Source organism: Cricetulus griseus, chromosome 2, assembly GCF_003668045.3.
Source record: "Cricetulus griseus strain 17A/GY chromosome 2, alternate assembly CriGri-PICRH-1.0, whole genome shotgun sequence".
Classification (NCBI taxonomy): Eukaryota; Metazoa; Chordata; class Mammalia; order Rodentia; family Cricetidae; genus Cricetulus; species Cricetulus griseus.
Genome location: NC_048595.1, coordinates 459,948,706 through 460,092,884, shown reverse-complemented (window position 1 = coordinate 460,092,884; position 144,179 = coordinate 459,948,706). Strand labels below are relative to the sequence as shown.

General features: G+C 40.5%; 2 protein-coding genes across 9 annotated transcripts; one reads left to right on the top strand and one right to left on the bottom strand.

Annotated features, from left to right (window-relative positions):
- Positions 1-75,268: 75,268 nt before the first annotated feature.
- Positions 75,269-102,218, bottom strand: Mettl4 (methyltransferase like 4). Of its 6 annotated transcripts, none has more exons than XM_027397839.2 (9): positions 101,918-102,217; positions 98,803-99,693; positions 94,995-95,057; positions 91,542-91,911; positions 85,745-85,814; positions 83,168-83,342; positions 80,990-81,096; positions 80,562-80,653; positions 75,269-75,787 (listed from the first exon to the last, which is right to left on the bottom strand). In XM_027397839.2, the coding sequence occupies exons 2-9, from the start codon at positions 99,199-99,201 to the stop codon at positions 75,642-75,644; spliced, it is 1,422 nt and encodes a 473-aa protein (XP_027253640.1). In that variant the 5' UTR covers positions 99,202-99,693; positions 101,918-102,217; the 3' UTR covers positions 75,269-75,641. The 6 variants fall into 6 exon arrangements, with proteins under 6 accessions (XP_027253640.1, XP_027253645.1, XP_027253642.1 ...); XM_027397844.2 differs by having other exon boundaries at positions 91,542-91,824; XM_027397841.2 differs by having other exon boundaries at positions 101,946-102,217.
- Positions 102,219-102,289: 71 nt separating this feature from the next.
- On the top strand, positions 102,290-136,349 carry Ndc80 (NDC80 kinetochore complex component). 3 transcript variants are annotated; one of them, XM_027397835.2, is made up of 17 exons: positions 102,290-102,512; positions 103,737-103,846; positions 105,317-105,394; positions 107,295-107,418; positions 107,512-107,684; positions 109,891-109,993; positions 110,745-110,834; positions 114,437-114,530; positions 116,108-116,214; positions 117,049-117,193; positions 119,586-119,791; positions 121,745-121,897; positions 126,492-126,581; positions 131,651-131,743; positions 132,757-132,887; positions 133,798-133,900; positions 136,071-136,349. In XM_027397835.2, the coding sequence occupies exons 2-17, from the start codon at positions 103,746-103,748 to the stop codon at positions 136,215-136,217; spliced, it is 1,938 nt and encodes a 645-aa protein (XP_027253636.1). In that variant the 5' UTR covers positions 102,290-102,512; positions 103,737-103,745; the 3' UTR covers positions 136,218-136,349. The 3 variants fall into 3 exon arrangements, with proteins under 3 accessions (XP_027253636.1, XP_027253637.1, XP_027253638.1); XM_027397836.2 differs by having other exon boundaries at positions 102,290-102,633; XM_027397837.2 differs by lacking the exons at positions 102,290-102,512; positions 103,737-103,846; positions 105,317-105,394 and having other exon boundaries at positions 107,522-107,684.
- Positions 136,350-144,179: the final 7,830 nt, after the last annotated feature.

Genomic DNA, 144,179 nt, shown 5'->3' with positions numbered 1-144,179 from the left:
TGGCTAAAATCAAAAATACCAATGACAATCTATGCTGGAGAAGATATGGAGAAGAAGGAACACTCCTCCATTGCTGGTGGGAGTGTGGACTTGTAAGACCACCCTGGAAATCAGTATGGCGGTTGCTCAGAAAAATGGGAATCAGTCTACTTCAAGATCCAGCCATTCCTCTCTTGGGTATATACCCAAATAGTGCATGTTCATACAACAAGGACATATGTTCAACCATGTTCATAGCAGCATTGTTTGTAATAGCCAGAACCTGGAAGCAACCTAGATGCCCCTCAACTGAAGAATGGATAGAGAAAATGTGGTACATTTATACAATGGAGTACTACTCAGCAGAAAAAAAGCAATGGAATCTTGAAATTCACAGGCAAATGGATGGAACTAGAAGAAACCATCCTGAGTGAGGTATGTCACAAAAAGACAAACATGGTATGTACTCACTAATATAAGAATTTTAGGCATAGAGCAAAGGATTATCAGCCTAAAATCCTCTTCACCAAAGGAACTAGGAAACATGAAGGACTCTAAGGGATAAATGGTCCCCAGGAATGGAAGTGGCATGAACTCCTGAGCTAATTGGGAGCATGAGGGTAGGGGAGAGGGAGCTGCCACAATAAGAGTATGAGAAGAGGAGTAGAGGAGAGGAAATGGAAGAGCAGAGATATTGAGTAGGGGGAAGAATAGAAGAGAGAGCAGGATGAAAGATACCATAATAGAGGGAGCCACTATAGGTCCGAGAAGAGATCTGGAACCAGGGAGATCTCCAGAGACCTACAAGGATGACACGAGCTGACAATCCAGGCAATGATGGAGAGGATAACTTAAAGCCCTTCCCCTAAAATGAGATTGCTGACTACTCTTTATGCCATCCTAGAGCCCTCATCCAGTGGCTGATGGACGCAGAGACAGACATCCACAGAAATACACAGAGCTGAAATCTGGAACTTAGTTGAAGACAGGGAGGAATGAAGATCGAAGGGGTGTGTACCAGGTTGGAGAAACCCACAGAAACAGTTGTCCTGAACAAGGGAGAGCACATCGACCCCAGATGCTATCTGAGAGGCCATTACAAGACTGATCCAGCCCCCTGATCATGGATGCCAATAAGGAGGCCTCTGCACTCCAGAGAGCCTCTGGAAGTGGATTAGTATTTTTCCCTTGTGTAAGAAGGGACTTTGAGAACCCATCCGACGTGAAGGGATACACTCTGGCCCTGGACACATGGGGAAGGACCCAAGCCCAGCACAGGAAGATTTGGTGGACTTTGCAGAGCCCCTGTTGAGGGCCTTACCCTGCCTGGGGAGTGGTGGGTGGATGGGATGGGGGATAGGTTGGGGGAGGAGGGATGGGGGTGAGGGAGGGAGAGGGAGAAGGGACTTACATGTGAAACAAGCTTTTTCCCTAACTTGAACTAAAAAGAAAAAAAAAAGAAAAGAAAAGAAGCAATCCAACCAATTAGTGACCCAATGAAATGAACAGATGAGGTATAAATAGCCAATAAATGAAAATGTTCAACATCCTTAAAAAAAAAAATCATCACTCTTGTCCAAATTGTATAACAGCCTCTGATCCCAGCCACTCTTTGGAGAGTTCTTTGTTCTTTGCACAAGGTGTCCCTTTGCCCCATGCCACATAAAACTTTCAATATCACATACACTGGCCTACCTTTTCTCCCGTTAATCTGCTGTCAGCTTGTTTCACCGACAAAGAACCTAAAAGAGTAGAGAATCTTTCTCTCTCTCTCTCTGGTGTGTAATGTAAGTCCTCAACATTTTCTTTGGCCACTATGGCCAAATGTCATCTTCTCATTAAGTGTGAAATTATATTATAAATATACATATATTATTAGAACAAATGAATTTGCATACAATAGTGTGACTCATGCACAATCCATATTCATACATTATTTCCATAGCATTCTCAATGCAGAAGCATCATAATTATAAAATATATTGAATTGCTGAAAATGAAAAGAATGAGATTTTACATTAAAGATTTCATATTAAAGATTTTCCTCAAAGGTATCCCTCAAAATACAGTTCACAAAAGAGGAACAAGAATAGAGAAGAATTGAGATAGACATAACCCTTAAAATTGTTGAAAGGCTCTCATGAAGGGTGAAATATACACACTCCCCTTGTGTCAGCTAATGAGCAAGAGTGACAATGGTGTAGCCGGTCAATGTAAGATTTTTCTGCAATGAAAAGATCTCTAGCCAAAATACTAAGGTCCTTGACTGTGGAATGTTCAAGCAGGAGTTGGGTCATCATCTCATGATATTTTTGGAAAAGGGGGGGTAAGTATGTAATTCAAAGATAACCAAAGAATCTGAGGAAGCTGCCAAGATTTAAGGGTCTGAAATCTCTGCTTATTATAAAGCACAATAAAGATGTTTAAACTGTGGACATTATAAAAGTGACAATATTTTATGGCCTAGTTTCATATAGCTTCATCAAATAGTGGCTGTTGCTGAGTGAAGTGGGTATAATGGAAGTCATCAGACTCTAACATATCCCACTGACTGGGTGAGCATCGAACTTGCAGAAAGATGGAAAATTTGTAAAAAAAAAAAAAAAAAAAAAAAAAAAAAAAAAAAAATGTTGGCAGATAGATCTAAGCACTGGGACATTAACAAATAAGTATATTTAATGAGCTCAGGAGACAAAGTACAAGAGCCAAAAGATATTCCCTAAAGCCCATGTCTACAACCCTTCTTGAGAAGACTACATATGAAAAGTCATACAAAGATGAGGCAAATTGGCTACATGAAACAAAATGGAGATGTTTTGGCACCATGGAAGTTAGTGAGAAGCTTTGAACTGTGGGCAAGGAACAGAATGCACCTGTTATAAACTTAACAATGATAGCATAACTAATGAACTCAGGAGTTGATGACAAACAATGGTGGGAGAATAGGAGTTCACAAACTGTCTAAATATGAAGAATATATATCTATTTTTAGAAATATGTTGATGCTTACAACTATGAATGCCATATATATATATATATATATATATATATATATATATATATCACAACAGATTTTTTAAAATATTTTCACTATAAGAAATAACACATTAGAGGTGACAGATGTTTAACTTGATTTAATATTGCACAATAAACTAGCAATGTGGCTCAACAAGTAAAGGTTACTGCCACCAAGCCTGACGACCCAATCTCTGGGACTCACATGGTGGAAGGAGAGAACTAACTTGCACAAGTTGTCCTCTACCTACTACCTACAGTCCATAGTACACATGTGCACACATACACACACACACACTAATAGTAATGGATGATGATAAGCTGGGCACAGTGGTATACACCTTTAATGCCAGCATTGGGAGACAGAGGAGGAAGGCAGAGCTCTGAATTAGAAGCCACCCTGGTCTATGGAGTGAGTCCTAAGACATCCAGAGATACACAGAGAAACCCTGTCTCCAAAATAAAATAACCAAAAAAATAAATTAATAATAATAACAATGTAAAAATCATATTAAAGAAGTAATTACACAGTGGAGTAATTAGGGATATACTAATAGCTCTGTTGACCTATCTAGCATGCCTGAAGGCCTGGATGCTCAACGTTGTACAAAATGATATGTTGGCACACGCCTAAAATCAGAGCACTTGGAATGTTCGAAGTTCCTGGTTGGTCCCGGGGAGATAGCTCAGTTAATAAAGCACTTGCCATGAGGACCTGAGCTCAGATTTTCAGCACTCACATAAAAAGTCAAATTCAACAACACTGGCACATAACATCCACACTGACCAATCAGTGAGCCCCAGTTTAATGGGAGACCCTGTCTCAAATAATAAGGTTGAAGACAACACAGGCAGACACCAACATTAACCTCTGGCTTATACATACGTGCGCGTGCGCACGCGCGCGCGCGCACACACACACACACACACACACACACACACACACACACACACACCATACAAACATCATATATACAGAAAAAATAGTATTTAAAAGAAATTCCAGGTCATTCTCAGCTACAAAGCAAGTTCAAGGCCATCCTGGATTCCATGAGACCCTGTCTCAAGCAGACATGTCTAAGTTAGATGGTAGACAAGAAGCTGCATCTGAGAGAGAAGCCTAATGTGGTCAAGAAAATAATAGATCATAGAGGGACAGAATGGACACGACACAGTGACAGAGAGGAGAGGAGGAGGAGGAATGGAGAGAGGGGAGGAGGGAGGAAGAGAAGAAGGAAGGGCAAAGTGTACAGACTTGCACAGGCTCCAGCCAGGAGGAGTCCCAGCCAGTCATGAGAAAGTGAACACAAGGTTCCACCTCTAACCAAAAATCTATTTGCAATTGATACCAGACAGGGAAAGAAAAGAACAGTTTCCTCCAAAGGAGCGTCACTGGTTATACCAAGCACACTCAAGGGCATACCCCATGCTCAGTGGTAGGCTACCAACACAAAACAAACTCCATGTTTTGTTGTTTATTTGCTTGTTAATTTTGTTTTGTATTTTTGTGGGTTTATTTTTTAAAGAAGGAGTGTGAGAAAGAAGATAAAGTTGGGTAGATAAGGAGGGGTAGGGCAGATCTGGGAGGAGTTAGAGGAAGGGAAAACATGATCAAAATATATTATGTGATGCCAGGTGTTAGTGGCTCATGCCTTTAATCCCAGCACTCGAGAGGCAGAGGCAGGTGGATCTCTGTGAGTTCAAAGCCAGCCTAGCCTACAGAGTGAGTTCCAGGACAGGCGCCAAAGCAATACAGAGAAACCCTGTCTTAAAAGACCAAATATATATATACATATATATACATATATATTTTTTTAAAAAGAATTTTGAAAGGGGTCGGGTATTTGGGGGGGTTGTAAGTATATTGCTGTGTGTGTTGGAGTTTGCTCATAATATAACACTCACGATGCTAAGGCAGAGGCTCACCATATATTTCAGGCCAGCCTGGGCTACAGAGTCTAGAATGAGATCCTACCTCAAAATACCAAAAATAAATAAATGAATAACAAAAGGAAAAGAAAAAGGTAAAATGAGCCAGGCCTGATGGATATACCTGTATTCCAACACTGGGTGGAAAGACAATTAGGTAGGGAAATACTGAGGTAGGAGAATCAAGAGTTTGTGATCATCCTAGCTCACACAGCAAAACCCTTCCTCAAAAAAAAAAAAAAAGCCAAATATATACAAATTAAAATATCACCATAACCTAAACATAGTAAGCATAGCGCTGTTAAGTCTATGACTATAAATTCATTATCCCTCCCCTAGATAGCTGAGTACTAGTGCACAAATAATGTGGATTTTTAAATATTTGTTCAACGCCAGGAGTTGGTGGCATACGCCTTTAATCCCAGCCCTCTGGAAGCAGAGGCAGGTGGATCTCTGTGAGTTCGAGGCCAGCCTGATCTCCAGAGTGAGTTCTAAGATAGGCTCCAAAGCTACACAGAGAAACCCTGTCTCGAAAAATCAATATATATATATATATATATTATATATATATATATATATATTGACTTTATATATATATATATGTTCATATGTTCATATATATATATATGTTCAACATGAGTTCCCACTGTAGAATTTTATAGAGTATGTCAACCTGTATTGATTGCAAAATAAATAATTCAAAAATGAGGGCGGGGGAGCATCATCAGGACTTCCAGTTAGGGTAGAGTCTTAAAAGTAATCACAGCAGTCAAAACACAATGACAACAAACACCACCCACAGTACAGGAGGCAGCAGCTCACTGTTCCAACCCACAATGCAATTCCTTCCTCAGAGAAGCCAACTCCTTTGGTTTCTCCTGGCCTCTTAGGAAGGTAAGACCCATTGTTTGCTAAACCAAAGAAGCAGAAAAACAACGACTGGCCAGAGAATCTGGTGCAACACTGAAGTCTCCAGAAAGAGGACACAACTCAAGTACCATTAGTTTTAGTAAGTCTTGGACAATAAGGATAAGAATGGGAATGACGGCCACACAGTGACAGCCCTTAGGTAATAAAGCAGTGACTGAAATGAGAAGTTGCTTTTGGCCGAAGGTGTGAATGGAAAGTTGGACTCAAATTAAGTTTCTTCTTCAGTGAGTCACAGCTGAGGACAGCTGTCCTGTAACTTTGAGAAAAGGCTGGGGTCAGAATGAGAGAGGGTATGTACAAGTCTGCTACTCCAGACCCAGAAGACCCAACAATGAACTCACAGAGCCCACAGGTCCAAAAATCCTATTTGCTACAGACAGGAAACACCAATACCCCAAGAAAATCCTTTCCTTCCATATTTTTTTCTGAAGAAAAACCTAGAGTGAGGTGAGGAGAAGAGTAGCAAAACAGCTGGTCCATGACCTTCTGATGTAATTAAAGTCTAACAGTGCTGATCAGGGAGGCGACACTATTACATTTCATTTTCTAAGTGCTTTACAACCACTATATTCACTAATTAACAGTGAGAATCCAATGTTTCTTGGAAAAGATTGCTGTTGCTACTTTTTTCCCACCTTTTAGATGAACATTTTTTTTTAAATCTTGAGATACAAAATGCATACAATGGGTGATATTTAAGCTTTTCAAACTAATGATTACAGCAAGCAGTTCGTTCTCTCGCTACCTCTAGAGCTGAGCAGCAATTAACAAGGACATGAACAAACCATCTAAAGAGAGAAGACGTTGCATTCCGGCTCATAAATGCTCATCTGTGAGAATCAGTGAGTCCTGCAGAGGACAAGGAACAGCAATTGGAAGATGTTATTGTTGCCATGGCTGCCACATCCTCCAGAAGCATATGGCAGAAAGCTGTCTGTCCCCCACCTGCACAGAGCATCTTGTCATGGGTGTAAATGGAGGTCTTTCTTCCTTACCTCAAGCAGTTTCTAAATCTCTGATAACCAGGCACTTGTCGGAAGAATGTTGGGGGCTAGGGAGATGACTTAGTAGGCAAGAGTGTTTGCTGTCCCAGCTTGAGGACTTGAGTTTGAATCCCCAGTACCCAAGTTTTAAAACAGCAGAACACGGCAGCACTAAGTCTAGCATTGTTAGGAGGGAGCAGATCCTGGGTGCTTGCTGGCCAGCAAAATCAGCCAAAACAGTGAGCTTTTGAGTTCAGCAATAAGGCAGGGAACAGTGGAGGAAGATTCCAGAATTCACCCTCAGCTGTCTGCATGCGTTATCATGGCCACACACTCATGTGCTTGTACCATAAATACATAGTCCACATATCTCACACACATATATACACACACAGAAAGAGAGGGGGGAGAGAGAGAGAGAGAGAGAGAGAGAGAGAGAGAGAGAGAGAGAGAGAGAGAGAGGGATGGAGAATAAGGCATTCCCTTTGAACACAAATATCTAGTAAGATGACTCTGGGTAAAAGTAACTGCTGCCAAGCCTGAAGTCCAATCTCTGGGACTTACATGGTAGGAGAAAACCAAACTTCACAAGCTACTCTTTAATCTCCATAACTGTGCTATGGTCTGCACATACATACACACATACACACAAAATAAATCAAGAAATAAAATGTAATTTGAAGACAAATGAATTCAGGCAAAAGTCTATTACAGGCTCACTTATGAATAGGGTTGAAGCTGTCAAGGACCAATCACTCCTTCTGCTAAAGTAAACTGAGTACTTACAATTGGCAAGGTTGTAAGAGCAGAAGTGACCCTTGCTTAGTACAAGGATGGTTGTCTGTCTAATTTAAGAGCTGGGAGATTATCAGGCCGGCTTATACAACTCCTCTCTGTTCATAAAATTCCTGTCTGTCAAGGCCAAGTTCAAATCACCATTGCAGAGAAAAGCTTTGTCAGACACAAAAGACAGCCTTGAGCTGGGCTCTTCTCATACTGCTGATTCAGTACACACTTAGAAGGGTTTCCTCTTTAATTCTGTGGACTGCTGATTCCTTATAGAAAATGAAAATAATAGCACATCAATAGCGTGTGTAGAGTAGGGTTGGTTTTGTTCTTTTGATTTTTAAAAGTTTTTCCATCATTATCATGCTAATGTGGTGCCTACTGTTGAAATGTCAGAGTTGTCAACAAACTGCCCAATCATTATAAATATTAAATAAACTACTACAATAAAAATGCCAGTGGTTCACTGTATATATTAGATTGAGAATCTGGTAAGCCTGGTTAGAAATCTTCATTATATATGGGTGTGGTGGTACATGCTTTTGATTCCAGCACTGGGGAGGCAGTCACAGGTGGATCTCTGAGTTGGAGGTCAGTCTGGTCCTCATAGTGAGACCCAAGGCAGCCATGGATACATAGAGAGACCCTGTCTCAAAAAAAAAATAGGAAAGGAAGAAAAGGAAAGGAGGGAGCCATCTCTCCAGGCCTGCCTTTGCAATTTTAAGGAATATTCTTTCTGATCTCTGCTTCTGTGCCCTTCAATAATTTATTCCAAAGGTCACAAAGGCAAACACTATGAATCTAGTAAATATTTCCCTAGAATGGTTCTCTTTTTTTTTTCAATCTTCTCAGTCGTCCTTTAATCAAAACGAGACCTGAGCAAATATGCACAAATTCCAATTTGTTCTATTCATACAAATGTTAAATCCCTCTTGACTATTCCTAACGTTTTTATTTATATTTATGATATGCTATTAGCTATATTTGTATATATACAGAGAAGAGCAATTGCATATATATATATATATATATATATATATATATCAGGAATTCTCTTTGGAGAACTGTTCTCATAATAAGCAAAATTGTTAGCATCTATCACCCCATGATATAATCATATAAAAGCCTCTTCTAGCCTCATCCCCATAAGGTACTTCTCTCTATTACATTATAGTGACAAATGGAGAAATGCTTGCACAACACTGAGTGGTTACAGAATTCTATGGGGAATACTAGGACACCACCAATGCCTCCTGATACCTACAGCTAGGGCAGCCACATATGCAACCAATGGCCTTTGCTCACAGTATTTACTTCTGGAAAACAACCTACAACTAAACACAGCTATATTCTAAGATCATCACAAACGTGGCCCAGGACTAAACAAGTCACTGTGTTAGAAGAGATGGTGGTCAAATATTCAGCTTGGAGGATGTGACACTTTGTCTCTGGTGACAAGAACCATGTTAGTCTATCCTGCCATGCAGCCAACTCCAGTGACACCTCGTGATCGTGTATAGATTTGGAGGATTTGGAGATGAAGCTCAAATTTGTATTAGCCTACAATAAATCCAATCATCCATTTTTTTTTTTTTTTACTTTCAGTGTTTACTTCTGGTAAATACAAATGGTGAATGCTTCAGTTCTCAACCCGTGTCCTGTTTTCTTCCACTCACAGCTTATCATCCACTCTTTTCTGCATGATATTCTTAGTTCATAGTGCAACAGAGTGGCATGTTTCTCTTGGTTACAAAATATAAATTTTTATGCTAAAACAAAACATTTTATGCATTCCTTTAGAGAACATTCTCTGCGTCTTTTACTACAGTGTTCATTTCCATAATTTGAGTGAAGCCCACAAGCACACGTAACAGTTTTTATCTTCTAGAAACGTTTTCAGGCACCTGACAGCTTTTATACCTATACAAGAATCCCAGGAAAGGTACAAAGGGACTCTTGTCTGCAAAAAGTTGCCAAATCTGCCATACCCAAATCTGCCATTTCGGCATAAGTATTATTTTGAGCTGATGACATTAGAGAAGAAGCAGACACAGGGAAAGCTCCAAGGTGACTTTCTATTTTGTATGAAAGCATGACAGAAGTCTGCTAGTGTGTCCTTTTGTGTCCTTCTGTGTCCCTCAGAAGGACAGTCACCTAACACAGTATCCTCAGTCTGTCACTGACATCAGAAAGTACCACAAAAGAAATGATACCAAGCAGGCTTCACCCACTTAGTTTCCCAAACACTGGCCTTGCCACATCACCTGCCCGGAGACTCAGGTCCTCTTTTGTTGTCACTTCCCTGTAAATTTATTGTTCTTTGTTGAAGACTGCTGCATAAACCAGATCCCAAGCTGCCTTCTTGAAAGCAACTTATTCTGTGAGTATCTCTCATCAATGTGTAAGAAACGCGTGCTAATGAGCCAGTGTGTTGTTTGTCACAGGGAATCCCAGCTAAAAACCACACATAGGTACAGGGAATTTTTTTCACCTCTCCAAGACATATATTCTCCATTATAACACTATAATAGCTAGTGCAAACCAATACCTTAGGCAAGTGGTTTTAGGGCTAAGGGGTGGCTCACTTGCTGAACACATGTGAAGACCAGAGTTCAGATTTCCAGAATCCACACAAATGCCAGGTGGCATGGCAACCTCACCCGCAATGATAATGACCAAAAAGATTTGGACAGGACATGTCTGAAACAAGCTGGCTAACTAGACTAGTTGACATGGGTGAGCTCTGTGTTCAGCTGAAAGACTGCCCTACAAACACGCTGAAGAATAACTGAAGACAACTTCTGATGTCAATCTTGGGCCACCACATGCAGGCACACACACATAGACCCACACACATGCAAACACACATACATACCATGCATATATACACATGAAAAAAATCTTTTAAAAATTAGATATCTTACATATCAGGTTACTATCAGCCAGAAAATTAAGTAACTTCATCCAGATGCTGAGAGACAAAACATCTAGAATACAGAAGTGAAAGAATGTGTAATCTAGTGCTAATCTTACTGTTTGGACCTTTTCTGTGCTTGCTAATTTTGGGGGGGATAGGGGAGGTGTCAGGAGTTTTATTGGTTAAACAGATTTTGGTTGTAGCTTGATCTTCTGGACAAGTATCACTAGAGTGCAATAAACCAATCATATGTTAAAAGTAGTATAACTAGGGCCCAGAAAGATGGCTGTATGAGCAAAGGCACTGGGACCAAGCCTGATATCCTGAGTTCAATCTCTGTGACCCACATGGTGGAAGGAAAGAACTGACTCCCCTATGTTGTCCTCTGACTTCTACATATGCTGCAGTACAAGGCACGCACACACACACACACACACACACACACACACACACACACACACACACACACACACACACACACTAACATAAGAGGAAAATATACCTAACGCACCTAGCCTTCCCTGTGCTATAGCTTAGCGTTGTAACTCGGAGAATACCAGCTGCTCACCCATGATTATGTGCATGGCTACGATTTCCTCCTGTTGGTACTCAGAGGCTCAGTGCTGTGTGTCACTAGCCAGAAAGCAGGCAAAATCAAAACTTAACATCTTGTTGCTTTGGCAACAAAATTTAAAAATCATAAATCAGATCATCACAAGTCAGGAACGGCTGGTTACATATGGCATACATATAAACGTGTGGGGGGTTGGGTGTGGGTGGGTGTGGGTGTGTATTGGGCATGATACACATGAATACCTAAATGTACATGATAGATACAGATGTACCCATGTGTAGGGGAGGGTGCTTTCCAGTGGGGTTATTGTTTATTCCCACCATGAGAACAAAGGGCTGTGCCCTTGTTCTGGGAGAGGACAGTATGAATAATTACAGCCTAAGTTCTAGCCTGGCCCTGATTATTAATACACAGAGTATCAAGAGATGGGCACTACCCCCATTAAAATAATGTCTAAGAGCTTCAGTGGTTCACTAGAATTTAAAACCTCTTGCCCTGCTGTCACCCTCTATCCCTGAAAATACTAACCTCCTTTGGGCTGATACCATCTCAAGGCAGAAAAGCAAGGCCTCCAGCAACTCCTCTCACAGTGGAGACCATGACAAAAAAGGCATGCGACCCAAAAGGGGTAGAAAATGGGAGAAATAGAGAAATTTAGAAGCCCTCGGGCAAGGAGAGAGCAAGACATGTGTTTGGAAGCCAGGAAAGGACAGCTGTAGGCTACCTCAGTCTGGGAGTTACTTCAGAGGAAGCCCAAGTCACTATGCTTTCCATAGGAATCTACCCTGAGGTCTCTCTACCATGCCCCAGATACTCTCCACTCCTCCTCTCTCCCGGAGGGTCCTCCTATCACAGCTCCTCTTCGCATGCAGTCTTAGCAGCCCTCTTTCCAACCGCTGGCAACCCAAAGCAATGCATTCTAGGCAAAGGAGCCACACAATACACCATAGAGTGCCAGTTGTTTGCCCCTGTGTTTGTACCTATGTCAAATTCCAGCCCGGGCGGAAGTGGAGATGACAGACTGTACAAAAGCATCCTGTACAAAAGCAGCCACTGAGGATCACCCTCTAAATCAGGCATGCTTTTCACACAGAGCATGCACACTTAAGCAGCACTGCCTTTGAGTCACAGAATATGCATGCTTTTCTGTTTGCAAGTTTGCACAAACCTAGTTCTGATTTTACTCAAGCAGCCAGGGTGGAGCATCAGGGTTTCTCTCCTCCTAGGGGCATTGAAGGAGGGTGCAAAGCAATGCAGGTTGAAGAGTACATAAAAGGAGAAACACATAGCAAGAACCTACTTTGGAACCAGGGAATAGAGAGCACTGGGGGTAAACACAGAGACACATGCCCAGAAAATCTTGTGGAGGGAGGCACTTGAGGTCACAGCTGAATCACATCCTGTAGGAACCTGGAATACTAGGATCTAGGCAAGCTTCTCCTGATGTCTACCCTACAATCCACTTCCAAAAATGATTTGTTAAATATCCTTTCCCAGAGCTACTAAAGAATCACTACCCTGTCCTCCCAATCTTTGTTTTCAGAAGGTGTCACTGAAACGTGTCAATGGGGGCATCTCTACATTTACCTTCTATTGGCTCCTTGGTATTCTGCTATCACCTGTTAAATGTATTGCTCTGTTTAATGCTGAAAGAATTGTGTCCAATGGATGGAACTAGAAGAAAAATCATCCAGAGTGAGGTAACCCAGAAAGACAAGCATGTTTGTCCTGCCTGCAGTGTGTTCTGGGGCCACAGCTTAGCAGAATGGTATCAAGGAGACCAGAGAGACTTCATCCGGTAACTGATGGGAGCAAATGCAGAGAGTCCCACAGCCAAACTTTAGATGGAGCCCTGGGAGCCCTGCAGAAGAGGGAGAGGAAGGACTGCAGGAACCAGAGGGGTCAGGGACACCAGGAGAACACACAGCCCACTGGAACTCATGAAGAGCTGGCAGAGACCAGGGATCCTGAAGAGGACTGACCTAGGTCCTCTGCATATACGTTACAGCTGAGTAGTTTGGTGTTCTTGTGGGATGCCTAACAGCGGGAGCAGGGACGGTCTCTGACTCCTTATCCTCCTACTGGGTGGCCTCATCTGGCCCTGATGTGATGGTATGTGCCTTGTCTTATTGTACCTTGTTATGTTGTGTTTGGTTGGTGTCCCTGGGAGGCTTGCTCTTTTCTGAGGGGAAGCAGAGAGTGGATGGATCTGGGAAGAGAGGATGTTTGAGGGGAGAGACTTGGAGAAGGGAGAAAGGGGAAACTGCAATTGGGGTATAATATATGAGAAAAGAATTTAAACAAAATAAAGAAAAAAAGAATTGTCCCCTCCCCCCAGCCCCAGCCCCCAGCCCCCAGCCCCCAGCCCCAGTCTTGCTTTCTAACTAAGATTTGCCTCAAACTTGGACTCTTCCTGCATCTGCTTACCCAAGTTCTGGGATTATAGCTGTGTTCTACTGCTTTACTTACGATTTCATTAAATAAGGAAGCATGCATGAGTATGGACAGAATTAAGATGTCAATAGAATTGGCCTGTTTTCCATTTACCACTTTGCTCCAAACTAAGAATTCTGACATTAATGGGAATTAATTCTGTTCATTTCTACCCATTTTGGGGTTTTTGTTTGTTTGTTTTATTTGTTTGGTTCTTTGTTTTTGTTTTGTCTATTACCAAAAACTCAAAGCAAAAATACACTTAATAAAAAGTTACTTGGCAGCTCCAATTATTTGTGGACTAACAAATCAGTAGTTGAATCTTAAGCACAATTATCTCATGAAGCATCAAGGGCTTCCCAATGTGCCAACAGCCCCTTGAAGGGCTTCCCGGTGTGCTAACAGCCCCTTGTTTGTTCCTAAGAATTCTGGCAACCCTTTCCATCCCAAAAATATCTTTACTACCTTCCCCTCACTTAGAAGCACAGAATGAACTGTCTTCAGCAAAGTCATAGAATACAGGAATAAGTGATTTTCTTTTCACATCCCACCAAGATTCATGTTGACAGCCTAATTTTCTGTAATTCAGAATGTGACCTACTTGGAAATAGGTACTTTACAGAAGTAATCAAATTAAAATGAAGCCATAATCAATATGACTGGTGCCCTTGGAAAGAGGGAAAAATTTGGACTCAGAGATGCAAATAGAAAGATGATGACGGTGAGGGAAAAAGACAGCCACCAATAAGAGAGAAGTCTGAAACAAAACCCATTACAGTTCTCACAGGTGGAATCAACTTGACAATGTCTTGAGTTTGAACTTGCATCATCCAGAACTGTGGAAGAACAGGACTAGATGTTAAACCATCCAGTTCATGGTACTGCCTCGTACACATCATCTTAGAAGGAAATCAGGGCAGGAACAGTAGCAGCAACCTGGTGGCAAGAACAGAAAGAGAAGGAACAGTTAACTGAATTTCTCAGCCTGCTTTCTCATATAGCCCAGGTCCACTTACCTGCCCAGGGGTGGCACTGCCCACAGTGAACTGGGCCCTGCCACATCAATCATTAATCAAGAAAATACTCCCACAGACATACCCACAGACCCTTGGGTGGGGAAAAAAATTCCTCAGTTGACATTACCTCTTCCCAAAGGACTCTAGTTTATATCAAGTGGACAAAATCGAACCAACTCATTCACAATATGTACCCAAGTGTGGTGGTTTGAAATAAAATGGCCCCCAAGCGGAGTGGCACTATTAGGAGGTGTGACCTTGTTGGAGGAAGTGTGGGAGGGGCAGGCTTTGAGGTCTGTTTCTAAAGCTTCACTCGGTGTGACAGTCAGTCAACTTCCTGCTGCCTTCTGTTCAAGAGGTAGACCTCTCAGCTCCAGCACCATGTCTGCCTCATGCTGCCACGCTCCCTGTCATGATGTTACTGGACTAACCCTCTGAACCGTAAGCCAGCCACCCCAATTAAAAGTTTTGTTTATAAGAGTTGCCATGGTCATGGTGTCTCTTCGAAGAAATAGAAAACCCTAACTAATACACCAAGATATATGAAAAATCTATTGATGGGTAAGTGACTAGAGAAATGTAACATATATTGTGTATGAAAATCATTTGGTCCATAAAAAGGAAAAACAAAACTTTCCATATACAACCACAATAATGAGCCCCAGGGTTCACAGAAAGATAAATATGTGTAATCTCACTTGTATGTAGAGTCATAAAAAGACTGAACTCACAAAAACAGAAAATAGAATAAGAGTTACCAGGGATTTGGAGGGTGATGGGAAATGGAGAAATGGTAGCCAAAGGACAGAAACTTGCAGGGAAAATGTTTCAGTTCTGAAAGCCAAGTATATGGTACAGTGTCTGTCACAAACTGCAGTGAAGCCTGCATTTCCTAAGAGCATAGAAGTGACCTGTTCTTTGCATATGTGTGACTTTTTTAACCTGAACTGTGTAGTTGTGCTAATTAGCTTGAGTGTGATAGCTGTTGCAAGATGTATACACTTACATCAAAGCATTATTTTGCAAATGAAACAAAAAGGCATCGCTTTGTATACCTTAAATATGTACAATTTTTATTCATCATAATTCAATAAATCTAGAAAAAAATGTTTTTTAAGTACAGGTTTAGAGCCATAAAAATGAAACTGGCTGGAAAAATAAATGTGCGTGCTCATTTTCACACATTAAACATGCAAATACTTAACCAAAGTGTCACCTTTGGAGTCAAAAATCACCACAAAGAAGGCTCCATTGCATATCCTGCTTTAGTGCATCCCAGAACTTCCCACAGGAAACACTTGTTAACCCACAGGTGTGCATGTTTCACAAATAACAGACCCCCAAGGGACAAAACACCAAATGGCATGGCAGAAAGTCGCAGTCCATGTCCCTCTGGGAAGTTGTTTTATACCAGTCACTTGCTCCCCTGCCCTGAAAAACTTTCAGTACTCTCACATTTGAAATGTCCTCCACCCATCACTTGGCTCTGTGTCATAGCCATGAGACAGATAATCTCATTTCATGAACACCCCACCCTTTCCCCATCAAATGCCCTGGTTTTTTATATTCATATCCTTTCATCTTTTTGCCTGGCTTATTTGCTTGATTCTTTAAGGTGAGGTCTAATGTAGCTGGAGAGATGGAGCAGCAGCAAAAGCACTTACTGCTCTTCCAGAGGAACAGAATTCAGTTCCCAGCACCCACACAGGGCCGCTTACAACCTCCTATAATTACAGTACCAGGGCATTCAGTACATACACCCACACACAGACGTATGCAGACATGAAATGTAAATGAAAATAAAATAAAATCTTTATTTAGAAAAAAAAAAGACAGCACCTCACTACACAGTACAGGTTGTCCTCAAACTTGCAAGCCTCCTGCCTCAGTCTCCAAGTGTTGGGATTACAAACACACCTCAACAGGCTAGGTTGTCATAGCTTTGGTTATAAAATCCCAAGTCCTTCTGACATGACCCCAGTTGTCTTGGGTGGCCCCTTCACTTTTAGTTACAAGATATTTCAAAGTTACCTTGCATGTTTTCTCCAAGGAACTTGAAGTCCTTTGAGGAGGAGGTAGGGTTCTCTTTGCAGCTAGGTTGATCTCTATGGTTGGAGCCTTTTTATAGGTTTATCTAGGACTATGTTCTAAGTCCACACTGAAATTTCCAACTTAGAAATGCAGGAGATTTTTGTCTTTATTTGATTATATTTGTTTAACACTGAAAAACAAGACACTTGGTGACATTAACAAAACCATGTATTTTAACCAAGTCTATATTATATTTTCAAAATGAGAACCCTGGTGCTACCACTATCGTGACTCCATGCACACACATGTGGACACATGTGCAGATCTTCCATTGCATTCTATGTACTTGTAGTTAATGTTATGTGCTAAGGTTTTATGTGGTTGTTTTTGTAGTTTATTTGTTTGCTTGTTGAGACAAGGCCTCTCTAGGTAACCCTGAGACCCAGGCTGACCTGGAACTTGCTTTGTAACCCAAATACCCCAAACTTATTCTTTTCCTGCCTCAGCTATTACATCAGGCACACAATTTATGTACTCACTTGGCTAGACAACAAAACTGGAGGCATTAAGTAAAGCAGACTGCTTTCCATAAGGTGTGTGGGCTTTATCCAATCAGCTGAAGGTCTGGAGGAAACAGTAGGCTGACCATCCCTGAGCAAGAGGAAATTCTGTTAACAGAGGTCCTTCGGCCTTGAGTTACAGCATCTGCTCTTCCTGAATCCCCATCTGGTCTGCCTTCCTAAAGGTTTTTAATTCAAAGACTTTATATTGGCATAAACTCACTCCTTCATGTGCACGTTTGATTGGTTTGTTGTGTGTTGTGTACTGCACATATGTGAATATCACATATAAATACATAGATTAAATATTCTTATCCTCCTTATACATTCTGCTCTAGGGTGTTCTCCACAACAGGACCTGGAGGGCCTGCCTCTTTCCTACCTATATCTATTTAGCAGCCCATCACACAGAGACACCAAAATGTACCTATTCTCTATTGATGAATACTTGAGTTGTTTTCAGTGTTTTCTGGCAGAAACTACAAGACAGTACATAGCAGTGTGTCAGTTATTCTGTTTTATCAGTGATGTTTCTTTTCCTCTGCTTTGGTTGTGACGCTTTTTTTGCTTGTGTTTATGTCTGCTTCCGAAATCGGCGAGTCTAGTTATATAACGCAGGATGGTCAGCAACTTGTTATTTAGCCCAAGCTAGCTTTGAACACAAGACCCTCCCACCTCAGCCTCAAGAACGTTGGAATTAGAGGTGTGTGATACCACACTGGCTCTTCCTAGCTAATCTAAACACATACCCAGAAACAGCTGCTGATTCAAAATTCAAATGCATGCACTCACAGTATGACTGGATGAGCCCTGACATATAACCACTGACCTGAAAAAATGCCTTTTCACTGTCAACTGATAAGGCCAGCAGTACACCTTTTCTTAACTCTGCAGCTCTAGGTCATGGGCTCTTGACCACCATGATGGTTAATTTTTTTAATATTTAGTTATTTAAAACACTTTTAAAGCATATTCCAGGGGCAGAAGAGACATAGGCTAAGCTCCAATATTTTTAGCATAGATACTTCAAAAAGAAGCCAGCCACATGGAATGCTGAGTTTTCTTTCAGGGCTCGGCTTCTGCTGACTGAAGCCATTTACAACACAGTAGAACTGAGGTTATCTTGAAGACTTTTGCTGAGTGAATGTGCAATCATTTCCTTATAGAGAACAGATAACCTCAGTTTATGGCTCTGTTGAACATTAACCAGTTTTAAACCTAACCCAGTAATACTATCCTAACATTTCTTTGTTGAGTTGCCTACTTTTTCAAATGGTCTTTGGACTAGTTTTAAGAACTTAGTGGTTTATTCATTAAATACCACATCCAAATCTTTAACACATGCTCAATTCATATTTGCTCAAGAGTTGTGATTCACCTTTCTGGAAGCTATTCTTCAATAACACCGTATCATGAATGCTACATGATGGTTAATTTTGCCAGCTTTACAAGATTTGGAATCAATCTAGGAGACAAACCTCTGGCTGTGCCTGGGAATGATTCCCAGAAAGTGTTAACTGAGATAGAAAGACCCACCCATGCTGGGACAGCATCATCCATGGGCTTAGCCTATGTCTCTTCTGCCCCTGGAATATGCTTTAATAGTGTTTTAAATAACTGCGATGTTCCCCATTTTCCCATGGATGACCCCACAACCATGAGCATACCGACAGCACTATTAGACTCACTGGGTAAATTAATTCATTAATTTTTAAAGATTTTGAAAGTTTTTCATTTTATTTATATGTGTGTTTTCCATGCATGTGTGTAAATGCTCTACATGCATGCAGTGCCCACTGAGGCCAGAAAAGGTCACAGGATCCCTTGGAACTAGAGTTACAGATGGGGTTATGGATCCACCCCTTGTTAACTAATGCTGACAGGACATGCAGTTTGAAGGGAGATGTGATAGCTGGAGAGGGAATTCCTAGGAGGATTTGGGAACAAATGAGAAGTGGATATGATCAAGACACATTATACACAATACAGACACGACACTCTCAAGGACTTAAAAAGAGAGTACGCATCTTGGCCTGGGTATAAATATTACTAAAAAATTATCCTAGATGCTTTGGGAAGGTAAAGAAGAGACAAGGAAAAAAACTGATAGACTTGAACAATATATGGAAAGGAGAGAAGTTGTCCTTAAAGTAGGGAATGTACTTGGTGATGAGTAGTCTGGAATGTTTGAATTTCATCCTGAGCTGGTCCATGAGGAAGAAGAAGCAGATGGTCCTCAGTACATGCAGTGAGCAGGTGGTGGTGAGGCTGATTATGTTCTGAGTACAAATGACATCCCAAGAGATGCAGACAAGACAGGTATTGCCATAGTCAGCCACAAAATGTTGGCCACGAGTGCTTCAGATAATGATGAAAACAAATTAAGTGAAGCCTTCTGGAGGTCAGGCAGAAAACGGTAAAGAGCTGGCAGTGAAGGGGAGGAAGGAAAAAATGGAATCCACAGGCCATACCTGTGGGTGAAAGAAAATCTTTTTTACTGTGGAATATTTGGATGAACTAGAAGATGAATTAAGCCCACTGGATTTAGAAGAGCAACACAAACAAGCTGATGGAAAATTTTAATGTGAGTTGAAACTAACAGCATTAATTTTTTCCCCACCAAGAATCAACAAGATGTTTATCTCTTGGGCCAATTCTGGAGGTATTGCTCTCTTCCTTCTTGACTCTGGCTACATCTCATTGCAAGCCCAGGGCTGTTCATGACAAATTTAAAGTGGTCATAACAGAAAGTGATGGATTGATTGATGCAATTGTCGCTTAATGAGGATTATAACCGTCTATCTAGCTTTTGGTTTTCGGCGGGCATGTGCTATAAACCAGGAACAACACGCCTTACCTCAGTGGCTTTCCTTAGTCACTCCTTGACTCTAAAGCCAGAACCACATGGCCAAGTTACCAAATTCTGCTACTTTCTGGGGCTGAAATATGCCCACACCTTGCTCACTTACATCTTCACCACCTTTCTGTCTTTGATGGTTTCCTTTGCTGCCTGAGTTTGGCTGTTCTGTAACTGAATCTTAGACCAGGCTGGCCACAAACTCAGAGATCTGCCTGCCTCTGCCTTCCAAGTGCTGGGATTGAAGGTGTGTGATATCCTACCAGGTTTCTAAGATTTTCTTTAATACCTTTCCACAAGTTGAAAACTTTGCTGGGTGGGATCTTACCCTGAGGTTACTACACCCTTTATTTCATTTCTTAATTTGTTTATCTCCTTGAACACAGGAGTTAACTCCATTCCACTTGCTGGTGCCCCTTTTTCTCCTCAAATTACACATTTAATGTTTTTCCTTGCTCAGCTTGCTCCTTTTCATTATAGATGTTCATTAGAGTTATCACTATAGTCACACAACAGACTGTATATTAGACTGGCTTGAGATTTCCTCTGCCAATGGAACTAATCCAAAACTCTTTATTTTAGCCTCAGACAAAAAGCAGCCACATTCTTCACCCAAAATATCACAGAATAATCTCTAGGGCACACATCAATATTCTTCTCCTCTGAAACCTCATGAGTCAGGCCCCCACAATTCAAATCATCCATGTTCCTACTAGTCTGGCCCATTAAGCAGTGCTTAAAGCATTCCACTGATTTCCTAACCCAAAGTACCAAATCCAAATTCCTCCAAACAAAAACACAGGCAGGCTTATTATAGCAATACCCCAGTCCCTGGTACCAACTTCTTTTTTTTTTATTTAAGTTAGAAACAAGCTTCTCTTACATACCAATCCCAGTTCCCTCTGCCTCCCCTCCTTCCCTGTCCCCTCAACTAACACCCTACCTATCCCAACCCCTTTCTGCTCCCCAGGGAGAGTGAGTCCTTCCATGGCGGATCTTCAAAGTCTGTCATGTCATTTGGAGCAGGGCCTAGGCCCTCCCCAGTGTGTGTAGGCTGAGAGAGTGTCCCTCTATGTGGAGAGGGCTCCCAAAGTTCACTTGTGTACTAGGAGTAAATACTGATCCACTACCAGTGGCCCCATAGATTGACTTCCTCCTTCAGTGGGTCTGGAACAGTCTATGCTGGTTTCCCAAGCTGTCAGTCTGGGGTCCATGAGCAACCCCTTGTTCAGGTCAGCTCCTTCTGTAGGTTTCTCCAGCCTGATCTTGACCCCTTTGCTCATCACTCCTCCCTCTCTGCCACTGGATTCCAGAGTTCAGCTCATTGTTTAGCTATGGGTGTCTGTGTCTGCTTCCATCAGCTACTGGATGAAGGCTCTAGGATGGCATATAAGGTAGTCATCAATCTCATTATTGGGGAAGGGCATTTAAGGTAGCCTCTCAACTATTGCTCAGATTGTTAGTTGAGGTCAACCTTGTAGGTCTCTGGATATTTCCCTAGTGCCAGAATTCTCTTTAAACCTATAATGGCTCCCTCTATGATGGTATCTCTTTTCTTGCTCTCCTCTATTCTTCCCCTGACTAGATCATCTTGATCCCTCATGTCCTCCTGTCCCCTCCTGAATGAGGTAACCAGTTGTAAAAGACAAAAATAGTATGTACTCACTCATATATGGATTTTAGATCTAGAGCAAAGAAGTAGCAGCCTACAATCCACCCCACCAAAGAAGCTAGGAAACAAGGCGGACCCTAACAGAGAGACACACCTGGTCCCCGGAGAAGTGGAAAGGGACAAGATCTCCTAAGCTAATGGGGATCATGGGGGAAGGGGAGAGGTAGTTAGAAGAAAGAGAAGGGGAGAAGAGGAGGGGAGACGAGGACATGAGGGAACTGGTACCAACTTCTATTTTGGGGTTTCTATTGCTGTGAAGAGACACCATGCCCACAGCAATCTTATAAAGGAAAACATTTACCAGGATGTCTTACAGCTTCAGAGGTTCAGTCCATCATCATCATGGTGGGACATGGCAGTGTGCAGGCAGACATGGTGCTAGAGAAGGAGCTGAGAGTTCTATACCTTGATCCAAAGGCAACAGGAAGTGAACTGAGATGCTGGGCATGGCTTAAGCATATGTGAGACATCAATCAAAGCCCACCCCCACAGTGACATACTTCCTCTAATAAGGCCACACTTATTCCAACAAAGCCATACCTTCTAATAGTGCCACTCCTCATGAGCTTATGGAGGCCCTTTTCTTTCAAACCAGCATGCCAGCACAGCTTGTAGAATCATTTATTTTTGGCTAATGGTCCTAGAAGAACAAGAGCCTATCACAGTAGAGAGACACAGCAGCAGTGGCATGGCAACAGGAACAGGAAACTGAGAGCTCACATGATCAACCCAAAGCAAAAAGCATGTTAGAAGTAGGGTAAAGGCTTGAAGCTCTCAAAGCCCACCACCAGTGACATGCTTCCTCCACCAAGGCGATACCTCCTAAACTCCCTCAAGCAACACCACCAACTAATGAACCGCATATTCAAGTACTGAAGCCTATGGGAAACATTTCTCAGTTTGCAAAGGGAAGTACAATGCTATTCTTATCCTTACTTGTCTAAGGACAAGGAAGGTACTTTATGCCTCTTTAGCTTCTTTCTAGAATATCCGTTAGTCTTTGATTTTCTGCTCTTTCACTATTACATGCCCACATATAAAACTTTTGGTATATATCCTTCTTGCTATTCTTTCTGCTTTGTGTGAATCTACACTTTTCTGTCATTAATTTTAGAGCTACAACATGTGTTGCGACAACACATGGACTTTGGGGGTCATTTAAAAGAAGAATAAAGGGAGAAGATATACACACATACACACACACACACACACACACACACACACACACACACACGGAGGAAACCTTGTGAAATGCACAACTGATTAAAAAATAAAAAATAAAATAAATAAAAAAAAACTTCATGTCTAAAACACATAGGGAACTCCTAAAACACAGCATGGAGAAAACAATGCTATGTTTCAGATGGGTGAGAGGGCTGAACAGATGTAAACTGTTGCCCCACATTAAATGTCATTAAGGAAACTCAAATTAAACCAACCTTAAGATGCCAAGACACAGCTAAAAGATGGCAAAATTCCAAACACAGAGACCACCAAGTGCTGGGACCACCAAGTGCTGGAGAAGGCATAAGGCAACTGCTCTCATTGCTTCTGGAAATGAAAAAATGGATACACTCTTGCTATATCCAGATAATGGAATGTAGTCCCCGCCCCATGAAGAAACAAAGTGACAAGCCAGGAAAATAAATGGAGAGAGGAGAGGGGGCTTTCAATGCACTAAATGAGAGAATCCTGTTACGATAAATCTTTCCGCCAAAAGCCGCCTGAGCCCCACCGCCATGTGTATGCTTTAAGTAAGCCGCCCGCCCGAGTTAGGGCCCAAATGAATACACAGAAACTTGTATTAGGTACAAAGCTGCTTGGCCAATGACTACGATTCTCATATGTTAGCTCAGTCTCAATTATCATACATCTTTATATTTTATAAGACTTATCTTATCGGACGCCTTATTGGCATCCCTCCTTGCCGGTGGCTCACATCCTGCCGCTGGAGGAGGAAGGGGAAAAAGGGCCCTTCCTGTTTCTCCTTTGCTTAAATATGAGTCTCCTTGCTATGTCACTTCCTGCCTGGATCAGCACTTCTCTACTACATTTCCCAGAATCCTCTTTGACTCCTAGTCCTGTCTAGCTTGCCGTTTCATTGGCCAAACAGTATTTTATTTAACAATCAATAAGATAAACATACACAGTACATTCCCCATCAGAATCCAACCTGAACATGACTCATAGTTTATGATTCCAATCATACTCCAAGAATAGAATTCTGGGAAGGCAAAACTAAGTTAAGAACAAAAAGATCCTTGGCTGCCACAGGTTGAGGTGAAGAAAGGGATAAACACATAGAAAGTGGGGCTTTTTTAGGACAGTGGACACATTCTGTGGAACTGTACAGAAGACATGTCATGCATTTGCCAAAATTCATAGAACAACACAGTGAAAGACTAACCCATAGAGACTTAATTAATTAATGTATCAATATCAGGCCAAGAAGAATTCTCAGCAGGTAGCAGTGTTTACCCCACAAGACGGATGACCTGAATTAGATCCCTAAGGTGAAGGGAGATGTCTTCTATCCTCCACACCAATGCCACAGCCAGAGTACACACATGTAGGATTATAGTCAAAACTTTAAAACAAAAGGAGACTACATCAATACCAGCTCACCAATTGTAATAATGCTATGGAGTGCCACTACAAGAGAAAGCCTGTGGCAACTTATAGTTTCAATGAGATTTTTCTAGAAAACTTAAACTTCTCTTTAAATCTCTATATAAAGCCTGTTCTCTGATGTTGAATCTCGTAGCACAACCATTTATCAAGCCGAATGGTATCTACGTGCAATTTTCCAGCAGCGGGTTTCACTAAATAGCCCTAAGCTGTTTTGGGGTTGTTTTGGTTTTTGTTTTGTTTTTTTTCAGAATTGAGTAAATAATTCGAACTTTAGGCTATAGCCTGTGATTCATATTGGCCTATTTTCTTCAGAACAGAAAAATCTCCTCCCAGCTCCATCCCACGTCTGCCCATCCCCAGAGTCCTCTGGACCAGGTGTTTTTAAGCTTTTTCTATCTGGCATCCATCCGTCTGTCATCCTCACTGGGTTTTTTGGTTTTGTTTTTTGTTTTTTTAGCTCATTGCCACTGCTTGCCTCCAGAAAAAAACAGCTTCCATTCTTTTCGACCCTGGATGCCCCTGCTTGTTTCCAGAGTATCCCTAAACGTCATGCTCCTTGTCTTCCTTGCTGTCTTGCTACCCTAGCTTCCAGATGTTACTTCTGTTTTCAAATCCTTCCTCTATTTCATGGCCTCTCAAATGAGTGAGCTTATTAAGCAAAATTGAGCTGGGATAATATGACTAACAAACAAAGAATATAGAGAGGTGTGTGTGTGTGTGTGTGTGTGTGTGTGTGTGTGTGTGTGTGTGTGTAGGCCCATGTGTTTGGGGCATCTCTAAGACCCCCTCTAGAGAAGATGGAATATTTATGAATATATCAACATATCACAAACAGTTTCTATATTCATTAAAATTTTCAAGACCATTTATTGGATGTATAAAATATAGTGGGAAGCTGTTGCTGCTATTGATGCATAACAAATTGCCATTATTGCACATGGCACTCTCTCTCTCTCTCTCTCTCTCTCTCTCTCTCTATATATATATATATATATATATATATATATATATGCTAATTGAAACTCAAATATGTGATGAATCCAAGGTGTTTCAGAGAGGGCTCACCTGTGCATGAAAATTTGATTTCATCTTTAGAAAGTAGTAAAGTTATATGCTTGCCCCCTTTCCGCCGACCAACCCAGGAACTAGGTGAGTGAGCCTCTGCCCTTACCCAACTCCCGCCCAAAACATCACTCACCCCGACCACCCCACCCCCACCCCACCCACCCCCGCCTGTGCCTGCCAGTTTGGAATAGACACACCCAGGCAAAGAGGCGCTCCCTGCTCCCTGAATCCAGTAGCACCCCACTCTTCCATCCCTTTCCACCAACCGACCCAGGAACTAGGTGAGTGACCCAACTCCCACCCAAACCATCACTCATCCCGACCACCCCCCCACACCTGCGCCTGCCTTCTTGGGGTAGACACGCCCAGGCAGGGAGAACCTCCCTGCTCCCTGAATCTGGTAGCAGCCCACTCTTCCATCCCTTTCCGCCAATCGATCCACAACGAGTGAGGAGACTACCAAGAGAGGCAAGACCATCCAGAGTTGTGGACATTGAATTCCTGGCCCCCACACACCACTGGGTCACAAGAGGACATAGAGAGACCCCACCTGCACCCACTAAAAGAAGATATGGGAAGAAGACAGAATAAGATTTCACTCTTATTGTGAAAGACCAATATGATACCACCAGAATCTAGGGACTCCACTCCAGCAAGATCTGAAAAGCCCAACAGAGAGCATGAAGATGAGATGGACCTCAAAAATTATCTCAGCAAGATGATAGAGACCTTTAAAGAGGAAACAAGAAAATCCCTTAAAGAAATAGAAGAAAAAGCAAACAAAAAAATTACACTAAATGGAGGAAAAGACAAACCAAAAAACTCAAGAAATAGACAAATCTCTTAAAGAATCTAAAGAAAGCCAAGAAAAAAGATCCAAACAAGTGAAGGAAGTTATTGAAACAGTTCAAAGCATGAAAGCTGAAATAGACACAATAAAAAAACACAGAATGAGGCAATGCTGGAAATGGAAAGGTTGGATAAACGATCAGGAACTAAAGATGTGAGTATAACCATTGAATTCAAGAGATGGAAGAGAGAATCTCAGCTACTGAAGACTCGCTAGAGGATATACATTCATCAACCAAAGAAAACCTCAAGTCCAACAATCTAACACAAAATATCCAGGAAATATGGGACACCGTAAAAAGGCCAAACCTAAGAATAATAGGTGTAGAAGAAGGTGAAGAAACACTGCTCAAAGGTACAGAAAACATATTCAACAAAATCATAGAAGAAAACTTCCCCAACCTACAGAAGGATATGCCTATGAAAGTACAAGAAGTTTACAAGACACCAAACAGACTGGATCACAAAAAGAAGTCCCCCCGACACATCATAATCAAAACACCAAATCCACAGAATAAAGAGAAAATATTAAGAGCAGCAAAGGAAAAAGGCCAAGTAACATATAAAGGCAAACCAATCAGAATCACACCCGACTTCTCAATGGAAACTCTGAAAGCCAGAAGGTCTTGGATAGATACCCTACAAGCACTAAGGGAGCATGGATGTCAACCCAGACTACTGTACCCAGCAAAACTTTCAATCAATATAGATGGAGAAAACAAGATATTCCATGACAAAAACAGATGCAAACAATACATATCCACAAATCCAGCACTACAGAAGGTTCTGGGAGGAAAACTCCAACCCAACGAACATAATTACACTCACAAAAACACTGGCAATAGATAATCTAATCTTACCAAACACAAAAAGAAACAGGAAGGCGAGATCCACATGCAATGACACCACCAACAATAAATCCAAAACAAAGAAGAACCAATGAACAATGGACATTAATATCCCTAGATGTCAATGGTCTTAACTTACCCATAAAAAGATATAGGCTAACAGAATGGATACGAAGACAGAATCCATCCTTCTGCTGTTTACAAGAAACACACCTCAATTTCAAAGACAGGCGATACCTCAGAGTAAAAGAATGAGAAAAATTATCCAATCAAATGGGCTCAAGAAACAAGCTGGTGAAGCAATCCTAACATCTAACAAATTAGACTTTAAAGTGAAAGCAATCAAAAGAGATGAAGAAGGGCATTTCATACTCATCACAGGAAAAGTCCATTAAGATGAAGTCTCAATCCTGAACATCTATGCCCCAAATACGAAAGCACCCACATTTGTAAAAGAAACATTACTAAAGCTCAAACCACACATAAAACCACACACACTTATAGTAGGAGACTTCAACACCCCCCTTACACCACTAGACAGGACCACCAGACAGAAACTTAACAAAGAAACAAAGGATCTGACAGAAGTTATGACCCAACTGGGTTTAACAGATATCTATAGAACATTCCATCCAAACACAAAAGAATATACCTTCTTCTCAGCACCACATGGCACCTTCTCTAAAATTGACCACATAGTAGGCAACAAAGCAAACCTCCATAGCTACAAAAGAATTGAAATAACCCCCTGTATCTTATCAGACCACCATGCATTAAAGCTAGAATTCAACAGCAGTACAAATTGCAGAAAACCTACATTCGCATGGAAAATGAATAACACCCAATTGCACCATTCCTGGGTTGAAGAAAAAATAAAAAAAGAAAATAAAGACTTCCTAGAATTTAATGAGCATGTAGACACAGCATACCCAAACTTATGGGACACTCTGAAAGCAGTGCTAAGAGGGAAGTTCATAGCACTAAGTGCCCACATGAAGAAACTGGAGGAAAGTGACATTAGAGAATTGACAGAACAACTGAAAGCTTTAGAGAAAAAAGAAGCAAACACACCAAGGAGGAGTAGATGCCAGGAAATAATCAACCTGAGAGCCAAAATCAACAAAGTAGAAACTAGGAAAACAGTACAAAGAATCAATGAAACAAAGACTTGGTCTTTGAGAAGATCAATAAGATAGACAAACCTCTAGCCAAACTAACCAAAAGGCAGAGAGATAGCATGCTAATTAACAAAATCAGAAATGAAAAGGGGATATAACAACGGACACTGAGGAAATCCAGAGAATCTTCAGGTCATACTTTGAAAACCTGTACTCCACAAAATTGGAAAATCTAAAGGAAACGGACAGCTTTCTGGATAAATATCACTTACCAAAATTAAATCAAGACCAGATAAACAGTTTAAATCGACCTATAACCCCTAATGAAATAGAAGCAGTCATCAAAAGCCTCCCAACCAAAAAAAGCCCAGATGGCTTCATTGCAGAATTCTACCAGAAATTCAAACAAAAGCTAATTCCAGTACTCCTCAAATTGTTCCGCACAATAGAAGCAAATGGGATATTGCCAAACTCTTTCTACGAGGCTACAATCACTTTGATACCCAAGCCACACAAAGATATGACTAAGAAAGAGAACTACAGATCGATATCCCTCATGAACATAATAAAATATTGGCGAACCGAATCCAAGAACATATCAGAAAAAACATCCACCATGATCAAGTAGGCTTCATCCCAGAGATGCAAGGATGGTTCAACATACAAAAATCCATCAATGTAATCCACCATATAAACAAACTGAAAAAGAAAAACCACATGATCATCTCACTAGATGCTGAAAAAGCTTTTGACAAAATCCAACATCCCTTCATGATAAAGATCTTGGAGAGAACATGAATAACAGGAACATATCTAAACATGATAAACGTAATATACACCAAACCATTAGCCAATGTCAAACTAAATGGAGAGAAACTCAAAGCATTTCCTATAAAATCAGGAACAAGACAACGTTGTCCATTCTCTCCATATCTCTTCAATATTGTACTTGAAGTTCTAGTTAGAGCAATAAGACAAGAACAGGGGATCAAAGGGATACAAATTGGAAAGGAAGAAGTCAAACTTTCACTATTTGCAGACGACATGATAGTCTACACTAGTGATCCGAAAAACTCTACCAGGGAACTCCTATGGCTGATAAACACCTTCAGCAAGGTAGCGGGATACAAAATTAACTCAAAAAAATCAGTAGCCCTACTGTATACAGATGATAAATCCAATGAGAAAGAAATCAAGGAAACATCACCTTTCACAATATCCACAAGCAACATAAAATATCTTGGGGATAACACTAACCAAAAAACTGAAAGACCTGTACAATAAGAACTTTGAGACTTTAAAGAAAGAAATTAAAGAAGATACCAGAAAAATGGAAAGATCTCCCATGCTCTTGGATAGGTAGAATTAACATAGTAAAATTGGCAATCCTGCCAAAAAGCAATCTACAGATTCAATGCAATCACCGTCAAAATCCCAACACAGTTTTTCCACAGACACTGAAAGAACAATACTCAACTTTATATGGAAAAATAAAAAACCCAGGATAGCCAAAACAACTCTTTACAATAAAGGATCTTCTGGAGGCATCACCAGCCCCGACTTCAAGCTCTACTATAGACCCATAGTTCTGAAAACAGCTTGGTATTGACACAAAAATAGACAGATAGACCAATGGAATCGAATTGAAAACCGTGATATTGACCCACGCACCTACGAATACCTTATTTTTGACAAAGGTGCTAAATCTATACAATGGAAAAAAGATAGCATCTTCAACAAATGGTGCTGGTACAATTGGATTCTGACATGCAGAAAATTGCAGATAGATCCATACCTGTCACCATGCACAAAACTTAAGTGCAAATGGATCAAAGATCTCAGCATAAATCCAGCCACACTGAATCTTCTAGAAGAGAAAGTGGGAATTACCCTTGAACAAATTGGCACAGGAGACAGCTTCCTGAACATTATGCCAGTAGCACAGACATTGAGGTCTGCAATTAATAAATGGGACCTCCTGAAACTGAGAAGCTTCTGCAAGGCAAAGGAAACAGTCAGTAGGACAAAACGACCACCCACAGAATGGGAAAAGATCTTCACCGATCCCACATCTGACAGAGGACTGATTTCCAAAATATATAAGGAGCTCAAGAAGCTAGCCACCAAAACACCAAACAATGAAATTAAAAAATGGGGTGCAGAACTAAATAGAGAATTCTCAAATCTGAAATGGCTGAAAGACACTTAAGAAAGTGCTCAAAATCCTTAGCCATCAGAGAAATGCAACTCAAAACAACTCTGAGATACCACCTCACACCTGTCAGAATGGCTAAAATCAAAAATACCAATGACAACCTATGATGGAGAGGATGTGGAGAAAAAGGAACACTCCTCCATTGCTGGTGGGAGTGTGAACTTGTAAGACCACTCTGGAAATCAGTATGGCGGTTGCTCAGAAAAATGGGAATCAGTCTACCTCAAGATCCAGCCATTCCTCTCTTGGGTATATACCCAAATAGTGCATGTTCATACAACAAGGACATATGTTCAAACATGTTCATAGCAGCATTGTTTGTAATAGCCAGAACCTGGAAGCAACCTAGATGCCCCTCAACTGAAGAATGGATTGAGAAAATGTGGTACATTTATACAATGGAGTACTACTCAGCAGAAAAAAGCAATGGAATCTTGAAATTCACAGGCAAATGGATGGAACTAGAAGAAACCATCCTGAGTGAGGTAACCCAGTCACAAAAAGACAAACATGGTATGTACTCACTGATATATGAATTTTAGACATAGAGCAAAGGATTACCAGCCTATAATCCTCTTCACCAAAGAAACTAGGAAACATGAAGGACTCTAAGGGATAAATGGTCCCCAGGAATGGAAGTGGTATGAATTCCTGAACTAATTGGGAGCATGAGGGGAGGGGGGAGGGAGCTGCTACAATAAGAGCAAGAGAAGAGGCGTGGAGGAGAGGAAATGGAGGTTCAGAAATATTGAGTTGGGGGAAGAATAGAGGAGAGAGAGCAGGATGAGAGATACCATATCAGAGGGAGCCACTATAGGTCCGAGAAGAGATCTGGAACCAGGGAGATCTCCAGAGACCTACAAGAATGACACGATCTGACAATCCAGGCAATGATGGAGAGGATAACCTAAAAGCCCTTCCCCTAAAATGAGATTGATGACTTCTCTTTATGCCATCCTAGAGCCCTCATCCAGTGGCTGATGGAAGCAGAGACAGACATCCACAGATATACACTGAGCTGAAATCGGGAATTTAGTTGAAGACAGGGAGGAATGAAGATTGAAGGGGTGTGTACCAGGTTGGAGAAACCCACAGGAACAGCTGACCTGAACAAGGGAGAGCACATGGACCCCAGATGCTGTCTTGGAGGCCAGTACAAGACTGATCCAGACCCCTGAACATGGATGTCAATAAGGAGGCCTCTGCACTCCAGGGAGCCTCTGGTGGTGGATTAGTATTTTTCCCTGGTGCAAGAAGGGACTTTGAGAGCCCATCCCACGTGAAGGGTTACACTCTGGCCCTGGACACATGGGGAAGGGCCCAGGACCAGCACAGGAAGATTTGGTGGACTTTGCAGAGCCCCTGTTGAGGGCCCTACCCAGCCTGGGGAGTGGTGGGTGGATGGGGTGAGGGGTAGGCTTAGAGTGAGGGGAGGGAGATGGAGAAGGGACTTACATGTGACACAAGCTTGTTCCCTAACTAGAACTAATAAATAAATTTAAAAAAAAAAAGTTATATGCTTGTAAAAAAATAATAATAAGTGACACACTGGAAGACAAATGTCACATAATTTCAATTTTATTTGTAACCTAGAAATGATGAACTTATGGGAACAGAGAGCAGTATTGTCGCTATTAGGCTTCAATGTGGGTTTTTAACAATGGGGAAACGATTGGTTTAAGGATATAAAACTGCAGTTGGACAAGAGGCATGGACTCTGTTATGTCTTGAGGTCTACTGAGAGCATGATAAATATAGTTAATAACAATATGCTATATTTTAGAAGTTGTGAGATAGTATACTTTAAGTGTTCACAAAACAAAAATGATGAATATGTGTGATATAACATGTTAATTGGTTTAATTTAGCCATGCCATTGTGAACATACTTATTGTGTATCATAATTGTGCATGACTTTATTTATGAGCTAAATAAATGAATGAAAAAAAACAAAAAAACAAAAATAAATAAATATATATATAAATAAATAAAATATAGTGGGTTTTTCTGTAATTTTCATCCTTTCCCCCCCTCACATTTTTTGGGAGACCAGGGTTGAGACAGGGTTTCTCTGTGGCTTTGGATGCTGTCCTGGAACTAGCTCTTGTAGACCAAGCTGATCTCGAACTCACAGAGATCCGCCGGCCTCTGCCTCCCGAGTGCTGGGATTAAAGGCATGTGCCACCACTGCCTGGCTCACATTTCTTTTATTGTTTTAAATAACATTAGGAGAAATGATTTTACCCCTAAGTCTTACTGAGAACTTCTAATTGTTACCTTGAAAAGGTGCTGTTTCCTTAGAAGCTGAATTACTGGTGTAGAACATTTTTTTAAGGCTCTTAATCTAAATGATTTCCAAACTTTTGATCCAAACCTAAACTCCTAGTTAAAATGCAAGTACTCCTGTACCACCAATGCAACAGGGAATGCAAGGTAGTTGTCTGTGACTGTGCTAATCTCTTTGCAAGAAAATTGTGAATCTGAACTGATTTCATTTCACTGATGATGCGAGAGAATGAGCAATGTTCATTTGTGTTAGCCATTTATACTTCCTGCTCTGGGTATCCATTCCCTTCACTTTTGTTTCAACTGGATCCTGATGGTTTTCTTTAGGTATGTATGCTCTTTAGAATCAAGAACGTCAATCTTTATAGTATCGTAACAAGCATTTTTCTCATTATTACATTTATCTGTCCATTGGGGTTATGATATCTGGACACAGGTGAGGAAAGAGCCAAGATTTAGTATTTATTGGGTATAGTCAGAAATCTATTGATGACACTCTGTAAAAAAAAAAAATACACTCAAAGTCAGGTGTAGTGGCATATACCTGTGATCCCAGGAAGAGAAAGGAGGGGAGGGGAAGGGGAGAGGGAGAGTATATGCATATGAAAACACATACATTTGCAAAATGTTTAAAGGCTCATAGGTTGTGTAAATTCTATATCAGGCCAGGCAGTGGTGGAGCACACCTTTAATCCCAGCACTCAGAAGGCAGAGGTAGGAGGATTTCTATGAGCTTGAGGCCAGTCTGGTCTAATAGAGTGAGTTCCAGGACAGTCAAGGCTACACCGAGAAACCCTATCTTAAAAAAAAAAAAAATCCAACTATGTCCTATATTAATCACTATTTCCTATGGGCTTTAACTACCTCCCAACATCCTCAGGGTGGTTATACATTCATTGCAACTACTTACCAACTTCTTTCTTTTGAGACAAGATCTCACTGTATAGCCTTGGCTGGCCTAGAACTCTCTATATAGATGAAGCTGACACCAAACTCACAGAGATCTGCCTGCCCCTGCCTCCCAAGTGCTGCAACTAAAGGTATGTAGCACCATGGCTACTTACCAATGTTGATGTATGAAAGACACATACAATGTGTTCTGTGTCATATTGCATTTAGGGAAGGCGTTATGCAATGGTAGAAAAAAATTGGTTTGGGGTCGGGATCCCCAAGGGCTTGTCCTAAGTCTGTCAGTAGCTAAAAGAGGTGGTAAAAAAAAATTTAATTTCCCTCCAGCTCTTCATATATAAAGCATACCCATGTGTATGTTTTTATCTACATCTACATATGTACATGTGTGTGTGTGTGTGTGTGTGTGTATCATGGGGAGAATTAGCATTCTCTAAAGTTCATTCTCTCTATGTCTAAAACATACACAGATTATATAGCAAAATAGTGTTCCACTATCCAACACACTTTTGTTTTGGAGTCATTAAAAACAATCCTGTAGAAAATACAGGTGAAGGCCAAACAGCACAGCTGCTAGTGTACAGCTCCCTTAGTTACAAGAAGCTATACCATCATTTAATGATGTCATTAAAAATACATTGTCACCATGGTAACCACAACACTAGAGATACCAAATCTCTCCTTGCAAAGCTCATGCTGTTTAGCTTACATTGTCTGCTGTGATGATTGCTGCACATTTCCTTTCTTCCTTCAGCACACACATCACTTTTCTTTGCCCCCAACTTTTCTGTCATTAAGAAAAATCATCAAGAATCTGCTTTTTAAAGCAAAAACTGATACCTTCACATATGCATCAGCAGTGATCAACAGAGCCTTGTTGTGGGGCATAGGTGGCTCACTCCTTTAATCCCAGCACTCGGAAGGCAGAGGCAAGTGGATCTTTGTGAGTTCAAGGCCAGCCTGGTCTACAGAGCAAGTGCCAGGACAGCCTCCAAAGCTACAAAGAAATCCTGTCTCAAAAAACAAAAAACAAAAAAACAAACAAACAAAAAAAAAACAGCAGTGCCTTGTCTTGTGAATTGAGAAGCAGAAATGATCCCACTATAAATAAAACTGCTGCCGCCCCCCTGCCATGACCCTTTCAGACCCTCCTGGTATTTTCTCTCCCTCCCGGGTGGCCCTTTGACTCCGTTCTATAACTCACTCACTCACGACACCATGTTGCTTTACAAATAAATATTCTGTATCATTTTAAGGAATAAATTCATAAAACTATTTGCACTTAATTGGGGGATGTTGGAGGCTACACATTTTATAAGACCTGAGGATGCCTGTGCTTTAATAGTGATCTGTGTGGGGCATAGGATCAATAATTTGGAGCACAGCAGCTCAGCCCCAGGTCCTCCTCAGCTGACTCCAAACTCGCTTCAACACCACCGACTTTGGAGTCTCTCTGTTCTCCATCATGCAGAGTTTACTAGGTGCCTACCAAATTTTGTCTTAGGCACAGAAGATATACCAGCCAATTATTTTGTTGTTGTTGTTTTTGAGACAGGGTTTCTCTGTGTAGCTTTGTAGCCCAGGCTGGCCTCAAACTCATAGAGATCTGCCTGCCTCTACCTCCCAAGTGCTGGGATTAGTGTGCCACCACCGCCCAGCCGCCAGTCACTTATTTAAAAAAAAAAATCTTTTATGCACATTTCCCTTATCTAGTTCAAGGTGGAATAACAACAAAAAAATATGTATGGAAACAGGAATAAATTCTTTTATTTTCTCTAGATATTTTTATTTAAATTATAAACAAATCTTATTTTACATATCAATTCCAGTTCCCTCTCCCTCCTATCCTCCTATCCCCCCCCCATAAACCCCCCCATCCCGTCCCTCTTCTGCTCCTCAGGGAGGACGAGAGGAAGAAATTCTCACAGTGGCTAATCCAACTTCTAAGAATTGCAAAGAACTTTCCATGCACAGGCCCTACCGGTACCAAATTCTGAGCTAGTGGAGAATTACTCATACTTTTGGAACAACAGAAAGTCAATGTGTCTGGTAGGTAGTGCATGAAATAGAAACATGTTCAGAACAAGATCAGAGAAAGAAGTACAAGCCAGTTCAAGTAAGATCTTAAAGAGAAAAAATGAGGAGTCTGGACCTTATTCTCAGTCTAGTAAGAGAGTTGCAAGTCAAAGTATAAACTGACTGGATTTACTCTTTAAAAGCTTGCCTTGGCTACACGTTGAATGACTGTAGTGTTAGAGAAGTGAAGGAAAGGGACTTCGAAATCACCACAGTGACTGTTGTGATCACCAGGAAGAGTGACCACATGGGTGCTACAAGTTCCTTTGAAAACCTTTTGCTGGAGTGTTTAAAAGTTCTATTTGCTTTTATAGCTCTCCAAAACATCATCACGGCTGCTATTGTGCCCAGATTCTGACAAAGAGATGAAAAGAATCCAGTCACTCCTCTTCTACTCCAGGTCTTCTGGGTCCGGCTCTGCTTTAAACAAGCCACAGTGAAAGCAATAAATACAACAAATACAATGTTACGTACGTTAGGAAACAGCATAGGGCTAGATCAGGAGCAGAAACCCTCCCACTTGCGGTCTTGCCTACTAGCCCATAGTTCCAGGATTCCAGATTTGTTCCACGTTATCTCTCAATACTTTCTCCAAAAGTACTGATTTGTGCAGCAGTCATCCAAAAAGAATGCAACAAACAAGTGAGGGAAATAATTAGTGGCTAATTAACCTTAAGATGTTTTGAGAAACCTTAGCAGAAGTTTGCCTGAATATTTTGTGCTAATTGAACGTATTCCTCATTAGTGTCTGTGTTATGTGCTACTCTTTTGATGAGTCATAGATGAATAGACTATGGAGCCTTAGGGTCAGACACTGATAGAAACATGGAGTTTATTCCAGTCTTGATTTAGGTCATTTCCCCCCACATCTAGTTTGCCAGTATCTGATACAAAACATGATGACACCACTGGTACCTTTCCTCACAAGATAACAAGGGGTGTGTTTGTCTTACCATTTTCTCCAAACCCTTAATCTCCTCATATCCACTTTGGGGGCTCTTATTCTCTGTAATCGTCTATTGCAACCACTCCCCTGAATGAGTGTTCAATTATCATACACTACAGTATCTATCATGACTAAATCCAACCTTCTACCTCTGGCACTCCTGTATGCTAAGATCTAATTAAAGTTGGAGAAAAGCACATGGCAGACGGGCTCAGCTAAGTGTGGAAATACCAACCCTCCAGGACCTCTGTTCTTTCCTGTACTGCTGCTAAATTATTTCCCACTCTTGAACCACCTTCACCCTTAGCCTCCATTCCTGCAAGTTTGTAACACCATTGTATCTTCACACTAAGGAAACCGAAGCAAACCAGAAGGAAATTTCTGCCCCAAATCTGCCCTCCCACCTTCCAAAATATCTGAATATACCTGACACTGGGAAACTGCCTATCTAAACTTGTTGAAAGTGGGTTCTGGGTACTAGGAGGCCCTCCCTGGTCTCAGCCTCATGAATATTTATGTCAAGTGCCCTCTAAAGCTCAGAGGATTGTAATCATTGTGTCCTTGAGAACAGCTAGAAGATAAGCCATTTCCAATGGATATAACTACCTTCACCCCGTGATATAAAAAAACGCCTGTAGTGGGAACAGGAAGCACAAAGCTCTCCATCAGCTGACTGCCTCAATGCAATTCGCAGCTAATTTCTGCTAGATGCTATAGGCTTCTGTTTGATGATGCCATCCCTGTTTGTTCTCTCAATCAGACCTCTCGGGTCATTTGCTGGTTTTTGTCAGTTCATGATTTGATGATGTTGGTATCCATCTGCTGCTTCCCATCTATTTACTATTTGCTCTTTTACTTTTGTTTGCTGCATGGTTGGTGAATTCAATTGAAACTGTTAAGTATATCTTAGATCATTCCCCAGACCACACAAAGCAATGCCCCCATTGTTTGTATACGTTCCTACCATTAAAGAGGGAAGCCTTCCTGTGTTCCTTTTTTGACTAGACTTCTCTTATCACTTCTTTCTTATTATAGATCATGGTTCTTGCATGGCCTCCGGTACCCACCTAGAGCCTGTCTTCTTTTTCTAGTTGATGTAATGGAAGGGAATTTTTGTGCATGATGCTGGGATCTAGGCTGGATTCGGTGGACAGTTTTTCAAGATGTTCTCTCATGAGATCACTCTTATGGTTACTGTCATCTGATAGTTCACATGACTTCACTTGTTATTGGCTAGGTTTCTCAGTCCTCTACTGTACAGGCTTTCTGGTTAGAAAGACCCCATACTGAGCATGGTAGAAGACCATTCCAGCTGGGAATGGGCAGAAACTACAAGATCTTGAAGACACTGTGGGAAAGCCGTATCATCACTTCCAATGCAACCTACACAGGCAGCTCAGATTAAAAAACAGGAAAAGGAGACTCCAGAATTTGTTTGGAGAGGCTACAGAGATTTGTGGCACTTTTTGTTTTGTTTTTTAATATAAATCTTAGTGTGCATATTTAAAATCTACAATACAATGTAATAAGATTACATATGTAGTCAGATGGTTTGTGGAACAAGTGAGCATATCCATCATCTTACTTTGTTACTATGGCCATATTTGGTCCAATTTCAAGAGAAATTGGTGAAAAAGTAATGCTTCATTTGCTGAAAATGCAAAGAATCCTACTTAAACTCTACACCTATTTGTTCTTGGTGTGTATGTATCCAAATTGAATGTTCAGAGGGAGAACAGTGTCCCATGCTGGAACTGTCTATACGAACCAACTTTCTTAAGTAACACTGGAAATCCTCTAAGGAAGCATCCTCCCTTTTCCAGCCTCCACCATCTCAGACAGGTCTCCATTTTGACAGCAAACCCACACCTGAGACTATCTGGGAGGGTGGGGGAAAAGGGAAGGAAGGAAAGAACTGCTAAACGCCTGCTGTATATTTATTCCGAGAAAGATCACAAGTCATTTCAAACACTCATTCAACTAAATCATAAAATATGTGGAAATGGTAGAATTTCAAAAATTCTCCAATGAATATAAAAGAGGATTTAGATTATATTAGTCAGCCTTGGAAGTACGTGGTAGCAGCAGATAAGAGGTGTGTCTAAGTTTGCCTAGGAAACTGGGTAGAAAAAGAAAGTAATAGATATAAATTAGCTATTTAGAATAAAAGGTGCTGAGATAGGGCCTTGAAAATGTCAGGAGGAGGCTTAGCTAATGAGGGAAAGATCTAAAACATGGCAGGTATTCTAATGTGCAGAACACTGTGCTCTCTCACCAGCCTGCTTGAACGTCTCTTTTTGGGGAGAACACTGCCTTCATTAAGACCCCATTGTAAGCTAATTAGCTATAGGAACAGATTAGCTGGGATTTGGCCCTTTGAGGAAGAGGGAAAGTCCTCAGCATTTGGCACTTCTTTTTTAAAAAGGAAAAACATTTTGTATGAACAAAAGAGGAAAACCTAGATTGTCCAGGCTGAAGAGACAGGTGTATCTAGAGGATACACTGGGCTCCGACGGAAGGGAAAACAGTGGCAGAAAAACTAAGAACAAGGGCCAGCATCATAACATGCATGTATGCACACTTGTACACAGAGACAGCCATGTAGACAAACACATACATATATATCCACACAAAAATCTACCTAAATCTACCAAAATTTATGAAACCCTGCCTATAAATGGACCTTCCTTTATAGATTCCTCATGTTGCATGTGAAAAAAAAAAATCTAAGTTATTTCAGAGGAATAGGGCAATGTTCATTTAAACTAGTTAGTCCCAGAAAAGGGCTGGAATTAAGAATTGCCACATCTTTGTGCTCTCTGCCTCTCTGTTTCTAAATATTGTTCTTGGTGCCTTAACTTGCTGGTGGCAGAGTACTCGGAACCAGTACTTCCAGGCCTCACAGCCTACAGCTCTACCACACACTGAGCTACCAGGAATCTTGCTGCTGACCCAGCATGGACCAGGTGTCCACTCACTCCCACATGTACAGTCAAGAAGAGGACATCTCCCTTGGTGTGACAGCGAAGGTACTGGTCCCAATGAAAAGGGAAGGAGTTTGACGCAAGAGCAGTCAGTGTCTGCTATAGGTGGAATGATTGAGTTCCTCCAAATCCATGCCAAAACGTAATTCCCCAGCACCAAAGTATTCCAAGGCAGGGGAGACTCAGTCCTCAATTCATCCCTTTTCTTTCTTCCCTTCCACAATGGGAGGACACAGTGACAAGGTACCTTCTATAAGAAATGGAACCTTACTAGGCTACAGAGTGGCCCTCACCTTAATCTTAGATGTCTCAGTCTCCATAATCGAATACAATATGTTTCTGTTGTTTGAATAATTTAGCCAGACTACGGTGTTTTTGTTGTTGTTGTATTGTTTTTGGTTTTTTGGTTGTTTTTTGTTTGTTTGTTTGTTTTGTTCTTTTGGTTGTTTTTTTTTTTTTTTTTGAGACAGGGTTTCTCTGTGTAGTTTTGGAGCCTATCCTGGCACTCACTCTGTAGACCAGGCTGACCTCAAACTCTCAGAGATCCACCTGCCTCTGCCTGCCGAGCACTAAGATTAAAGGCATGCGCCACCAATGCCCGGCTCAGACTACAGTGTTTTATAGCAGCAGAAATAGAAATGTTCCAACAGAATGTACACTATAGGTTGTACAAGGAAAGCACTAAGGGCCCAGGCTCTTCGCCAGCTAGTGAAAGAGTGAAAACAAGTCCCCCAATAGTTGATGTCACAGAGGCAAAATTATTACATTTTTCTTCTGGTATTATGGATTGAACCCAAGGCTTCACATAGGCTAGGAAGAACTTTACCACGGAGCTATATGCAGCCCACCCCCTACCCCTACCCCCACATCTCTAGTAACTTTTGAGAAACAATTTAACCACAAAAGCACTATTTTCTCCTTTGTTATCAAGCACATTATATCATTTTGGTCTCATTTTTGTTTTTCTGGGGTTTTTTTGAGACTGTTTCTATATAGATACTCTCTTATGTAGCTGAGGCTCCCCTCAAACCTGAGCTCCTCCTGCCTTAGCCCCTCAAGTACTACAAACACAGTCTTTTTCTCCCAGAAGAGCTTTTAGAAGATGGCAACAAATTAGGGTTCCGTATGAGTAGATATCAACCAGTAAATAGAAGAGGGGAACACTCAATTCATATGGCAATTTTCTTAGTGAGCCTTAATTATATGAATATACACATATATTATATGAGTGTATACATATATTTATTTCATACAATACTCATATGTGTTCAAATAAAATATTGGGAGAAAATTATTGACATCTGAATGAACCCAAAAAGGTTAGGAATCTTCTATCTTTTATACAGTTAAAGCAAATATGAATGGAAACATGACTATTTTGCCAAAATAGTAAATTTACCACCTGCATCATACAAAATTAAATCATTCTAGGATTTGTCTAAGTTTATCTAATGAGCCCAGTGTTTCATGCTTATTTTTATCTTAAGAGAGAAATCACTTAGTTCTGTAATCTAAATAAAAGTAACCAAGGCAATCAGTATCTGTCTTTAAATGATGGCAATTACATGTAACAATTACTAAAAGGCAGCCCTCCAGCTTCTAGCTTTATGGCTTCCATAACCCAGCATGCACTTCTACACACCATACTGTCAGGGGTGGGGGGAACCAGCTATGTCTTATAGCCAAGAAATTCTCATTGCTTAGACTGGGTGGGACCAAGCCACTGGTGGCATTTATCGTTACTGGAAAGTTATCAGGAAGAACAGAATTAATGTTATCTTTTGTAGACTCTCCATGTTTTGGGAGAAGAAGAGGTTAGGGATTCCTCTTCTCTTTGATTGTTAGATCTCAGTCCACAGAAGAGCAAAGGAAGCCAAAGAAGAAATAAAAATCTTATTGTGAGAAAATGAAGAAAAACTGTTTAGACACATTTCAAACTGGGGTGGCCTCACACAGACTCATTTTGTCTCTGTCACATAAGCCTGCCACTCTTTCCCTGACATCTGCCCAAGTTGTTGCTCTCCAGAGGCTTGAACACAACATGTGTCATCCCCGAGAGTCCCAGGAAAGGCATCTGTGTGCCAGCAATCCCATTGCTCTCGTTACTGAAGTCTTCATATTGTTGATCCATGTAAAAACACCAAGATACATCCATCTGGAAAGACGCCTGCCTAACAGGAAGGCTATCCTGGAGGAAGCTGCACCCTATGCTGTCCACACTGAGAACCACAGATGTCAGGTGAGTTGAGATGAATTGCGTACATCCCTTGAATAATATCCTAAACCTTGAGAGTATTTGATCACTTGTCAGTTGGTTCAGTGCATTACAAATACAAGAACAATGTGGGTGATGGTGACACACCTGGTAGGGTATATTTCAAAGAATGTAGGGGTGCAGAAAAGTGTCCACTCAACATTCATGAACCCCAGAGCAAAAATCTAATTCTGCAGACCTCCTAGTGCCTTAGTACTAAGTAAGGTACCTTGGTACTAAGTAAAGTCAGCTACCAGCCAGAGCAGCTGAGGTACATGACACCCTATATCAAGCTCTGACCTCCACATGCATGCACACATACACATGCATACATACACACTACATACATAAGAAAAAATAAAGCTTGTGAATGTCCATGTGATACTCCCTAACTCTGTTTCTGGTCCATACAGACATCTTTTTTCTGTCGTTGTCCAGTTTGCATTACTTCCTAGTGTAGCATGAATAACGAAAATCCAGAGGCTAAAGCTCAAGATTGGAGAAGCAAAGTGGCCAGCCACTAGACAGTTCTCACCTCTACCAATGCTCAGACCAAAGGAGCGATCCACCAAACCTTAGACTGCTTGCAACTGCATTGCTCCTCAGACTGCAATAAGCTCCTGTCCTATCCTGTCTTATAGTCCTCTCTAGTACAGAGATTAAAGGCTGGGATCACCTTTGTGTGTGCTTTGTTTCTCTTTTAGACTGGATCAATTTTATGTAGTTGGGGTGGCCTTGAACTCACAGAGATCAGGCTGCCTCTGTTTCCCAAGTACTGGGATTAAAGGTGTGTGCCAACACTGCCTGGCCTCTATGGCTATCTAGTGTGGCCAGCTTTGCACTGTGATCTTCAGGCAAGCTTTATTTGCTAGATCATAAACAAAATATCACCACATCCTAGTCTTCTTTCATGGCCATGCAAGTCTATGCTTTGATAGTGGTCACTTTCTTTCACCAAAGCTTATGAATTTTCTCTATCTAAAATTGCCCTGAGTGCAGAGATAGCCTTTTCTCAACTGCCAGAGACAATGTGCCTCACCCACACCAACCCCTGTCACAGGTTTCCTTACCATAGCTGACCCATAGGCCACCACTGCTCTCAGCAAAGAACAAACAATTGCTAAGCTAAACTCAACCACTTACACAGAAGAAAATATGCCTTAGGGTCTCTTCTGTGAGCCCCTGATCCTTCACATTATTTAAGAACACTTAAACAATTTCAGGCCCTCTAATGTCAGCATCTAATAAGAAATACAAAACACAATAAACAACACAAAATATAATATAAAAACCTACACTTCTTAAAGTTCCAGTTATTTCATTAAAGTATTCCCTATAGGAGTCACTTGATGTTTTCTTCAAAACCAAGTACCACAAAAAAAAGAATGTTTTCTTCTAGATTCTAGTAGACTTTGAAATTGGTTTATATGCCATAATTTAGAATCCCATGATTAAGCAAAATTAGCTTGTGCTCTTCTAAAATACAGTTTGATTCGTTTCTAGGTGTGGTTTTTACACACACTCGCGCACAAATAATTTACAAATATGCATTGCCTACAAGGTTTCTAGAACTTTAAATGTGAAAATAAAGCAGTGGTGCCTACCACATCAAGTTACTGCTGTGATAAAGAGAATTTTACATTTTCTCCTACAATGCCCCAAACAGACATATAATTGATTTGTGAAAGAAAATTAGAATAAAACTATTTCTAGGAAAAACCCTAGAACATTAGATGGAGACTCCATACCTAACAGCATGGCAACCTGAAGGCTCTAATCAGCTCTGACTTTGAAATGATTACATTTCAATTAAATAGACCCTGGGAGTGTGAGAGTGGTGAGAGACACTCATCGTGGTCAAAAAACTTCAAAGAACTTGCATCTTGGCTGACCTGGAGAGGGAACGTAGCTGTTTCAATCAATTAAAGCTGTGGGTTTGTTTGGTTAGTTGGTGGCTTAGGTTTTGATAATTTTTAAGACAGTCTCATTGAGCCCTGTCTGGCCTCAAACTTTCTACATAGGCAGGGATGATCTTCAAACCCTAATTTTCCTGCCTCCCTCTCCCAAGTGCCCTGAAGCCCTGAGTTGTAATGACAGTGTATAAGCAAAAAATAAGGTCTTGGAATCAGGCAAGGAAAAACATTGAAACTGAGGCCTTCATAACAAGCCAGAAGTCTTAAAGGAATAGAACATCGTTGGGGGAGGGGTAGAGGGAAGAGGAGAAATGGCTCCTCTCAGTAAAGAAAGAAAAAGTACCTATGTATCCCATTCTGGTTCTGTGCACCATTTTCTCTTTCATAACCATAACCCACAGCCATAAGGCTTAAGACAATGAATTTGTGTTTCTCAGACTTCCTTACTGGCTCACTAGGCAGTATTTTGCTATCACACTAAGGTCATTCCTGCAATCAGTTGGATGGCAGCCTAAAGATCCAAGATGGCATGACCCACAGGACCAAAGCCTTCATACCGATTGCTGGCTGGCCTTGTCCTATGTCATCTTCATTCTCAGGCCCATGCATCCAATTCAATAATAATTAAGAGACAACAATTTGCTAAACAACACCATTCAATAATGAATCCCTCTTGGTACATTTTCCCTCTTTTAATTTGAAATTTTTTAAACTTCAGATAGAAAATATACAATAACATAATAAATACTGTTGCACCCAACACCTGTAATGTATTAAATTTAACATATATATCAAATCGACTTAAACACAAATTTTCAGGACCACGCCTACCAGATGCAGTGAGGCATGGTTGGGCCGATGCTATCTCTGAGAGATGCTCTACTCTGTTAAACCCTACCAAATTCTGATACAATTTGGGAAAATTAGTTTTCTCATTTCCTGGTGTTTTAATGAGGCAGCTAGGGGATTATAACCTGTACTGTCTATTTTTCCGTTGGGGTCATTTGTCTGAGTTTCCTTTAGCAATCCCCTGCATGCCTCTAAAGTTAGCAGTGGTTCAGTAACGTCCTTGATCATAAACCATCCATCGGGGAGGAAAACATGAGCCTCCATCTTCCCATTCATCTCTGCTTATACTGACTTAAGTAGTTCGGCACCTTGGCTGGTCCTCACACCCATTATTTCTGAGAACAGTTAAGACAGAAAATCTCCCAGATGCTCAACTTTAAAATAAAATGGACATCTTCTAAGAAGACACCTTGGAAGCAATGTTTTGACTGCAAATACCTTTTAGTGGCAGACAGAAACATAAAAACTGTGGATTCTTTTTACAAGTTGAATTTTCAAAAGGTTTTGGGACCTTCCCTTTTATAAAAGGAAATATGTTCCACTCAATATATAGTTATAGCTTTGTGCTGCTTATGAAGATGTACTTATTTCTTTTCTCCAAGTCCTTGTTGCCTTTTTAAGCCTTCAGTTTCTAAAAACCTCACAACACCCAGATGTAGTCATTTCTCTGTTACATGGACCATGCTACATCAGAAATCAAAATTTGATTTACATATGGGTAGTTTAACAATATAGGAAAGGGATGGAGCTGTAGCTTATGGGTAGATGCTCGCTTGGCACATCCAAGGCCCTTCATTCAATCTTCAGCACCAAAAAAAATAAAAAGGTGGAGAAAGTAAACAAGAAACACTGTCTTTGTCTCCAAGAATCATACTTAGCTAACACAAGATGTCCCAAAACAGCATCAAGGGATGAAGATCAAGCTGCCAAGCAAACGGACACTATAAACAAGATGGTATGATAAGTCTATTCTTGATTCTGGTAGAGTAAACTTCAAACCAAAACTAGTCAGAAGAGATAAAGAAGGCACCACATATTTAAAAGTGGAACAAGAAGACATAGACATAACAATGACCAACACTTATGCACTAAATGCCATAGCCTCAAATTTCGTTTAAAAAAAAAGAAAGAAAGAAAGAAAGAAAGAAAGAAAGAAAGAAAGAAAGAAAGAACGAAAGAACGAAAGAAGAAGAAAGGAAAAAGCCCACATAGAATAAATTGACAGACTTCACAATAAAATTGACAGACTTCAATTCCTCACTCTCATGTCAGAGTAGATCTTCCAAACTAAAAGTCAGCAAAGAAACTTCAAAGCTAAATTACACTGTAAACCAACTAGATGTAACCGTTATATACAGAACATTCCAACCAACAAACAGAGCATACACATTATTCTCAGAAGTCAATAGAACCTTCTCCAAAATTGATTACATCATGGGCCACAAAGCAAATCCTAACAAATGAAAAAGTCAAAATAATTCCCTGTATCCTATCAGATTATAATAGAAAACAGAAATCAACAGCCAGAGAGACTACTGGAATTACAGACACATCGAGACAGAACAATACACTTTTGAATGAACAGTAGGTCACTTAAAACAGTGTGGAGGGAATTCAAAATCCCTAGAATCAAATTGAAATGAAAGTAGAATCCACCAGAACCTCTGGGATACAGTAAAGATAGCCTAAAGAGTATAGCTTATATCTATGTGTTCATATTTTAAAAGAGATTTCAAATAAAACAACCTAATAATGCACCTCATGGCCCTAATAGATGACAAGAAATAATAGGGTAGGGTAGAAATTAATTAAATAGAGACTAAACAAACAGTACATAGAATGAAACAAAGAGTGGATACTTTGAAAAGATTATACCCCAAAAAAGAGAGAGCACCCAAATTAACAAATTTTAAAGATTAAGTGGGGTGTTATAATGAACTGTAATTAAATCCAGAACATCATGAGGGAATAATTTGAAGACTTATATTGCAAAAAAAATGTTGGAAAGCCTAAAGGGGAAAACATGGATGAGTTTCCAAATGCCTATGACCTGCAAAAATTAAAGCCAGCAGAAATAAATAACTTATACAGATTCATTACAAGACATGAGATATGTAATCAAAAGTCTCCTTACAAAGAAACACCAGGGTCAATGAGACAGCTCACAAATGGAGGTCACACATGTCTAATGACCTGAGTGCAATCCCTGGAACCCACCTAAAAGGGGAAGGGAAAGAACCAACCCGATGAAGTTGTCTTTTGATCTCCCCACATGTGCAATGGCATGTACACTCACACACACAAAAAAAAAAAACTGCATCCAGTCATTCATATCTACCCACATGACTACAGAGTTTCCAGTGTGTTAAAATGTTGTGATAGGTACATTTCTTGTACCTATCAGTAGACATGTCTGAGTTTATCCATCAACCCAGAGAACTCAAGGCATAAAAACAAACTACATCACTAGTTATCATGAGTTCTCTTCCCTCCTTTCAAGCACCAAGACCTAGGTATAGTATGAAGAATTTGGACTTTCACTCCAGATTCAGGACTGAATCCTAGCCCCATCACTGATCACCAGCAGAACCATGAAACCTTACCAGATATGTTCCTTCAGCTTTGAGACAGAGTGTAGCACAGAAGACACTGTAATGATTAAATTGGTATAACAGAACATTGTGCTCTAGCCATTACATGATCACCAACTTCGTGCAACACAATCTGATAGCCCGAGACAGCTCCATAATTTGGAGAATCTAGTGAAATTAAAAAAGCCAATGTCTCTGGTTATAAAATCAGTCAGAATTTCAAGACACAGAACCTTGTGTGGTTGCACAGATTGTATAGCTGCTGCCACCACCAATACCACACCTCACTGTGCCAAATCATCTCTCATGCTTCTGCTTCTTTGACTCTATGGCACTGGAAGGATGCATGGTTACAACTTATGTGTCAAGGTTGGTGCAATGAAGGAAAGAAACCAGTGGGTAAGTATCACCTTCCTCTGTCATTCTGATGGGCAGTTTAGAGGGGGACAGGATTCTACAGGCATCTTTGGTCAAGAAGGATCAAACTTCGGCTGTCCATAGCTGCAACAAGCTTACTGATATCAACATAAATTCTCCTCCTTTATCTTACCTGCATACAAGTTTTGGTCTTAAACCCTGTCTCAGGATTATCAGGATAAACTACAGCACACTACTGTTTACAGTCCTCATCAACCTCATCAGCATGCTCTTTGTCCCCTTCTGGGTGGCAAGAGCCAACAAAGAAAAGTGGTATAACAGAACATTGGTTATTATCATGGTCAAAATCTCACCATAATAATGAAGAAGAAAACAAAAGGTTCATCCACTCCTCACATATCCACCATCCTTTGCTTCAAAGTCATATACTCATTTTGTCTTTAAACTCTCTGATATAGCATTGCAGACATTCCATTTATTAAAGTTCTGTTTTCTCTGACATCCACTTGGCCTTCATCCTATAATAATCTCACTGGAAGAGAAAACATGATCATGACTCAGGCTCTGAATAGGGCAGGACAGCAAGATTCATGATCTTACCAATAACACAGTAAACTAATTTAAAGGAAGTGAAGTACTCTCAAGACATCACTTTAAAAGAATAAAGGATGATTGGATCCTTGACCAGCTGAGAACCTCATTCTGATAGCTATTAAAAATTTATAAATCCTACTTGCTTTATATCCCGAGTTACAGGATTGTACTTTTCTTTCTCGAAATAGAATCCTTTACCTTATATCTTTAATTCATCAACACGGTTTTCCAACAACGTGTCTCAGAAACAATATTACAACTGGAAAACTACATCAAACTCGTTTGTCAGTTCAGGTCCTGCCACCTGCTAGACATCTACCCTTAGACACATTTCACTAGAAGTTCAATTCAACCAAGTCCAATCTGGGTCTCTACCAGATTATTGGATTTTTTTTTTCTACACTGTTGGCTATAGAGCTGATCACTCTGGGCAGAGGCAATCTATCACAGGCTCGTCTCTGGAGAAAACTGACTCTCACTCGCTTAGCAACTCTTCAACTGGAACAGGAGCCTTGTGAGTGCTTCCTGAATCCTTGCTGGAGTATTAACTGGTATAGCCTTTGCAGAGGTCTTGTTCAGGCAACCCCGTTGTTGAGAGTTCATAGGTACACCATCCCTGTCATGTGCAGAAGACACTACACATTCTAAACAAATAAAAAAATGGGTAACTGACTATTGCAAAAAAGTATATATATGATAGAAACTTACTTAAAAAAAGAGAGATACACAATAAAGCAACAGTAAACACCAGCTTACTCACTAACTAGACAATGATCAAAAAGTCCAGCAACACTCTATAAGTATTTGTGGAAATATACAATAATTAAGCCTTCTTGCAGTAAAATTTTGCAATAATATATCAGATTATCAATTATATTTAAAATGATATATATTAGGACTTTATCCTTTAGAAATATTCAGACAAGTACTCTGTGTTGAATGTATAAGGTATTTGCCACGGCACTATTTGATTTAACAAAAATTTGAAAACAACCTATTGACCTACTGACTAAATCAATTTTAATATATATAGTCCAATGAAATATTCTGTAGCCACAAAATCTGGTGAGGATTTTTTGTAACAATATGTAATTTGATGATTTTAAATGTTTTCATTATTTTAAATGTTAAGTTTTTTTAAAAACCACAAGGTGTCTTAAGGAGTGAGTATTGTATTATCTGCCTGAAGAATCTGCACATAATTAAGCAATTCTGGAATCACATTATCAAAATTGATAGCACAGTTTGTTTCTAAGGAGAAGAGCTAGATGTTTGAGAACATAATGAAATGTAGTTTTTTTTTCACTACATGCCTTTTGTAGATTGAAATCATGTGAATATATGTTCTGATTCCAAATAAAAACAGAGCTGAGGAGATGGATCAGTGTGTAAGAGCACTTTCTGTGCAAACATGAAAACCTGAGGTCAGATACCCAGTGACCATATACAAAGCCTGCAACCCCAATGCTGTCGGGGGACAGAGACAGGAGGGTCAAGGGGTTTGCTAGCTGCCACCTGAGCTCAGATTCAATGAGAGACCTTGTTTCAAAGGAATAAGGTGTAGAGTGGCAAAACAAACATCAGACACCCTCCTCTGACCTCTGTGCACCTATCTCTCTCTCTCTCACACACACACACACACACACACACACACACACACACACACACACACACACACACACACTTTCTAAGACAGAGTCACACTACATAGTCCCAGCTGGCCTAGACCTTACTGTGTAGACCCAGCTGGCCTCAAACTAAGGAGACACCTCTGCCTCTATCTCACTAGTGCATGCCCAGAAATGTTTTATTTTAATAAGGAAGATGAATTAGCAAATCTTTAATGCCTCCTTTTAGAATTTGGGGAATGTGTAGAACCATCATGAAGTTTTTTGCATCTTGCTTATAAGTCCGAAGAAAATAAAGGCCGTAAGGGACAGATAAAGGTTTAAAACAATATGGTGTCAGTAAGGGTATCTGGAGTCACTTAAGATGACCACAATCAGCTCCTGAAGGACCATGAGAAACAATAAATGTGACTGTTACGTAAGTTGTTATTTAAACAGCCCTAGCAAGAAGGCACCTCTGTGTAATTCTCTTTAAAATGTCCTTGGGACCAAGAGCACATTTTCCAGTGACGCCTTCAATATTCTTTCATCTTCTAGTTCCTTCTTGCTCCATGCCTCGCCCTTGAACGTGGCCTGTCACACAGCCGTTCCATTTCTTTACAATAGCATAGCAGCAGCCTGAATTCTGTGCAGACACTTTACTTTCTTCTCGCAAACACATAACATTAACATGGTCTTTATAGAACTAGACATGGACATGCACAACTCTGTAACCACATGCTAAGCAAAGAAAACCCTGTAATTCTCCATCCCAGGACTCCTGGAGATAGGTAGTGTGAAGGCATGGATGTAATTACATCACTAGACCCAAGATAAATGATAAATGGGTGTTTATTGAGGAGCAATTACACAGAAAAATACAAAGAACCTCGGGAGCATTTCCCCTACCTTCCTACCGGATCCGCTGACCCACCAGAAACAGCTCGACAAGGAAAGCCATGCCTCAAGCTCCTCTCCTTCTGCTTCGGTCTGCCTGAAGCCACACCCAAAGGGGTGTGGCCACCATTACAGGTCCACAGACCAGATGCCTACAGTTGTGGTCTTAATACACTTCACTTAACCAGTGGGAAAGACCCCAAGACCTATTCAGCTCACTCACTCCCACTGCAGAGAAAGATCTGTCTGTTTCATTCATGTAAAAATATGCTGGGCATGGGATTAGAGAGAGGGCCCAGTGGTTAAGAGCTCTAGTGACTCTTCCAGAGGACCTGGGTTCAATTCCCAGCACCCAACTGGAGGCTCACAACATCTGTAACGCCTGTCCTAAGTAAGAGACTCCACTTCTAGGGTGGAGGATCTGATGCCCTCTTCTGGCCTCCATCGATCCTGCATGCATATGGTACACAGACCTATACTCGGGCAAAACACCCATATATACAAAATAAAGGTTTAAATTTAAAAATAAAGGTTTAAATTTTTTAAAGACAGTAAATAAAAGTATGCTATGTCTTATGTGTACATGTACCATTTCATGTTATACATGCAACTTAGTGGTTCAGGAGGTAGTAGTGTATATACATCTTAAGGCCACGTGTATGCAATGAAAAGGGCCAAGAATCCAAGAATATAGTTTTTACACATAGCACTAGTGTGTAGACACTAGAAATTGCACCTAACAACTCACAACACTTCAAACATTAATTTATAATTATAAAACAGAGCGTCGCCAGGCATTGGTGGCACAAGCCTTTAATCCCAGCACTCGGGAGGCAGAAGCAGGCGGATCTCTGTGAGTTCGAGACTAGCCTGGTCTACAAGAGCCAGTTCCAGGACAGCCTCCAAAGCCATAGAGAAATCCTGTCTCGAAAAAAAAAAAAAAAACAGAGCGTCAGAAAAAAGCAGGAATAATGTGAGGATAGCTGTTTTTCCTTGGCCATGGAACAACCGCACTGATTTCACAGGTGAACAAGTTTAATAGGGGCTTTTGCACACTTCCTAAGAATTATGCAGTATACAATACAGCCCGACTCTGCAACCACAAATACACTGATGTGGAAATCTTCTAGTTAGCTAATTTGCATTCGTGAAAACTCAATTTTCATCAACTTTAGCACGTAAAAATCATCAACAATAGTCCTGATTTATAATCTAAAATTAAGAGACTAGGAAGTGTTTTGTCTTGTAACAAAATTTTACAAATCTCAATAAGATCTACTTATTTTTCAAATGTAAATTATTACCTTCTTGGGGACCTTCCTCCAATGGTCAAGCAACCTTGAGGACCCATGGCCAAAACTGTTGAACTGTGAAAGATCTCAAAGGCTCCTTAGAAGACTGGGGAATTTGGGCAAGCCTTAACACTTAGTTCAGGAATTGAAACTAAAGCTATCATAAAACCCTGTTTTGAAATCAACGTGTTTGGGTCTGCTGATACAGTTTGATCAATGTAAACAAATTTCCTAGCAAGAGAGGTTCATTGGTACACCCAAACTCTAGCCTCTGAAGAGCAACTGTTGAGGAAGTGAAATAAGCCCAATTTCACACCAACTTCAGGGAAACAAGCCCTGCAGATATTTAAGAAACACACTCTGTTTCTTTCTTTTTTTTTTCCACTCTGTTTCTTTGGGATCGTTATGTTAGTATATGCAAATTCACCTTCATGATGTGTTTTAATTACACAAGTGTCATGCATAAAACATGGGGAGTCATTTCAACAATGTTCACTATCCTGGGCTTCAGTCTTCAATTCACAGGGCACGTTTACTCATAGAATACTCGTTGATTCTTAGTCTTAAGATTTCTACAGGTGTTAATTCAGCGGAAATGGAGGACACTATAAGTCAACATACTAAAACCTTGTGAATGCCAAGGCCACACTGAGTCTATGCTGCATCCCACGGGGCTCTGACTACGGAAATAGAATCACATGTTTTAGTAGTGTTAGTGGCCCTGGTTCTTTCTCAAATGAAGCCTAACATACCCAGCATGTTAGAGCTGATCTAACACTTCAAAACTTTCTTTTTTTATTAGGCAGATAAAAAAGGCTACCATTCCCCAAACTTTGATAAGGCGGCTCAGTGTTTAGTCAAATATGTTGAAGCCATTTAACCCTCCAAAGTCGAAGCTTCTGTGAATGTTGAATCATTAAATAATTTCAGGGGAAACATTTTCAAAAGCTCTTTCCTGAAATCAAAAGCAATTTAAGAAATCCCAAGATCCCCGAGGCCGGAGGTAGTGAAATGTAATTCGTTGATAGATACACTATTGTTTATTTGAGACAGTGGGACAGAAATGGATTCTCCGATGAGAATCCAAGTAAAATGCCAGGGTGGAAATAAATGTGTAAATAGAGCTGGAGAACTTCAGAAGACAAAACAATAGGACGTTATTAGGATTGGATAGTGGTATTAAGCATCAAGGGCAACTTAGGTGTTGTTTTTTGTTGTGGTTTAGTTATTTTATAATGAAAGTTAGGTGCCCTGAGGAGAGAAAGTTTAATTGAGTTGATGGGAAAGCAATTCTGATCAACCACAAAAAAAAAAAAAAAAGCAGATCTGAGATCCAAACCAAAAAAAAAAAGTAAAAGAATTTCCCATTAAGGAAAGATAAGACCAGACATAACACATGATGTCTCCATTTAAGTCACAAAATAAATGTAGGATGCATGTAATTGTTTAACACGGTTCATCCACTCTAGAACTGCAATGTACAAATGGATGTCTTGGCAGGTCACAAACTCTTATGTGTGAGAAAAGTTAATAGTTTATCATTCGGATTATACCTCACAGATATTTAGACAGTTCAAGTTGTTTCCATGCCCTTAGGGAGATAAGCGAAGTTAGAAATGGCAGCTGGGAATGTCCAAAAAAAAAAAAAGAAAGAAAGAAAGAAAGAAAGAAAAGAAAAGGTCAAAGTGTCTGTGGGTTTGTCTCTAAGTTCATGAAATCTCAAGGATAAAAGAAGTTAGACATTTCCCCAGGAGTCTCCTACCACTACCGTGAGGACCAGCCACCTCCAGCAGGTGAGGGTTTGAGGGGAGGCTGCGCAGTTGGCAGCCTTTTTCTATCTTTTCTATCTGAGGAAGTAAAACCTAATTCTCAGTGGCCAGTGAGGGGCTAAACTCAACTCCTGGGGCTGGCAAAAAAGGGAAAAGCACACAGTCTCTTGGAGTGTTTCTCTGTTCTCTCTCTTTTCCCTCTCTTTATTTCTGTCTCTCTTAATATCTTACTTCTAACTAACTCTAATTTTTTTCCTTACAGCTTATATACCCCAGCAAAATCTTTCAAACAATATAAAAATTAAAATATGGTTACATACTATTTTTCAAGTGAAGGATTACAATGAATACAAGTAAAAAAATGTTTTCTATATCCTTACAAGATTAAACATTTTACATATTACAGGTGAAAAACAAATCAAGTACCCACATACCTTCATGCCCAAGCAACTTGCTATAGATTAACAGAATATAAGAAAGCAAGATGTTTTTCTCTGCCAGTTCTTTTACTGGCAGGCTGCATTTTTGAGGTTACAAAGAAAGGGCCAATCACTTTATTACTTATCTCAAAAGGTAATCTTATAAAGAATCTTAAAAGAATTATAAACCTAAACTTTTATATATGAAAAAAATCAGTCAGTTCCAATTTTAAATCCTCAGGGTGCATACCCATTCATCAATAGTTTTTGTTTTTTAAATCAAGAAGCTGAGGGCAGAAATGGGTACAAGGAATTAATCATCATCTTTGATTACTAGCAAGAAAGACACATCAGGTAATAATAACTGGGCTGCTTTGCTCTTGTTCCTTGACCTTAACGAGTCTCACTCAACCATGTGCCTTTCTAAATGAGACTGTTTCTCAAGGTTTTTCACCTCAAAGCTATTAATAAAAACATCTTAATCTAACCCTAAGTCATATTTTGAAGCTTTGTTTTACCTATAGTGCACATCGAAACCTGTGAATACATCTCTCAACATTAAGATTAAACGAACTTGAGCTTACTTAGCTTCTGGGATTCAGCTGTTTTTCTTAATCATTAACCTAAGCCACAGTCCATATGGCTCCCCAAGAGAAACTAGCTATGTGACATTTCCTTGTTCTATTTTCTATCCTCTGTAAACCCTGCTTTTTCAGGAGCTGGGGCAACACCATATCTTGCTTTTACCTATATTAGTTTTCCCACTAAGATAACCTCTATCATAATCCCTTACTATATTTATTAAAGACTCTCAGTCATCAAAATTCTACTTAAACTGACACTATTATTGTATAAAATCATTGCTTCAGTTAAACAGTACAGCTTAGGAGGAAATCATCTTCATAATAATCCACAGGTGAAAATGAGCAGTAGAATGGGATATTTCCATGGGATAATCATGCCACATTACAGTCAGTGGAGATCGCCCCACACCCATTCACACCATGCCAAATACCAAAGGAAAATGGCAGAACCAAGCATATAAAGACACAGCAGTAGCAAGAGACACTCTTGGGCCTTGCCTATGTAAGCTTCGCCCATTGGAGCTTTATTTTCTGGTGGGTGGGCCGATCCCCTGAAGCTAACTGGTACCTGCTGCCTCTCAGACATGGCCACCAGCAGACTCTGATGACAAGGAGCCAAGACTCCTCGATTGAGTATATACAGCCTTCTATTGCCAATCTAGTTCTTTAAAGATATAACCTGTACATTGTAAATTTTAGACATCTTTAATAGTATTGGCTCACTTCTCAATAAATAACTTTCCAAAAAAGGAGGGAGCTGCTTTTGACACAGTGTCTTAAAGCAGACAGAGAAAGACCAAACTGTCTTTCTCATTGCATGTCTTTTACCTGCTTATCTGGACAGAGGGACTGTTACCATTCAGAGTGGCATTTTAGTCACAAACTTGCCACACAATTAATTTTCCTATGTCCTGCTACAGATTTAATTTTTTCATGTCCAATCTCTCCAACTGGACGATAAAATTCTGGTGATCAATACTGAACCCCACTGTGCCTCGAGGCATTGCAAGGCACAAAGAAGGTGTTCTGCTAAATGCTTGTATGATTAAACAATTACACAAATAAATGTCTATATGTCTCCATGTTTCCTGCCATCCTTTCCTATAGAGTTACTTTAATTTTATTATAGTCAGAGTGAAATAGCTACATGTATGCCTATGGGCATGTGTAATTGCTAAAGGGAAGTGACAGGTGTCAAGCTGCAGACAAAGATAAACAGGGTTTCCAGGGCTGGAAAGAGAGCTCAGAAGTTAAGAGTGCATACTGCTCTTTCAGTGGCTCACAACAGCCTGTAACTCCAACTCCAGGAGACACAATGCCTTCTTCTGGCCTCTGTAGGCACCTACACTCAAATGCACAAACACACACACACACACACACACACACACACTATATATATATAAATATATATAAATATACTATATAAATATATATATTTAGTATATTTAGTATATATACTAAATATACTAAATATACATACATACACACACAGTGTGTGTGTGTATGTATGTATATTTATATATAATTTAACAAAGAAAAATATGTCTGCCACACACACACACACACACACACACACACACACACACACACACACCAAGACTCAGGATGGACCATCATGGGAAAGGGTGCAGCATGACTGTGAAATCCACAAGTCAGAGAGGACTGGACTGAAACCCTGTCTTCCGGACATAACACACTGCTGCACAGGAGTTACCTGCACCAAATCAAGCTAGTCAATATTCTAGTTTACTAGCCCCCACTGCTAGCTGAGGTGTTGTTTTTCTTTCTTAACTGTTGCTGCCTTTTAAGCTATGGCTCTCCTATTCAACAACCACCACTCCACAACTACCAGCAGCAACTCAGCGGCTAGGCTGCAAGAGCCAAAGCCAGAGGTAATTCTGTTCCCTCACACACCAACTCTTTGAAAGCTGCTAAGGAAACTTATTTAAATCTCTGTCTCACTGAAGAACTCAAGATTCAAAGGCTGAGGTAGAGCCCTGCTTCCCAGAGAGGCTGAATACCAAGCAGCTGGTCTAGCTCACCCAAGAAGTCCTCGTGCTGGTCCTCTCCTCTCTTTCTCCTCCCTACAGCTTCCTGTCGGTTAGTTACTGACCCAGCCTCCTGACCGCAGGTGAATTTTATTTAGTCAAACACATCTTTGCATCACTAAACAAATGTTCCAGAACATAAACAAAAGTAACACACTACACACTAAACATAAACAAAAGTAACACACTAAAATAACACTCTATAACACTGAGGAGTAATTGACAGTTCATGGTGTGGGGTGGGAAGGATCAGTTTTCTTTAAGGGTATGGCCCCTGGTAAGTCAACCGTATTCCAGGAGTAAGTGGGCAACACAAGTTGGATTCAACAGGTTATTGTGGTGGTGTGAAAAAAAATGGCCCCCAAAAGGAGTGGCACTATTAGAAGGTGTGGGTTTGTTGGAGTAAGTGTGTCATTGTGGGGGCGGGCTTTGAGGTCTCTTTTCTCAAGCTTCTCTCGGTGAAACAGTCAGTTGACTTCCTGTTGCCTCTGAGTCAACATTTAGTACTCTCAGCTCCAGCTCCACATCTGCCTGCAGGCCACCGTGTTCCCATCCTGATGATAATGGGCTGAACCTCTGAAACTGTAAGCTGCCACTCAATTAAATGTTTTTATTATAAGAGTTGCCATGGTCATAGTGTCTCTTCACAGCAATAAAAAAACCTAAGACAGAGTATGCAAAGTTAAGAGCAGGTAGCAGGGGTTGGAGTTCTGGGAGGAGTCAACTTTCCAATAATTAATAAAATACTATACTTTAAAAGAAATTATCTTCTCACTTATACTTATAGTGTCACTTCCTTCAGGAAAAATCTTGTCAAGTTAAATCTGAGAAGATACTCATTTACCCAAGAAAATTTATGCATTAACATAAAGATGGACATTCTATAGCCACATTGCTATGTTAAGAATCAAGGGAAAGCCAAGAATGGTGATGCACACCTTTAATCCCATGAACTCGGAGGCAGAAGCAGGCAGATCTCTGTGAGTTCAAGATCAGGCTGGTCTACAGCGAAAGTTTTAGGAAAGCCAGTTGCATAAGACCCTGACTAAAATAATAACAGTAATGATAATAATAGTCAAGGGATACAGTGCTTGATCATATTTCTGGACAGTTTCACAAAAATTAATGCCAATCCAGAGAATAAATATCATGAAAGGAAACAACAACTGGGTGGCTAAAGTTGTGCTGTCTGCAAGGGAAACTAGGTTCAGTGAGAGGTCAGCAAAATCCTGTGTGGGGGCAACCTGAATTCCTCAGACAATGAGCAGAGTGTCAGGATAGACCAGTGCTTCTAGGTCTGTGCTGGTGATTTTTTTCTTTTGGCTGTAACAGAATGCCTGACAAGAAGATCTTAATGAAGAATGGTTTGTTTGAACTCACAGTTTGAGGGTGCAGTCAGTCCTTCAGGACAGGGAAGGATGATTAAGCCAGTTATATCGAATCTGCCATCGAGAAGCCAAGAGAAAGAAATATTGATGCCCAATTTCCTTTTTCCTTTCATATAGTCTGGCATCAGGGATGGTGCTACCCACATCAATTAAGGTTTTCTCACCTTAATTAACCCAATCTAGAAACTCCCTCAAAGACACACCCACACTGGTTAGATGGCTCACTTGGTAAACCTACTTGGCAGACAACCCTGACTATCCCTGGAGTACACATAAAACCCTAGATATGGTCAGGCGTTGATGGCTCACACCTTTAATCCCAGCACTCAGGAGGCAGAGGCAGGTGGATCTCTGTGAGTTCGAGACCAGCTTGGTCTACAAAAGCGATTTCCAGGATATAACCTGCAAAGCCACAGAGAAACCCTGTCTGGGAAAAAAAAAAAAAAAAACTAGATACTGTGGCATCCATGTGTGACCTCAGCATTCCTACAGAGAGATGGGATGCAGAGACAGAATTGCCTTGAAACTGAGGGACCAGATAGCTGAAGTATGCAGTGTGAAAGAAACAGCAAGAGAGACCTCACCTCAAAACACGATAAAAGAAGAAGAACAACTCCCAAAAGTTGTCTTCTGACCTCCATACATGCACATGGCATGCACATGACTGAACTCATATATACACATCATACACACCAATTATTTATTATTATTATTATTATTATTATTATTATTATAATGATAAAGACTTGCTCAGAGGTTCATTTCCTAGGTGACTCTTAATCTGTAAAGTTGACAGTCTCACACCTGCTAAAAGGAGAAACTTGTGAAGCTTTAAACAAAACCAACGCTTGTCACTTACCCCAGAGATTCTGGTCTGCTTTGCCTGGGATGTTCCTAGTCATCAGTCATTCTGTAAGTTCTCCAGATGACTGCATTGCATATCCAGAGTTGAGAACCATTTGGTTAAACGATCTAAAATTACAAATAAGCTTTCTAAGAACATGCTTACATTTTGCTGTAATTCCAGTACTAATTAAGACATTCGAACTGCCCATACGTATGCCACTCTTTATGTAAACTTAAATGTTAACACCTACAGTGCACAAGTCTATCAAATCCCAATGAAATTGATCTGTCAAATTTATACAATGTCATCACAGACAAAATCATAAACATCGTATCAATAACACTAGATCTTCGAGCCTGGTGGACCTCTTTGGACTGCTAAGACCTAATATAAGAGCTAAATCAATCTAATTTAGTGGGGGGAAAAATCAGGAGAAACTGGTATGTGGCTCATGCTACAGCACTTACCTAGCTTTTAGGATACTCTGGGTTTTATCCTCAGCACCACAGAAAGGGGAGAATGTTACGATAAATCTTTCTGCCAAAAGCCGCCAAGCCCCATGGCCATATGTGCGCTTTACGCCAGCCGCCCGCCCAAGTTAGGCCCAAATGAATACACAGAAACTTGTATTAGGTTCAAAGCTGCTTGGCCATGACTAGGATTCCTCATCTGTTAGCTCAGTCTTAACTATCATACTTCTATATATTTTATAAGACTTATCTTATCGGACGTCTTATTGGCGTCCCACCTTGCTGGTGGATCATATCCTGCCACTGGAGGAGGATGGGGAAAAAGGGATCCTTCCTGTTTCTCCTTTTCTTAAATATGAGTCTCCTTGCTATGTCACTTCCTGTCTGGATCAGCACTTCTCTACTACATTTCCCAGAATCCTCTTTGACTCCTAGTGCCGTCTACTTGCTGTCTCATTGGCCAAACAATATTTTATTTAACAATCAATAAGATAAACATACACAGTACATTCCCCATCAGCAGAATGGATAGGCAGTGTATTTAATCAGCTATAATTGAAAATAACCAGAAAAGATTCCTTATCAAGCATAATTTAGGACGCAGTATAACCAAGACTTGGTTTGTCCCTCTTGCATGTGCCCTGGCCCCACTCCATATCCTTACTTTATTTTGATGGTGATGACATTTTTCTCTGCCAGTGCAGGAACTCCAGCTTCAGATCATCACAGAGTTTCAACCTGAAAGGCAACAGGGGTCTTCATTACTTTCAGGACAATGATCCTGAAGACTCTTATTGGATCACAAGCAAGGCCTTAACAACAACGGAAAGTAAGAACTACCCATTAATATAATACCAGACAATCAAGCTGAGTTTTAAAAGGTTGCTATAAACAAACATTTGGAAGAAGCAGAAAGGAAAAGACCAACTAGGAAAGCTCTGTGTGACTCCTAACTGGAGATACAGTGGTTGAATTAGAAAATGACCATGTCAATGGCAGACTTTTGCTTAAGGAGGTGAATTTGAGTTGTATTTTGAAAGCTAAAAGGGCCTCAGAAAGACTTCAGCAAAGGCAGGAAGAGATGGTCATAACGGGACAGCTCCCAGTCTTAGTAGACCCTAGACCTTAGCACAACTGACTCCATGATGGAAGCATCATTTAGGGTGTAAAATTCATCACATAGACAGCACCAGCAGCCAAAATTAAAATAAATACTTAATCCATCAAAGACCATAGTTCTGGGAAAGTCTCTAAATGTACTAACCTTGCTTTTTGGCTTCTGTAGTTCCACTTCTCAAAAACTGTTCTTGTTAACTAAAGTATGTCAACCCAGAACATGGTTTGTTGTGTTTAAAAGCTCACCATCAGAAAGGCTCAAGGCTACACTGGGATCCTGAACACCCACCTGGTGTAGTCACTGGTAAGCTAATAAAGACTTTCCATTGGCTTCAACCCATGTCCAAGCAATCTTCCTTCCCCACAGCAATGGTCACATTTGTTTTAGAAAGATTACTTTGGTAAGTGGGAATATATTGAAGAGAATAAGTTTTTAAAATAGAAACCAGTTAGAAGGAGATGGGAATTCTCTACATCTAAACCTGTGATGAAGCAGTGAAAACACAAAAAGAAACATGGAATGGACTGAAGGGAATTGAAGAGTGTTATACAGTAGCTGAATTAGTTATGGAATGTCCCAAAGGGGAAATGATTCAGGATGACCCACTATTTTCTGACCTAGGAAGCTAAGAGGTTATTGGCACTGTTAACTAAGATAATTTAGAAATAGTAGCAAGTTTGGAGGGATAGATTATAAATTCAATTCAACATATTAAGCTATCAACATATATGTAGTTCAACATACAAAAATAGTCCTGTATGTAACAAAAACAGAGACCAGTTCACACTGCAAACCTAACTCTAAGATCAGCCAAACTCTGAAGTCATGGCATTGTGCAACTATGGCATAAATATAAAGGGTCAGAATTCAAGACAAACGTACAAGTAGGAGAATGAAAGCGGTAGGAACATTTCAAATAAATAAGAAATGTCACATTCACAAATAATGCCCAGTACAACAGTGTAAAGGATATTTTGCCAAACTGGCGTGAGCCCCCAAAGAGGTCTAGCATGAGGAAGAAAAAAGGCTTTTATGTGATGGTAAGACAAAATGGATGCTGACCTCACCCTTTCCCAGATCCAACTCAGGGGTACTGGAGAAGAACGTTGGTCACTTGGTGAGGACACAAGGAGAGGGAGCCTTAGAATTTTGAGGTATCAACCAGGGCAACCTGCTGTTCCACTACCTAGCTTCTTTGTTTTGTTTTGTTTTGTTTTTTGTTTTTTGTTTTTGTTTTTGTTTTTGTTTTTTTATTTTTCGAGACAGGGTTTCTCTGTGTAGCTTTGGAGCCTATCCTGGCACTCGCTCTGGAGACCAGGCTGGCCTTGAACTCACAGAGATCCGCCTGCCTCTGCCTCTGCCGAGTGCTGGGATTAAAGGCGTGCACCAACACCCCTACCTAGCTTCTTAAAATCATAACTAAATGTAAGAGTTGTAGAAATAGTGGGTAAATATGTACCACATTTTCATTTTCCATTCATCTGTTGTTAGACATCCAGTCTGGTTCCATTTCTTTGCTTTCGTGGATAGAGCAATAAACACTAATGAGCAAATACCTCTGTGGAAGAACATGGAATCCTTTTATAGCTGGATACCATGGAAACACCAGTTTTAAGTTGTTGAGAGTAACATCCTTGCAAGGTCTGGAGGGAAGGGAAGTGTTCCTTCTTCAGCTTCTGTGGCCCTGCTGAGGGGAAGTCCTCCTCAAACCTACACTAGAACCTCTGCTACAGTGGAGAGGATTGGGACCCTGAACGGGCAAAATGGGAGAAAGTTCAGCAAAGAAGTCTTCTTAAACTGTTCCCACTTGCCATCCCTTATCCCCCCCAGAAATCTTTGTGGAACTATATATAGTTGAAATAGGCACACAAATCAAACATCGACTGATAATAAATCATAAGGAAATTTATTTTAAAACAATTCTTTGAAAAAAAAACAATTCTTTGGTATACATATAATTTTACTCTATAATAAAGAGTAAAGAAATTAGAATGAATATGATTTTTAAGAAAGAATTAATCTTTGATGACTATGGTAATAGTACACAGAACATCTTCAATGTTTTTAAGGGTTGATAAATAATCTGATTTTGTAATTTTTAGTATTAAGAAAGACCCTTTATATAAATATGTTGTGTAAAATTGTAAACAAAAAATATGTAGGAAAATTTCAGAAATTATTGGAAATTCTGTCCTAATCCCATTTAGTAATTTTTCTCTATGAAACTCAAGTCAGCAATGAAACTCAAGTGAACAACTCAAACAGTAACTTTTGGGGGGGGTTGTTGTTGTTTTGGTTTTATTCCAGACAGTGTTTCTCTGTAGCTTTGGAGGCTGTCCTGGAACTAGCTCTTGCAGACCAGGCTGGTCTCAAACTCACAGAGATCCACCTGCCTCTGCCTCCCAAATGCTGGGATTAAAGGTATGCACCATCACCACCCAGCCTCAAACAGTAAATTTTTGTGCAAGCCACATGTGTATGTATGAGTGTGTGGTATGTGTGCATGCATGTGGCTTCCCATTGTGTTTATGTGTGTATGGATGTGTTTAAGACCCAGAGGTGTCTTCAATTGCTCCCCATCCTGTTTGTATGTGGGTGAGTGTGTATATGGCCTAGAGGTGTCTTCGGTTGCTCCCCATAATGTTTATGTGTGTGTATGTGATATATATAATCAGTTCTCTTCATCTAGAAATGATGGGGAATGTACTGTGTATGTTTATCTTATTGATTGTTGAATAAAATACTGTTTGGCCAATGGCAGCAAGTTAGGCAGGACTAGGAGTCAAAGAGAATTCTGGGAAATGTAGTAGAGAAGTGGTGTTAGGACAGTAAGTGACATAGCAAGGAGACTCATATTTAAGAAAAGGAAACAGGAAATACCCCCGTTTCCCCTTTGCCTCCTCCAGTGGCGGGATGTGAGCCACCGGCAAGGAGGGATGCCAATAAGGCATCCGATAAGATAAGTCTTATAAAATATATAGATTTATGATAATTAAGACTGAGCTAAAAGATGAGAATCCTAGTCACTGGCCAAGCAGCTTTGAACCTAATGCAAGTCTCTCTGTGTATTCATTTGGGCCCTAACTCGGGCGGGCAGCTGGCGTAAAGCTCACTCGTGATGGTAGGGCTCGCAGCTTTTGGTAGAAAGATTTATCGTAACATAGAAAACCCCTACAAATATTATCATACCTAATACCTTGTATGCTAATTTTTAACTGATTTAAATAAAAAAGGAAGTATGAATACCCATTGGCTCTGGGTCCTGTCCATCTGTCCCTGACTTCTAGTCTTTCTCGTCCATTGTTCATGTTCATCCTAATGAAAGCAGTAAACATATCTTCCGTCTTTTTAAATCTTTCAACAGCTCTGAATACTCCTTGTAGAAAACTCTTTGCATTTGGAGAAAAGAACTGAGTTTGAGACCTGACTGCCAGCTGCTCCAGATTGGACAACAGACAAGTCTCCTCAACACTCTGGACCTTAGAGCGAAAAGACTGAGAGTTTCTCTGCATCGCAAAATTATGAGCAAACAACAGACACCACACATAGCCGAGAGCCATAAGCCACAAAGCTCTATCAACATTAAAAACATTATACGTGGTAACTAAAGTTTCCATTGATTCCATCACAGACCCCCACTTCCCTACATTAACCTTCAATTTTAATCAGATGTCTCCAGACTAGCATTAGCACAGACTTACTGAGTTCCTATTATGTGTGAAGCACTGTGCTAAGATCTCAGCTCCTGAAGAGAAGGAGCTGGAAACTGCATAAGCTCAGCTGTGCTATTGAATGCAACAGAATAGAACAACCTTGAGACACACTGTACACAGTAATGCCTGACATTCTTAGCATCTAAGGTTCTTCCTTCTCTTTGTATTCTTTTACTTATTAAATTTCATGAATGCCAAGAGAGCAAACATGTTCTCCATTACTGAAATGGCCTTAGAACACCATATCCTCAGAGACAAAAACTCTTCCCACTTAATCAGTCCATTTAAAGTTATGGCATGATATAATAGCAAATTATATTTCTTAGTTATAAATGGGAAAGTTGACAGATTCTCAAGACCCTAATTCTTCCCTTAATTATACATCTCCATCCCTAACCACAAGAGCCTGCCCTAGTCCTAAGATTTCCCTACAGTGGTGAGTGTGCGTAAGAGCAAAGCTTCTTTGCCTAGGCTAGGATTCGACTCTCAGTGCATCCTCTGGATTCCACCATATTGTCTGATGGGTTTACCAAGAATGCTCTGCCCAAGAAAAAGAGTAGATAGAGCTGGTTCTTTTTTTCCTAGCCATGTTGGAGAAAGAGGAGAATGGAAAGAAACAGAGTGGGAGAGGATGTCATCGATATAGACCACCACAATCATGTAAAATGGCATTCTAATCTCTTTATAGACATCTGGCACTTGCCCCTTCATGCTGGATTTAACCTTGAGGAGCAGTTGTATGTCCCTGAGGGCTACATTATAGACTGAGTTCTTTTTCTCTGGAAGAAGAGGACAGATATGTGTTCCCTGAACCACATAGTCTAATACTGTCTACCATTGAGAATTGAACAAGTCAAGCTGCCTTGCTTGGGCTCAAGTTTCCTAATCTGTCAAATAAGGGGAATTGAATTGTTTGTCAGCTTTCCATTGCTATGAAAATAAATAACTCATAAAATCAGTTGAAATGAGGAAGGATTTTGTCTCAAGGTTTCATATATTTCATTATGTGGTCCCTTGATCCCATCACTTTGGGCCTGAGGTTAATTATCATGGTGGAAAGCAAGTGGTTAACCAAAGATGCTCATATCATGGCAGAGGGGAGGAAGGGAAGGAAGAAATGATATAAGCCTATCAATAGTTTTACCCATTGATAAGGTCAAGAGTTCCTCATAAATCAATCACTTTCTAAGGGCCCAACCCCTAAACGCTGCCATATTAAGGACTATGCCTTCAAACCATAAGCCAACTATAACAGTTGAGCTAGATGGTCTCCATGTTCCTCTCCATACTAAAATAATATAAGTTTTTAAGATATCCTGAATTAAGCTTTATAATTTCAGTGACATTAGAAAGTGATAAATTGTTTTTTTAATCATTGATATGAATTATGTATGGTCATTCTTCATTTATCATTATATTTCAGGAGCTGATTCCCAGCCAGAGCTAGGCTGCATGCCAGGATCAATGATGTGTGGAGAAAGGGCTTCTAGATGAGAAGTATGACCACACTCGTACAAAAAAGAATGGATAGATCCTATGATTCATTTTAACATTGTTCACAAACATTTATTCCCTCTTTATAAGAAGGTCACATATGAATTCCCTTGCCACGCAGGTCATTCTTCCCACTGCACTAGCATTGAATTGGATGGTTAAGCCAACAGTATATGTAAAAATATGACCTAATTCCCATCTAGTTCACATATTGGATTTGTTTGATTCAACTATGTCTCTTTGTGCAGTGACCTTTGGCCACAAGAAAGGCACATCTCATTAGTGGCTACTTCTTCAGCCAGACTCACAGAATCACATGACACACATGGTGACTGAATTTGACATGCAATCTAAACCAGAACCATGACTACAAAGCCACAGCTGCAAGCATGTAAAGTGAAAAATAAATCTTGTTAGTATAAACCAGATATACTGAGGCAGCTTACTCTTATACAGCAACCCCTCTGCAGCACCCATTACAAGGCATATTAAAGGTGTGCTTGCCTAGGATCTTAGTAGCTGGCCCATTCACTCATTAACTCTCTGCTTCTGGCCTCACTGCTCTTCTGTTCTTTACAAAGTATTCCATTAAAAAGTTATTTGGTTGAAAACAGCTTGGTATTGGCATAAAAACAGACAGGTGGACCAACCAATGGAATCAAATCAAAGACCCTGACATCACACCTGCACACCTATAAATACCTGATTTTTGACAAAGAAGCTAAAAATATAACATGGAAAAAAAGAAAGCATCTTCAACAAATGATGCTGGTGTATATAACTGGATGTTAATGTGTAGAATAGAACCTACTATTGTTATTTTGTTAAATGGTGTTCTCGTTTACTTTCAGTTGCTGTGATAAACACCATGACCAAAAGCAACTTGGGGAGGAAGTGTTGGTTTATTTGGCTTATAGATTACAGACCACCATCAAGTGATGCCAAGGCAGAAATCTGAAAGCAGTAACCAGGAGGCAGGAATTGAAGCAGCTACCACAGAGGAACACTACTGGTTTTCTCCCCCTGGCTTGCTTAGTTAGCTTTCGTACACAGACCAGGACCATATGCCCAGAGATGACACTGCCCACAGTCAGCAGTGCCCTCCCGCATCAATTACTAATCAAGACAATGTCCCACAGACATGCCCACAGGCCAATCTAATAGAGGCAATTCAATCTAGGCTCCTTTTTCCCTGATGTGCCAGGTGGGAACCCAAGACTAGCCATCCCAAATGGTTACGCTGTCAAACTGCCATCTAAGTATTTGTGTTTGTAGTCACAGAGTAGGGCTGCTCCCTACCTGAGTCAAAGAAGCTTCTTTGTGCAACCATCAATGGAGCAACATAAAACTGGCCAACATGTTGAGAACCAGATACTGAGTGCTCAGCTCTAAATGAGACAGATGAAGTATGCAGCCAACCACCAACACTCAGGAATGTCACAGAAAGAATGTAAGAGCTGATGGGTGGGAAGAAGTGTCATGAAAAGCTGTCTTCTGAACATGGCATGGTCCTTGCACTCATGAATTCATAGTAGCTGTGGTTAACCTGCACAAGATCTCCACAAGACCAAGACAGCCAAATTTCCAACATAGGTTAAGTAGATCTCTAGGCTCACTCCTTACTGAGTAGCTATTGGCTGGGAGAGAACCTCCTCCTTTAGGGACATTCCTACTGGTAGACATGAAGTTGAGATGGAGGTATGATGGGGGATTAGGAGTTGGGGGATATGAGGAGTACATACAATCATGCTTCATTGTATACATGTATGACATTCTCAATTTTCAACAAAATATTAGCAAATAAAATCTAAGAATATACTTAAAAAGAAATTATTTGGGTGGCTCAAACCTAATCACAGCCCCACTAAAAGTAGTGAATATTTTTTATGGTGGGGTAAAGAAATATCAGTTTCAAAGAACAAAAAGAAACAAGCCTGCTAATGCAGGCCTTTAATTTCAACTACTCAGGAGGCTGAGACAGGAGGATTGCAAAATCAAGGCCACCTAGGCAACTCAGTGAAACGGTCTCAATTTCCTTTAAAGATTGGGTGGAGTTCCGTGGCAGAGCTCTTACCAAACAAGTTCAGTCTCCAGGTTTTCAAAAAGTAAAAAGGACTGTGTGCTATTGTGGCATTGAAGGTGGGGGAGGGGAGCAAAGACTAGACAGTAGCTTTTAGGTATTATGGGAAACTTCCAGGCAACCACCAAGGCAACAGGCAGCATGGAACAGTGCTGGATTCGGCTTCATCACAGTGACGTTTTAAAAAGGCATTCCTCCCTACAGCCTTCAGGTAAAAGCCCAACCCAGCTACCACCACAAACAACGAACCAGTTGACTGCTTGAAGCTGACCTAAGAGAACTGGACAATGAGGGCTAACTTAAGCAAGGCATCATGGTTGTGGTAATTATATCAGCAACAGAAAACTACCAATAAATGAATAAAATCTGGTTTACCCATATAATCAAATACTGTTCACCAGACTACACAATGGGAAAATCTAAAAATAATTATATTGGATGATAAAAGACCAAAAAAATATGTGATACATGACTTCATCTCTGTAAAGTTCTTAAAATGTACTCGGGAAAAAAGCAGATCCCAGGTGGAATGGGAATGGTTAGGGTTATAAAAGTCCATTAGAAAATTCAGATTGTAATGCGTATTATATAACTGAATTAAGTTGTTTATTATCTTTTATGGAACGGTGACTTCATAGATATACACATAAATTAAAACTCAAAAACCACACATTTTAAATACTGTAATTTATTTTAAATGGATAATATAGAAAAACAAGACTTTAATTCATGAGTAAATTTAATATCATTTTATTAAGTTGACAAAATCATGTGCATTCCTATCTAAATTGTTTAAAGTTTACCATCTAGAGGACAGTATGATTCTGTAACTATTCTGAACCAGCACATTCTAGCTGCCTTAGAATTGTCCTTAGCAACATTACAACCACTAGCTTGAGTTGGAAAATAAACAGAAATTTAATCAAGGTGCAGTCTGACCCTCCATTTTCCAACTTACTTAGTGATCTCTAAACTTTGCTCCACAGCTCTGGGTTTCACTGCAGTGTGAGAAGTAGCTGGAATTTTCTTTAGGCAGCCAAACAGCTCCCAAACAGAGACACAGAGACATTATTAACTATGAATACTTGGCCCTAGCTTAGGCTGGTCCCACCTGCTCTTTTAACTTAATTTAACCTGTTTCTGTTCATCTACACTTTGCCTCAAGGCTTTTTACCTTTCTTTCATTCTGTATGTCCTACTTTCCTGTTTCTCTTTGTCTGTCTAGCTGGACCCTGATGTCTCCCTGTTGTCTCGGTTTCTTTCTCCCTCTAAATTCCTCCTCCTTACTCTCCCTGCCTGCAAGTCCTACCCATACCTCCTCCCTCACTATTGACTGCTCAGCTTTTTATTAGACAAGTCAGGTGCCTTAGGCAGGCAAGGTACAACAGTGACACATCTTTACATAGTTAAACAAACACAACATCTTCACATAGTTAAGCAAATATTCTGCAACATAAACAAATGTCACACATCTTTACACAATTAAACAAATGCAACACATCTTTGCATAGTTAAACAAATATTCCACAACAGTGAGACATTCTACTAATTTCTTGCATGAGTCATATATATTCAGTTAGGTCCAAGGATACAGTAAGGCCAAAGTCTGCTCATTCAGTCATTATATATTGGCAGTTTCAATGTGGTGTGAGGAAAGGAAAAAAAATGTTTCCTCTATCTGTACAAATTCTTGGCTGGAGCCTCTGTAATAAAAGGCAGATTAACAAGAGAAAAAGAAACAGAAACTTACTAACATGTGTATTTCAAATGCACATCAGAGTTACCCAGGGAATAAGAAATCCCCACGGTGGTTTAGCAATCTGGTTTAGAACAATATCTTCAACAGAGAGAAACAAACCAGAGAAGAGCTAAAACAAAGGAAAGTGACTCAAGTCGGCTACCCCAGGACATGTGAAGAAGCCAGTGTGTAGGGGAAACTGTAGCCACGCCTACTTAGGGGCTGGCAGGTGTACCTGACCATGCTTGCAAGGGCGTGGTCAGGGTGACATAGAGTGAGACTTTCAGGGGACTGCGTTTCTGTTTCGGTTTCACTTTTGTACTTGCTGGACAAACTGCTGCCACACCGGCTGGCTAGGTTGCTCTGTAAGTAAGGATTTTCCCTATTAAATACCCTTGTATTTCTACCTGACTCTGTATGGTAATTTCCCACTATATCTGGTTGTCAGGAGCGGGATATTGGAAACCTACACCCTACATTTGGGACAGGCTGTGGGTCCCACCAGGCCTGCGGCCTAGGCTGGGAAAGGTCCCTCTCTTCACAGGTGCTCCCGGCTCCCAGCCAACCTGCTGCTGCTGAGCTGCTCCCAGCTTGGAGACTCACCCAGGCCTCCAGGTGTGGGTAGGCAGCAGTCCGAGCTGGTCCCGAGCGCACAGTGGCTAAAGGGGGAACTGTAGGGGAAGCTGTAGCCAGCCCCTAAGTAGGTGTGGCTACAGTTTCCCCTACACCAGTGCTAAGGGTAGAAAGGTAGATGCCAGTTAGGTTTTGTGGTTCCTCTGTGGTTCCTCCAGGCTGACAAGGAGAGAGGTAACCTCAGGTTGGTGATGAACTTCAATCCTCAGCCTTTCCCTGTAGAGAAGGGACTGCCCTCTTTGTGAACTTGCGTCCTGCTGCCGCTGAGCCCCACCGCCACATGTGAGCTTTACGACAGCCACCCGCCCGAGTTAGGCCCAAATGAATACACAGAGAGACTTGTATCAGTTACAAAGCTGCTTGGCCAATGACTAGGATTCTCATCTGTTAGCTCAGTCTCAATTATCATACATCTATATATTTTATAAGTCTTTCTTATCGGACGCCTTATTGGCGTCCCTCCTAGCTGGTGGATCACATCGTGCCGCTGGAGCAGGAGCCGAGGGGAAAAGAGGGTGACACTTCCTTTTTCCTCTTCTTAAATATGTCTCCTTGCTATGTCACTTCCTGTCTGGAACACCACGTCTCTACTACATTTCCCAGAATCCTCTTTGACTCCTAGTCCAGCCTAACCTGCTGTCTCATTGGCCAAGCAAGTACTTTATTTATAAACATACACAGAAGTATTTCCCCCCATCAGTCATAGCAGGGAGCTTTTCTTGTTTCTGCTTCTCAGCCTCTGGCTTACAATCAATCTCAGTACAAAGCATACTTTGGCATGGCAGACAGGGCTACCATGCATCGGGATGAGAGGCTACTGAAATGGGGTCCTACCTCACATAATCTACTGGGGAGAGAGAGAAATGACATGGTACTAGAAGACTGACTGATGCTACAGTCCACTGAAGAAGGTATGTGTCTGTGATAATATAGGGAATATTCTAAACACACCCCAGGCTACACAAAGAGCCCTCTAGTTAGGAACTAATAAGACTCCTACCAAGATCTCAGGTTCAGGGATAGAGAGTGAAGAGTACTTGCTGTTCAACTTCTAGCACCCATGTGGCAGCTCACAACCACCTGTAACTCAAGTTCCAAGGGCTCCAACATCCTCTCCTTGCCTTTGCCGACACCAAGCACACATGTGGTACATGCAGGACACACATAAACTAAAATCTTAAAAATTGGACGTGAAAATATATAAGCATCTCAGGTTCATTAGCAAATGATACAACATAAAGTACCTTCAGTAAGAAGCCCAAATGGAATGCAAGTCTTAGTCTCTATTCATATCAATTAGCCTGAGAACCTACTCCCTCATTTTAGCTCTATCTCCAAAAGTGTGTACTGAGGATAAAGCAAGATGACCGGTAAACAGAACTATGCATACATACAGCACTCTGGCACTTGCCAGCATGTGACAGGCCGGTAGTGCAGAAAAGAAAAATAGAGGTGAAGCAGTGGCATCTTCATGGGCTGTGAAGCCCAGGGCTGAGGATGGCTCAGCAATTTAGAGCACCAGTTGCTCTTCTAAAGGACCCAGGTTCAATTTCTAGCACCTGCATGGTGGTTTGCAATCATCTATAACTCAAGAGGATCCAAGGATTCTTTGGACCTCAGCCAGCATCAGGCACACACACGATGCACAGACATACAGACAAAACACCCATATACATAGAAATGACACTTTTTAAAACTGGGAGAAAAAAACCCACACAGAAGGCCCTTTGAAATGGTTATAATATTTTGAGTCATAGCTAATGGGAGAGATCCTTCTGTTTCTCTTATTGGTTGATGAATAAAACACTGTCTGGCCAATGAGGCAGGAATATAGGTAGGACTAGGAGATGAGGAGAATTCTGGGAAAGGTAGGCAAGAGAGCCCTCCAGAGATAGTCACCACACATAGGACTGGGAAGACAGGACTCATCAGGAGTTCTCCAGTAAGATAAGACCATGTGGAAATATATACATTAATAGAAATGGGTCATTAATTAAGACAGAGCTAGCCAATAAGAAGCCCTAGTCATTGGCCAACAGTTCAATAATTAACATAGCATCTCTGTGTGTTCATTTGGTGCTGTCAAGGGCTGCAGGACCCTTGCCGGGCCAAGAATCTCCTGCAACACGTAACAGTAGAAAAATCTAACCTAGTGTGTTCCTGTAACTAAAAATCCTTTTAGGGTGTATGTCTAGAGCCTGGTGTGGCAACACACGCATGCCTGTAATACAACATTGGAGGAAAGTTCAAGGCTAACCTGAGCTACATAATGAGAGTCTGTCTCAAAAGATGAACTGTCTCCAGAGTGGGAGGGAAGCTTGAACAGGAAGACTTGGGAGCTTAGCAAGGATGAGTTTGAGAACTGGGATGGGACAAAGCAGATAAAGCCCACAGTTAAGGCAGAGCAAGAGCAACAACTAAGCCAGTACCAAGCCATGTGTGACTGCTGTTTTGTTTTTAAGGCAGAACCACAGTGGGAACAGAAATTTGAAAGATTCCTCTGTACAAAGTCAGGTACAATGCAGGATATCTGGTACATAGAAACAAACAAACAAACAGACAAAGGATATAGACAGAAAACTCCTTAGAAAGCTTAGAGGGATACAGCTAATCTTCAGCTTGAAAGCTGCTGAGTTTCAGTCCAGATCTTAATAGCCTGGAATGCTCATTGCAGAGTGCCAACAGTATCCAGATATCATTACAAGTGCCTTTTACATGTTTTACTCAACACTTATAGCTACTCCAGGGTAACACTATTGTTCACGTCTGTGGGTGGGACGACTCAGGCCTAACTTGCTATGGCTAAATGCCAATTGGTATTCAAATCTAGCCAAGCCAAGCTGGCCTCAGACAGAACTGAATGCACTTGTTGAAATGGCCATTTTGTGTATGAAGCACAACTGCCCTGGATAATTGTAAGAACTAAGTGACGATAGAAATAAAGGGAGGGGAAAGAAGGGAAAATGAGATGAAGGATCAAGTTAAAGAGGATTTAAGTGAGGTGTGGTGGTGCACACCTGTGAGATCAGCACTCAGGAGGCAGAGGCAAATGCTTGCCAGAAGAGGGAAACTAACCTGGACTACAGAATGAGACCCAGTCTCAAGAAAAAAAAAAAATAAAAAAATAACTAAGCAAGGCAGCTGTTTAAATGCTTGCCTTACAGACATGAGGGCCTCAGTTCTACACCCCCAAATTCACATGAAAAAATGCTGGGCATGGTGATCCATGATTGCAAACCAAGCACTGGGGAGGCAGAGCAGGTGAATCCCCGGGAGCTTGCAGTCCAATCAGCCTAGCCTACTTGGTAATTTTCAAACCAGTGAGAGACCCTTCACAAGAAAAGGAACATGGCACCTAAGAAACAAAAGCCAAGGTTGGTCTAGCCTCCATGTGCAGGCATGCATGTGTGTACACACACAAACACAGAGAGGGGTGGGGGGGAGAGGAGGAGGCAAGGCTAAATGATTTCCCAAAAGGTGGTTAATTATTCCAATGGACTCTATAAATGTAAGAAGCTGAGAATAATTTCAAATGAAATCCTGAAAAGCTTGCTTCAAGTTTAATGCTTGTTTTCCATTTAATTAACAAGCCAAGCTATATCTACAAGCACAAAATTAAGTTTCTGATATTAACCTTTCACCCCCAAAAGATAAACAAACTTTAAAAATAATCTCTGATGAAACTGACAAGTAAACTAAGCAAGTTTGTCCAAGTAATTTCAGTCTAACCATTTCCTAAGTAAACAGTGAGCAATGTATAAACAATGTATGAGCAATAAAAAAAAAGCAATGCTTTTTATAATGCTAAGTGAAAGAAGCCAGACACAACAGTTCTTCCACCATATGACTCCATGTCTATGAATTTCTAAAAAAAGAACTGATGTGAGAAAACAAATCACTGTTTGCCAGGGATCAGGGATGGGAGAAAGGGACTTGACACAAAGGGCCATTGCAAAGGGCCATGATGTGGACAACTGTGTATGATGTATAAGTCACTGCACAACGAAGACTGGTGAATTCTACTGTTTGTTTTCTAAATAGAGAAAGAAAAAAGGACATAGAGTTGGACAGATGGGGAGATCTGAGAGGAGTTGAGGAGGGGAAAACCATGATCAGAATATATTGTATGAAATTTCTTTCAATTAAAAAATGTATAATTTTTGAGTACATATTATCAACATGCTTTTCAAAGAATCCTTTCAGTCAAAATATTTTAGAAGCCAGGCAGTGGTGGTCTACACCTGGTCTACAGAGTGAGTTCCAGAGCTACACAGAGAAACCCTGTCTCGAAAAACCGAGATAGATAGATAGATAGATAGATAGATAGATAGATAGATAGATAGATGGATGATATGTAGGTGGATGGATGGATAGATTGATATAGATAGATAGATAGAGAGAAAGAGAGATAGATTGATTGATTTTAGAGTCTAAATGTTTAGCTCAATGGCAAAATGCCTGCCTACTATAAGTGAAGGCCTGGATTCAGTCCTCAGCACTAAAGAAAGAAAAAGAAAATCACCTTGGTTAAAAAAAAAAAAAATTTATTTGTATAAAACCTATATTCTAAACAGTTTTCTATAACTATAAGCAGTGTTTAATTCTTGACATCCTATAAGAAATATCTTGAAGTCGTCTTCTAGAAAAAGGCAAAAATAAAGAGTGCTTAAACAGTGACCCTAAATTCAATGGAAACATTCCCAAACTATCCAAACTGTTCAACCCATACACACGCCAACTACCTGGCCAGCATTTTTTCTGATATAGCAGAGGCTGCAAATTCAGGCCAGACAGGAGCCATAGAGATAACCCAAGGAAGCAGCATGGCAGAAGCTGCACACTGGGAGACTGGAGAGCACATGGCCCTTCCCATCCGAGCTGCCACCACTGGGTACTGCAAGTTGATGCCACACAAGGACACAAGTTCCAATGGAGCTGGAGTTTCTGATGTTTAAACACGTGTAGACAACTGGACTTGGGTTAATACTTTCTGACTCTTTCTGGAATGAGTCTTCCATTTATTTTTTAACACCACCAAATAAACAATATCCACAGGCAAGTTCATGACCTGGAGTCCACAGTACATGCTTTCAAAATTTGTCTTGTAGCAGAGACAGGTCTTTCCACTAATTGCTTACCTCTTTAATTGTAGAGAATCTAGAATGGTGTGGGATATTAGTGCAACTGAAGTTAGGATTCATCTCAAAATCGCCGGAAAGAAGTCACTTGTTGAAAAGCCAAAGTCTATGTACATTTCTGAGCACAGTGGTGTAAAAGTTCACACATCTAACCACACTGAGTGATACAAGGAGAAATGGGTCTGATGGAACTGGGGAAATGCAGCCCAACTTTTACAGTCAGCGTCCAGACTGCAGAGCAAGGAAATAATCCACATGCTGAAACTTGAGGACCTCGTTGCCCCAACTCATCCAACCTGGCTGTAAATTTCGAGCAAACAATTCTAAACACTGCCCACCTGGCTTGATGTAGTCTTTCAGTACTTCTGCCCAAAAAGAAAAGAAAAAAATCAGTTATTAAAAAAGAAATGTTTCCTTTTTAAAAGCAGGGAAGGGCAGAAGAGGCAGATACTGTTTTTAAGACAGACAGTGAATTAAGAGTCAGGCATGTCATGTCGGCTCTGCTAAAGGAACAAGCACCTGCAGGCTTGGAAGCAGCACCATTGCACCTGCACTAGTTCTGATTTACGGCTTTTCATTTGCAGATGAGAAACAAGGGCATTGACTGCCCACATACCTGACTCTCTAGTTTTCCAATACTGCTCACCCCTCTCCTGAGAATTAATTTACTTTATTTTTTAGTAAATGCAATCCATGCATTTAAAAACAATATAAAGACAATCTGCTTAAAAATGAAGATAAACTATAAGTCTAGTTTTAGCACAACTTTAGTGAAATAATTAAGCAAAGAGTTGTATACAGGCAGGAGTATTCAAAAGTTGTAACTACTGCCCCATAGCTGAAACTTGGAAGTTCTAAGTCTATTCCCACACTATATAGTTCTTTGCCTAAATTTCACCATGCTATTTCCAGTTAAGGAGCCCTAACTTATGTATTCTTAACTACTACACTGAAAAATCATCTTTTTTGGAGAGAAGACATTTCATTTAGATTAGTTAAGTAACTGTGGTCCATACTGCCTGGGAGAAAGGAAAACCACGGCAACTTATTTTTAAAAAAGCACTTGTCCACTTAGAAGACAAACAATTAAATCATTCTAACCCTGATTGTGTTCTGGTTGCTCTACTAACCACATAACAGGAATTTGGTATAAAAATGGTTCCAAGAAGAAAGAGCTTTAGCAAGCAGAGTACAGTTCATAGTTGCTATGTTAGACTGACCTTAGAAGAAGCCTGTCAAATTCTAAGAATAACAAACAAGGCTTCTGCAGGATTTTTCTGTTTTGCTTGGGAAGTAAGAATCCAGCCCACAGCCTGTACATGCTAGACAGGCACTCCATCTCTGAGGTTTACCTACAGCCTCGTGGCTTCTTTGGGAATAATTGAGAGGTTTAAAAGATAACAACTGTAAAGTTAGAAAGATAATATAGCAGGGGTGATCCAGAAGGAGTTGGGGAGAGAGGGGAAGTGAATACCATCAAAATACATCATATGAAACTCAAATAACTAACAAAATCATTATATTACTACTAAAAACATTTCAAGCTTCAGACTGTTCTTTGTCCAAGAGTAATATTCTTATTTGCCAAAAGTCAAAGATAAATTAAAAGCTGTTTTTGCCTGCAATTGAACTAACTCAAACTTAGGCTTTTTCCTGTAAGGAAAGCATGGGTTAAGATATAGTGACGTAAGGTTATGCTAACCACCCCCCCTTCTATTTTATAGAAGTTCATATAAGCTACGGTGCAGTGATACAAGATGGTGGTTTTACTTAGGCTCCAAAGTCTTTTGGCAAAGATGTTCTTGACGACATTGTCCCCTGGAGAAGGGGAAAGGATCACGATCCCCTGAGCTAATTAAGAGCATGGGAAGAGGGGGGAGGGAGCTATGAGAATGAGAAGGGAAGAAGAGGAAGGATTCAGAGGTCATGAGGGAGCAGAAAGGTTGAGTCAGGGGAAGAATAGAAGAAAGGGGATGTGATAGGTCGGGTTTTAGTTGGGGAGGGTGGTGGGGGGGACGGAAGGGAGAAGAGAACTGGGATTGTCATGTAAATCAATCTTGTTTCTAATTCAAATAAAAAAAGTGATTAAAAAAAAAAAAAAAGATGTTCTTGACGATGGGGCCGGAGAGACGGTTCAGCGGGTAACAGCTCTTGCTGAAGCTCTGAGATGAATGGGTCTCTGACTCTTGCCTGCTCTTGGGGCTCCTTTCCTCCTGTGGGGTTGCTATGTCCAACTTCAATGTGGTAGCTTTGCTTTAAATTATTGTATTTTATTTTGTCATGCTTGGTTGTTATCTGTTGGAGGCCTATTCTTTTCCGATGAGAGACTGAGGAGGAGTGGATCTGGTGGGAGGGGAGATGGAAAAGGACCGGAAGGAGTTGAGAGAGGGGAAACTGTGATTGGATGTACTGTATGAGAAGGGAATCTATTTTCAATAAAACAAAAAACAAAAAGCAAAAAGCAAAAAACACTTTCTGCTCTTACAGAGGAGCAGAATTGATTCCCAGCACCCACATGGTGGCTCACAACCATCTGTATTTTGGTTGAGGGGATTCAATGACCTCTCCTGGCCTCTGCAGGCATCTGGGAAGCATATGAGGTACAAACATGCAAACAAAACACCCACATATATAAATAATTTTTTAAGAAGACATATCTTAAGGTTTTGAAGCAAGAGAGAACAGTTCATGTTTTGAGAATACTTAAAACAGTTTAATAAGGTTCACAGGAAGCCAGGCGTTGGTGGCGCACACCTTTAATCCCAGCAAAACCCTGTCTTGAAAAAAAAAAAAGAAAAAAAAATTCACAGGAAAAAGATATATAGATATATAGATATATAGATATATATAGAGATATATATCATTCACACCCCCAGAGTTATGATTTCACTGTGAAATTTCCACAGGAATCTTTGAATCACTTTCTCATGGCTTTAACTTGTACCTCTCTATAGGCAAAACATACACTAAACTAATCTGAGCTCAGAAACAAAGTACTGCAAATACTTCATGCATATCACTATGTAGCCGAAGCTTGAAGATTTATATTAAGTCATTCAGATTTTCCCCACAAACACAACTGAGTTGAAATGTTTGCAGTTCTAAAACGTGCCTGTGCTGCTCTCTAGAGGCAGTACAGCAGAACTGCACATTGTAGACTATTCAGGGCCAGACTTAAGTCACTGTCTTTAAATCTTTTCTCTTAAGAATAATTTTTAAATGTATTTTTACTCTATTGCAAATGAAATGACAAATAGATTAAAAGTAATCTCAGAATGAAAGGCTTGGAGTCTTAGATGTCTTTGTAAATCTTTTCAGCAAACTATAAACCCTAAAACAAATGACTTACAGTTAAGCTTTGGTACATACCATACCATACCAACAAAACTAAAGTATACAAATTGTATTTCCTTAAAGTACAACTGGTGTTAAATTTTTTTCAAGGAACAGTAGAGTTCACTTTCATCTAGGTCACAAACTAATGCACTAGCATTTATGCAGTCCTACGTGTGAGGTTTCAGAGGATCCTTCTAAGACAAAGAATAAATAGTCAAACAATGCCAGGTGTTGGTGACGCATGCCTTTAATCCCAGCACTCAGGAGGCAGAGGCAGGCGGATCTTTGTGAGCTCTAGGCCAGCCTGGTCTACAGTTCCAGGACAGGCTCCAAAGCTACACAGAGAAACCCTGTCGAAAGAAAGAAAAAGAGAGAGAGAGAGAGAGAGAGAGAGAGAGAGAGAGAGAGAGAAAGGAGGGAGGGAGGGAAGGAGGGAGGGAGGGCGGGAGGGAGGGAGGGGAGGAAGAGAAGAAGAAGAGAGCCAAACACATCTGAGTTTCTCAAATTAAAGGTACTGTAAAGACTCCTTTGAAAAGTTAGTCAGGGTAACAGAAATCCTGAGTTCACTTTCTTTTGTTTGTTGTGTGTGGGGGTGTGTTATCTGTGTTACATAGGTGTGATACAAGCACTCAGCATGTAAGTACCAGAGTGTAGTGCCAAGGTCAGAGTAGGTATTCTCCATCACAGCTCTCTGAGCCTTATTCCCTTGAGACAGGTTCTCTCATTGAACTGGAAGCATAGTATCTGGCTAAACTGGCTGGTGAGCCCCTGATGATGGGGCTGCAGGCACACACACAGCAGTGCCTGGCTTTTTGCAGGGATGATGGGGGACTTGTACTCATGCTAGCTGAGCAAGCACTCTGACCCACAGAGCCCTCTCCCTAGCTCCCCTAAGTCCACTTTCTTATGTTTTCTTTTTCTAACTCACAAACTATATCCTGCAAAAGAAAAAAAAAATAGGCCATAGTTTTTAAGTAGTAGTGATCAAATTAATAAACTATCTTCCTGAAGAAGTTATCTAAAAAAGAAACCTGCAATATCAAATTCTGGTTCCCAAGGACTTCCATGAATAAGCCTTTAAACTCCCACTTGAAAAAAAATTGACCGTTTATTGACTTTTAAATACACTGTAAATAGCGAAAGCAATTCTTACCACTCTGCAGTGTTAGATATCATTACTCACTCTGAGAATAAGGGTGGCAAAGAAAAGATACAGGTAACCAGCCAGAGCAGCAGAGTCAGAAGTCACATGCAAGTGACCCAATGCCTGAGGCCAGCACTCCCCACTAGCCCTTGCTGCTCAGTTCCCCTGAGTGAGGGGCACAGCACTGAGCATTCCAGCCTGAGGGAACGGCAGCCTCAGCTGCCTCCCCATGTTCAACAATAGTAGCCTGCCTTTGGGAGACATACAATCACCACGTTCAGATGATCCTAGACATCTCTTCTACTAGGCTGGGTTCCTGGTTTTAGGACAAGCAAGGGATTTGCTGGGTCTGAATCCTAAACCTGAGTGCAAAACAAGGCCACTCACTGACCTACATCCTCTGAGGCCCCAACAGCCTTCATCTATCAAGGCTACTACTGGAGGGACAAAGATGGTAAAGAAAAGCTGGGAAAGGTGCTGAAGGACAGCTGAGGTAACGTGCTCTATTTCATAAGTTCTGCAATGAATTTTCTACATTTCAGAATATTAAAACAAACATCTAATTCACAAACCTACTAAATTCAGTATTCATTCAAATACTAAATTCAGTCCTTTGGGTATTTTCAAAGCCCTTACAGCTCTGCCTCACAGACACGTACCGGCAAGAGGTGGCTTGTGTGAGTGAAGAATGCAGGGCACGCTGACGATCAACTTCTGATCTGGGACAGGGGACACTTTCACACCTGTGCTCCTAATCGACAGAACAAGGTAACAAACTATTACTTAAAGGATCATTTTTTAATTATATGCTATAGTTGCATCTTTTTTTCTCTTTTAAATAGTAATTAATTTTATTAATTACTATTTAAAAATTCAAACACTTTTAGAATGTCATTTTTCTTATCAACTACTATAGTTTGGATAAAATGAAAGTTAATATAAAATTTTTAGTTATTATAGAATTTATACTTTTCAGCTCTAGGCCATTTTTAGATTTCAAAAGTATAAAAATTTTAAAAAATCCATGATCACTGTACTAATTTTAAAAGCCTGTAGTTATATAATCTTGAAAAATCACTTTTCTTACCTTAACACTGAAGCAGCTTTTTCTCGAACTCTCCCCAGGACAAGACATTCATAAGGCTTTTTGTGTGGAGAATCCAATGGGAACACGAACTCCCCTGAATGGGTGATCTGAAAGGAAGGAACCATGGAAAGCCATTTTTTTTTTTACTGTCATTATACAGTTTCCAAAAAAAAAAGAGAGAGAGAGAAAGAGAGAGAAGCTATTAAACATCCATGCTAGGATTGTCCAATAAAAAATAATGTATGGGGGCTGAAGAGATGGCTCAGAGGTTAAGAGCGCCGACTGCTCTTCCAGAGGTCCTGAGTTCAATTCCCAGCAACCACATGGTGGCTCACAACCATCCATTATGAGATCTGGTACCCTCTTCTGGTGTGCAGATATACACGGAAGCAGAATGTTGTATACATAATAAAAAAAATAAAATAAAATCTTTAAAAAAAAAAGTATGAGCTACAAATGCAAGCCACATATATAATTTTAAATTCTCTAGCAATAATATTAGAAAGAAGGTTTTAAAAAAGAATGCAGGGTAATGAATTTTAGTTGCATTTAATCTAGCATGTCTAAACAGTATTTCCACATGCAACCAGTTTTTAAAAGGTACCATAATATATGACATTCTTTCCTCCATAGTGGGTCCTTCACGTCCAACATACAATAACACTCAACAGCACCTCTCTATTTGAAGGGCACAAATCAAGTGCTAGAGAGCTACATGTCACAGTGACTACCATACTGGACAATGTACCTATAAGGAATGTTTTAAAACTCACATAACATGGATATTTTAAATATATTGTGTTATGTCCAGCTACTGCATGCTTCTGCCTCCAGGTGTTTCCCCTCCCTGACTGTACCCCCTTGTGACCCCCAACTCCAGGTGTTTCCCCTCCCTGACTGTACCCCCTTGTGACCCCAACTCCAGGTGTTTCCCCTCCCTGACTGTACCCCTTCATGTCCCAGACTCCAGGTGTTTCCCCTCCCTGACTGTACCCCTTCATGCCCCTGACTCCAGGTGTTTCCCCTCCCTGACTATACCCCTTTGTGACCCTCAACTCCAGGTGTTTCCCCTCCCTGACTATACCCCTTTGTGCCCCGGACTCCAGGTGTTTCCCCTCCCTGACTGTACCCCTTTGTGACCCTCAACTCCAGGTGTTTCCCCTCCCTGACTGTACCCCTTCATGTCCCAGACTCCAGGTGTTTCCTTTCCCCAACTGTAGCCCTTTCAGTTGCTTCTTGTCAGGTACTTGTTCACAAGAAAAGTAACTTAACACCTCAGTTCAAAGAATTAAAGACTTAACTTTAAAAGACAAAAAAAAAAAAAAATCCAGATATGTATCTAAAAAGAAAAAAGAAAAAGAAAATATTGTGTTATCATCTTTCACATAAACAATCTCTACTTTTTATGATCACGTGTTCCTGGAAACCAGGCCATTGTTAATTCAGTCATTAATTCACTCAAATAACAGTCACTGATTATTAACCACATGACTAAGTAGTTAAAAATAAAGCCTTCTATACTTAAGACAGCAGAAGGTCAGAGCCACAGTTTAATAAGGGAAGACGGTGGGGTAGGTAATGAGGTAGAAGAAACTTGGTGCTGAGACTGGCTCTTGGTATAAATTCCAGGCTGGCAGCTTAGCAGGATGCAGGGGGAGGGAGGGAGAAAGAGAGGGAGAGAGAGACTGAAAGCCTAGGAGGCAGCTAAACGTGGTTACATAAGTTTAAGGTCATCCTCAACGCACTGTGGATTACAGGAAACCCTGTCTCAAGGAGGAAAAAAGAACAAAGAAACAGAACAAAAGGTTCTTGGTTCCCAAATCTTCTCCACAGACACAGACACAGACACAGACACAGACACACACACACACACACACACACACACACACACACACACACACACACACACACAAACACACACGTGCACTCGTGCACACAAAATTATTTCATAAACTAGAGCTCTTTATAACTTTACTCTGATCTCCAAGGCCAGCATTTGGGGACTCGATGCAAAGACACAGGATAAGCAGACAGACACCTTGAGAACAGGAAGACAGGTGTTCAGGCACAAAGCAGAGAAAGTTCTCATCAGAGCCTGATGAAGATACCAGTGATGTGGACTCAGTAAGATACGGAATGTGACACTGTGTTAACACACGAGCGAACTTCTGAACTCACTTTTACCCAGTACCATTCTGCAATGACTTCCACGGACCATGAAGGATATAGTTCCTCCTTCACAAAACAGAGGTGCTTCTGTCTGTTGGTCACCCAAGTAACAATAAGACAGTCAGCAGCCGCCAGCTTAGGGACAGGCATTTGCTTTATCTGCTGTGGTGATAAACAACTGTACCTGAAAGTGAACAAAAAAATATGAGAAAATTAGCTTCAAGAGAGAAATATAAGCAGGGAAAAGAGCTGTAGGGCACCAACCCCACAGATACAAAGTTCCAGGAGCCATTCATGTGTGGTAAATGTGGAGTCACGCTGACACCTGGTGGATCCACTGGCACTTACACATGCACCAATTTTTCTATTTTATTAGTTTTTAATTGCCAAGCTGTAGGGGTTTTTTTATTTTGTTTTGTTTTGTTTTAATACTTTCAAACGACTTACACTTTGGTAATTTTCCCACATGTAATATGCTTTTTCTCCCATCCAGACTTAAACAAATACTGTCTGGATTCTGTCACCATGGGTTTCACAGGAACCCCATCAGAGTGAGCCTTGAAACTAGTGTCTCATCGACTCAAATGGTGACATCTCTTGGTACAAAGAAGCATTAACTGTGAGCCTGGTGAAGTGACAGCCATCTGACTTCCGTGAGGTGCCACACCCCACTGTGAGTGTCTTGCACACACTGTTGGGCCCCAGACCCCTATCACCATGCCCAACCTCACCTTCCCATTAGAGTTTCAAACCCATTCACCACCCTGTTTGTCTTCCTGTTTTCTCTCAAGTCTGAACCCTCTCATTTTAAAGGCCCACTGCCTCGTGCCTCCAAGCCATTAACTATCGAAGGAAACTTGTTTTTCTGGAATGTTACTTGTTCTACAAATATCCAAACAAATACAATTCTTTCTCCAACATTCCACAGACAACTGGAGATGGCAAGTCGGTATTCCAGTGTCCTCATTGTTGCTTCTAGACTCTATCAACTTCTGCAAAACCTTCCTTCTCTTTGTTATCCAGCCAAGCTGGCCCCAAACCTTCCTCACTGAATGTATTTTGTAGTTCTCACTCTCAATATTTAGTGTGCTGGAGCTCTGAGACCCATCTGTCTCAACAAGGAAAGCTTTGACACTATCCCAGGCAACTTCAAAGCACAGCCTATATAACGTGCACACCAGTGTTAATTCACCTATACAAACAATACACGCACTCACCCTCCAACAACCCCTTCCAATGGCATAGCCGAGGCCTTGTCATTGGGCACGCATGAGGATGTGTGCATGTGCATATTCATGCACACAACAGGAACTGAACCTAGGGCCCTGTGCATGCCAAGCACACACTCTATCCCTGAAGCATGCCCACACACACAGCCAATGCCACAATGCAATTCAACTTCTTCATACAGATAAGTAAGGTGAAGGAAAACATGGAGCAAAAGAATTAGACCACTGAGGCTTTCAGTCTATTCTCAAGTTCTCAAACCAGTCATAGACTCTTGTATTGACCCTTAGTTATAAAAGAAGCTCCTACCACTCGACTCACTCAGTAAAAAATAAGGAGTCTTCCAAGGGGCAGGCACAGGCATTGGTTCTGATATAAAGCAACATTACATCAGAGGGGGTCAGGAATAGCTGGCAAACTTTTCTTAAGCAAATAAACTTGGTGAAAGGATGTAAAATGAACAGGTAAAAGAACTCAGATTGCAAGCACCCTGGGCTCCTAACATTCGAAACATGACACTCCCCAAACACTAGCCTGCCCATTCTCACGGGGATGATTTTTCAGAGACTGTTTTGTCATGGTAGAAACAGTATTAGGTCAAAACTCTGCATTATGATGCTATAACAGCACCTCTGATTTTGTTCAAATATACTTCAAGTTTTTAAAAGTAACTTCCTCTTACTTCATTCTCAAGTGGGTCCAAAAAGTGTATAGACATATATAGAGATACAGATGTAGACACAAACACAGATATCTATTCTCTTACAACTTAGAAAGAAAATTATCACACACCTTATAAACAAAAATCCAAAGAAAGCTAAAGATAATTGTTGAAAGGAAGGACCTCAGTCTGAGTTTATAACAACACAGGAATTGCTGTATCTGGGAAACTGAAGGGTGAGAAGAAACTGAAAGCAGTCAGCACAAGTACAGGGGAAAGAAAGTTTCCTCAAGTTATAAAGATGTTAGTACAAGTAAATACCAGCCCAGCAGCTAACTGAGCTTATCCTTTGACATAAACTGAAAATACTAACAAACACGTGAACTCAATGATTCACTCCCAGCACATTACTGTAAACTACAAGCATAGCACATGTCTCAGTTTCTGAATGTGGCAGGGAAGAAGGCAAAAGGATGGCCCTTAGTTGCTGAGGAAACCCTGAATGGTTCAGGCCTCAGTAGCAGCTGCAGACCACTGTTTCACAGATACATCAGTTCCAGTTCAAGTGTCCAGAATTAAGGAAATTAATTTTTGATGAGAGTGTTGTTAGTAGCTCGGATAACGCTGTCATGTTTATGGCATACTAAAGTAGAGCACACAAAGGTCTGCAATCTAACAGATGAGTTGCTCCCACGTACCTGTTACTTCTTTTAACCGATTTGTTCTGCCATGGTGGATCAATCACAATTACATCAAATGTTTTACTACCTGAAATCAAAGACACAATTTCAAAAAACATCCTCTGTATGTGATGAGTTTAAGAGCTAAACACTGGGACTGAGGGGAAACCATAGAGCCCACACTTTCACAGGCAAGTTCTGAGCTGAACCAGAATCCTTCAAGATAAAAACTAAACAAGTAAAGCACATGCACGAGCACATGCACATAAATACATACACACACACACACACACACACACACACACATAAATACATACACACACACACACACACACACACACACACACATACACACACACTAATGACTAAAAATGAAACTAAGACAAAAAGTTTTAAAGAGGGAACAGCAAGTGCTCTGCAGGTCAAAGCCACCAAACCTGCTGATCTGAGCTAGATCTGGAACCCACATAAGGATGAAAGAGGAGAAGAGTCCACAAAACTGTCCTCTGACCTCTACACACGTCACAGAAATACACAATGATAATAAGAAATTAGTATATTCCAAAAGTAAAGTACTGCTTTTTGAACCTAGGACCTTGGGCTTGTTCAGCAAGCTGTATAAGTGAGCTAGACCCAGTCCAATGAAGGACATTATAGACACACAAACAATGGAATACAACAAAAGAGTTTACAGTACTTATTCAGATACTGTAACTCTGGGCCTTTGAGACAACAGCAATTGCAGTTGCGCACAATGACTTTTGCAGCGCCATCTACAGATGGTTACAGTCCACTGAGCTTGGTACTAACAATTTGAAAATCCCCTTACAATCCTGGCCCTACTAGGTACTTTTTTAACTTGCTCTTTTTTAACTTATCACATTTTGCATCTCCTATTTCAGATGTCCTAGCTTGGATTTGGTATTTCCTCATCGATAGATTCAGATCATCTATTTCTGGCAAGACTATTACCAAAGTAAGTCTTCCACACTATACCAGAGAAGCAGGTGACTCAGGATGTCAAACTGTGTCACAACATCACTCTGTTAAAGTGCTGTCTGCTGGTCTGTCCAGCTTCTCGTGCTCACAAACAATTACTTTCTGCCAAGACACTTTAAAAGCATGAGAACACCCTTTCTCAGCCACTATTTTGTCATTCAGTGATTACTATGACATTTGTCAAAAGGAAATTTCCTGGATCCATTATCCTATTCATATTAGGTAACTGGAATTTATTCTAAGGAAGAGTTTTTCCTTCCCCATCAATTAAACAACATAGAAATATATTTTGATAAATGTACAGGCTCATAAGTGATCTAAAGGATACAAATTAAAATAAGGATAGAGGAAAGCAGGTAGGCTAACTGCTGGCCCACCACACCAAAAGAAACACAAGAAATAAATAATCCCAAACCAGAAGATCACAACAGGAAAAACATACACACACCACCACCACCACCACCACCACCACCATAACAAGAACACAATAACAGGAATCAACAAACACTGCTCATTGATCTCTCTCAACATTGGTGGTCTCAATTTCCCAATTAAAAGACACAGACTAACAAATGGATACAAAAATAGAATCCATACTTCTGCTGCTTCCAAGAAACACACCTTAACATCAAGGATGGACACCACCTCAAGTTAAAAGAATGGAAAAAAAAGTATTCCAATCAAATGGACCAAAAGTAAGCAGGTTTGGCCATTTTAATATCTGACAAAATAGCTTTCAAACCAGAACTAATCAGAAGAGATTAAGGACACTGCATATTCATCATAGAAAAAATTCACCAAAAGGACATTGCAATTCTAAACATCTATGCACCATATACAATGGTACCCAAGTTCATAAAAGAAACACTATTACAGCTTAAGTCACATATTGGCCCTCACACATTTTTGGGGGTGACCTTAATACCCCACTCTCACCAATGGACAGGTCACACAGACAAAAACTAAATAGAGAAATGCTAGAGCTAATTGATGTCATAAACAAAATGGACCTACCAGTATTTGCAAAACATTTGACCCAAACACCAAAGAATATATCTTCTTCTTAGCATCTCATAGAACATGCTCCAAAACTGACCACATACTCAGACACAAGGCAAGTCTCAACAGATACAAGAAAACTGAAACACCATACATCCTATCTGACCACCATGGATTAAAGCTGGATGTCAATGACAGAAACAACACAAAGTTTACAGACTCATGGAAACTGAACTCATTACTGAATGAAAAAAGGGGGTCAAGTCAGAAATAAGAAGAAAATTAAAAACTTTTTAGAACGGAAAGAAAATGAAACACAACATACCCAAACTTATGGGAAGTTCTAAGGCAGTTCTAAGAGGCAAGTTCATAGCACTACGTGCCTACATAAAAAAACAAACAAACAAAAGCAAAGAGGTCTTATTCTAGTAATTTAACAGCACACCTGAAGGCTCAGAACAAAAGGAGAAATCACACCAAAGTAAGTAGATAGTAAGAAATAATAAAACTCATGATAAAAGTTCTGGAAAAATTAAGAATATAAGAGACATACTTCAACTTGATAAGGGCAGCTTACAAGAAGCCTATAGCCAACATCAACTTAAATGAAGAGAAACTCAAAGCAATTCCACCAAACTCAGGAACAAGACAAGGCTATCCACTCTATACCCATTCAATATAGTACTTGAAGTTCTAGCTAGAGCAATAAGACAACTAACAAGGGTATAAAAATTGGAAAGGAGAAAGCCAAAGTATCTTTATTTGCAGATGATATCATAGTACACACAACTGACCCTAAAAATTCTTCTGGGAAACTTCTACAGCTGATAAACTCATTCAGGAAAGTAGCTACAAAATTAACTGACAAAAATCAATAGCCTTTCTGAATACAAATGACAAATGGACTGAGAAAGAAATCAGGAAAACAACACCTTTCACAATAGCCTCAAATAATATAAAGTATCTTGGGATAACTAACCAAGCAAGTGAAAGACTTGTATAATAAAAATTTTAAGACACTGCCAGGCGGGGGTGGCGCATGTCTTTAATACCAGCACTTGGAAGGCAGAAGCAGGGGGATCTCTTGGAGTTCAAGGCCAGCCTTGATTCCTTATGACTTTTTCAGATATGTTTAACTATTATTTTACTCTCCTTTCTCCCTGTGTATTTATCTCCCTTGAACCTAATTATAACCCTGAAAACATACATACAGGTAACATTACACAGACTGAGCAGGTCACATACATATATGCATGTAACAATTAATTAAAAATTAAATGAAAAATCCATAAATTTGAAAGAGAACAAGGAGGGTTTGAGACAGGGTTTGGAGGGAGGACAGGGAAAGAAGAAATGGTGTGATTACATCATTATCTAAAAAAATAAAGACGTAATTGTTGCAGAATATTTGTTTAACTATGTAAAGATGTGTTGCATTTGTTTAATTATGTAAAGATGGGTTGTTGTTTTACCTTGCTGCCTAAGGCACCTGACTGGTCTAATAAAATGCTAACAGCCAATAGCAAGGGTGGAGGTATAGGCAGGACTTCTGGGCAGGGAGAGTAAGGAGGAGGAGGAATTTAGGCTTGGAAAGGAAGAAAGAAAAAGAGATGCCAGGGGCCAGACAGACAGACAGACAGACAGGGAGAAAGCAGGAAAGTAGGACATACAGAAGGAAAGGTAAATGAAGGTAGATGAACAGAAACAGGTTAGATTAAGTTAAAAGAGCTAATGGGACAAGCCCAAGCTTAGGTTGAGCATTTATAATTAATAAGTCTCCATGTCTTTTTCTGGCAGGGGGAGCTGGTTGGCAGGTCAAAGAAAATTCCAACTATACATGATACAATAAATAAAATAAGAAGGTGGTTGTTTTTAAAATATTGATATGTAAGAGATAAAAGGGAATGGAAACTATGACATTTTAAGTAACTCATCCCTGTCACCTACTCTGAAGAATTTATGACAGACACTATCACTGGATAACCACCCAGGCATAAGGTGGCTTGTCAGTAATTAAAAGGTTTTCAATAGCAAAGTATATTGCAGTTGCTTATAACTTAAAATGTTGCTATAAAATATCCCAATAACAGATTAAATTCAACTTGATTACATTACCACCTCTTACCTACCACATTCCTTAGGATAAATTATAATTAACAACATGTATCACTGAGCTAAAAACCTGATACAGTCATCTCACATAATCCTCAGTGACCTTCAGGAATAGGCACAGAAACCAAGCTTGTTAGGTTTTTTGTTTTTGTTTTGTGTGTGTGTGTGTGTGTGTGTGTGTGTGTGTGTGTGTGTGTGTGTGTGTGTATGACTATCAGCCTGGGTGATTGTAGACCTCAACAACTTTTTAAACTTTGTACAAAAAAAAAATGTTTCAAGAAATTTTTAGGTAACAAGTGATTTAGAAGTAGGACCAGTATCTGAAAACTTCTTTTTCTTTAGCACTAGTAGGACAATGATCCTTTCTCGATGTGGTCTTCCACAAAAGGAATTCAGAAATAGTTAATGCTTAAGCAATAGCTATTATAATAGTCTTATTAACTGGCCTTTGTAATACCAAAATAAGGGAGGTCTTGGCCAGTGAGGGATAATATTTCCAAATCAAATTTGTTAGCTAAGGTAATTTTATATTTCTTAAGGCATCTTGAAATTAAGATGAGTGTAAATCCACAGTGGTTGAAAAGAGTTTTGAACATTTTTACTCATGACAAAACTGCATAGGAATAGGATTTGTCTTTAAGAAAAAAAAAAAAAGATCTCTATTGTTTTTATCTTATTTTATGTGCAAAGTGTTTTGCCTGCATGTTTGTCTATATACCACATGTGTGTCTGATGCCCTCAGAGACCAGAAGAGGGCATCAGATTTCCTGAAACTAGAATTATAGTTGTGCATTCTGGGGATCGAACCCAGGTTGTCTGAAGAGCAGCCAGTGCTCTTAACCACTGAGCCATCTCTCCAGTCCCAGACATAGTAAACAAATCAAAACAACAACAAAAACAAAATCCCCATGGAAAACTCCTGGACACTGATGTAAAAGTTCTTGGTTGTATAAAACACAGATGGGTTAATCCACCTCCCGGTAGGAAAACATGTGCTTTTGCATGATATTTGTCCTTAACATTTCTTTTTCTTAAAAGAAAAACTTAAAATGTAACATAAAAGGCTAGAAATGAAAAGATTTTAAAGGCTAGAAAACAACTAAAGTGTTTTCATTTCAATAAACTCTTGGTTAAACACAAGTGTGTTCTGAATTCCTGAGCACAGGTAACTATTGTATTTGTTTTCTTTTTTTTAAGATTCTTTTTATTTATTTATTATATATACAACATTCTGCTTCCATGTGTATCTGCACACCAGAAGAGGACACCAGATCATAACAGATGGTTGTGAGCCACCATGTGGTTGCTGGGAATTGAACTCGGGTCCTCTGGAAGAGCAGCCAGTATGCTCTTAACCTCTGAGCCATCTCTCTAGCCCTGTATTTGTTTTCTTAAGTACCAGTTTTTTAACCCTTTATTTGTAATGAAAATTTGTTTTTAAAAACCAGGAGGTCTGTGTGGTGACACATGCCTATAACCCTAGCATCCAGGAAGCTAAAGCAGAATGGAGATATCAAGGCCATCCTGTGTTATACAGCAAGTTAAATGCCAGTCTGGGCTACTTAACAAGACTCTGTCTCAAAAGTAAACAACAGAGCAAAAGTCAGCAATTTAAAACTGAACTTACATTCAAAGTTCATACTCTTTAACTTCTGAGGTGACAGAAAAAGTGTCTTTTTCTAAAACAAACATAAAAACTACTTACAGTTGAGGAGTGGCTGCATACAAGAGATGTCAGACAAAAGGAAGCTGCTCTGGGGTGGTAGCAGGTATTTCTGTCCCATTAAAGTAATCATTCTGGAAAAGCTGGAGTTGTTTTCAACCACCTGTGGCAATAGATCCAGCTCTGTGACAGACAAATCATCTTCTGTCAAATGTAGCGTCTGAAGCTCAGTCTCACTCACGGAGGGCAAACGCTTTGCCATCTCACAGAATTCTGACAAATTGCAAGCATCCAGGGGTAAAGTGATGCGGCCACTATTTCCATCCTGTTTCCCAACAAATGGATAAAGAAAACCACTTTTGAGACCTTCTTGGATTAACTGTGAAGATCCATCCAAAATCAGCTCTCTGATCTGTTAAAAAAAATTGTTTAAAGTACATTAAAACGATACTGGTTTTAAAATCATTTTGGGGGTGGGGGCTGGAAAGATGGCTCAGCAGTTAAGAGAACTGGCTGCTCTTAAAGAGATTCTGGGTTCCACAGAAACAGCTGACCTGAACAAGGGGGAGCTCATGGTCCCCAGATTGATAGCTGGGAAACCAGCATGAGACTGATCCAGACCCCATGAATGTGGTGTCAGTGAGGAGGCCTCCGAAATCTATGGGGCCTCTTGTAATAGATCAGTACTTATCCCTAGCATAGCAATGGACTTTGAGAGCCTATTACACATAGAGGGATACTAGGTCCTATCCCAAAGGATATGACAGATTCTGAAGACCTCCCCCCATGGAAGGCCTCACCCTCCCTGGGGAGCAGAAAGGGTATGGGATAGGTAGGGTGTTAGTGGGGAGCAGGGGAGGAGGGGAGAGAGAGGGAACTAGTATTGACATGTAAAACAATCTTGTTTCTAATTTAAATTAAAAAATGGAAGAAGAAGAAGAAGAAAAAAGAGAATCTGGATTCAATTCCCAACTCCCACATGGTTGCTCACAACTAGCTGTCAGTACACTTCCAGGAGATCTATCACCCTCTTCTGCCCTCAGAGGGCACCAGGCATGCACAGGGTATACAGACATGCTGGCAGGCAAAACATCCATACACATAAAATAAAATTAGATTACATTACAATAATTTTCCAAATAATTAAATTTCTGCTATGCTTTAGATATCTTATTTAATATATTAAAATCCACTCTTACTAAGCTTAGCATAATTTTATCATATAATGAGATAAGACAATATAAAGATAACACTATAAGAGCATACTTTTGAACTCTACAGAATAAAACACACCCCATAAACCCCCTATTAAGTAATGTAACAATGAATGTATACAAAATGCTGAAGCTTCGAGACAAAAATAACTTTTCCTTGCTTGGGTTGTTTCTGTCAGATATCTGTGATGATAAGAAAATAACTGCCACTTATGCTCACCTATGCTCTGCACAGCAAAGACCCACCACATTCTTGTAGGACATGGGGTATGAAGGGCACCTATCAACATAACCCACATGCTTTTTTTCCTTGTGCCAGGAACCAGAGCCCTTTGCTCTGGTCCAGACATTCCACATCTTCTGCCAGCATCTATGAAACTTCATGGTAGGCTAACTTATTCACTTCCTGAATCTCTGTCTTCACAGTCCTCACTGGAGCATTGGGTGATCATGTCTCTCAGTACAGAAGAAATACTGACCTTAGACACTGCTCTAAACCCATCTTTTAAAGCCCACCAGAAAGGGTAGAACAAGCCGGGCGTTGGTGGCGCATGCCTTTAATCCCAGCACTCGGGAGGCAGAGGCAGATGGATCTCTGTGAGTTCGAGGCCAGCCTGGTCTCCAGAGCAAGTGCCAGGATAGGCTCTAAAGCTACACAGAGAAACCCTGTCTCAGGGGAAAAAAAAAAGGGCAGAACAAGTAACACCAATTTTGCAGGCAGAGAAGTTCTGAATGCTACACATAGGAGCACTATATCCAACAGTTACAAAACATCATGGCCAACCCCACACAGTATAATCTCAATGATTATACACGCTGGGCAATGAAACAAATCTCAACAAACTTAAATGAACTAGAATCTATTCTTATACCCCAAAGGATTTAAGTTAGAAATAAAGAACAAAATGATTTTAAAACCAACCCCAAATGCAAATGAGATAGTTCTTGTCTAAATAATTCATGCAGGTCAAAGATGAAATCACAAGAGAGATTAGAAAATGCTCTCCTACAATGAAAGTAAAAATATAAAATATCAAGTTACATAGAATCACAACGGGATCCCATTCCATACCCATTAAAAATGGAATAGAATGTTTTGGTGAAAAGGTGGAAAAATTGGAACCTTTGTGTGGAAATACAAAAATTGTACAGCAGCTATGAAAACAAGATAGTAGTTTCTGGTGGGGGTGAATTCTTCTCACCCAGAATAGAATGTATAATCTATTCTACAACTTCTATAGTAGCAATATGACAATATCTACCAAATGTTCAAATCAATAATTAGGGGGAAGGGGAACAAAAAAAAAATGCATGTTTTCTCTCATCCACAATGTAGATTTGATGATATATGTGTGTATGTCATTATTTAACTCCGTGTGTGTGTGTGCATCATGAAGGGAGAAGGGGGACTACGTGGGAGGGCGTGGGGTGGAATATGAGCAAAGTACAATGATACACATGTATGAAAATGTCATGATGAGCCTCATTATTTTCTAGGCTAACTAAAACAAGTCAAAAAATCAACAATTTGTCAAAATACAAGAAATCAAAATAGGATCATGAGAGTTGGCCCTCGGAAGACTACCTCCACGCAGCAATCTATCATCTATTGCTATAGTATACTTATTCTCATGTTGAATCTTTTGAGAGGTTTCGTGTTGTTTTCAGGGGCTTTTTTTTTTCCACTATGAATTGTCAGCATTATTTTCATAATTTGCCATGTTATATATTCCATCCTCACATCATTTCCAATACTGAAAATACAAATTGTGCAGACTTATAAAGAATTCTAATTCTTCTATGCACCTTTTGCAAATTTCACTCTGCAAAACACATTATCATGCTGATTTCATATATAAGACAGCCTCATTCTACTCTCCCCAACTTTCTTCTACCCAACACTGGTCCTCTTTTTACCCTCAAATAATCCCTCTGCTTTCATGTGCTATCTACATATATAAAGTTAAATAACAGTCTATGTTCAGATGTTCATTGTTGAACCTAAATTCAACACATGAGAAAAAACCTCCAAGAGTAAAAACATTGCAACATCCTTAGTGAACTTAACCAATAGCACAAGATTAATTCATCAGATACTTAAACTGACAAGACAGGTAGTGTTAATAAAAATTGGCTTAAACTGTTCATTACTGACAAGAAATATATAACTTAATTCTAATTCTGATCAAAGCAATTGGTTTATTTCTAAGATATATTTTGTTCATTTTTAAGCTACTTCATATTAATCTTCCTACATGATCAATAAATATTTTATACATACCTTTGTATGATATTCCATAGCATCCAATTCACCTTGATTGAAAGCCACACATCTTTTACGCTTCTAAAGAAGGTGACAAGAAAAAAATAATGTTGCAGTCTATCACAAAGTTGACATTTTGAAACCTGTTAGATTTAATATTCTATTTATTTTTTAAAGGTAAGAATTTCCATTGAGTTCAAGATCAGTGCAAAGGGTACATGTGTCTGTGGAATATGAAGGAACTGTAACTCTTCATAAGCAGTTTGTTGCCACAGTTACCTATCAGTTTACATGCATAAGGTATAATTACTCTCCACTTTCTTCATTGCTGAACATGAACCATCTATAGGCTATCCAGAGAATACCTGGGGCTGAAGGGAAGAACCAGTGGTCAGGAGCACCGGCTGCTCTTACAAAAGACCCAGGTTTGGTTCCCAGGACCCATATTGTTGTAATTTAAGAAAAGCAGAGGTCGAGAGAGAAAGATGCCATGAGGCAGGGTTCAAGCAGAGGGTTTTTTTTATTAGGGAAAGGGATCATAAAAAGGGGAAAGGGGAGGAGGGAGACAGGCCTCCAGAGACAGGAACAGCAGGAGAGAGGAGAGGGAGAGAGAGAGGGAGAGAGACAAGAGAGAAAGAGAAGGATGGGAGGTGGGCAGGGAACATAGTGAATGTGCACAGGTGGTGTTTTAGTGGCTGCAGCTGGGGGTGTATCCTGTCAGAACCCCAAGGACAGACCAGTACAGACACCTGATACTAACACATATGGTGGCTCAAAACTGCCTATAACTCCAGTTTCAGTGGATCTGACGCCCTCTCCTCGTCTCCACAGACATACACATGGTGCACAGAAATATATATATGCTAAACACTCATAGGCATTAAATCAATATTTTTTGGGGTTTTTTTGTTTTTGGATTTTCAACTCGCTCTGTAGACCAGGCTGGCCTCAAACTCACAGAGATCTGCCTGCCTCTGCCTCCTTAGTGCTAGGATTAAAGGCGTGCGCCACCAACGCCCGGCTCAATAATTTTTTAAAAAAGAAAAATAATCTCAAAGCCAGGGATGGCATCTCAGGTCTGCAATACCAGGAAGTGAAAAGAAGGGGGCAGGAGGGGCAAGAGCTCAAGGTCATCCATCCTTTGATACACAGTGTATTCCAGAACAGCCTGGGCTACCTGGACCCTGTTACAAAAAAAAAGATAAAAAAGAAAAGAAAGAAAGAAGTGCAAGGTATGATGCTATGACATTTATCACCAAACCCAACAACTTAAACTCAGTCTCCAGGATTCACCATTTCTAAAAACTGTTCTCTGACCTTACAGATGTACACCATGACACACATACACATAGGAAGGAAATAAATAAATAAATAAATAAATAAATAAATAAATAAATAAATATGTTTAAAGACCTTTAGGATTGGTCTGAGGGTTACAGACACACCAATGCTAGCCAAATTGTGTACCTGACTATGACCCACGCAACAGAGACTGAGATAGGAACAGAGAGCAGTAACTTCCTCCTTTTCACCGCTGACCTGCTATTAACACAGTGTCAAAGTCTGAGCAGGCTAAAATAGTTGTTGTTGGCTAAATACTTAAGAGGATTTAAGGTTAGGCTAATTAGGTAATTTGTATCAGCATATCAAAAATAAGATAAATGTCATCATGATAGAATTTATGACATGTGCTCATCTGTACTTTCCACATTAAAATGAGACATGTATTAGGCAACGGTGGCAAGTGCCTATCATCACAGCACTCCAGAGGCAGAGACAGAGCCATGAGTTTTAAACAGACTGGTCTATACAGATGAGTTCCAAGACAGCACAAACTACAGAGACCTTGTCTCATTTTTACAAAAAAAAAAAAAAAAAAAAAAAAAATTTACCCAAGCTAAAATCAAATGCTTGGTGATCAGAATTAGTAACAGTAATGTATCTGAGATTTTATTTTCTTATTCTTCACATGTAGGCAAATCAGTACATACTTGCTGAAAAGGAAAAACACGTCCAAGGGAAAAAAAAATCACAAGAAAATTAAAAACTTCATCTCAGGTACCTCCAAAAGTGGAAGAGGTTAACACTACCAACTTCCTTATTCAAGTTCTTAGTATGCTTCCCTAACTTCTTAACCAATTTTAAAGTACAATAGGTACAGGCACTGTGGTTATCTTATTTCATCACTATGCCCAAAAATAAATGACAATATCTCCAACAAGACAATATCTGAATGTAGTTTGTACCTCTGCACAAACTCAATAAACACATCCAAGATTAAAGCACACACTGCAGGCCCTTGCTGCTGAGCCTGACCTCAGTTCAACCTCCAGGGCCAAGGGTTCACAAGGCAAAAGGAAAGACCCACCGCTTAACCCTGTGTAGCACGATCAAATGACTTTTATTGGTGAAGGTGGTGTTGTTTTGCAGGTTTTTGTTTTGTTTTGGGGGAGATGATCTCATACAGCCAAGCTAACCATGAACTCACTATGCAGCTAAGGATGGCCTTGTCCTCCTGATCCTCCTGCCTCTACCTCCCACGTGCTGGAATTACAGCTGTGTACCACTGCACCAGACTCAAACTTTAGTATATACCCAAGCACAAGTACCTCATAAATACGCATTTTCCACAGTAGCTTTCCTCCTTTCACCACTAGAAAACTTTTCAAAACTACCACCCTTCTCTCAAACTTTTATAATATGAGTCTATTCTCTAAAGACAGACCTTTAAAATTCCCTTAAAAATGCACTGACTGCTTGGGAATTTTGCATAGAAATTTTTAAATCTAAAATAGACGTAAAAACATTCAATACTGTTCTTATTGGCAGTGGGACCTGAGAGAGTAGGGCCTGAAAGTGAGGCAGGCTAAAGTCTCCTACAATAGCCAACTTTATTCAGAGCATCAGACAGTTTATACTCTGAGGGTTAAGAAGAGTCACGTGAGTGAAGTATCCAATCATAAGGCAAGCTGCATACGGCAAAAAACATGCTTTTCCATAGAGGCAGATAAACAAATAACAATAGACAGTTTTCATGAATAATCTGAAGAAAACTCACTCCTATCTACTACACCTGGGAGGGGCAAACACCGCATTCCAAGAACAATTTCATAGTTTTGAGTGAACCGAGATAGATAACAAGACTCCTGCCTTGTGGATATTTTCCTCACAAGCACTCAGAATTCTCATCTCATGACTCCATTCTTGGACTGTGTTCCAATTCAATACCACACAAAAAGAATTTTGTTTCTTTTACAGACAATTTACTTCTGAGCCCATTATCTATGTTTTTTTTTTTTTACATTTATTTATTCATTCATTCATTGTGCACTGAGGAGAAGGGTGCTTAGCAAGGACACCCATGTGGAAGTTAGAGAACAATTTGTGGGAGTCAGTTCTCTCATTCTACCAAATGAGCCCTGGTGACCAAACTCAGGTCATGAGGTTTGATAGTAAGCACCTTTCCCTGCTGAGCTATCTCCCCAGGCCTTTGCTTACTTTCTGAAACATGCAACGTGTTCTTCTAGAATGTTAGGAAATAGAATTAAAGGTAGGTGATGGCAAATGCGTATAACCCCAGTGCTTGGGAAATGGAGGCAGGAGGCTAAGAAGTTTGTCATCCTCAGCCACACAGTAAGTTTGAGGGCAGCCCACACGATCCTGACTCAACAAAAAAATAAATAAATAAAAATTGCTCTTGGACATGCTAACACTTTCTGTATTATTAATTCTTTATACTTAGAAAATGGGAAGATATTTGAGATACTGGAATTAAAATTTTGTTTCATGTAAAAAGAGAGAGAGAGAGAACTTTAAAACTTCCTACCTTCCCAATAGAAATGGAGACCTCTTGTTTATTACCAGTCACTAAATTCTCGTTTTTGTTACTTTGTTGGCATTCTTTGTGAACAGCTGAAGTTATGTAAGGTTTGGTGACATTAAATAACTCAGGTCGGAAAACATATTTTTGGGTGATCCTTTCACAACTTCCTCCATCCTCATCCTCATTGCCTGGCACAGTAGTAGAGTCAGGAGCAAAGCATGGAGCAGGAGCTCCAAAAGGAGACATGGCATCCATCTGAAGAGAGTCCAGGTAGACAGAAGAAGTATGCTTGTTTTTACTACAGGAAGGTTCTTGATGCTGTTGAAGTTGATAGTTGACCTTGTTAATGAAAGAAAGATGATCCAGTAACCACCCGGGTGACAAATGGTGCACCACAGACATTCTCTCTTAAAAAAAAAAAAAAAAAAAAAAAAAAAAATTTAAATAAAATAACTGAGAATCAAGAATCAGAACTAAGGCTGGAAGAGTAGGTCAATGTAGGGGGTGCTGGGTTTGATACCCAGTGCTACAACGACAAAAAAACAGAGGACAACAACAACAAAAAAAAAAACTTTTAAAACAGGTTCTTAATGTCCTATATTTCAATAATGATGTACTTCAAACACACAAGTAGGTTTTATGTCCAAACATACAAGGTGGGCATGTACATAGCACCTCTAAGGAAAGATGCAATACTTTAACTGTCTTTTAATTTTACAGTTGGTCATTCAAATTTTTCAGCAGACTTGGCCAAAGATGCTTTTAAAACGATGAATCTGGATTCCCAGGTTGATGCTCCTTTCTTCTGTTACCCTCCATGGTCCTGTTTTGGTCCTTGGATTGAAGCACTAGTCCACATCATCCAAGTATTCAAGTCACTAAACAGGTGATGTCCTATAGAGTCAAAGGATAGTTAATTACCCACAAGAATTAAGCTTCTTAGATGGCATAAACTTATCTAGAGAGGGCCACAGAATTTCAAGAAGTTAGCCTTTGCGTTTCCAAACTACAATTGCCACAGGATGTCATTCTATTACTATGATCCCAGCCCTACTTAACAGTTATCAATGGAAGAACAGTAAGATTAAAAGACTGCTCCTGTTGAGCAAAGTGCAGTATCAATAGTGCATCAAAAGCACACACCTTTCTAGTTTCTCTGACAGAACTAGAGCGAAACTAACTAGTTTGCTAGGTCAGAACTTCAAGGTCTAGATCTATAATCTGTTTAAGTCACACTCTAGTAACTAGGTTTTTCGGAACTACTTTATCTTCATTTAAAATACGTTTTGCAGGCTAGAGAAATGGCTCAGAAGTTAAGAGCACCGAATACTCTTCCAGAGGACCTGAGTTCAATTCCCAACAACCACATGGTAGCTCATGACCATCTGTAATGACATCTGGTACTCTCTTCTGGTGTTCAGGAATACATGGAGGCAGAATGTTATATACATAATAAATAAAGTCTTAAAAAATAAAATAAAATATGTTTTGCAGTTCTGGATGTAGCTTATTTAATTGTAATGTAGTGGAAACTTTAAGAGGGAAAGGCATAGCTAATAATAAACATAGCATTTATAGTCAAATTTCTTATGCAATTGACCATGAACTAGTCTTTGTTCCTCATTTTTTAAAGACCGAGTCTTAGGATATAGCCCTGGTTGGCCTGGGATTCCCCATGTAGACCAGATTCACAGAGATCTTCCTGTCTCTGCCTCTAGTGCTGGCATTAAAAGTGTATGGCACTTTCAGGCTGTTATTTGATTTCACTAAGCTTCAAAGTTTTTGGATTTTTTTGGGGGGAGGTGGCTTTTTTTGGTTTGGTTGGGGGTTTTGTTGTGTTTTTTAATTTTTTTAATTAGAAAAAAAAATTATTTTACATGTCAATCCCAGGTCCCTCTCCCTCACCTCCTTCCCTAATCCCCCCTCCCCCAACTAACACCCTACCTATCCCATACCCTTTCTGCTCCCCAGGGAGAGTGAGGCCTTCCATAGGGGGTCTTCGATGGGGCGGGGAGGTTAAGTTGGGGGAAGAACAGAAGAGCACAAGATAAGAGATAATATAATAGAGAGAGACATTATAGGTTTAAGAGAAATCAGGCACTAAGGAAATGTCTGGAGAGCTACAAAGATGACACCAATTAACAATCTAAGCAACAGATGAGAGGCTACCTTAAATGCCCTCTTCTGATAATGAGATTGATGACTAATTCACGTGCCATTGTATAGCCTTCATCCAGCAGCAGGTTTTGTTGGTTTTTGTTTGTTTTGTTTTGTTTTGTTTTTGAGATAGTGTCTTACTACGTTGCTGTGGCTGTCCAGGAACTCACTCTGTAAACCCAGCTGGTCTGGAAATCAGAAACCCCCTAGCCTCTCTCTGCCATCTCGAGTGATGATGACATTAAAGGCGATGACATTAAAGGCGTTCGCTACAACGCCCGACCAAAGTCATCATTTTTATGTTGTCTTGTCATGAGTTTAGAGAACTGAATGAGATACTCCCGATGAATTCTTGCTACTCACTGAGTCTGAAACATAACAACGGGTAACACATCTGCTGACTGTTACCAGTGACGGGGGTCTGGTGATACCTGTGATTTTGGTTCCCACGTGATGTGGCATGACATGAGCCAAGGAGACACAGTGATGGGTAGGAAAAAAACAAAAACAAAAACAAAAAAACAAAAAACCTGAAACTCAAAAAGGCTGCTACGGAGCCGGGCGTTGGTGGTGCACACCTTTAGTCCCAGCACTCGGGAGGCAGAGGCAGGCAGATCTCTGCGAGTTCGAGGCCAGCCTGGTCTACAGAGCGAGTTCCAGGACAGCCTCCAAAGCCACAGAGAAACCGTGTCTCGAAAAACCAAAATAAAATAAAAAGGGTGCTCGGCCTGCAAACTACAACTCTAGCTAATGGCACGACGGCTCTGAGATAAACTTTCGCCAAGGCCTCCCTCCACCGTCTGGGAACCCGCCGTGCCTGCCTGTGGTTGCACGGGGAGGATCCACAGCGCTCGGAGCACCCTGCAGCTACTTATCACCCTTCAGACTCCTCCTGAGCTCGGGCCAGCAGAGCCCCACCACACTCCATAGCCGGTGCTACCGTCGGAAAAGGTCACGCTACCTCCCAGACTCTCCGCCTCGGAACGCACGCATCTAAACCTGGTCCCGACGGAGCCCAAGAAAAGCCTCGCTGCCCCGGTCTATGGGCGCAGCCATGTTGCTGTACGGAACGCGACTCAGGTAGCGCTGGGGCCGCTCCCTCCCGACATCGCTGTCGTCCTAAGTTCCGGTTTCAAGCGTCGGGCCAGACTCCCCTCGGGACAAGGACACCGGCTTCTACACGACAGGGGCCCAGGGTTCGCGCCAGGAGCCCGAGGTGCGCCGCGGAGCGAGCGGCACGCCCACTTCCGGCGATCGCGACCGGCGTGCAGGAAACGCGTCTGCGCTCTCGCCGAAGGCGCCCTGACGTCACGCCGGCGGGGATTTTTTTAAAAAATTCAAACGGCCCTTGGTTGGCGGAGACGAGAGCTGTCGTTTTGGCGGCTGTTTTCGTGTGCGGTTGCGCCGTTCCCTCGAAGCCGGACGCTGGGTCTCGTCGAGAAGCCGAGAGGAAAGTAACTGCTGGCACGGGGTTAGCTCCGTTCGTGTACAACGCTCTGCGGCGGGCGTGAGAGGGGATTCCTGGGGGTGGAATCCGCCCGGCTCCGCTTTCCCGGGTCAGTAAAGTTTGTGCGAGCCACGTTTGTAGAGGAAGAAGGGGGATGCTGACTGACGGGTGGGGAACTGACAGGAGGAGGTGACAGGAACGCAGCTAATGCAGCATCTTAGAAGCCGCGGGTAAGGAGAAAAGTCTGGGAAGTAGAAGTCTTGAGTAAAAATCTAAGTGGGATGTTTAGCAGCCGAACAAGAAGAAGGGGTGTGGCTCAGCGCACAGCCGACCGTGCTAAAGGTCCTGGCTTTCCATCCCCCACAGCTAGAACAAAACAAACGGTGAGGTGAGATCTGTCCAACCCTCAAAGGAAGCCGGGGCAGGACCCGAAAAGGCGGAGTGGATGGATATAGTGTCTAACACCGCAGAGATGGAGACAGGATCCGACATAGACATGTTTATGATACTAACATGTTATGAAAGTGGAAGCAGCCAATACAGCATGTTGTGGGCCGGATTGTTTATCTTTTGTTGAAAGGGAGGACTAGAACCAGAAAGACAGTAGCGTTGACTACTGTTTAACCCAGAAACATTGGGTTAAACACAAAGCAAGACAGGTAGATGTTGTCATTTCCGGGGTCGCATGGCCACCCACGTAGCATCCCAGGTGTTAGCATTTCTGGGGTTGACTGCATAAGCCCCATATGCATGCGCTAAGTGACCTTTAAGAAGGACAGCCGGATCCCACTAACTCCCCCCACATTTCTTCCAGACAGTCGTGCACACACACACCCTGCTCCCTACTCTTTACTAATAAAACTCTGAGAGTGGATTTGTTGTATATCCTGTGGTCTGCTCTCACACGTGGTAAATTAACAGACGTTATGAAGACTGAGTAACTCCCTTTTTTGAAGCCAAAGGAGTAAAAAGGAGCCTGAGATTTCTCGTCAGGCAGTCTGTGAGTTACCATTGAAATAGACATAAGCAGTGATGTGGTCAGGAGTAACTTAGGAATTTTGTAATCATGGATTGCCTTGTGGTACATGAATTATCATATATTGTTCATTTTTGCATTGCCATATTTGAGTGTATTGAATGCTTTGCGTTGCATAGGTGTTCTTTGTAGTGAGGACTTAAGTATACATGGAAAAACAAATATTGTACACAGGGAAAAGACTATCAAAAGAAACAAACTGAGTTGCTTTTCTACTCCGGATAAAAATGATTAATTGTTGCTTAATGAACCACTTTGCATGTGGAACGTTTTTCTAATACTGAAATCACGAATTAGGTTATAAGCATGAAGCGCAGTTCAGTTTCCACCGGTGGTGCTGGCCGACTTTCTATACAGGAGTTAAGATCGCTGGACCTCAATAAACCAGGCCTTCACACCCCTCAAACGTAAGTGCCTCCACCTATGGTTCTCAACTGCATTCTTTACTGTCTAGGGCAAAGAAAATGTCAGAACTAGTTAATAGAAAAGTGTAAGCCATAACTTAGTGAATCTTGTCTCTTTCCCATAGCACTAGACTGGGAGTCAATGAAATCTGAAAGTGCTGGGTGGTTTGGTTGGTGTCACTGTTTCTCTAATGCCCAAAGTCAGGTACTTTACTAGGCATGCTATGAAAAGATTGTTGATGCCCTTTCAGCACTCCTTGGTCTCCTCTTTTACTTTATAATTAACTGTTTAAGCAGGCACTGCGGTATAGCTTAATTTACTAAAATGTTTCAGCTACTAAAGGTAATGATAAAATCAAAGCCATATTATCTGTTTTGATGATAAGCTATGAAATTATTTCCTCAAGTTTGGAGGGAGAGCCGGGCGTTGGTGGCTCACACCTTTAATACCAGCACTTAGGGAGGCAGAGGCAGGCGGATCTCTGTGAGTTCGAGGCCAGCCTGGTCTCCAGAGCGAGTGCCAGGATAGACTCCAAAGCTACACAGAGAAACCCTGTCTCGGAAAAGAAAAACCAAAAAAAAAAAAAAAAAGTTTTGCTGTCATAGCTGAGTATGTCACACACACCTGTAATCCTGGTATTAAAAAAAGGCTCCGGGAAGACAATGGCTCGATGTGAGTTCAAGGACAAGACATAGTTCACAAAGCAACCAACCAAAGAAACTGTTACTATAAACATTAGCTTTTCGCTTTGAGCGAAGCTGTTACAGATCACAGAAGGCTGTTTCTAGCCCACTGTCTACCCACATCCTATAATGTCTACCTATCAACTAGTCAATGAGCCGTTATAAATTACTTAGAATTATGTTGTACTTTTAGAAATTTGAAGCATTTACATATTTTCCTTCCTGATACCTGAAGCACATTTCCTTTTACCATTGCACATTGTTTACACCAAAAGGTTTTGTGCATTGGATTGTATTAGAAGAAACACTTCACCTGCTTTTTTTTTTTTTTTAAGTTCAGAAAATATGACAAATGGCTGTTCCTAGTACAGGAACTGAGAGAAAATTTGGAGTTTGAGGCCAACCTAAACTACATAGTGAGTCCTAGGGACATCCTGGAATGAAGACTAAGACCCTATATCAAAATTTAAAAAGTAGGCTTTAAAAGAAAAAAAATTCAAACATAGTGCTGTCAACCTATAATTATTTTTTATATTTTCTTTAAAATTCTTATCCATACATAAACAAATTTTGAGATTAAAAAGACATAGATTAAATTTTTTAACATTTTACAGTTATGCCATTTTAGCTTTTAGCTCATTCCAGTGAAAGCAACTACCAAAACCTTCTTTGATTTTGAGAAGTTTTTATGGGTAGGAGAAAAGAGGTATTCACCTAACATAATTCCACAATTACTTGAGCTGTTATCCATACATTTGCTTTAGAATTGTTTTCTATTTTTCTTTCAAGCAAAGAGAGAACCACCTTTGGAAAGCTGAGCACAAACAAACCTACATCTGAAAGAAAAGTCTCAATATTCGGCAAAAGGTAACCAAGTTTTTAATTATATTTAAGGCATAGGTTCTTATAGCCATCCATTGATTCCCTTAGACTCAAAAAAAGAAAATTATATTGTAAGGTGTTTTCAAGACAAAAGCTATGACCCACTCTTTCTGTTTTAGATGGTGGTGTCTGCTTTCCATGATGCTAGAGATGAGCAGGTTCAGACCACTGTTCAGTCGTTGTAAGGCGATGGTCAAGTGTCGAGTCAGATGGTGAAAGAGGGGCCAGCCTCCAGTTACACATTGGAGGCTTTTACCCTCTGAAGTTTAATGGTGACTCCCCAGAGTTTTTTATGGTCTAGATCTGTCAGTGTTAATTATATTAGCAGTTAAACGAAGAAAATGTCAAATACAAACTCAATTTAAAATAACAATAATCATGCCAGATGTGGTGCACACCTTTAATCCCAGCACTCAGGTGGCAGAGGCAGGTGGATCTCTGTGAGGTCAAGGACAGAGAAACCCTATCTAGAAAAAAACAGAAGGTGGGAGAGGGTTGGAGAGATGGCTCAGCAGTTAAGAGCACTGGCTGCTCTTCCCCAGGACCTGAGTTCAATTCCCAGCACCCATATGGCAGCTCACAGCCATCTGTAGTCTCAGTTCCCCCTGACACCCTTACACAAAACACATGCAGGCAAAACACCAATGTAAATAAAATAAAGAATCCATTTAAAAAAGAAAACAGTAATCTCATTACGTGGTTTCAAATGCTATTAATTTTTTTTTGTTTGGTCGGTTGGTTTTTCAAGACAGGGTTTCCCTTTGTTGCCGTAGCTATCCTAGAACTCACTCTGTAGACCAGGCTACCAACAGACGACTTAGAGATCTGCCTCTGCCTCCCGAGTGCTCATATTAAAGGTGTGTACAACCACCACCAACAATGCTTTTAATTTTTAAAAATGTTTCTGGGTGAGCAAGATGGCTCAGCAGGTAAAGGCATTCATCACCAAGCCCAAAGACCTGCTTTCAATCCTCAGACCCACATGGTAGAAGAGAACCTACTCCTGCAGGTTGTCCTCTGACCACCCCTGGACTCATGCGTGCTCTCTCTCTCTCTCTCTCTCTCTCTCTCTCTCTCTCTCTCTCTCTCAATAAATAAATGTAATAGAATTAAAACATTTCCAGTGCAAAACAATTTCATCAAGAAGCAGAACATGGTCTCCCACTTTTAAAGTCAGATACCTTTAATATCTGACTAATGGGAGATAGTTAGAATCTATGTCTACTGCTACATTCAGACTGTTGTAGCTTCCAGTCTCTAGAAAACTATACACGTGAAAGAATGAGAGTGAAAAGAACCAAGCATCTTGGTTTTATTGTAGTGATACCTAGATACACCTTGAAGAACTTTGTCTATAATAAATCAGCAGTTGTATAGAGGTAGGGAAAGTTTGATGTAAATTGGCAGGAAACATTCTGTTATTTGTATGACCTAGGGTATGACCTTAACCTTTTTGTGTTTTGAATTCCTTGTGTATAAGAGTGGAGATAGGCTGAGCAGCAGCACTCAGGAAGCAGAGACAGGTGGATCTCTGTGAGTTCGTAGCTAGTCTTGTCTACAGAGCCAATAAAGGAGCAGTTGGGGGGTAAATAGGAATGAACGTGCTCAGGTTATTGAACAGACTTGTAGACTTCTTGGTACAGAAGATCTGTGGGCCTGAAACATACCTTCAAGGATAAAGTGTGTTGGTTTGGTTTGGTATTTGTGGTGCTGCAGATTGAGCACAGAGCACTGCACATGCTGAACAAAACACTTGAGATCGATCCCTATTGCGTGCGTGCGCGAGTGCGTGCATGTGTGTGTGTTTTATGGATAGCCTTGAAATAATGCAGACTTGAACATAGAAGGAAATACTTTTGATTGCCTTCTACACATATTCTTCTAGGACTAGCGGACATGGATCCAGGAATAGTCAACTTGGTATATTTTCCAGTTCTGAAAAAATCAAGGATCCAAGACCACTTAATGATAAAGGGTTCATTCAGCAATGTATTCGACAGCTCTATGAGGTATTCTGTAATTTAAATTCTCTGAATTGAGTATTTTGTTTCCAGTATTTTTTCTAATCCAAAATTTTCTGTGCTTCATAAAAATGATTGTAGTTTCTTACAGAAAATGGTAATGTATGTAGCGTGTCCATGAAGTCTCTGCAAGCCCCATCCACTAAAGATTTCCTGAAGATCTTTGCCTTTCTTTATGGCTTCCTGTGCCCATCATATGAACTTCCTGATACAAAATTTGAAGAAGAGATCCCAAGAATTTTTAAAGACCTTGGGTATGTAATATTTTTCATTAGTCTAGAGATCTTATCAGAACACAGAGAAGAAACACACAAAATAAGTTTGTAAATACTTTGAATTAGTGAGTTCAGTTTTAGGGTGAACACTGAGCAGTATGTATAGGATAAACTGAAGAAGAAGGAAAATTGACAGATTATGGGGTATTCAACTTTTTTGTTCCTATAACAAAATACCAATGCTCGGTAACTTATAAAACATAGGATTATTGAGCTAAAGAGATGACTCAGTGATTATACTGACTGCTCTTCCAAAAGACTCAGGTCAGATTCTCAGCTCCCACATGGTGGCTCACATACAGCCACCAGACACATACATGTTAACCATATATGCAGACAAAACATCCATATACATAAAATTAAAAATGCATAAATGCGTATTTATGTAATATATATTGTAGACTACTTGGTACAGAAGATCTGTGGGCTTAAATAACACACCAATTTATACACACATACATTCTCTCTCTCTCTCTCTCTCTCTCTCTCTTTCTCTCTCTCTCTCTGTTAATGAAGGTTGAAAAGTTTAAAAGCATGGTATCAGTATCTACTCAGCCTCTACTAAGAAAGGGCCTTCTTGGTGGGTTATGACTTGCTAAAAGGTATTACATGGCAAGAGAGAGCATGTATGTCAGAAATAGATTACATTTATATATAACAAGGCCATGCCTTCAAAAGCCCATTAATATGGTAATAGACTCATTCATGAGGGCTCTCACCTGCCAGAAGCCTCATCTCTTTGTATCATTAGTACATGACTCTAGGGACTAAGTTCCCAACATGAATTCTGCAAAATAAACTTTCATATCATAGCAGTCCATTATGGTAAACATAAAGTACAGCCTGTTATGGTGGCAGGCCTTTAATCCCAGAATTCCCAAGGCCAAAGCAAGTAGATCTCTGAATTCAAAGCTACCCTAGTCTACATGATGAAATACCAGGCTAGCCAAAGCTACCCTGTCTCCAAAAAACAAAGTGCAGCCTGGTTACCACAGTTTGTAGTGGCAAAACCATAGCAGTAAGGTCTGATGAAAAGAATGAGATTGTCTTAGTTTGGTTTCCTGATACTTGGATAAAGCACAGAATATAAAACCAACTGGGGAAAGAGTTTATTACATTAATCATTGAGGGAAGTCAGGGCAGAAACTCAAGCAGGAGCTATGAAGTCGAGCTGTTTACTGACTTGTCCTCCATGGCTTGTTCCATTTGCTTTCTCCTACAAACCATTGTGGCACTACCCACAATGGACTGAGTCTTCTCCCATCGTGAATTAAGAAAGTGCTCCATAGACATGCCCACAGGTCACCTAATGGAGGCAATTCCTTTACTGAAGTTCTCTTTCCAAATAACTCTAGTTGTGTCTGCTTGACAAAACTAACCAGCACAGAGATAAAGATGAAAAGTATTACAAATGAAGACTAAGCACAGAACAAAGATGGTGCCACACATCTGTGATCCCAACACTTGAGGAAACTGAGGAAGAAGAGCTCTTTGTTTGTTTGTTTTAAGAGACAGGGAAATAGATTTAGTGACATATAATCACTAATGTGCAGTATAAGTACATAGAATATAGGAAAATAAAAAGACTGTTTTAGGAGAAGCCTACTGTACTCGGCTGTTAAACACCTTGCAAAGTAATCTGTGGAATGTGAATAAATAGACAAAAATCATTGAATAAGATCATCAGGGTATGGGGTGGTACGGGAGGAGAGGAGAGAAGAGAGTGGGAACTGAGATTGACATGTAAATCAATCTTGTTTCTAATTCAAATAAAAAATAAAGTATAAAAAAAGAATATTAATAGGAATTAATATGTAAATTTGTACAGTTCATGAATATTGGCTGTGGTAAACATACAGGTTTCTGTATTTTGGATAGGATATTTTCTTTATCTAATAGTTTGTTTCTTATCTTGCCATTATACCCCTCTTTTATATGGACAAAGATATTGTATGTTAGCATGGTAGTTTATTCCTACAAAAAAATCCCCGTAAGAGTAAAACATAAACTAAAAAATTATTTAGATAACTTAATTGGTATTAAAAAAAAAGATCATCAGGGTGGACTCAAATATCTTCACAACAAACTAGATTATTCAGGTGTATGTGGAGCTTTAAAATATAACTTTTAGTATATCCTTTATGCTTCGTAATCTGATGGTTCCTTGTTTTCCGGTCTCTCATAGGTATCCCTTTGCTCTGTCCAAGAGCTCCATGTATACAGTGGGAGCCCCTCATACCTGGCCACACATTGTGGCAGCCTTGGTGTGGCTGATAGACTGCATCAAGGTATTTGATTGATGGTTTAAATGTTACCCTTAACATTTTGTTAGTAATAATGCAGCATGAGTTGGGACGGCAGGTGACAGGTCCCTTGTCCTGTGCTGGGACCACAAGGATCCTGGTTCAGTCCATGCCACCCCACCACCACCCCCCCACACACACACACACAAGATCCTGGGTTCAGTTCATGCCCCCCCCCCCACACACACACACACACACAAGATACTGGGTTCAGTCCATGCCCTCCCACCCATACATACACACACACACACACACACACACACACGCACACGCACGCACGCACGCACGCACGCACGCACGCACGCACGCACAAAAATGTTGTAGGAGCAGTAGAAAATGTGCCTTAAACTATGTTGATGTTTTTATATGTGTGTATCTCTGTGTGGTGAAGGCACTTGTTGCCAAGCCTGATAACATGAGTTCCATTTGCAGAACCCACATGGTGGAAGGAATGAACCAAATCCACAAGCTGTCCTCTGATCTCCACAGACATTCACTACTGTGTGTGCTCTCACTGTATTAATAACAACACAAACATCTGCATATTTTTCTCTGGAGCAGAAATACATACAGAACCCGTCCTTTCTAAATCTCAGAGTATTTAGTTATTAAAACATGAAGGATCATATTTAAGACTCAATATAATCTCTTTTTTAGCTTCTAAAAACTATTCAAAAAATGAATTTTACAAGCCATCAACTCAGCCATTCTAATGTGTTGTTTGCATACTAATTAGATTCATGCTGCCATGAAAGAAAATTCACCTTTATTTGATGATATGCAGTCTTGGGGAGAAGAAACTGAAGATGGAATTATACATAATAAGGTACCATAAACTACATAAAGAGGTTGCTTTGATATTCTTCACTAAAAAAGTATTCTTTTATAGAACTTGTCTTTTGCTTTAAGAATTTCTGAAGTTGATTTTTTTTTTTATCAGACTTAATTCATTAATTTTTCTTGTATAAAAACCCTTATGTTGTGGCCACAGCTGGAGCCTGGGTTCTCTGAACAGAGACTCTGGTGTGGGTTTTCACAAGAAGGTCAGTGAATGCTGATGAGGAAATTTGGTGAACACAGTCTCTTTCCAGAGGTCTGGGACTCAGGTAACTGTAGGTCATGGAGATGGCATCAAAGGTGGCCTTGGCAAAGTTGCCCAAATTCTTACTATAGATTCATGACTGTCCTAGAACTTTCTGTGTAGACCAGGCTAACTCCTGAGTCTGGGATCTCCCTGCTTCTGTCTTCCAAATGCTAGGATCGATGACATGGACAACCATTCCCAAGCAAAATACACATAAAAATCAATCTAAAGAAAAATGTTTTTTAGTAAAGTAAAATTGATCTTTAAAAAAATACTTATTAGTGTGCCTACTACTGAAATGACACTATAACTTCCTAAAATTACTAGCCACAGAAATTTAAAAATATTATCTAAGAAATGCAAATGTAGCAGGTACACACCCTTAATCCCAGCACTCAGGAGGCAGAGGCAGGCAGATCTCTTGTGAGTCAAGGCCAGCCTGGTCTGTATAGTAAATCCCAGACTAGCCAGGGCTACATAGTGAGACCCTGTCTCAAAAAGAAAGAGAAATGAAAGAAAGAAGGAAATGTATTGGAACTAATATACGTGCTATAGATAAGATTTATTTTTCTTCCCGTATCTTGTGTTTTATGTAATTCTTCCTCAATACAGAACATAACTATGTGGGGAGGGAAGGGGGTTAGGGAATTGCTGGGGTTTGAAACCAAGGCATCTTGCATGCCAAAAGACCCTCTTAAATTGTTCAGGCTGGCCTTAAACTTACTTTGTACTCGAGGCAAGCCTTGAACTCACAATCCTTCTGCTTTGGCTTCACAAGTAGCTGAAACTGCAAGACTGGCAAATACTATACTGCATGTAGGTTCTTGTTTATTTTGTTTTGGCTTCTGTAGTTAGGCATATTGTCACTTAGCTTAGTTACCACTTCCAAAAGTAGTTGTGCTAAATGTAATAAACAGCTGGGTATGGTGGTACACTCCCATAACCTCAGCACACAGAAGACTTATAAAAAGGAAAATCGTAAGTGCCAAAGAGAAAAGTCATTATTAACAGGTAGTATGAATTGGTTCCGTGTGCTTTATCCATATGTTAAAATGCATGGTAAACCCCGATATATTCTATATAAGCATCAGCTCAAGAATAAACTTTAGATTTTTCATGTTGTCTGATATATTTTAAGGGCCAGTTATTACATAGGCCTCTCAGAATAAACATTGCTTTGTGTACTGGTTTTAACTTTATCTTGTTAAAGCCTTTCTCACAAAATGAGTGTGGTAATCGTTCTAGTCTCATCTTTCATTACTGCCTGAGAAATAGTTCAAAGAGACAGTAACTGACTAGCCTACTGTCAGTGACCTTTTTTCTTCAGTGTGTGTGTGTGTGTGTGTGTGTGTGTGTGTGTGTGTACATACACGTATGTGTGTGTCATGTGCACACATGAGATCAGAGGACAACTTACAGGAGTTGACTCCAACTCAAGTGGTCAGACTTGTACAGGAAGTACTTCAGCTGCTGAGCTGTCCTACCAGCCCATCCCTTTGTTTTAAACAAGAATGCACAAGCCACAGTGAGCAATGATCCAAGCTGCAGAAGCTTCTGGAGAGCCTTTTAGCCTTCTCTCTCGAGAATTATCAGGCTGGAGACAGAGCTCTTTCAGAGTACTTGCCTAAAGCATCCAGAGCCCTGGGCTCAGTGTCAGCAAAGCTCCTAGGGAGAGGCCGCCGTGGCACAGCATGTACAGCTGACTGCACTTCTAGCACAGTTTATCACAGGATAACTCCAGTTTCTTGAGGTCTAAATTTACCACACCTAAGGAAACTGATTCACTTAACAAATTTACAGGAGAGTAAACTGAAGTGGCATGAAAACAGATTAATTAACCAGTGGCCTACCTTTCTGGTTACAGGAATATTTACTGCCTGTCTAGGGTATCCCTTCCCTATCAACAGGATTGGTGCAAAGGGAGTTTGTCTTGGGAAATGAGTACTTCATCTAGGCTTCGGAACATTCTAATTAGCCATTCTCAGAGTCAGATGTTGTGATACACAGATTCCAACATTCGGGGAGGCTGAGGAAGGAGAATCAACAGTTAAAGGTCATCCTGGGCTACGTAGTGAGTTCCAAGACAGCATGTATTACATTGGTCAAATGCTTCATGTTGGAAAACAGGGTTACTTTCTCTTGGATGAATAGTCACAGCTCTAATAGTCTCCTCTTAAGTCTCTACTTACCACGTGATTATTCACCTGGTTTAAATATAGTTATAGCTGTTATTAGTCATGTTCTGGCTTTCATAATTAGTCCCTGTCTGTTTAATTGGACTTAGCTAATCATAGTCCATTTCAGTTTTCCATGAGGTGCCTTCTTGTTTTGTTCTGCGAGTCTTACAGATGCATAGTAGTGACTCAAAAAGCTATAGTTTGTTTGTATAAAAATACTATTTTTATTTTATGTGTATGGTTGATTTGTCTGCATGTATGTCTGTGTACCTCATATGTGTAGTGCCCATGGAGGCTGAAAGAGGGTGTCAGATCTTCTGGACTAGAATTACACAGTGTGAGCCACGTGTGGGTGCTGGAAACCAAAGCCAGGTCCTCTGCATTAGCAACAGTTGCTCTTAACCACCTACCTGTCTCCTGAGCTCCACATCACATCATCATAATCATCATCGTTATTGTTATGTTTTGTTTTTCTTATGTTTATGCATATTTTGCCTGCATATATATGTGCACCACAAGTGTGTCTAGTTCCTGAGGAAATCAGAGAGGATGTTAGATCCCCTGGGACTAGAGCTCTGAATAGTTGTAAGGTACCATGTGGGTGCTGAGAACGAAACCCAGGTCCTCTGCAAGAGAGACAAGTGCTCTTAGCAGCTGAGCCACTTGGGCTTCAGAATCCTGGTTTTTTTGGGGGGTAGAGGGGGGAGTTGTTTGTTTTGTTTTTGTTTTTTATGGAAAGTTTATTGGGGGAGTAAAGGAGTAAGGAGAGAGAAGGAGAGAGAGAAAAGAGACAGAGCCAGACAAAGATCTGTCTGCTCCTCAGAGAGATGGTAGAAAGGGAGCCAGCCCCAGGGATCTTCTTAAAGAAGACTAAGTTTGTGCATTTCATATTGAATTATATTTATTAATAAGCTTCCTGTGTTGACTTCAAAATATCTATCCCAATGTGGTATTTTCATCCCCATTCATACCTAGAAGTAATAGATTGCATACATCTTTATAGCAAAGCTAATGATAGGTTTTTACTCTTATTCTAAGGAATTCATATAACTGCCTACTATTCTTGGCTTCATTTTTATTCAAATTTGAATTTCCAGTCTGAAAAAAGTGAAACAAACTAAATAGAGAATCATGTCTTTGTTTTTACAATCTGCTTAACACAATCAGTTGTTTTTGGACTACACCATAAAATGCTACGAGAGTTTCATGACCGGGGCTGACAGCTTTGAAGAGATGAATGCAGAGCTGCAGTCAAAGCTGAGTAAGTGTCCTCCCTGCGTTGCTGCCACTTAACTCTGGGTTGCTTATCTTGCCATGTCTGCTTTTTCATGAGCTACTTTGTAACAGGTGGGTACCTATGAACTGTTCTTTGTTGGGTCTTTAATGGGAAGAAGTAATAGTTAAGCAAAAGAATACTGTTATAGTCAGACCTGAGTCATAATTCTGGCTATGTGAATTCAAGAAATGCTTGACTTCTTTGAAACCTTGCAAACTAGAAAGCAATATAGTAAGCCGAGCAGTGGTGGCACATGCCTTTAATCCCAGCACTCAGGAAGTAGAAGCAGTGGATCTCTGAGTTTGGGGCCAGCCTAGTCTTCAGTGTGGGTTTGAGGACAACCAAGGCTATACAGAGGAACCCTGTCTTGCAAAATAAAATAAAATATAAAAAAGCTCTCTGACAGGAACACAGAAGATAATTGACCATGCTCTAATATGTAAGAAGTTACAGCACTGCTTAGGGAAAATATGTAAAGTCTCTCTATTAAAACTTGGAGGAGTTGACAGGCCATTATATTTCCAAATAAATTATTTTTCACTTAGTATTATCTAGTGATATAACTAGTGATGGGAATATCACCTTGACACCCATGGCACGAAAGGTCAGAGGCAAAAAAGAGAAGCACTCCCTTAGGGTGCTCTTGGGATATATCAACCTGAAGAATAAAGAGGACGGTCCATCTGTCCTCTAACAGTGCTCCAGCCCTGTCCTGCTGTCCTCTAACAGTGCTCCAGCCCTGTTCTCCTGCTGTCCTCTAACAGTGCTCCAGCCCTGTCCTCCTCCTGTCCTCTAACAGTGTTCCAGCTCTATCCATCACCTGTCTTCCATCTTTCCAGGGAGCAGACAGATACATTAAAGAAGGCAAAACGTCAGGACTTGAGAAATGGTTCAGTCTATAAAGTGCATCCTCAACAAGCATGAGGACCTGAGTCTGGTTTCCTTATCCATAAAATGTATAGTGGGTTGGAAGGTAAAAACTTGAGATTCCTAGAGCTTGTTGGCCAGCCAATCTGACCAAATCCAGGAGCGCTAGGTTTGGTGAGACATGAGATGAAAACAATGAGTAAGGCACACAGTGTCAACCTTGGGCTTCCATAGGCACACATGCATACTCATGACCACATAAATGTACACAGCGCACACCAAGGAAAATTATTGTGAACTAATATAGAAAGCATTTAGGGAGTTACTTACTATCTCTGTATGTAATTAAACATATAAATTAATTTACTCAAACAAATGTTTTTTACATACCTACTATGTGCCAGACACCAAGAATGCAGTAATGAAGAACAGAAAATCTTGGCCTTTGAGCTTTTATTCTGTTAGATAGAAAGGAGTGATAATTAAATGAGGAACCATAAGGCAGATGACAAGTGGTATGGAGGAACACTTAAGCAGGTGAAAGGCAAAGGAAATCCATGGAGTAAAAATAAAGGCTTGCTATTACAGAAGGGCATATTTGCTGCATTGGTGGTTTTGGGAAGTGAGGGTATATGGTGCTGAAACTCTGAAGTGCTGTAGGTTGATTCTGATGAAGTGTTTGGGCTTTTCTCCAGAGGATTTGTATAAGGTAGATGCATCCAAGCTGGAGTCATTAGCAGCAGAAAACAAAGCACTAAATGAACAGATTGCAAGATTGGAGCAAGAAAGAGAAAAAGAACCGGTTAGTAAACATGCTTCTGGACTCACTTGACAGCTGTTTAGCCTCTTGAGCCTATTTGAGAAGACCCTCTTATGGAAGGTGTTTCTAAATGGGTTAATAAGCTTCTTAACGGTTAGATAGTGTGTATTTCGATGAACTGTGTGTGGTGTCAGTGGTGCTTTGTTTTCCCTTGTGGTTTATCAGTCTTGAACTAATGATGCCCAGAATATGATGAAAGATTCCTGCCTGTTTACATAAGACCAAAAGCACCCTTGGAACAATTCCCTGGAGTATTTACTTGCAAGGAGTGCTGTTCTCAAGATGGTAACAAACTAGCTTTTAGAGTATACTGTAGCCTACATGTTTTTATAAAAGTGAGATGATAATATGGGTATTTATTTTAATATGTATGGGTATTTTGCCTGCATGAATATCTGTGTACCACATACTCACAGTGCCCATGGAGAACAGAAGAGGATGTTGAATTCCCTGAATTCAAGACACAGGTGGTTGTTAGCTACCATGAGGATACTGGGAGTTGGATCCAGGTCCTGTGAAAGAGCAGCCAGTGCTCGTAACCCTGACAGCAGAACCTTAACATTATCTTGTGTTTTATCAGTAGACCACCAGATTGTTCTGCAAAATAATCAGATAGTAAATATTTGTGTTTCTATATCCTTGGTTTTTCCCATCCTAAACTGTTTGAAGTCTCCCATTAAATTATTAAGTTATAATGATAATACCAAAGTTCTTTCTTTAGTTCTTTTGACTTCCTCTAAGATAAGTGTAAATATTGCTTTCTTTAAAATATGGAATGCTTCTTGGTGGCAATAATTAATTTTTTTTTTCTTGAAGAACCGTCTGATATCATTGAAGAAGCTGAAAGCCTCCTTGCAAGCAGATGTTGAAAAGTATAAAGCATACATGAGCAATTTGGAGTCACATTCATCCATTCTAGACCAGAAATTGAGTGGTCTTGATGAAGAAATTGGTAGATTAGGTAAGCAGACCTAATGGTGAAAGAGGTCATTCAGATTGAGCATTGGGCCTTTGTGGACTTATCTAATATGCAAACAGCTATGTAATCTACCAAGTTTTTGGTATTAGTTTCTTGAGGCTGTTGTACAAATTATCACACAGCTCATGGATTAAAACAATAAGAATTTGTTCTCTCAGCCAGGCATAGTGGTGCACACCTTTAATCCCAGCACTCGGGAGGCAGAGGTAGGGGGATCATCAGTTCAAAGCCAGTGTGGGATACAAATACAGTTTTAAAAGAAGAGGACACAGAAAACAGGCAATGGAAAGATGGAAACTGTCTTCAAACCCACAGAGATCTGCCTGCCTCTGCCTCCTAAGTGTGAGGGTTAAAGGTGCACCACCTGGCTATTTATATGAACATTACATAATCTAGATTCCTTTTCTATAATTTTTATATTTTTACTTAGCATGTGTGTATGTATGTATGAGAACATGCCACAGGACACACGTGGAGATCAAAGGACAGCTCTGCAGTCTGTTCTGTCTTTGCATCTCTACATAGTTCTGGCTATCAAACTCAGTTTGTCAGTCTTGCACAGCAAAGGCTCTGCCTGCTGAGCCATCTTACCAACCCTAATCAGCTAGACTCTAGATCTCTACCTCCCTCAGTTGCTTGTAACTGTCATATCCTCTGTCAATTCCATGTAAGCAGGTCAGTAGCTGAAACTGATTAAAAATCCAATGGAAAGCCCCATCCCCTTACAAGCAAAATCACAGCTAAGGAGGCTCATGTGTGTCCTGTGCCTTTCTAACATGGTATTCAGGAACACATACCAACTTTAGTTAAGCTTTGAAAAATACTATGACACATATTGCTTGCTAACTTCTGTGACACCAGAAGCAGAGCAGAAGTTGCCTGAAATCACAGAGCCATTAAACTACAGTTTAAAAATAAATTATATGGGCAGCTGAGGATTTCCTAGAATTGTGCAGTTTCTTCCTTTAGGGTTTCCCAGTTTGTGTGTATTCTGTGTACATTGTGTAGGGCTTTAGAGTTTTGGATTTAACTCTTAGTCTGTGTAGTTTTGATCATCTATAAAACCAAGGCTTGTAATTGTCACATAGTATATGCTAAAGTCAAGTTTTTACAAAATACTCCAATTGTGCATGTTGACTTTGCTCTAAATGAACTCTTTACTGTTTCTTGGCCCCTCATCAATATCCTTTGTTATTCTGTATCATAGACTATTCTTTCAATGTAATTAAACCAATACTAATATTATCTTTTCATTAGGACACAGTCAAAAGAATTAGTATACTTGTTCTTTTTGTGAGTGTTTGTCTATGTGTGTGGTGGTATACGTCTGTGTGTGCATTTATGCACATGTGCAATATGTTTGTGCTTGCATGTGGAAGCTGTAGATCAACATCACGGTCTTCCTTGATCTCTCTGCACCTTACTTTGAGGCATGGCCTCCCTCTCAACTTGGTGTTCATCTGTTCAGCTAGGCTGGCTGCCACTGACCTCCAGGGATCTGCTTTTGTGCACCATCTATCCAGATGCATGCCCCATGACCAACTTCTGTGTGGATGCTGGATCTAAGCTTAGGTCCTTGTTCTTACACCATAGGCACTTTACCAACCACACCATTTATTCTTTTTTTTTTTGGTTTTTCGAGACAGGGTTTCTCTGTGTAGCTTTGGAGCCTATCCTGGCACTCAACTCTGGAGACCAGGCTGGCCTCGAACTCACAGAGATCCACCTGTCTCTGCCTCCCAAGTACTGGGAGTAAAGGCGTGCACCACCTAGGCCCCGCTTTTAGCACCTTTTTGTGATAATATTATGTTCAAAATTGCAAACTGAGTAGATGAGACAGTAATACTTCATCTGCCATCTGTTTTAATTCTCTGAGTATTTTAACTTCCTTGATTACTCAAAGCCATTCGTGACTACAAATGAATAGGACACACTTAAATTCTTTAGATCTATCATGCTTTGATGCAGAGATATAATATGTGCATAAAGTTACTTTAGCCAGCTCAGAGGTAGAGCTTACCAACTATTATGCCGTAAAAACCGCATTTCTGAATAATTCAAGAAATTTGTACAAGCGTATTAGAAGCATTTAAAATGAACATTAACAAAATCAAACTATGCCTGTTTACAAGTTTTAAATGTAACTTTGGTTGGGGCCACATTTTTGTCATACAGTTCTTTCTGAAACTAGTAAGCCAATGAGGAATATGTTAACTTTCGTAGTATTGACTTATATCATTAATGAAGCAGGATCAGTTATCCAGAAGAATGGATGTATATGTATAAAGTAGATATTTAAACATCAGCAATCTTAAATTATACTATCAGTTTCTTTGTAGAAATGTAAAAACAAAAATTTGTTCTTCCAATGCAGAACTACAATGTGAAACAATAAGACAGGAGAACACTCGACTACAGAATATTGTTGATAACCAGAAGTACTCAGTTGCAGACATTGAGAGAATAAATCATGAAAAAAATGAATTGCAGCAGACCATTAATAAATTAACCAAAGACCTAGAGGCTGAGCAACAACAAATGTGGAATGAGGAATTAAAATATGCCAGAGGCAAAGAGGCGGTAAGTCATACCATATTCTGAGTGACCACTCATCATTGAAGACCTTAGTAAAAGTCTGTATAACAAAGAGGAATTCAGTAGGTAGAGTGAAAATTTTTTCTCACACTGACATTTAGCACAACTAAAACACTCATATCCTTACACCAATTCATTAATGCCCCCAGTATTTATCAGTCTAATAGTCATCTGTATTCCCTTATCTTCCTAACACTTGTAGGTAAGCTCCAGCCCTGTGTATAAAGGAAATATATCTACACATTTGTAAGAACTAGCAGTGTACCTCAGTGATGGGGCACAAGCTTAGCCTGCTTAGGGCACTAAGGTCGTTACATAATACCAAAGAAAAGTATGCATCACCCAGTCTTGGAACTAGAATTTGGTCAAACTTGATTTAGCTTTAGGCTGTAATTTGCTATTGTCTGCATAGTCTAACCTTTCATAGCCTGTTCTTGATTCTTCAGAAAATGAAGTGTAGTTAGAGTACATTCGTGAATCTGAAGTGAGTTACTTCAGGGTACCTTATCTCTCAAGGGCTGTGTAAGAAAGGGAAGGTTATAAATCTCTGGACAAGGCAAACATTGGGTCTGTGAAACTAGAAAGAATAACATGTATTTGGATGAACAAGCTGAAAGAAGAAAATAATCTAAGCAGTGACCTAGGAAGGGGTGCTGGGTACTAGAGAGCTGGCTGAGAGCAGTGTCAGCGGATCTCCCTAGGATACAAAGGCTTATCTAAACAATTCATCTGCAGCCCTTCCTGCTGCACTAAATTCTGCCCTACATGTCAAGTCTGGTAGCACAGCCTTCCAGCACTCGTGTGGAGAATAACAGCCGCAGCTTCATCCGGATCATCAGAAGTGTTTGCAGTGGGATTCGGTTGTGGGAGAAAGAAATTAGAGACACATGCAGTGATCGCTTGGGAGCTTTTCATTAGACTGAAAAGAGGAGCAGAAAAGCAGTACAACAGACCACTGCTTGGTCCTGTGTTACAGGACCAATAGTTACTGTATTGCAGTAGAGTAACAAAAGGGGAGAAACTGCCAGGCTGTGTTCTAGGGGCAGGGCAAAAGGTATGTCTAATTCTATAGAGCTTACATTCAGCTAGTAAAAGGGAACAGGTTGTCACATTGTAATGTAAAAGTAAGAGTTTGGGGAAGATGGGGACTCCATTAGAGGTAAAGAATACCTTCCTGGTAACATTCAGATATAGCCTTGAAGGACAGAGAGAAATATGAACTACTAAAAATTTTTTTCAATATATTTAAGATAGTACTTTGAAATGTAAATTATCTATTTCTTTTATTTGGGGTAGTTAAAATGTTTTAATTTATATACTGTCAAGTATAACTTTTGAGTTTTTTTTTTCTTTTCCCTCCCTCTCTCTTTCTTCATTCCTTTCTTTCTCTCTTTCTTTATTTACTTGGTGTTTCCAGACAGGGTTTCTCTGTGTAGCCTTGGCTGTCCTAGAACTCACTCTGTAGACTAGTCTGGCCTCAAACTCACAGAGATCCCTCTGCCTCTGCCTCTGCCTCTGCCTCTCCCACTCTCTCTCTGCCTCTGCCTCTGCCTCTGCCTCTGCCTCTGCCTCTGCCTCTGCCTCTGCCTCCCAAGTGCTGGAATTAAAGGTATGTGCCATCACTGCTCAGCTTTTTGTTTTATTTCATATTTCTCTCTAGGTTTAAGAATATAAATTTTAGTTGATAACAAAACATGGGCTTACTCTAAATTATGTGGAGTAAATGAAAGAACAGTGATATTATTGCTCACTAATCAATTGCAGTAGCCTTAGAATTATTGTACAAACCTTTCATTTGTATATTTTAAATTGTTATCCTTTAATTATCAAACTACCAAAAACATAACAGCTTGTGTAGAATTTCAGAAAAGACCACTGAAAACTACACAGTATAGGACTGCTTTATTTTTAACATTTCTTTTGTGTTCTCTTTACCAGATTGAAGCCCAGTTAGCAGAGTACCACAAGTTGGCTAGAAAATTAAAGCTTATTCCCAAAGGTGCTGAGAATTCCAAAGGTCATGACTTTGAAATTAAGTTTAATCCTGAAGCTGGTGCCAAATGCCTTGTCAAATACAAGGCTCAAGTGTATGTAAGTCTGTGTTTGAAGTTCATTTTATCCATGACTAGACTAAGAAGTAAAGCACTGAGCCCCTCTCTCTTTTTCTCTTCTGAGTAGTAGAAATGTTATTTCACACCTAACTTGTGAACTTTAAAAGCCTTTTCCTCTCTGCCTACTTTACTTCATCCAACTATCTACAAAGAAAGTTGATTATAAGTAAAACTATTAGGTCTGTGTAAACAGTCTGAAGTAAGCTTTGGTTTCTAGTTTCCTTCAGCTCTTCTTGGGAGAACAACTTTAGCAGATTTCAAGTACATGCTTTACTGGTGGTCCTTACAAGGTTGCTAACCAGATCAGTTCTTCCAGACAGAAGCCTGAAGAGGGGTAGCCTTGCAGTGAAGTCTTGAAAGATGAAGTATCTGTGGGGAATGTTCTAGTACAACCACACACGTGAGGACATGAAGTATAGTAAAACCACACACGTGAGGGCATAGAGTATAGTAAAACCACACAAGTGAGGACATAAAGTATAGTACAACCACACACGTGAGGGCATAGAGTATAGTACAACCACACACGTGAGGGCATAAAGTATAGTACAACCACACACGGAAGGGCATAGAGTATAGTACAACCACACACGTGAGGGCATAAAGTATAGTACAACCACACACGGAAGGGCATAGAGTATAGTACAACCACACACGGAAGGGCATAGAGTATAGTACAACGACACACGGAAGGGCATAGAGTATAGTACAACGACACACGGAAGGGCATAGAGTATAGTACAACGACACACGGAAGGGCATAGAGTATAGTACAACGACACACGGAAGGGCATAGAGTATAGTACAACGACACACGGAAGGGCATAGAGTATAGTACAACGACACACGGAAGGGCATAGAGTATAGTACAACCACACATGTGAGGGCATAGAGTATAGTACAACCACAAACATGAGGACATAAAGGACAGTACAACCACACATGGAAGGGCATAGAGTATAGTACAACCACACATGTGAGGGCATAGAGTATAGTACAACCACAAACATGAGGACATAAAGGACAGTACAACCACACATGGAAGGGCATAGAGTATAGTACAACCACACACGTGAGGGCATAAAGTATAGTACAACCACACACGGAAGGGCATAGAGTACAGTAAAACCACACACGGAAGGGCATAGAGTATAGTAAAACCACACACGGAAGGGCATAGAGTACAGTAAAACCACACACGGAAGGGCATAGAGTATAGTACAACCACACACGTGAGGGCATAGAGTACAGTAAAACCACACACGGAAGGGCATAGAGTATAGTACAACCACACACGTGAGGGCATAGAGTACAGTAAAACCACACACGGAAGGACATAGAGTATAGTACAACCACACACATGAGGACATAGAGTATAGTAAAACCACACACGGAAGGGCATAGAGTATAGTACAACCACACACGTGAGGGCATAGAGTACAGAAGTATAGTACATAGAGTATAGTAAAACCACACAAGCGAGGACATAAAGTATAGTACAACCACACACGGAAGGGCATAGAGTATAGTACAACCACACACGGAAGGGCATAAAGGGAAGGGCATAGAATATAGTACAACCACACACGTGAGGACATAAAGTATTGTACAACCACATACGTGAGGACATAGAGTATAGTACAACCACACACGGAAGGGCATAGAGTATAGTACAACCACACACGTGAGGACATAGAGTATAGTAAAACCACACACAGAAGGGCATAGAGTGTAGTACAACCACACATGTGAGGGCATAGAGTATAGTAAAACCACACACGTGAGGACATAAAGTATAGTACAGCCACACACGTGAGGGCATAAAGAATTGTACAACCACACATGTGAGGGCATAGAGTATAATGGATTATTTTTCAAGGCAGAAAAAAAGGAAAAAAATATCAGTGATAACAAAACAAAAAACAAACCTGTGCCTAATTTTGAAATAACCAAGGAGATAGTTTTGAGAAGAAAATATTTCTATTGCTAATTACAATTTTTAGATTATTCATAAGTGTTAGAGATTTATTGTCAATACTAAAAATGCCACCTTTGAAATACTTAACTTTTGAATTAAAAAATATTGAGTCAGAAGCTATGCATTTTTCCTTTTAGAATTATCCAGTCTATGACCAAACAACACTGAATCTGCCTGGTCTCATCGAAAGCTAAGCAGGGTCAGGTCTGGTTAGTGTTTGGATAAGAATAATTCACCTACCATGTGTCTGTGTACAGACTGTTCTGATAAAATCAAGCCAGCTACATTCACACATACACACCTGCTTTTTCGATAGTTTTGAGACAACATCTTACTGTGAATCCTGGTCTACAATTCACCATGTAGCTGGCTGGGTCTCAGCTCATGATGGTGCTACTATCTCAGCCTCCTAAGTGCTAGGACTGCCGGTGTGTATCACAACACTCAGCTTCTACATTTATTTCAGGATCTCACTGTGTCGTTCTTGCTGTCCTGGAACTGCCTGTTGGGATCAGACTGGCTGCAGTGTCTTCCGGGTGCTGGGATTAAAGGGGTACAACACTACACTCAGTTTAGATTTACTCTCAGTTAAGAAAAGAAAAGTTGGGGCTGGAGAGATGGCTCAGAGGTTAAGAGCACTGACTGCTCTTCCTGAGGACCTGGTTCAATTACCAGCACCCACACAGCAGCTCACAACTATCTAACTCTAGTTCCAAGGGATCCAACACCCTCACACAGAAGGGAAAACACCAATTCATATAAAATAAAAATAAATTATTAAGAAAAAGAAAAGAAAGTGCACACAGTAAATCATTGCTTACTAGTTTTGCAGGCTGTAAGTTGTCAAACTAGGTACATAGTTTCTGTCAGTAGCCAGGGTACCAGGCTGAGTTTGTGCATCACTGCTATGAATGGTTTCAGATTACTGCAGCAAGAAAATAATTGCCTGTATTAAATAATCTTATAAAAGATTGTTCAGGTACAGAAACCTCTAGAAATATGTTTATACAGCAATAGAGCAATGAAAACAGACGTGGGATGCTGGAGAGGTAGCTGAGTGGTTAAGGAGGAGCATGGCCTTTCCAGAGACCCCAAACTCAAATTCCAGTGCCTACAGCAATTTTACTCCAGCTAATTGTTACTCCAGCTCCAGGGTGATCCTGTGCCTCTGGCCTCTGCAGGAATCTGCATCCAACATGAACATATATCCACAAAGTTAATGTAAATAAATCCAGAAAAGACAAAGTAGAAATAGTTAGGAATGATGGAGAGCATCTGTCACCCAGCTACTTGAAAGAGAGATGTAAGAATGCATTTAATCTTTCAAAAAGCAGCCCTGGGGTGGTTCTTTGTTTTGTGCTGTTTGGACTTTGGCAAGGGTTTTCATTTGTTTTTCTTTTTACTGAAAAAGTGGAAGTGTGGAAAGATTGTATGGAGAGTCCAAGCAATGACACACACGTGGAGGTCGGTTCTCTCCACCTTTAAGTGGTTTCTAAGGATCACATTCAGGTCTCTAGGTGTGAACAGCAAGCTCTTTACCCACTGAGCCGTCTTACATATCTGATTTGTGTTTTGCTGATACTGTAACTTGTAGCCAAGAATGGCCTTGAATTCATGGGGTTAAAAGCTTATGCAACCACACCCATCACCAGGAGTTGGCTTTATCTTCAGTGGTAGAAACCATGTTTGTGGTAGGTCTTGGGTTTGATGATCAGCACCAAAAAGGAACTGGTCAAAATTAGAAGTCAGTAATGACATTTAAAGACTTATAGTAAGTTCCACAAGAACCAGAGCTACATAGTGAAACTCTGTCTTCTCAAAATGAAACATAAAAAAAGACTTACTTGATACATAATGGCCTATAGTATTTTCTTTTTCGAGTAATGAAATATTTTTAAAGTACAAAAGATATTTACATAACATTTTGAGTATACTGCATCCACTGAATTGTGTTTTTGTATGCAGTAGTTGTATAGAAAGTTTAGTTTCAAGTTAAATTTATTTTAACATAACTATTTCTATTTAATCATTTTAAAGTGGGTATTACCTCGAGAAACAATGCATATAGTGTTGAAATAGAATCAGTAGGTTAGAAGACAAATAGAAATACAACAAGAATCATGAGACTTATGTCTTAAGCAAGGTATTACGAGAACTGGGGGACTAGAGAGATGACTCATGGTGAAGAGTGTACTGCTCTCAGAGAGGACCCAAATTCTATTCCCAGCCCTCACGGGTCACCTTACAACCTCTTGTAGCTCCAGCTTCAGGGAGACACAAGACCTCTGGCCTCAGCAAGTGCCTGCACTCACATGTACATAAATGCAAACACACAGGGAGAAATGGATTATCAGGCACTGTGATATACAATTATAATCCTGGCACTTGGGAAGATGAATGTTGAGATCAGCTTGTTTCTCTTTCCTAAACTTGTCTTCAAAAAAAAGTTTTCTCACAGATGGTATATTATAATTTTTTTGAGACAGGGTTTCTCTGATAGGTATCTTAATTTTCTTTGAGGGGGGTTGGTTTTTTAGAGACAGGGTTTCTCTGTAACTTTAGATGTCTTGACTCCCATATCTCATGTATTTTCTAGGTACATCTCAAAGAACTCTTGAATGAAAATGAAGAAGAAATTAACAAAGCTCTAAATAAAAAGATTGGTCTGGAGGATACTTTAGAACAAGTAAGTGTGGCACATGGGAACTGAAGCCTAAGGTTGAGTGGTTTTGAGCAACAATGGTTTAAATTGTGTTCTTTTCTAGACAGGATTTTTCTGTGCAGTCCTAGCACCAGGCTGGCCTTGAACTCAGATAAGATTTGCTTCTGCCTCCCATACATTTTAATAAAATTATGAAAAATGAGAGCTGGAGCTAACCTTGACAGGTACATATAAAGGAACTAAGTTTAAGTTCTTTAACCATTTGAGACTTCATTTATCACTGATAAAGTGGAATAAAATGTAATTTTCTTCCTATTTTTGTTTTGTTTTTTGGTTTTTGGGTTTTTTTTTTTTTTTTTTTTTTTTTTTTTTTTTTTTTGGTTTTTCGAGACAGGGTTTCTCTGTGTAGCTTTGGATCCTATTCTGGCGCTCGATCTGGAGACCAGGCTGGCCTTGAACTCACAGCGATCTGCCTGCCTCTGCCTCCCGAGTGCTGGGATTAAAGGTGTGTGCCACCAACACCCAGCTTCTTCCCATTTTTGTATACTTCTTAACATAATCCAGTATCCTTTTTTATATTCAAGTAGATTTGAGGTGAGTTTCTTAAAAGTAAGTATGTGTTGTTGGGGCTCAGAAGCTTGCCCATCTGGGAAGCTTGCCTTCTACCAAGTGTTTCAGTCTGGACTGAAGTCTTAGCATGAGTAAAATATCTATGGAAGCTTTTAAAGTGGTTTTCAGCTGGATGTGGTAGTATAAGCCTGTTATCCCAGCCCTCAGGCTGAGAAGGAGTACTGACTCAAGTTCCTTTCCCTCCGACTGTGGTTACATGATCAAAAACAATGTATGAAGCCCCTGATTAGCTCAGCTTTTCAGGAACTGTTCTAGCCAAGGCTTAATGTATCTATCTGAAACTTGGTTTTTGTTTTGTTTTGTTGATGTTGTTTGTTTGCTTGCTTGTTTTTCTAGACATGGTTTCTTTGTAGTCCTGGCTATGCTGGAACTCACTCTATAGACCAGGCTGGCCTTGAACTCACTGGGAGCCAGCCATCTGGTTCTGCCTCCCCCGGGATTAAAGGTGTGAATCACTACTGCCCAGCTTTGTTCATATATATATCCTATGTCAGTTCATAAATAGCTGTCCAAGCAATCCACAGAAAAACGTTTTCAGTGTTAACAAAACAGATTCAGTGGAATCTAACTTTGTGGGCTGCAGACATGGCCCTGTTGTAAAGTTACTTTCTTAGCCTGTGCCTGCAGCCCTGGGCTCAATCCCCAGTAACACCAAATTATGAAGATGTATAATGCAAACAAAAACCAATCTTTAAGAAAAAGTTGATGAGGAGCTGGAGGGATGACTCAGCTCAGCGGTTAAGAGCACTGCTTGCTCTTCCAGAGGTCCTGAGTTCAATTCCCAGCAACTCCAGTCCTAGTGGATCTGACACCTCACCCTCTTCTGGCCTCCTTACTGTGTGCACATGATGTACACATGCTTACAAAACACCCATACACATAAATTATTTTAAAATAATAATTGATCAACTAGGCATAGTGGTGCATACCAGTAATCCCAGCATTTTGGAAGCTGTAGCAGGAGAATCTTGAGTTCAAGGTTAGCCTGAACTAAATGGCAAGATTAGCTTGATATGTATAGCAAAAACCTGTCTCAAAAAAATGAGAGAATAGATAATAAAATGGATTGCAGCATAAATAATAAAAATCTCAAAATTGGCTTAAAATGAGAAGTCAAAATAACCAGTAAAATAAGAAAAATAATTAGCTCTCAAAAAAAAAGATTCTATTAACAAATTATTTTACAGATGAGTCCTTTCAAATATTAAAGGTTAGCCGGGCGTTGGTAGCGCACACCTTTAATCCCAGCACTCGGGAGGCAGAGGCAGGCGGATCTCTGTGAGTTCGAGCCCAGCCTGGTCTCCAGAGTGAGTGCCAGGATAGGCTCCAAAGCTACACAGAGAAACCCTGTCTCGAAAAAACAAAAACAAACAAACAAACAAACCAAAAAAAACAAATATTAAAGGTTAGAGATTTCAGGACATGAAAAATTGTCATGGAACAGAAACATAATTATGGAAAGGCTACTGTAGGCCTATTCGACAATTTACAGGCATCGCAACAAAGAAAATTAAACCAATCAGTGACAGACATGAAATGCAAAGCTCAATAATTGCCATTGAAACGTATTTGGCAAATGTGCTTGTCTTATTTAAGACAGGGTCTTGCTCAGGGTAGGCGAGTCTCTAAACCACAATCTTCAGGCCTGACTTAGCCTTCTAAGGGCTGGAATTAGATGCATGCCCAGCAACAACTGGTGTAGCAGATGCTTTGTTCATGGCTGTATGCCTGGTACTGTAATAGATGTCTTTAGTACTAAGATAGCACAACACCTGCCCTGTGGACTCCATTTCGAGTGTGAAGATGGCTACGTTAATTAAATATTTTCCATTAGAAGATTATTAAGTTAGCTACACAGTAGCAGATTTCACGGTGGCATTTTTTTGAATTCTTTCTTCTTCCACCCTCTGCGCTCTGCCCTCCCCGTGTGCCACTCCTACTGTTCCCTTGCCCACAACAGCCTCCTTGGCTTTCCCAGCACAGTATTCTTCTACCTTCTTTGAATGACCCTATACTCAAATCCCTACAATCTTTTCTTCCCGCTCACAATTCTCCAGTCTCATGAACCATCCACCCATGCATACAATCCCCTCAAACATAGAAACTTGACTCAAGGTTCCACATCTGAGAGAAAACATAGTATTTATCTTTCTGAATACATCTTATTTCAGTTAACATATTGATTTGCAATTCGACCCATTTTACGGCTGGCAAATGTCGTGCTTTTTATTACTTTTTAATGTGTGCATATGCATATGGGTGCAGATACCCACAGAGGTCAGAGCTGCCAGATTCCTGGAGCTGGGGTCACAGGTGGGTGTGAACCACCTGGTGTAGGTGTTGGGAATCAAATGTTGATCCTCTGGAAGAACAAGAATGTTCTTAACCACTGAGGCAACATGATTTTGGGGTTTTTTTGAGACAGGGTTTCTCTGTGTAGCCCTGACTGTCCTTGACCTCATTTTGTAGACCAGTCTGGCCTCGAACACACAAAGATCCACCTGCCTCTGCCTCCCGAGTACTGGGATTAAAGACGTGCACCACCACCACCTGGCCAATTTTTCTTAATACAGATAAAGTAATGTAGTTTACATATAGAACATTTTGCCTTAATTCCCTATTGTGAACAGTGCAATAATAAACATGAGTGTTCAATTGTATCTTTAGGGTATGCACTCAGAAGTGAGGTAGCCAGATCATGTAATAGTTTCATTTTGTTCATTTTTATTTTTTATGTATATGAGTCTTTCTCCTGCATGTCTGGTGCCGGTGGAGGCCAGACGAGGATGTGAGATTCCCTGGAACTGGAGTTATAGACAATTGTGAGCCCTCAAGTGGGTAGTGGGAACCAAACTCAGGTCCTCTGGAAGAGCAGCCAGTGCTCTTAACAGCTAAGCCATCTCTCCAGCCCTTTCCAATTTTTGGCAAACCTTCACACTGATTTCCACGGTAGCTGCAATTTGTATTTTCACTAACGGTGCATAAGGGTTTCTCTTTCCCCAAAATTCTGCCAGTGTCTGTTGTCATTCGTTTTCTTGATGAAAGTCATTCGGAGAAAGTAAGATGGCATCCCAAGTCCTGTTAATGTGCCTTACTCTGGCGGCTTAGGGTGTTGAGCCCTTCTTCAGATGTCATTGGCCATTTCTGTTTCTTCCTTTGAGGACTATCTATTCACTTCATTACCTCATATAGTGATTGAATTTGGTGTTTATTTTGCTGTTTCTTACATAGTAGACCCCTATCAGATGCATAGTTGGCAGTGATTTCTCATTCTGTAGGCTGTCTCTTCAGTTGTGAGGTTGTTTCTGTTGTTAAGCAGGTTTTTAATTTCATATAATCCCATTTGTCAGTCCTTGGGGTTGTTTCCTATGCTATTAGTCCTTTCAGGAGTTCTGCTTCTATATAGGGTGATTGCTGGGCAGTGGTATTGCACACCTTTAATCCCAGCACTTGGGAAGCAAAAGCAGGTGGCTCTCTGAAGTTTAAGGCCAGCCTGGTCTCCACAGTGTGTTCCAGGACTGGCTCCATAGCTATTGAGAAACCCTGTCTTGGGAGAAAAAGAAGGAAGGGAGGGAGGGAGGGAGGGAGGGAGGGAGGAAGGAAGGAAGGAAGGAGGGAGGGAGGGAGGGAGGGAGGAGGGAGGGAGGGAGGGAGGGAGGGAGGCTACATAGATGATTGTTGACATAATAGGACATAGCTGATGTGTCTTCCCTAGCAATTTCAACACTTCTTGTCTTAACCTAAAGTCTTTCATCTATTTTCAATATTTCGTGTGGGGTGAGATTCAGAGCCTGGTTTTGCTTTTCTACAGGTACATACTCAGTTTTCTCAGCCATCTGTAAAGAGGCTGTCTTTTTCCTAATGTATGTTTTTGACACCTGTGGGGGTTTGTTTGTTTTTTGTTTGTTTGCTTGCTTGCTTAATTGAGTAGCTGCTGGGACTGGAAAGATGACTCAATGATTAAGAGCACTTGCTGCTCTTGCAGAGGACCCAGGTCCAATTACCAGCACCCATATGGCAGTTAACAACCATTTGTTCCAGGGTGCTCATGTCCTCTTCTGGACTCTATAAACACCAAGTATGCACACAGGATACATACATACATACATACATACATACATACATACATACATACATACAAGCAAAACACTCATACACATAACATATAATCTTGAAAAAAATTGTACTTTTTAAAAGAAAAACAAGGGCTGGGGCTCATCAGTTCAGAGTACTTGTTGCTCTTAAAAAGAGCCTAGGTTTGATTTTCAGTATCCACAAATAGCATTTTACTACTATCTGCTGACTCCAGTCTCAAAGGGTCTGACTCCCTCTTCTTACTTCATTGGGCACCGGGCATACATGAGATGCATAGACACAAAACGCTATGTACACAATAAATAAATATTATGCACAAAAGGAAATATAAAGGTTATAATGTTAAAGAAATGTTGATGTTTCACAAGCTGAACACCATGAAGACAGAGACCAGGAGAAGTGTGAAGATGCTGAAGGAAGAGGTTCAAAAGCTTGATGATCTTTACCAACAAAAAGTTAAGGTGAGAACTTGACCAGTGTGTTCACCTGACTAGAATCTGAAATCTTAGCTGGATGTGGTGGCACACTAAAGCTGAGAGACAGCCTCAAAACTCAACCAAAAAGAAGAAAACAGGCTTGGTATAGTCCTACCTGTATTTGCAACATTTGGGAAGACCCTGAATGGAGGATTGGCACAGGTTTGAGACCCACCTGGGCTGCACAGCAATATCATGTCTCAATAAGTAATAAAGCTGTAACCTTTTATATATTTTTATTGAATTAGTGTTACATATTCCCAAAGAATAAACCCCACTAAGGTAACTGTCCATTAAGAATCATTGCAAACTGATTGTCCCAACTATCTTCCAGACTACTTGTAAAAGCTGCAGAAGGTGGGTACAGTATAAGACTGGCTGCCGCTGTTCTACCTGCATTTTACCAGATAGGTGTTAAGAGACCCTGTTTATTGGCACGCACACAACTTGATTAAACTTTCCAATTGTGCCATTATTGGTTATACCAACAGAGTATCAGGAATGGAAACTTGTTTTGCCCCACATTATATATAGGATGTGTTTTGAACGGTGTGAAATTTTTAGAAATTATAACACAATGATCTACAAGTGAAGTATGTGGCAATTGTTTTTACTTTTATCATATCTCCTCCATGAAGGTTTAAGTTTATTTTTGGAAGCACTTAAGTGGAAGACTTTATAAGTCCATACATCATCTCCACAAACCTAGGAATCTGAGAGTAATCAGAACTACTTCTGCTGTACGTAGTTAATATGTGTGTGAAAATTTAATCAAAGTGCCAGGTTTCCTATAAATTAGACTTGAAACACTGTTGAATAAACTGCTGCCCAGAAGCCTCATGGTATCCCTAGTGGAACAATTAAAGAAAGCAGTCACCCATCTTGGGAATACAAATGATGCAATTTTTTTTTTTAATGCTTTACACACTTTATTTAAATACACCTTGAGCAAAAGGAATATGAATATCAGATTTTAAAAAAATGGTTTTCTCCTGTAGGAAGCTGAGGAAGAAGATGAGAAGTGTGCCAGTGAGCTTAAGTCCCTGGAGAAACACAAGCACCTGCTGGAGAGCACAGTGAAGGAAGGCCTCCGTGAAGCCATGGATGAGCTGGATGCCGTCCAGCGGGAGTGAGTTCACCTTAGCAAGAGCTGATTCTTTAAACCTTGTAAAGCTGGTTCTTGTCTTTCACCTTTAATTCCTAGTATAAAACTATTTGGGGTGCAAAGAATGAAGAGATTTTTAAGAATTTGAGCAAAAAAATTAAGATACCTTCTGCCATCATTACAGTTATTGCCCACCTAGATTATTTAATAGCTTTTGATGCCTGGAAATAAATCTATTTTTTGTTTGTTTGGTTTGGTTTGGGTTTTTGTATTGTTTTTGTTTTTTGAGATAGGGTCTTTACATATAGCCCTGGCTGTTCTGGAACTCACTATGTAGATCAGGCTGCCTATGTTTACTGGGACTAAAGGCATACTCTACCACACCGGGCTGGACAGATCTTAACTAGTTAACAAATGTGTGCGTAGAGCCAGGCAGTGGTAAGAAATACATAAATAGGGCCAGGCAGTGATAGTGTACTCGGGTGGCAGAGGATGGTGGATCTCTGTGAGTTCGAGACCAGCCTTGGTCTACAGAATGAGTTCCAGGACAGCCAGGGCTATGACACAGTAACCCTGTCTTGAAAAAAACAAAACAAACACAAAGAAATATGTAAGTAATGCAATGAATATGGAACTCTTCTCCTTAAGAAGACCTACAAAGCCAGGCATTGTAGCCTAGCACTCGGGCTAAGGGGTGGAAGGTCAGCACCAGGGTAGCTGACCACACATACAGTGAGCTGAATCAGCTGGGGGAATCTGGTGTGTGCTTACAGATGGTGTTTGCATGGATTCTACCAGAGTCACCAAATATTTCTCAGGGGAAATAGTAACATAAATAAATGCAGATTTTCCATTTTTCTCAAACTACTACACATATTTATTTTCTAAGACATTAAACAAGAGTTGTCTTTTTTTTTTTTTTTTAATTCTATAGATACCAACTTGTTGTGCAAACCACAACTGAAGAAAGGAGAAAAGTAGGAAATAACTTACAGCGTCTTTTAGAGATGGTTGCTACACATGTAGGGTCTTTGGAAGTGAGTATTAAGGTCTAAACTGAATTCTAAGAGCTGCTTTGTTTCTATAGGAATTAAATGACAAATTTCATTTTTATAGAAATGAATGATTTGTTAAAAGAATCTTGGCAACTGGTGTGGCAAGGTTACAGGAGACCATTTGTATACTTTATAAAGTAGTGTTTTTGTTCAGGTGCATACACCATACTCAGAGGGGGAGTTGTGCAGACATAGGTTTGGCATGGTGTTCATGCCAGCATTTAGGAAGTTGAGGCAATAGGATTTTTATTAGTTCACACCTGTCCTGTCTCAAAGGGTCCAAAAGTAAGCTGGGTAGTGCTGGCACACATCTTTCTCAAGAATTCAGAAGGAAAGACAGGCAGATTTCTGCATGAGCATAAAAACAAAATTGGTGTGTGAGAAGGGAGCACTGTAGAATTCTAAAGAAAGTAAACTACTCACTGAGGGTGTGAGATCCTGCCTTACACAGTACTCAGGTCCAAAAAGACTACAAACTTAATGTGAGGCTAGATTGAGATTATCTTTACAATTCATTGGTTATCAATGTTCTTAAGTAGTTGGGGGGGGGGGTTGTTTTTTGAGACAGGGTTTCTCTAAATAGTCCTCGCTATCCTGTAACTCACTCTATAGACCAGGATGCCCTCAAACTCAGAGATCCTCCTGCCTTGGCCTTCCCGAGTGCTGGGATCAAAGGCGTGCACAACTACCACCCATCACAAGCAGAAATTCTTTCTAAATTCAATTTAATTAAAATTAAGAACTTCTTGGTCAGAATGGTAACACACTCTGTAATTCCAGTACTTGAAATATCAAGTTCCTTGGTTTAAGGCTAGGTATAATTAATCGCACATGATTATAATCTCAGCACTAGCTAGGCCCAGGCAGGAAGAACTACAGAGGGAGACACTGTCTCTAAAGAGACAAATCAGCCTGGCAGCAGTGGCCCACACCTTCAATCCCAACATTTGAGAGACAGTGGCAGGCAGATCACTATGAAGAAAAATAAAAAGATACTACTACAGTCTAGCAATGCATCAACATGAGCAAACTGTAAAATACCAAGCAAGCACTGGGCAAGATGGTGGTACATGTCTGTAATCCTAACCCTCCAGAGCCTGAAGCAAGAGGACCATGATTTCCAGGCCGCTCTGAGCTACACAGTGATGACTTCTCTTAGAACAAGTAAAACAAACAAAAATACAAACAAACAAAAAAAAAATCATACATATATGGAAAATTACCAATACGGAGTCAGGTAGAAATATAAGGGTATTTAATAGGGAAAAGCCTTACTTACAGAACAACCTAGCCAGCTGGCGTGGCAGCGGTCTGCACGCAAGCCCAAAAGTGAACCCGAAAGAAAAAAACGCAGTATCGCTCTACGTCACCCTGACCACGCCCTGGCAAGCATGGTTAGGTACACCTGTAGCCAGCCCCTAAGTAGGCGTGGCTACAGCTTCCCCTACACATACATGTAATAAATGAAATATAAAACCAAGTCCCAATGCAGTAATAATCATGTTGTATAATGGTGGGGTTATATTCAAAGATATGTCATGAAGCATCGGGGCTGGTTATAAACATAATGTCCTTATACAAACCCAGCTTTTGTTAGGAGATTGTATTCTCATATGACTATTCTTTGTATTGTATGTGCTGTCTATCCACCAAAACATCTGCATAAATGACTGCATATCATAAACACACATAGCTCTGAAAGGATTAGAGATATTGAAAAGCATACCAGTTAGGCATATGGTTATCTCTGGGGGAGAGAAGGGAAAATACTCAGAAAATAGAGTGTGCTGGTCAGTAGTGGCACATGCCTTTACTTTAATCTTAGCACTCAGGGGGCATAAGCAGGAGGATCTCTGAGTTCAAGTCTGGTTTACAGAGTAAGTTCCAGGCCATCCGGGGGTACATAGAGAAACCCTGTCTCAAAAAAACAAACAATATTTTTTTCTTTTGAGATGGTCTTTCTTGGCAACCCCAACTGGTATTAAACAGTGATCCTCCTGCCTCAGCCTTTCAACTTTTGAGTTTACAGTCATCTTCTATTAGATCCAATCGGTTATTTTCTTAATTTATAAATGTCATTCTTGCATGTAAATGTCACACGTGAAACAAAATTAATGTTTGTACATTTAAGCTTGTGAATTGTTCCCACTAGAAACATCTCGAAGAACAGATTGCTAAAGCTAACAGAGAATATGAAGATTGTATGTCTGAAGACCTCCTGGAAAATATCAGAGAGAGTGCAGAGAAGTATAAGAGTAACGCTGCTGTGTTTAAGGCTCCCCTGAATGAAGACAAATGAATGGTGGCTATCTTATATCTTTCATAGACTTAACATTAGCCGAAAATATTTATATCCCAAAATTATGGTAACTTGGCAGATTGACTTTTTAGGCTTAACAGACCAGTTAATAAAGTACATTAGTGAAGTGTGGATTTTCCTCCTGTTTCTGTGACTCACTTCTGGTGTGAGAGTACATGGTTTGGGCTAAACCAGGAATTAACAAACTACAATGTGGGCCAAGTAAGACACCACCATTCACTGACTTTCTACAGTCGCTCTCCCACTGTGATGGCAATCAAACAATATAAACAAAAGACCACTCAGTCTGCAGAGCCAGATATATTGACTCTCAGGTCATTGTCATGTGACCTGGGGGTGAGGTGGGAAAAGCATCTATTCACCTGGATGGTAAAGGTAACAACAAACCAAAGAAAGGATTCCATCCAAATCCAGGTGGTCCATCGGTGAGTTCATTGGGGTTACATACAGGATCGCAAATGACTCAAGGCAGCTTCACCAGGAAATCTGGACAACCTACAGGCAGTTATACCATGAAGAGTGCTGCCCACAACATGGGCAGTTCACAAACAGCTATGCCACTGAAGAGCTCTGGGCAACTTAAAGGAGGTAGCTTCACTACCACAGAGTTCCCTCACTCCAGTCAATTATGTACCTCTTAGAACCTCAGGGTAGGAGCTCCCAAGCCGCATAAGCCCCCTACTGCATCCATGAGGGATGTCTCTAAGCCTGAGACGTTCTCATAAAACAACAGGAGCCCTTTCCAGCCTAGATGAAAGGCACAAGGCCCTCTACTTTAAAATTTTCAGATCATTTGTTTAAAGACTCCCTAATTTTAAAAGTTCTTCAGCTGGGGATGTAGCCCAGGTAGATAGCTTGTCTAGCATGTGCAAACCCATGGGTTCAATCCCCTGTACCCAAGAAATAAATGATTAAAAGACAGTTATCTTCAGACAGAGCTAAGTGGATACATCTGGAAGTGGTTTTAACACTCACAGGAAAAGGTCGACGGGGAGAACTGCCTGTTCAAATCAGTTGGAACTGGTGTATAGGTAGCAAGCTGACACCATGAGGTGTCTTCATTCTAATGAAGCTAGGACTCTATTCAACAGACTGTCCCATCTGTGAGAAAGGAAAACAGTTTGTAAAAATGAAAGATGTTGAATCATTCTATTTACAGTTATTTAATATGTGAACTATTGCTACACATAAATATGGTGGATAAAATTTTAAAAAAATACTGAGTTATCAAAGTAAAACAAAGGAAAATTCATAGATTTTTTAATTCACTTTTTTAAATGAAGAACGTAGTGTAATACGAGAGTAGTGGTATCGTAGGCAAGTGCTATAGTACCTGTCTAGCATGTCAAAGTCCTTGGGTTCGATCCCAGAACTGCAGGAGTGGGGTGTTAAAGAAAACATCCAGCCTCAAGCTCACTTAGGCATGATGGCCAACACATGTAAATCTCTAGCACCCACATTCAGAGTACTGGAGTCCAGGATTGGAGGTCAAGGCCAGGCTGAGCTGTATAGCAAGCTAAAGGCCAAGGTTGCCCTTGAGACCCTGTCTCAAAAAAGAAACAGGAAAAATAACAAAATTTATTAATGAAAGAAATTAATTTTTGAGGCATAATCTCCAACCCAGGCTGGCCTCAAACTCCCTGTATAGCTGAAGATGGTCTTGAACTTTTAACCCTCCTACTTCCACCTCCCAAACATGAGATTACAAGCCGTTTGTCTCCATGTCTGGATTATGTGCTATGAAGACCAAACTCAACACCTCTTATATGCTAGGCAAGAAAAGCTATCATCAACTCCTGAAAAGAAAAGGCTGGGCTCGCAGAGGGGTGGGGGTGGCACAGCAATCGGGAGGCAGAGGCAAGTGAATCTCTGTGAGTTTGAGACCAGCCTGGTCTACAAGAGCTAGTTCCAGGACAGCTTCCAAAGCCACAGAGACAACCTGTCTTGAAACCCCACCCTCCCCCCCAAAAAAAGGCTGGGTAGTAGTGCATACCTATAATCCATCCTTTGGGCAATTGAGGCAAGAGGATCATAAGACACTCAAATGGACACATCTTTCCCTGCCAGTAAACTGCCAGCTCTCATCATTAGTCATCCAGGACTTAAGGAGTGCTTGATCTACAAGTACAAAGTTCACGTACACAGCTAAAGAAATGAGAATAAACCATGACCATGGCATCTACTGGCTGTGCTGGCCGTCTAGAATGCCAAAACCAATTCTAAAGGTATAACCAAAATGCCAGCTTGAAGAACTCTGAAAGGACAGAAGACTCCCCTGTAGTATATTACCTTCTTATGAAATCAGAGGCAGGAAAACATGGCTAAAAAACTCGGGCTGGTACAATGGGTACATGGGTGAATGGGTGGGAGGGGAGCAGGCTGCACCAACACTCTGGGAAGGGCGATGATGGTGCAGCTGCTCATCCTTTGCAGACTTTCCAGCCTCTGAATGGAAGAGAGGGATCAGCTCTAAAGCAGGCTCTTCACCCAGTAGACCCTAGCAGGATAAGGCACAAATAGAGAAAGTGACATGTGACAGGCAGTGAGGGGAGGGTGGGGTAAGGTGTGCTCTTCTGAGAAAGGAGGAAAACACAGCCTGTTCAGGAGCAAAAGAGGCCACCTCATGGCGCTGGAGATGACTCAGTGGTTAAGAGCACTGGCTTTTCTTGCAGAGGACTTGGGCTCAGTTCCCATCACACACATGGTGGCTCACAGCCATCTGTAACTCCAGTTCCAGGGGATGTGACACCATCTTTGAGCCTCGTGGGCACTGCACACACACACATTTATATACATGCAATCAAAACATTCACATACATAAAATAAAATCTTTGTTAAAAAAAAAAAAAAGAAGCCACGTTGGGGAACTTTTGGGGTTCTCTGAAAAGAATACAGCCAGTTGTGCATACCTGCAATTCCAACACTCCAAAGGCTGGTGCAGGAGGATAGCCATGAGTTCCAAGCCATCCAGGATAGTGAGAGCCTGTCTCAAAAAGCAAAACAACAAATCAAAGAAGAAGGAGGAGGAGGAGGAGGAGGAGGAGGAGGAGGAGGAGGAAGGGGAAGAAGGAAGGAGGAGATACAAACCACAGGAGATTGAGGAGATGGCTCAGACAGTAAAGTGCTTGTGTGTAGGCATGAAGACCTGAGTTCAGATCCCAGCACCCTTATAAAAAGCTAAGATTGGTAGTCTATCTCTGTAACCCCAGTGCTGGAGCAAGATTGTCTAGCCCACATAGCGAATCTGTGAGTTTCTAATCAGTAAAAACCCTGTCTCAGAAAATAAAGTACACAAAGATAAAGGAAGACACCTACAGTGGACCTCTGGCTTCCACATATATGCACACCCATGTGCATGAACACACCCATGCGCACAAAAAGTACAAACCGAGCAGTGTCCTATCAGAGGAATGGACTAACGGGGAAACCAGTCCTTTCTTACCTTTCAACATCCCAAGTACAGAAGTGTCTCCTCTCCAGAAATGAGGTAGTAAATTAGTTACAGACCCTGAACGCGCAATCATCCTGCCCCAGCCTCCAGACTGCTGGAATCACAGGCATATAATAGCAGAGCTGGTTTGTTCAGCATCTTTGGAGCAAATATATATTGTGCTTTGAATGTGAAATGTCCCCTTACAGGTCCATGTATGGAATGCTTGATCCCTAGCTGGTGGCACTGTTTTGGGAGGAGGTAGAAGCTGGAGGAGGTATGTCACTAGGGTGGGCATGGCTGCGTAGGCTATAAAATAAGTCCAGATGCTCTCAACCTATAGGGTATTGGAAGGTAAGCCACAGACTGAAAGCTACAGACGGCAAGACCATAAGAAAATTTCTATCCCATGGCAAAGAAAAGGAACCAGGCACTAGGGATGGACCAGTTGGTAGAGTACTAGCCTAGCATACATAAAACCCATAAACAGGATGTAGTGACTTAAATGAGAATGCCCCCCAACAAGGCTCATGTATTTGAAGGCTTGGTCATCATCATGCCCCTGTCCCCCTGTTAGTGGAACATGAAACCACCATACCTCATCAAAGCAATAAAAAAGTAACTAAGATGTTGGGTGTGGTGGTATCTACCTATGGTCTCAGCACTGGGCATGAATTCAGTGATACACTGGGCTACTTAGTGAATTTGAGGTCAGCCTGGAATAAATGAGACTACCTCAAAAAGAACAAAAGTGGGGAGTGGGGAATGGAGGGATTCAATCAAGTAAGAGAAGGAAGAGCCAGGGGACTCCAGTTCTGTGGGAGAGTCACTGAGAATTAAAATAACAACAAAGCTTTGAAACCAAGCCTATCTGTAGTCCAAGTCTGGAAAGCACAGGATATCTCTAACTTAAGTTCAGGGGTTTTCTTATTCTATAGAATAACAAGAGCAACACAGTAACATTTCAAAAAATAAATGTGTGGGAGGGTGTTGTAGAATATTATTTTAACTGTGTAAATGTGTGTTACATTTTTTTGCTGCTTTTGTTAATGATGCAAAGACGTGTTACATTTGTTTGATTAAATAAAATTAACCTGGCCTAGTGTTGGTGGTGCATGCCTTTAATCACAGCACTTGGGAGGCAGAGGCAGGAGGATATCTGTGAGTTCCAGGCCAGCCTGGTCTGCTTGGTCTACAGAGTGCCAGGGCAGAAAAACCCTGTCTTGAAGATAGATAGATAGATAGATAGATAGATAGATAGATAGATAGATAGATAGATAGATAGATAAAATTAAGCTGGGGTCAGGAAGCTGAATCAGCAACTAGCTGACAGAAAATGGTAGGGAGGAACTAAGGGTAGCTAGGGTTCTTAAGTGGGGGCTGAGCAGAAAAACATCCCCTCTTTTTTTCCTGGAGATGAGCAAAGAGAGAAAGTTAGCTATTTGCTATTCAGCCTCTCCGGGCGAAAATAATTTCACATCAACCTTTGAATCTTGAGTTCTATAAAAGGATAGAGACTTAGATAAAGTTCCTTTAGTGATAGAGTTGGCACCTGAGAGAATGGAATTTCCGGCCAATGCAGGGAACAGTTGCTTAAGGGGTAGCCACTGTATTAAATAAAAAAAAAAAAATAAAAAAAAAACAACCAACAGGGCAGTGGTGGCACATGCCTTAATCCCAGCACTCAGGAAGCGGAGGCAAGGGGAATCTCTGTGAGTTCAAGGTCAGCCTGGTCTACAGAGTGAGTTCCAGGACAGCCAAGGCTACACAGAGAAACCCTGTCTCAAATAAATGATAGGTAGGTAGGTAGGTAGGTAGGTAGGTAGGTAGGTAGGTAGATAGACAGATAGATTGATTGATAATAGACAGATGATATCTAGATGTTAGATGATAGACAGATGATAGATACATACATACATACATACATACATTGATTGATTGATAGATGATAGATGTTAGATAGATAGATGATAGATAGACAGACTGATAGGTGATAGATAGGTAGATGGATAGATGGATAGATAGATGATAGGTAAGTAGACAGATAGATAGATAGACAGACAGAAGATAGATGATAGATAGGTAGATAGATGATAGAAGATATGTAGATAGATTGGATAGGTTGGAAAGATGTCTCAGCAGTTAGAAGCATATCAGGAACTTCAGGGTCACCTGTCACTCCAGCTCCAGTGAAATAAATCCAATCCCCCTTCTGGCCTCTATGGAAACCCACATGCCTGTGTACATACAAACACAGACAGACATACACACTCAGAAACACAAATTAACTAAAAATAAATAAACCTCAGGTCCATAGGAAAGACCATATACCAAACCATGCCTGTCGTTGAACTTGTAAATAGCCGATTGAAGAGTATCTCAATAAGATCAAGTGAAGAGGGCCTCATCTAAGGTAAGGAATTACTCTCATTTTTGTCCAAATGCAGGACAGCATTTATTATGTTTGGTTAGAATAGTCTTTCCGTGTCCAGAGGAAAACACCACTTATCTCTGTTATCAAAGTTTCCCCAGTCCTGGATAGAGTACAGGGTGCTGGTTAGAGAAGTGATTTATCTGCCTAAAAATCTACAGAAAACCTAATCATGGCACTCCATGAAAAGTGCATCTAGGACAGAGGGAAAACGGGAACTCTGATTTGTGTAGAGCCTGAGGATGCTCAGAGCTGTTAATATCTGGAGCAATTTTTTCTTCACATCTCTGCTGGCTGTTTCCCAAACGACCACAGTTCTCCCCTGAGAAAGTTTAGAGGCTTGGGAGACAAAGGTGAGGGAACAACACAATTATACCATTAAATGCCCTCTCCTGTCTCTTCTTTGTGTGGTTGGTTTTGAAGAGTGAAACTTAAGGAATGGGGCTTTGAGTCAGAAGCAGTATTTAGGTTTTAGACTTGCAAAGCGGAAACCATATCCTACTTAATGTCAATTTTTTTCGTTCTGAAAAAGCAACATGGTTGTGAAGATTTAGTTCTGCCAGAAGGCAAAAACATTCTCCAAAATGGAAAGTGCTGAGGCCCTGTGGATGTAAGATAGAACCCTGTAAATAAACAATGGCTGCGTGAAAATGTGTGAACTTACAACTTGATTTTAACTTCTTTATTCCTTTTCAAGATCCCCTTTTTCAGGTTTAGATCACAGGAACAGGAGGAGGGACCCACCCAGCAGCTGTAGAAGCAGGAAACAGCTATTCTAAAACCGGAAGAAAAAAAAAAGCCACAAAAGACTCAGAGCATCTCTGCCGTTTTGTCCCGGGTAGCTTGCCTCTCAAAGTGGACCTTTTGTGAATGTGTGACTAGGGTGGAGATGCTTGACTCTCTGTGTGTAGCACACCCAGGGTGATTTGTGTAACTCTGTCCTTGCAAATATACTTACTGTTTCTTCCAGAAAAGCATTTCTAACCCAGATTGCCTTTCAGAAGTTCTAGGAGCTAAGTCCCCAGGGACAACAGAGGGGTGGTTAGAAGAGCCACAGTCACTTCAAGCCAGAGAACAGCCGAGAGAGGAGTGGCTTGGGAAAATTCCACTCGATGGGGCACTTAAGTTACAGACTTGAGGAGGGCAAGAAAGGAAACTCTTCACCTCTCATGTTTCCCCGGCCACACAGAACTAAATGATGTCCATTTGTGTTGCTGCTTGGTTTCCGGGGAAGCTACAGTAACAGGCTAATGTAAGCAGAGTGTGAGAAACAGCCAGTTTTCACAGACCGGATGACTTTGGTTTCTTTTAGGAAACCGAAACCTAGATGAGAAACAGAACTCAGTCTGCAGAGAGAGACCACCTTCTCTCTGCTGCCCTGAGACAGTGTCTGAAATGATATAGGCACATGTGAGGTTACCCCCATCAGGTAAGGAGTATAAACTACAAATCAGTTGTGTCTCCCTACACCTCCTCATAGTTGATGTCCTCTGCCAGCATGGTACATTTGTTACAATTGGGGAAACCTCGCATGCAAATCATATCACCAAAGCATAATATACATTAGCATTTACTGTGTGTGTGTGTGTGCGCGCGCATGTGTAGCGAGTGTGAGTGTGTGTACATTCACCTACATGAATGCTGGTGTGTGCCACAGAGCATGTGTGGAGGTCAGAGGACACCATCAAAACACTGGGGTTACTCTGGGATTACAGATGTTCTTGGTCTGGGTTTATGTGGGTTCTGAGATTGACTCGGGCTCTCAGACTTGCATAGTTTTTACCCACTTAGCCATCTTCCTGTCCTTGGTGGTTTTCATTTATAGGTTTGGACCAATGTATCATGAAATGCACCCACCAATACAGTATTTTGAGTATTTTCACTTCCTCCAGCTTCATTCTCTTCAACCATTGCAAGAAAAAGAACATGGATTTTAGCCAGGCGTTGGTGGTGCACACCTTAAATCCCAGCACTCAAGAGGCAGAGGCAGGCTGATCTCTGTTTGAGGCCAGCCTGGTCTACAGACCGAGTTCCAGGACAGCCTCCAAAGCAATACAGAGAAACCCTGTCTCAGAAAACA

Bases quoted from the DNA above. Each gene is read 5' to 3' on its own strand.
- Ndc80 (XM_027397835.2), top strand. From the start codon at position 103,746: ATGAAGCGCAGTTCAGTTTCCACCGGTGGTGCTGGCCGACTTTCTATA. The intron at 107,685-109,890 runs GTATGTAATATT...GGTCTCTCATAG, and splicing joins AGAATTTTTAAAGACCTTGG to GTATCCCTTTGCTCTGTCCA. The intron at 116,215-117,048 runs GTTAGTAAACAT...TTTTTCTTGAAG, and splicing joins AAGAAAGAGAAAAAGAACCG to AACCGTCTGATATCATTGAA.
- Mettl4 (XM_027397839.2), bottom strand. From the start codon at position 99,201: ATGTCTGTGGTGCACCATTTGTCACCCGGGTGGTTACTGGATCATCTT. The intron at 91,912-94,994 runs GTATGTATAAAA...TTTTTTTAACAG, and splicing joins CTATGGAATATCATACAAAG to ATCAGAGAGCTGATTTTGGA. The intron at 83,343-85,744 runs GTACGTGGGAGC...GTTCACTTTCAG, and splicing joins TCGGTTAAAAGAAGTAACAG to GTACAGTTGTTTATCACCAC.